At 45.5% G+C, this 144179-nt stretch overlaps 1 protein-coding gene across 1 annotated transcript; it reads right to left on the bottom strand.

Annotated features, from left to right (window-relative positions):
* On the bottom strand, window positions 44412–143807 carry NID1 (nidogen 1). Its single transcript, XM_018042466.1, has 20 exons — window positions 143389–143807; window positions 112153–112452; window positions 109702–109928; window positions 106764–107137; window positions 102610–102759; window positions 97608–97859; window positions 95845–96045; window positions 93165–93410; window positions 91269–91412; window positions 83630–83755; window positions 77383–77532; window positions 75293–75415; window positions 65041–65259; window positions 62430–62602; window positions 56646–56772; window positions 51469–51640; window positions 50121–50278; window positions 48852–48975; window positions 47476–47588; window positions 44412–46501 (listed from the first exon to the last, which is right to left on the bottom strand). The coding sequence occupies exons 1-20, from the start codon at window positions 143611–143613 to the stop codon at window positions 46380–46382; spliced, it is 3726 nt and encodes a 1241-aa protein (XP_017897955.1). The 5' UTR covers window positions 143614–143807; the 3' UTR covers window positions 44412–46379.

Raw genomic sequence — 144179 nt, 5'->3', positions numbered from 1 at the left:
AGGTGAGTGATCACACTATCATGATTATCTGGATCATGAAGATCTTTTTTGTATAGCTCTTCTGTGTATTCTTGCCACCTCTTCTTAATGTCTTCTGCTTCTGTTAGGTCCCTACCATTTCTGTCCTTTATTGAGCCCATCTTTGCATGAAATGCTCCCTGTTATCTCTAATTTTCTTGAAGAGATCTCTAGTCTTTCCTATTCTATTATTTTCCTCTATTTCTTTGCATTGATCACTGAGGAAGGCTTTCTTGTCTCTCCTTGCTATTCTTTGGAACTCTGCATTCAAATGGGTATATCTTTCCTTTTCTCCTTTGCTTTTCACTTTCCTTCGTTTCACAGCTATTTGTGAGCCCTCCTCAGAGAGCCATTTTGCTGTTTTGCATTTCTTTTCCATGGGGATGGGCTTGATCCCTGTCTCCTGTACAATGTCATGAACCTCTGTCCATAGTTCATCAGGCACTCTATCAGATCTAGGCCCTTAAATCTATTTCTCACTTCCACTGTATAATCATAAGGGATTTTATTTAGGTCATACATGAATGGTCTAGTGGTTTTGTCCACTTCCTTCAATTTCAGTCTGAACTTGGCAATAAGGAGTTCATGATCTGAGCCCCAGTCTGCTCCTGGTCTTGTTTTGTTGACTGTGTAGAGCTTCTCCATCTTTGGCTGCAAAGAATATAATCAATCTGATTTTGGTATGGACCATCTGGTGATGTCCATGTGTAGAGTCTTCTCTTGTGTTGTTGGAAGAAGGTGTTTGCTATGACCAGTGCATTCTCTTGGCAGAACTCTATTAGCCTTTGCCCTGCTTCATTTTGTTCTCCAAGGCCAAATTTGCCTGTTACTCCAGGTGTTTCTTGACTTCCTACTTTTGCATTCCCGTCCCCTATAATGAAAAGGACATCTTTATTGAGTGTTAGTTCTAGAAGGTCTTGTAGGTCTTCATAGAACTGATCAACTTCAGCTTCTTCAGCATTACTAGTCAGGGCATAGATTTGGATTACTGTGATATTGAATGGTTTGCCTTGGAAACGAACAGAGATCATTGTCATTTTTGAGACTGTAAGATGGACTGGAATGGGTGAATTTAACTCGGATGACCATTATATCTACTACTGTGGGCAGGAATTCCTAAGAAGAAATGGAGTAGCCATCATAGTCAACAAAACAGTACCAAGTGACTTAGCATGTGCTATTAATACAAAAGGATGTGAGAGCTACTTTTTGTTTTAAACTTCCATCATATTCCCTCCCTCCTTGTTTTGATTTTGCCAACACTTACTGAACAGCTAATCTGAACCAAGTCCTGTGCCAGCTTCTAGGAGAACAGGATGAAATGAGCACAGTCCTTGACCTGAAGGAGTTCATATCTAGCATCTCCTACAGACCTCTGAGGGGTAGACCCTGAGTGTCATACCCAGAGTGTCATACTTGCTGACTTATGCTTTTGATGGGCGAACACAGTGGGCTGGGACTCACAGCTGCCACCCCATGATCCCAGGGCCAACCCCCCAACCCTGGCCCCTCTGTTCCCCATCACCCACCCAAAGTGGGCGGAGTGGCTTGGATGGATCTGTAATCTCAGACACAAAGAGCAGCCCCACCCTTTGTCCTAGTGAAACTCCGGGTTGTCCTATAATGATGGCCACACTGCAACCTGGTGCCATCTGATAAGGACAGATTTCAAAACGATGCTCATGATTGATGTCAGCATCAGGCATGAACGTTGACTGACCTACTTGACCTGGGCTGAGTGAGTGCAGGTGCCGTAAAGTGGAGGTGAGAACTCAGCCACCACCTAGAACAAGATACACTGTCACTCACTTGCACCCACACGCCCTCTCCCCGTTCTTTTGACTCAAGCATTTATGTGACTCCAACCCCCTTTCTAGAAGAGAAAGAGGAAGTGGTCTCAAGCACAGTGCTTTGAAAAATAAACATGAGCAATTCAACAGCTTTGCAGAGAGATCAGTGGGGCAGTGCTGGCTTCCCTCTGGTTCTTGTACAGGAACACGCCCAAGGGGAGTTTGAACCTGCCCCTGCCCAGGGGGCCCTGCCCCTGCCCAGTGGGCCCTAGCCCCACCCAGGGGGCCCTGCCCAGAGCCTCACCCAGGGGGCCCTGCCAAGATGGCCCTAGCCCCACCCAGGGGGCCCTAGCCCCACCCAGGGGGCCCTATCCCTGCCCAGTGGGCCTCTAGCCCCACCCAAGGGGCCCTGCCCCTGCCCAGAGGGCCCTAGCCCCACCCAGGGGGCCCTATCCCTGCCCAGTGGGCCTCTAGCCCCACCCAAGGGGCCCTGCCCCTGCCCAGTGCACCCTAGCCCCACCCATAGGGCCCTGTCCCTGCCCAGTGCACCCTAGCCCCACCCATGGGGCCCTGCCCCTGCCCAGAGGGCCCTAGCCCCACCCAGGGGGCCCTAGCCCTGCCCAGAGGGCCCTAGCCCCACTCAGGGGGCCCCTATCCCTGCCCAGAGGGCCCTAGCCCCACCCAGGGGGTCTTGGCCTGGAATGCAAGGATGAGGGCAAAATGCATTCATTTCTTTGTACTTGACAACAAAATCTCCCTTCCCAGTTCTTCTTGGACCTTAGATACATTTGGTTGAGATAGCCCTACACCTCAATTCCTGACACCCTGTCATCCATCTAGGCAAAGATTATCTCTTGTTTTATTTTATATTTTCCCCTTTTATTCCCCTTCCAAACATCAATTCTTATCCCATTAGGTTTGCACACTAACATGTTTATGCACATGTCTGGGATACAGGAGTACACCTGAGTGTGGGGCGTCCCAGGTGGCACAATGGTAAAGAATCACCTGCCAACGCAGGAGATTCAAGAGACGTGGATTCAGTCCCTGGGTTGGGAAGATCCCTAGGAGGAAGAAATGGTAACCCACTCCAGTATTCTTGCCTGGAAAATTCCATAGACAGAGGAGCCATGGCAGGCTACAGTCCATGAGGTCTGTAAAGAGTCAGAGACGACTGAGTGAGCACACACATACATGCCTAAATGTCCACTCATATATGCACGTATACACCGACATATATATGACACTGTTCTGTATAAAGGTGTTTTTAAATCCTGTAAGTGGTACTGTGCCATCAATTTTATTCTATGCCTTCTTTCAATGGGCTGTGTTTTTAAGTTCTGGTCACACTGCTGTTTGTAAATCTAGCTTATTATTTCTGACATTGCAAAGTTTTCCATCCCGGCCCCTCTCACAGTACCTCTGGTGTGAGCTCCTGTGTGTGCACTGTGGGCATGTGGGCAATGCTTGTTTATCGTGTGTTAGCACACGCTGAAGTGTATATTCCACGAGAGCAGGAAATGTGTTTTCACCACAGCAGTATCCCCAGCAATTAGAACAGTGCCAGGCTAATAGTGCCAACATTTTGCGAACTCACTTCAGTCGTGTCCAACTCTTCAACGCTATGGACTGTAGCACACCAGGCTCCTCTGCTCATGGGATTCTCCAGGCAAGAATACTGGAAACGGGATGGCATTTCTTTCTCCAGGGGATCTTCGCAACCCAGGGATAGAACCCATGTCTCTAAGTCTCCTAGCATTGGTAGGTAGGTTCTTTACCACTGGTGCCGTCTGAACAAAACATTCTTTAATAAATGTTTGTTGAATGAATACATGAGTACAAATACATCATGGTTTACTTATTTCTTCCTCTGATGAGGAACCCTGAGCTGGTCTTTTATTCCTTGCTACCAGAAACACCATCCGGAGTAGAGTTGCTGGGCTGGAAGGTGTATTCATATTAAACTCCCCCCACCCCATGCCCTCTCATCCTTTCCCCCTTCCTCCTTCCCTCCCTTCTCTCTCTCCCTCCCTCTCTCTCTGTCTCTTTTTCCATACGTTTTACATATATACCATTCAGGGTATATGTAATATACCCCACAGGCAGAGGAAAAGAAGGATATTTATGTTCTTGGAGGCCCCACATCAATTAACCATGAATGAAATCTTTCTGAAAGGCATCTCTGCTGAGGCTCTTATTCCTGAGCAGATATCCAGAACCTCTGATCATCTATTTTTAATGTATTTCTATTTGACAGGTATTCATGGAGTCTCTGGTCTATGCCAACCTCAGTGATAGGCAAGGAAGCAGGGAAGGGGTTTCAGGAGCACACCTAGTCCTCAAAGGGGAGCGGGCACACAGGGAGGAGCATACAACTTGGGGGGGCACCCAGGTGCAGGCGAGGAGGTGTGGCCTTCCGGTCTCTTCTGGAAACCACTGTGTGCAAGTTTGAGAGGAACAGGATATTTAGTTTCTTAGCGCCTCCTCACAGATTACAGCTAACATCACGTGCCTCTTGGTGTCACACAGTAAGAAGATACTGTTATGCAGCACCTCTGCCAAGAGGGCCTCATCTCAACCTAATGGTGGAGAATGAATGAGACAGACCTGAACGAGGGGTTCTCTACAAATTCTTTAGAAAATGACAGGAGAGAGCGAGCCAGGCCAAGGGGTTGTCCCCCATAAAAGGAGATTAAGGTGACTCGGTCACAGTATGGACTGTTCAATTCTGGAACAGGAAGAGCAATGTTTCAAAAGGACATTCGTTACTGGATCAGTTGGTGAAATTTGAATATGGCATGTATATTAGATCCTGTATTGTGTTAATGATAAATTTCCTAACCATGACAATTGTATTCTGGTTATATAAGAGAACGTCCTTGTTTTCAGAGGCAAAAGGCAAAATAATGCAATTTAACTCTCAGATAGTTTAGAAGAAATAACAATAACAATAGCATGTATGTATACAGAGAAACAAAATGATAAAACAGTATCATGAACCTAGAGGGTATTATGATTAAGTCAGACAGAAAAAGACAAATACCTATGTTATCACTTATATGAGGAACATAAAAAATAAAATGAATGGATATAACAAAAACAGACTTATAGAAAACAAACTAGTGGTTACCAGTGGGGAAAGGGAGAGTGAGGGGCAAGATACAGGTAGGGGAGATTAAGAGATATAAATTACTATGTATAAAATAGATAAGCAACAAGGGTATATTGCATAGTACAGGGAAATACAGCCATTATTTTGTAATCACTGAAAAAAAAAAAAAAGGAAAAATACACCAAAATATTAAGGGCAAAATTAGCTTACGTTTTTGTCTTTTGTTCTTTCTGTCAGTGCTAAAAAATAATACTAAAAAAAAAGAATAAAAAAGTTTATAATAGAAAAAGAAGCATATCATCATGTAGAACATTCTGGAACCTGGGGCCCAAAACGTGGTTGCCCTTAAACTCCGCTTACCAGTATCAGCGGCTGAGAGTAATGAAACAGAAATGAATGGCTACAGAAGTGAGAGCACGTTTGGGACAGAGAAGTCATTAGGTGCAAAACCCGCATAGGGCAGGAAGTGCAGTCTTCCACAGGAAGACTAGAAACCACAACAGAACGTTCTGGAGTTCTAACCTCCTTCTATTTCTAGGCCCTTTGCTGTATTTCATGGCACATATCACATCGAGAACCATCACCGACATGGAATCCCGAAAGCAAGATGGATGACTCGTTCACGTTTGGGTCCTGTTTATACTGACACAGTCCTCTGGGTGAGAGGCAGGAGGGCCTGACTGTCTGCCTGCTCTTTCCTGCCTCTACACACACACACACACAATCACAGCATCACACCATCCAGGGTTCTCTTGGTCTGAACCCCCACCAGTGTGTATGTAACAGCACAACGGTCTGTCTGACATGCTAACCACCCACCGCTCTGAGAAGCTCTTCTGTTGGGGATGGCACAGTTCCCTCGAGTCCCTGGGACGACCTCCCCAGGGCAAGCACAGGAACTCTGCTGTTTCAAGGCAGATAGGCTCAAAGGGCTATCTTTGACTACAGTTGTTCCTTGTGGGATAGAACAAGCTGAAGTTGAAGGTTATTTATAGAGAAAGAATATTAGCAACCTAAAAGTGAACTAGCAATCTGGAGGTCAAAGTTTGGTGAAAATGATGATGAATAGGTTGTGGTTGGGAAAACTAGATGGAGGTGTCCACAGAAAGAGGAAAGAGTTGGAAAATCTGAAGACAGTATCTTACAGCCCATCAGCAAAAACTAGTTTGAAAATGTCAAGGAACAGGTCAAGAGAAAATGAACTCAGGAATCTGGGCATTTTGGAGGCAACCGACTTAGCTAACTGGAACAGGCTCCTATTTCCCTTTGGAGCCTGGCTAGGCTGAAGGCAGTGAATTTCCCACCAAGCCTGCTGGGGGGTGTGGTGGGCAAGCTGGAGGGAGCCAAGGGGCTCAGATATCCTGCAGATACAGCAAAACTTTGGAAGGTAGGCTTCAGGTAATGAAATCTTTGAATCATGTGAATGTAGGTTTAAATTTCTCTCTCTTTCTCTTTAACTGAAATATAGTTCCTGGTGGCTCAGATGATAAAGAATCTGCCTGCAAGGCAGGAGACCTGCATTCAATCCCTGGGTCAGGCAGATCCCCTGGAGAATGGCATGGCAACCTACTCCAGTATTCTTGCCTGGAGAATTCCAAGGACAGAGGAGCCTGGTAAGCCACAGTCCATGAGGTCACAAAGAGTCAGACATGACTGAGTGACTAACACACACACAGTCGATTCACAATGTTGTGGTAATTGCTATACAGCAAAGTGACTCAGTTACACACATATATACATTTTTAAATATTCTTTTCCATTATAGTTTATCCCAAGAAACTGAATATAGTTCCCTGTGCTACATAGTAGGACCTTATTGTTTATTCACTCTATATGTAATTATTTGCACCTATTAACCCCAAACTCCCAATCCACGGTTTAAATGCAGGTTTAAATTACTTTTAGGGACTTTCTTGGTGGTCCAGTGGTTAAGACTTCACCTTCCGAAGCAGGGGTTACAGATTTGATCCCTGATCGGAGAGCTAAGATCCCATATGCTTCACAGCCCAAAACCCAAAATATGAAACAAAAGTGATATCGTAACAAATTCAGTAAAGACTTTAAAAATGGTTCACATCAAAAAACAAAAAAAAAAGTCTTAAAAAAAAAACCAAATTATTTTTAGGTGGCTGCTGGTAAAATGTGAAATGTCCTCTGGGAATTGATGTCACACTCTTCAGTTTCAATATCACTATATCCTTGGCTGCCCCCTGTCTCCACATTGCCCATGAACCTCAACCCAGCACAAGTTCTTAAGGTCATTAAGGTGGACAGTCAAAATCCATGTAAACATCCCCACCGGAGTGAGTAACCATGGGCCCAGCTTCCTCCCAAAGGTGCGTTTATATATTTATGTCAAACGAACAATCACAACCCTTGTGTGTTATCGGCCTGCCTGTGATGAAAGAATATTTTGTTGAGGGGGTTGAGTGCCCTGGAAGGAAGTTGCTTAATCTAAGTGGAAACCAAACCCTCACTTTGGTTTCCTTGGGAAATTTTGCAGTAACTGCTTCTCTATAATTAGTGAGCATGGGCCCCGGCCAAAGTCGTCACCTAGACCCCACCTAGCACGTGTGGGCATGAGCGGTGCCCCGGCCTGGGCCTTCACAGCGGTCCTCTTTGCCAGCCTGGGTGGTCTGCGTCTTGGAAGGAACCACCCAGTCTGGGGGGCTTTCAACTTTTTGTTCCAAGTCGGGGTTTCAGGGGATGGATTGGGAGTCATGGATTAGCAGATACAAACTGTTATGTATAAAGAACGGATAGACAACAAGCTTACTACTGTACAGCACATGGAACTATATTCAATATCCGGTGATAAATCGTAATGGAGAAGAATGTGACAAAATAAATGTATAACTGAATCTGTACAGCAGAAATTAACACAACATTATAAATCAACTAAACTTCAATTTAAAAAAGGAACCGAAAAAAAAGAAAATCAAAATTTTTTTGTAAGTCTACTGTGGATGGAAGGGAAGAAAGGAGAAGAAGAAGGGGAGGAGGAGAAAGATGAGACTGGCTCACAGTAGGATCACTTCCCTCTGTCGCTCGTAAGCAGGTCCAGATTTTAAAGGGGGTCCTTTAAGAGGTAGTCAACCATAGAGCACTTTTTGCCATTTCGCTGATGAGGAAATGAAAGTCTAAAGAGGTTAAGCGACTGGCCCCAAGTTGTGAGTTACAGGAAGTGGCCAAGGCTGTGACTTCACGTCCAGGGCCCCTTCACCAGCCAGCAACACTGAGGACAGGGGCTGTGGAAAAGCCTCCTCATGGGCAGATTGACGGGGGATCAATCGATCAATTACCTGTAGATCCCTACTATGCAGGCAGCAGGTGGCGCTAGCGGTAAAGAACCGGCCTGCCCGTGCAGAAGGCCTAAAGAGGCGCGGGTTCGATCCCTGGGTTGGGAAGATCCTGGAGGAGGGCACGGCAACCCACTCCAGTATTCCTGCCTGGAGAATCCCACGGACAGAGGAGCCTGGCGGGCTGCAGTCCGCAGGGTCACAGAGAGTCAGACACGGGACTGAAGCGACTGAGGACACACAGTGCAGGCAGCATTGTGCCAGCTTCCGAGAGGTACAGAAGAGGGTTTAAGTCATATCATCTTTCCCGCAAAGAGCTTACCCTATACTTGCAGAGACCTGGCAAACGTTCAAAATGTGTGAATAACAGTGCAAATCCAGGATGGTAGGGCGCAGAAATCCACGCGGGGGGAGTGTGAAGAGGGAGAGGGCTCTCCGAGGGAGCTCAGTGGGGAGGCTTCCTGGAGGAGGTGAGCCTGACACAGCCCCCAGGGAGGACAGTGTCAGCTGCAGAAGCAGAGGGGTCCTGAGGACATAAAGGAGTCTCCTGGCATGCGGTTTGTTCACACCAGGAAATAATGAGAGAAGGCAAACAGGCAGGAGCCACGGGGTTGATGAGCACCCAAAACTCAGTGTGGACAGACAGAGGGAAGATGAAAGGAGATGCTGCTCGGAGTCGCCTGCACCCACCAGCTTCTGCATCCTCCCCCTCCCACCCACTGATCTGAGAGTCACGGGGAGGCAGCATCCCATCGACACCCACTGCTGGTCCTTAGATCAGACTTTTATCACCCTACCTCCTCCTGGTCCTCTCTCTGCTCCTCTCGCCCCTGGTCTGCCTTCCCTACCCTTCTAAAGGGCACCAGAATTCTCTTGCTCAAAAGCCAGTACCACCATGTCTTCACACTGCTTTAAGACCCAAGGACCCTGTTGTCTGTAAGCAAGCCCACACTCCTATGCAGGGCAGACCAGGCCCTCCAAAACCTGCCCACACCTACTTTATGGCCCCTTCCCTCTTCCCTCTTCCTATAAACCACAAGGACTCCCTCCACGGCCCTCTGAATCCTCCATGCCTTTCTGGCGGAGCACATTCTTTTGCAGCCAGTCTTTCACTATCTTCTAACTTCTGTTTGAAAGTCACCTCAAATGCATCACCTTCTCCAGGAAGCCTTCCTTCCTTGACGCTCAGTTTCCTGACCCTGAACCTATTCTGTCTCCATTTGTCTTGCTGGTCTTCTCTTTTGGGTGGCAGGCCAATGCTGCAGGATCTTGGTTCCCTGACCAGGGAACCAACTGTGCCCTCTGCAGTGGCAGTCTCGAGTCTTAACCACTGGATCACCAAGGAAGTCTCTGTCCCCATTTATTCAAATATCTCCCTCTGGGAGTCAGAGCTGGGAACCCACAGATGATTCTCATTCTGTTCTGCACAGGGCCTGATGTGGATCACGATTCATAGCAAGTGGCTTAATAAGTGATGAATGAACAAGTGGTAGCGTATGAGAAAGGAATAAAAACAGAAGCCAGGTTTTCAGGCTATTTGGAGGAAACGAATAGAAGACAATTTGGACAGAGGTGGCCCCACGGATTGCTCAGGTTGCCTTGCTGGGGTCACCCCCTGTGTCACTGACACCCCTATTCTTTCATGCTGGGATTAGTCTTCCAGGAGGGGCACCCCTAGACCAAAGCTTACTTCAAGGATTATTTTGATGTTAGAAGTCCAAACATAACACAGTAGTTCAGAAAGAAAAAAAAAAATGAATTTAGCCATAATCCCTCAATACAATCAATTACTATTACGTCTTAATTTCCCTTCCAGTCCTTTCCCTTCTGTCTTGTGATAGTTTTATGTGTCATCATGACAGGGCCAAGGGATGAACTGGCAAAATATTATGCTGTATGTGTCTTTGAGGGTGATTCAAAGGAGATTAGCATTTAAGGCAATAGATTGGAGTAAAGACCTGGTCTGCCCTGGTGGTCCTGTGGTTAAGAATGTGCCTTCCAAGGCAGGGAGCTCAGTTTCCATCGCTGGTTAGTTAACTAAGATCCCAGGCTGAGCCTGCAAGCCGCAACTGAGGCCTGACACAGCCAAATGAATAATTATTTAAAAAAAAATCTTTCTCAGCCTCATCGGAGGGTATCGTCTAATCCACTGAGGGCCTTGACAGAACAAGAAGGCAAAGGAAGAGTGAATTCTTTCTTTCTCCTTGAGCTGGGACACCACCTTCTACCCTTGGACATCAGGCTTTCAGACTTGGACTCAGACGTACACCTGGTTCCCAGGCCTTCAGATTTGGACTGAACCACACCACCAGCCTCCAGCTTGCAGATGGCAGACTGTGGGACTTCTCAACATCTATCAACACAGGAGCCCATCCCTCATAATAAATCTCTTCCTCAAATCAACACAATGTACACCTTACACTTACTGACATGTCATGTATCAGCTATATCTCAATAAAGCTGGGGGTGGAAATCTCTTTCCACATATCTATACATGTCCTATTGGTTCTGTTTCTCAGGAGACCTCTACTAATACATATCTACTGTTGCAATTCTGGCTTTTTAAATATACTATGTAAGTGGGAAATCAAAATTCTTGGTAAGACATCTTTTATCAGCTTCCCAGTGTTCTACACACAATGGGTGCTTAAGAAGTCATTTGAGGCAGACTGGCATGTAACCTGCCTAGCTTTCCTCAAAGGCACTGTCACCCTGGCCGTGATTCCTGCAGAAGGAAGCCTGTGATCATAGCTCTCCGTCATTTCTGGTCCTCGTTTTTCTACCCCAAACCCGCTTTTTTCCTTTAAATCTTTCCCCTCCCCAACTTGTGGGATCTCAGCTCCCCAACCAAGGATCCAGCCCAGGCCTTGGCAGTGAAAGCACAGAGGTTCCAACCAGGAGACAGCTAGGGAATTCCTTCCCTTTGAATCTTGTTTTTATTCCTTTATATTCATTCGATCAACAAACATTTTAGTCAACAAAGAAAGAAAGTGAAGTCGCTCAGTCATGTCGGACTCTTTGCGACGCCTTGGACTATAGCCTACCAGGCTCCTCTGCCCATTTTCCAGGCAAGAGTACTAGAGTGGGTTGCCATTTCCTTCTCCAGGGGATCTTCCCAATCCAGAGATCGAACCCGGGTCTCCCGCATTGCAGGCAGACGCCTTACCATCTGAGCCACCAGGGAAGCAAGCACTAGCCAACAAATCTAAGTGCCAACCACACAGCAGGCCCCAGACTGGGCCTTGTGCTCACGTCCCTGGGGCGTGGGCTGCCTGCAGCCTGCACGTTGCCCCCACCAGCACCCCTGCAGCCCCACTGCTCCCAGGACCCTGCATTGTTCAAGACTCTTCCAGTTCCAACCAGGAGTCCATGTGCCCCCCAGGACCCTTCTTTTGCGTGAGCTGCACTCGGAAGCAGAATGACTGTCCAGCTGCACTAAGAAAGCCCACGGTTGAGATTGCGTCAGAGAGCCCTTGTTCCGTTGCTATGAAGGCTGGGCTGTTAGGTAATAATCCATTCCAAATGGAAAACCGGCCTTTTGTAAAGCCTGAAATAAACTCTTGCCACATCACCCTGAGGCCACAAACAGTCCCTTCCACTCTGAAACGAGGAGGCTTTACTAACTACAGAGAGCCCAAAATGTCGTTTCTAGCTTTAAAGGGAACGGGGACTCTGACCTCAGGGAGATGAGGGGTGCTTGAGGGGAGCTCCAGGCAGTGGGGTTGAGGCAGTGAGGCCCCCCCTGGGCAGGAAGCTGCCTTTTCAAGCTTCTTCAGGAAATGTCCAGGAGGGTGGGCTCAGAAAGGTCACGTTGCTGAAGGATGGGGCTCGGAGGAAGGGATTGCTTGGATGGAGGCAAAATTCTATACCAGCTTTGAAGAATTCACCTCCAATCCTGAGACCTACAGAACCATAGGCCCCCCGGGACTGGGGCAGGGAAGGGGTGGTGCCTCAGCCTCCCCATAAACTCAGGAACTCAGGATGAGGCAGGAAAGAAAGTCGAATTTCTCACATACTGCACTCTGATGGGGCAGGCGGCTGAGCAGTGTATCCTTCAGAACTGTGGACTTTCCATATGCACTCGCACACACACGCACACCCACCCACCCACACACACACACACACACACACACACACACACACACACGGTCACAGGCTGAGTTGAGTCTCCCTAATACCCACATGTTTAAGTCTTTGCCCCCAGAACCTCAGAACGTGACTCTATTTGGAGACAGGGCCTTTAAAGAGATGATAAACATAAAATAAGATCATGAGGCTGGGCCCTAATCCAATATGACTGGTGTCACTGTGAGAGGTGATCAGGGCACAGACAGACACAGAGGAAAACCCTGTGGACTTGGGGAGAAGACGGCCATCTACAAGCCAAGGGGAGACGCCTCAGGAGAAGCCCAGCCTGCACACACCTTGATCTCAGACTTCCAGCCTCCAAATCTGTGAGGCAATAAATACCGTCTGTTTAAGGTGCTCAAACTGTGGTACTTTGTTATGCCAGCCTGAGCAGACAAATAGTCTTCCCACAAACTCACACGTGCACACACCCAGACACACTCATACAAAAATCACTCACCCACATGAGGCTCACACAGACTCTCACTCTCAAACACTTACCTCTGCCACACACACACACACACACACACTTAATCTCCCATCCCCACGCCATCTACACAAGACTTGCTCCCTTCACACACTTTCTCACATGCTCTCACACACTTCCTGAGGCCAGAGACTCCAGCTGCGGTTTTGACTGTGGCTCAGGCCCACCCCGAGGCCAGTTCCCTTCCTTGAATGGAGGGCTTTGCTCTCTGTCAAGCTCACTCCTCTCACTAGCGCCTCAGACGCATCCTGGGCCCTTTGCCTGCACTCTTGACTTCCTGCATCCTGACCCTAGCAACATGCTCTCTGTGCTGACCTTGGCCTGGACCAGGAGCTGGGAGGCCTAGACTCTGCTGACCATGGCAAGGAGCAAACACTCAGAACCTCAAGATCCTCATCTCCAAAATCAGGGTTTACGCTAGCACAGCAGTTCTCAAAGTATGGCCCCCAGACAGCGGCGTCAGGATCACCTGGAACTTGTTACAGGAACAGATACAAGGCCCCACCCAGACCTGCTCATCAGAACCTAAGAGGGGCAGGGGAGAGGAGCCCAGAAGTCAGTTTTTAACATGTTCTTTGGGTAGTCCTGGTGCAGGCTAAGGTTTGAGAACCACTGAACTGGAAGATTTCTAAAATTCCTGCTAGAGAGGATAAACCTACCAGAACTGTGGTCATTACGGTGGGTATTATTTATGAAATAACTTCAATGTGCCTGGCTCTTTGCAAACATTGTCTCTATAACAACCCTCTAAAGTAGGTGTCATTAAATGTATTTTCCATGTGCATGAAATGAGGCCCAGAGAGGTTAAGTAACTCACACACACAGCTGGAGATAAGCAGGAGAAAGCTTTGCACCTTGGCCCCCTCATCGCGTGGTTCCCCACCACTCCACCTGGGCTACCACACTGATGAGGGCCTGGCCCCCTGTCAGCATTCCATGGAGGTCGCTCACTTTCTTGTGGTCCTGCTCTTCCCACCTTAACAACATGCCAGCCTCCCTCCCTGCCCTCCCTGTTACAGTACCTTCCAGCTCGGCCCCTCCTCCCACCCTCAGTCCAGCGCCAAGTCCTGCCTTCCTCCGACTTCCACGGTAATGAACAGAGTCATCACAACTGGTGCACAGGTCGACACCACTGTTGGAGCCAACTTGGCTCCTAGAGGAAAGAGACCAGGCCTAATTTCAAGCCTGTGATGGCCTGAAAACATGCAGCCTCACCCCTCACAACTCCCTCTAAAAGAAAATCCTCCTGCAGGTGATGTTGAGACTTGATCCTCACGTGATGCAAAATCCTGTGGGAGAACAAGGCTTCCCCCTTGTTCGTGGGGCTTGTGGGCACCAAGCAGAAGGAGGGCCCACCCTGGGACTGGTGTGAGCAGAGAAGCCAGGTCCCCCTGAGGCTGCCCCTCCTGGCCCCCTAGCGCCTCACCCTAGTCTCCTTAGCAGTGCACCGCCGGGCCTCACCAGGAAAACAGGAGTTCTGTCTGTCTGCTCTAGCCTAAGTTTTTACATACAGGAAGTGCCAAATTATTGATTGAATGAATGAACTCTTGTTCCAGCTACTAGATGTTTCATCAGGGGCAGCTCTGCATTCATGTATGTACACACACACACACACACACACATACACACACACGTGCTCATGCTCTGGGGCTGGTGGAGGAGCCAACGGGAGAAGAGAAGAAAGAGACAGGACAGGACCTTCCCTGGCGTCCAGTGGCCACGACTCCACACTCCCAGCACAGGGGTCCCCTGGTCGGGGAACTAGATCCTGCAGGCTGCAACTAAAGATCCTGTGTGCCACACTAAGGGGGAGTTTCCAGGTGGTGCAGTGGTAAAGAATCTGCCTACCAACGCAGGAAACACAAGAGACGCAGTTTCAATCCCTGGGTGGGGAAGATCCCCTGGAGAAGGAAGTGGCAACCCACTCCAGTATCCTTGCCTGGAAAACTCCATGGACAGAGGAGCCTTGCGGGCTTCAGTCCATGGGGTCTCAAAGGGTCAGACACGACTGAGCATAGCCCCATCACAACTAAAACCTGGTGCAGCCAAATAAATACTTTTTTTTTTTTTAATGGCAGGACATGGCAGCTGGGCAGAAGGAGGCTGGTGGCGGGGCAGGAGAAAACCACAGCGGGACAGAGTATGAGAATGATCATCACACAGTGCAGGCCTATGGAGACAAATCCGAGCTGAGGCTAAAGGAAAAGAAACGCAAATTGGAAATCAGGCCTGAGACCTGATCGTGCGTGAGGTCTGCTTAATGATCACTTGTGCTGAGAACAGAAAGGTCACTGACACGACCGCAGTGGGTTCCACACCTGTAAACTTGGCTGAGTCTGGACTCAGACCCAACCGGCCAGCTTCCTTGTGGGCAGGGCTAATTGGGCAGGCTCTGGAGGCTCACCAAGGGGGGTTTTGCGGGCTGAACTTTCACTGTAAGTGACGCAAGGTTTGGTTTCACTTACTATTTGTGGAAGAGTCCTTCCTTCGCTGCTTTTTCATTCAGGGAAAGGTTTTGCATAAGGTTACATCCGGGTTTCTTAGGAGGTCCTTGTCACGTGACCAGACTGGGACCACCCCCCAACCCCCCATGCCTTGTGTGTCCACGTTAAGACCTGATACCCCCAATTCCTTCTCTTCCCCTGGGCTTGGCCCCTCTGACTCAATGGATCCTCTGGGAATCCTGGATAATTCCATGAGCCGAGGCCCAGCCATCAGCTGCATGGACTTGGCTCATCTGTTTCCCTGTATTCCTCTGGGATGGTCCAGAATTTGGGATAGGTGGGCCCCTGCTGCCCTCTAGGATCTGGAAACAGAGAGCACCTCCCAGACAGATGAGCACTCCAGTCAGGAAGCTCCTTGCAGGGATAACCTCGTGTGTGAGATCAACGGGTGGACGCAGGCCAGCACACCACCAGGGGCACACAGGCTCACCAGGGCCCGTCAGGAGGCTGCCGGGGCTCGGCAAGGCGGAGCGGTACAGCCCGCCAAGGGGGAAATCAGAGCTCCGGGCTGCCGCTCCTGCCTCCAGATCCATGTTCCTCTTACCGTTATGTAAAACCCCGGCAATAACTGATGGGCATGGTTCCTGAACAAGCTGCCTCAATGGGATACAGTCCCAGAGAAGAGACATGGTCCCAGCGATGGGTTTACTCGGCTCTGGAGGGAGCTCTGTGGCCTTCGTAACCCAGCCCTGTGAGCAGTCTCCTCCCCCGTGTTGTGCTTGGGGCTTAGGGGTGATTAGGGTCTCACGGAGGCTCCAGGCAAACACGTCGTGAGTAACATCACAGGCGTTGAGTTCCTCCTGCTCAGCACAGCCAGGCAGATGTAAAACAAGCAATCCATCTTACTGCGACAATGCGCTTACAGTGAAAGGGGTCAAGCGGTACAGACGGCAGCGACAAGATAAGTAAGTCCTGGAAATTTAACAAACAGTGCAGCGACTCTAGTTAATAATACTGCATTGTGTATTTGGGTATCCCCCTCTCCCATTTTTCGCTAAGTTGCATAGCATGCAGGATCCTAGCTTCTCAACCAGGGATCAAACCCAAGCCTCAGCTTTGGAAGTGCAGAGTCTTAACCACTGGACCAACAGAGAAGTCCCTGTATTGTGTATTTGAGAGCTGCTGAATAGATCTTAAAGATCTTATCACAAAAGAAGACAGAGTTTGTACCGACTGTGGTGACAGATGTTATCTAGACTTACGGTGGTGATCATTTCACAATATATACAAATGTTGAATCATGTTGTATACCTGAAACCAATAGAATGTTATGTGTCAATTATATCTAAAAAAATTTTTAAATAGCTGTGAAGTTTTGTCAGTCATCTATAAACACTGGGTGGATATTTGAGTAGTAATGAAGAAAACAATACGGCAAAGGGAGTCTAATCATTAACAAAACCCATGCTGAAATGGCTAGTTTCCTTACATTTTTGAAGGACTTGTTAACGTTGAGCTGAGGATACATTGCCCCAGGGCAAGAGTCCAGTTTCATCTTGGCTGAAACTCTAGTTGAGAAAGTAAACTCTATAAAAATTAAAGGAGTGACCAACAACCTCTAGCTTGTCAAAAGAGGAATTATTTCTCAATTGTAACACCAGAGTTTATCCAAAGCAGGGAGAGCTTAGGAAATCAAAACATTAAAGGACTAAGCTCAGAGCTGGGATGATCATAAAGCACTGGACCCTCCTGCTTCATTCCTGGCCCCAGCATTCTGACAAGAGCGAGGGTGGGCGACCGCTGGCCCGAGGGAGTAAGACAGGGGGATGGGGGCTGCAATCAGTTAGCAGCCATAGCCGCAAATGCAGGAGAGGAGAAGGGAGAGCCATGTGGTCCAAGACAGAGCCAGCTGGGTGGACAGCCAGGGGCTTTTTGAGCCCGTCTGCCCCGGAGCCTGCTGACCTGTCATTCCTTGAGCTCCTGCACTAGTAGCCTTTTTCCTGGGGTGACTGAAGCATCTCTGTGTCCTTCGCATCCCCCAGGACCCTGGGGACCTGGGATTTGACTACTGTAAGAACCTCTTTCATTACTGTAAAAACCTCCTGTCTGGCTGTTAGATGCTCTGATGTTGTTACAGGCTGAGCTGTATCCCCCTAAATCCACCTGCTGAAGTCCCAACCCTCACTATTTCAGAATGGGACCATATTTGGAGGTATGATCTTTATAGAGGCCATCAAGTTACAACGAGGTCATTAGGGTGGATGCTAACCCTGTTTGACAGGTGTCCCTGTCAGTTCAGTTCAGTTGCTTAGTCGTGTCTGACTCTTTGTGACCCCATGAATTGCAGCACGCCAGGCCTCCCTGTCCATCACCAACTCTCGGAGTTCACTCAGACTCACGTCCATTGAGTCAGTGATGCCATCCAGCCATCTCATCCTCTGTCATCCCCTTCTCCTCCTGCCTCCAATCCCTCCCAGCATCAGAGTCTTTTCCAATGAGTCAACTCTTCGCATGAGGTGGCCAAAGTATTGCAGTTTCAGCTTTAGCATCATTCCCTCCAAAGAACACCCAGGGCTGATCTCCTTCAGAATGGACTGGTTGGATCTCTTTGCAGTCCAAGGGACCCTCAAGAGTCTTCTCCAACACCACAGTTCAAAAGCATCAATTCTTCAGCGCTCAGCCTTCTTCACAGTCCAACTCTCATATCCGTACATGATCACTGGAAAAACCATCGCCTTGACTAGACTATAGAAAGGGGCAGTTTGGACACACACACTGAAAGAGTGCCACGTAGCACGAAGATGGCCATCTACAAGCCAGGAAAGGAAGCCTGGAACCGATCATTCCCTGACAGCCGTCAGAAGGAACCAGCCCTGCCCAAACTTCCACCTCAGACGTCCAGACTCCAGAACTCTGAGACAAAAAACATCTGTTGTCTCAATCAACCGTTCTATGAGCTCTGCGGTGGCAGCCCCAGGACGCTGACACAGCCAGTGGGGTCCTCCACCCAGCCCAGGAACTCTCCGACCAACACAGTCCCACATCTTCAACCACTTCAGTTCCAGCCCTTTAATCTCTGGTCCCGAAATGAAACTTCTGATTTTGTCTTTTATTTTGTTTTGAATATTTCAGGATGACTATATATGCAGTTTTAAAACTCAGTGTATATAAACAGGCTTCTATTAAAAGGCAGAAGCTCCCAGGCTCTTGTCCTTCCAGCCCAGTTCCACTGCCCAGAAGTGAAGGGCTCTAATCGTTCCCATGTTTAGCTGTCAGGGACAGCTCTCCTGAGCAGAGCGCTGACTTGTGCCCTGTTCCAGGAGCACCCTCCCTAACAGCATCCCTGGAAAACGCCAGAGAAGGTGGAAGATATCTTCCTGAGGAAGCAGTGAAAATGAAATTGAAAGTGTTAAGTCACTCAGTTGGGTCTGACTCTTTGAGACCCCATGGACTATAGTCCACCAGGTTCCTCTGTCTGTAGGATTCTCCAGGCAAGAATACTGGAGTGGGTTGTCATTCCCATATCCAGGAGATCTTCCCAACCCAGGGATGGAACCTGGGTCTCCTGCATTGCAGGCAGACTCTGTACCTGAGAATCTGAGCCACAAGGGAGTTTCATGGGGAAACAAGGGTGCTATAAATAGCCAGCCAGCTGGCTTGCTGAAGGGACTCAGGTCCTTGAGAATGGGAAGCTCGGTCCCGTGTTCCGTGGCTGCTGTCACAGAGCAAGGACAGGGCCCAGAGCAGATGAGATGGCCAGCCTGGAAAGCACGGGGCAGAAGCGATCATACCACCAGACTGTCCTGCCATACCTCTGTGCTTCCTTCCCAGTGCAGTCCCTGGCACAGAGAAGACCCTTGATTTGTAAATATCTGACGCTAATAATGGTTGCAGGGAGAGATTTTTATGGCTACCCTGACACTTCCATATTTCTATGTATCAAATAATTAGTTGGCAGAGGCTGCTTTTTGTTTTTTTTGTTTTTGGTTTTGTTTGTTTTTTTATGGACTTTGTTTTGTGAGCTGTTATATATTTACAGAAAAAAATTGAGCAGAAGAAAGTGCATAATGAAGACTTCCCTGGTGGTCCAGTGGCTAAGACTCTCTGCTCCCAGTATAGGGGGCCTGGGTTTGCTATCTGGTCAGGGAACTAGATCCCACATGCTGGACTAAGGGTTCACATACTACAAGGAAGATCGAAGATCCTGTCTGCTGCAACTGAGACACGGTGCAGCCAAAATAAATAGAACATAACAGATCCTATTTTTTAAAAGTACATAGTTCCCATATACCCTTCTTGCATACACACACACATACACACACATTTACCCAATTGTTAACATCTTGCCTTATTGAACGTGGTACACTTGTTATAGTAGATGAACCAATATTGACACACTGTTATTGAAGTCCGATTTACATTAAAGTTCTCTCGTGGTGCTGTACATTCTATGAGTTTTGCCCAGTATAATGACATGTAGTCACTAAAACAATATCAACACAATAGTTTCATAGCTCTAAAACCCCTCTGCACTCTTACCTGTTTATTCATCCCCCCGCCTCCCTGGAAACCATAGATTTTTATACTGTCACTAAGTTTTTCCTTTCCAGAATGTTATATAATTGCACTATATATATATTTATAGTTATATAGTATGTAGACTTTCAGATTGGCTTCTTTCAGTTAGTAACACACAATTAAGGCTCATCCATGTCTTTTCCTGGCTTGATAGCTCATACATTTTTAGCACTAATATTCTATTGTCTGGATATACCAAAGTTTATTGATCCATTCACCTTCTGAAAGACATTTTCATTGTTTCCAAGTTTTGTCAATTATGAATAAGGATTTGTGTACAGGCTTTTGTACTATGGACATAAGTTTTCAACTTTCGATAAACACCAAGGAGTATGATTGCTGGATCATATGGTAGGAGTATATTTATTTGGCATGAAATGATCAAGCTGTCTTCCAAAGTGTCTGTTCCATTGTGAATTCCCACAGAAATTAACAAGAGTCCCTGTTGCTTGACATCTTTGTCACCATCTGGCATTTTCAATGTTCTGGATTTTGTTCATTCTAATGAGATGGCTGGATGGCATCACTGACTCGATGGATGTGAATCTGAGTGAACTCTGGGAGTTGGTGATGGACAGGGAGGCCTGGCGTGCTGCAATTCATGGGGTCGTAAAGAGTCGGACACGACTGAGCGACTGAACTGAACTGAACTGAACTGAACTGAATAGCTATATAGTGGTATCGCATCACTGCTTAAATTAAAAATCCCCTAATTATGTATGATGCTGAGCATCTTTTCCTATGATATTTGTCACCTGTATGTCTTCTTTGGTGAGATATATAGGTCTTTTGCCCATTTTTAAGGTGGGCCATTTGCTTCCTTACTATTGAGTTTTGAGAATTCTCTGTGTATTTTGGATGCCGATCCTTTATCAGATACATGTTTTGCAAATATCTTCTCCCAGTCTATGACTTGTCTTCTCATTCTTGTGAGTCTGTTCTTCCAGGTGCTCAGAGGGCCAATGAGGACAGATTCCCAGGGTCTCCAGCGTATGTCGTGTGTGCCCGCACTCACAGGGCAGCAGGCTGACGTTTGGGGCCACGTCTAGGCGGTGGGAGATGGATTGCATTGGAGGAATGGATGGAAGTATGTCAGCTTTCATTGTACTAGCTCCATCCATCCATCTGTCCATCCACCCGATACATAAGGTGTGCCCATTACGCACCCTGCCTGATTCCAGGCATTAGGAAAACAAAGATGAGTCAAAACAGAGTCCTCAGCTTGCCTTCTAAAACCACACAGGCCGGTCTGGGAAGTGGAAAAAGAAACAGGTCATTTCAGTGCAGGATGAGAAAGTGCCTGGTAGGTACAGTGGGGGTGGGGAAGACCACTGCAGGGGAGGAGAATCAGGGTGAAGGTCTCACCTCTCTGTGGTCTTCAGGGATCCCCAGGGCAGCACAAGGGAGCATCCCCCTACTGGCTGAGCCTTTTGCAGACGTGCCAGGGGCATTTCATCCCCAGAGGGCAAGGATCAGACCTCTCCCTACTTCACTCTCACTGTCACAGCCACATCTTCCTCTTCGTCACTTTCACATGGCCCCCAAACAGGAACTGCTGCAAAGCCCTGAGCACCTGTGGGGGAAGCAGCTCTGGAGATGTGTAAGGGGGGGGGCCTTCGCACCCCAGGGGGGCAACCAACAGCTCCAGCTTCAGTGCAGCAGCAATGGCTACACTCATGGTCAGCCTAGCTGAGGACCCTGGGGCGGGCAGTGCCAGATGCGTTCCTTCTGGTGTACCCACCCCCGCCCCACAAGAGACCCTCAGGAAGGTGGTTATCACACACTTGTGAAGGGGAACCAAGCAACTTCCCATTTTCAGGTTTCTGCAACAGGCAACATCGGGGGACTCTTTCCCCATCTCTCTCTACTGGAAGTTCTTTCAGTTGTCAAGGCAATGCATGCTTCTGGTAAAATCTTCAACAACAGAATGACAGTAGAGGGTAGTCTAGGCTGAGAAGTTAAAACCCTTCTCATTAACCCACCGCCACGTTACTCTCCCCAGAGAGGACCACGGTCACCAATTCTTGTGTCTGCTTCCCCAAGTGAAAAACATACATATCTCTGGCTGGAGGGAGATAGGCAGGGGGATAGAGTGTTCTGCGAGCTCCTTATTCACTTATCTCTACATTTTGGATATTTTTCCGTGTTACTATAGACAACCCAACTTAACCTTTTCTTTTTTTCAATCCCTTGTCTGTTTTTCGAGGCAATGGCTTATGCTCGTGAAAGACCATAAACTAGAACTGGCTGGGGGCTATTGCCCACCTTAGTAGCAGAAGAGGCCACGGAATGAAGTGGAAAAAGCATTCAACAGATGGAGCCCAGAATTCCAGAGTGCTTGTGGTGCTGCCTTTGTAGATTTCTACACTTCTATGGGCTCAGATGCCACATCCATAAAATGCAGATTACTGTTGCTTTAGGTTAAGGGTTGGAGTGTAACAGTCGCTCAAGCATTGTACTGATGAACCTATGTGCAGGGCAGCAATGGAGACGCGGGCATACCGAAGACTTGTGGACGCAGTGGGGGAAGCGGGTGGGAGGAATTGAGAGACTAGCATTGAAACATGTAAATTACCATGTGTGAAATAGATAGCCAGTGGGAATTCGCTGTATGACGCAGGAAACCTGGCGCTCTGCGACAACCTAGAGGGATAGGATGGGGTGGGAGGTGGGAGGGAGGTGTAAGCAGGAGGGCACATATGTATGCCTATGGCTGATTCATGTTAATATATGGCAGAAACCAGCACAATATTGTAAAGCAATTATCCTCCAATTACAAATAAACAAATTTTAAAATTAAAAAATTCCAAAGCTTATATAGGAAAAAAAAAAAAAAAGAAGTGTAGCTCTTCTTAAATACATGGAGAGACATTCCATGTTGATGGATTAGAAGCCTCAGTGTTACTAAGAATTGAGGGCGTGCTTGCTAAGTCACTTCAGATGTGTCTGACTCTTTGCAACCCTATGGACTGTAGCCCGCCAGGCTCCTCTGGCCATGGGGATTCTCCAGGCAAGAATACTGGTGCGGGTTGCCATGCCCTCCTTCAGGGGATCTTCCTGACTCAGGGATCAAACCTGAGTCCCTTACATCTCCTGCACTGGTGGGCAGGTTCTTTACCACTAGTGCCACTAAGAATTAAGTAATTCTCCCCGAATTGGTCTGTAGATGCAACTTCATCCCCGTCAACATCCCATTAGGGCTTTTTTTTTCTTTTTAAACCCCTGAATACTTGCAGTGGCTCTCACCTGCTGCGCATGGGACTCATTGCGTTTTGAGTGAGCTGGGCCTTGCGGAGGCTCCCAGCTTGGGGTTGTGCACTTCGCAGCTACTGTTAATTAAAAATTATTTTATTGCTAAAGTATGCTAACCATTATCTGAGCCTTCAGTGAGTTAAAGCAACATCAAAAATCACTAATCACAGGTCATAACAAGTATAATAATAATGAAAAGATTTGAAATACTGCAAGAATTACTGAAATGTAACAGAGATGTCTCAGAGCCATGCCCTCTGAGGGCTGGAGAGGCCAAGATGAGAGCCACGAATGGGTGCCAGTCATTCTGGGGGGAACCATGGACCAGTCCTGCCCTTCCTCCTTTCTGCAGGGTAGGCAGAGGTACTATTTATAAGTAATGCTCATTAGAGGCCTCAGGGGTCGAGTTCTAGGAGTCCTGCCCTTTCTTGTTCCTCTTAAAGAGACCCATTGGACTTTCCTGGTGGTCCAGTGGATAAGAATCCAGCTGCCAATGCAGGGGACAGGGGTTTGATCTCTGGTCCAGGAGGATTCCACATGCTGCAGGGCAACTAAGCCCGCGTGCTACATCTACTGAGTCCACGCACCCTGGGGCCTGCGCTCTGCAACAAGAGAAGCCACCCCAGCGAGAAACCTGAGCACTGCAGCTAGACAGCAGCACCTGCTCGCTACCACCAGAGAAAGCCCAGCACAGTGCTGGAGACCCAGGACAGTCATAGACAAATAAAATGACTTTTAAAAAGACGAGTGGCCCATTGTGGCTCTGCATGACATTTCCGAGTCCCAGACCTCTGTTCATTCTCTTCCTGTTTTTTCAGTTTTCACAAAGGCTCTGGCATCATTGATGGTAATGGGGGAGATGACATATTTCAGAACCTGTCTGTTACTTCAGTTTCACCGTTGTTGGGCTTTTTCCTGGACCTTGGAGGCAGGAGCCAAACTACACACGAGCACCTAGGACCAGGAAAGGAAAATAGGAACTCAAGAAAGCCTTTGTGAAAACCTAAAGTAGGGACTTCCTGGATTGCCCACTCTTCCTTTATCTGCTTGGTAAACTCCTCTCTCCCTTCAAGATTCAGCTCAGACATGGCCCTCCCCATCCTGCTGTTTATCTCTGCACCCTGCCTCTACCCCCAGCATCTGGCACAACACAGGTGCTCAACGATTGCATATGTTGAATGCATAAGATGAATGAACTTTCAAGCAAGATGAGTGGATTATGGAGACAGCCTGGGCTCCTGGCTCTGGAGAGAGGTCCATTTGCATCTGAGACCTGAAATGTACCAACGGGGAGACCTTGAACAAGAGACTTAACCTACTTCTGCCTCGGTGTAATCACACAGGGAACAGGACAGAAATATTTTACGCTGAATTATCCACAGCTTGGCTAAGGTGAAAGCATTATGTGAATTTTCGAGTGCTTCTCCCAATGCCAGAAATAACAATGTTCACAACCAGCACTTCTGTGTTCTTGCTTCCTGCAGGCTCTCTCACCTGCTATCCCAGGGAGCCCCACAGTGACTGGGAGAGGGATGTTAAAACCTTAAGTTTACAAAGAAGAACATGAAGATTCAGGCAGGTGCAGGGACTTGCCTCAACACATGGCAGACCCAGGCTTTACACATATCCCTCCCACTCCCTGGTGGTTCAGATGGTAAAGAATCTGCCTGCAATGATGGAGACCTGGGTTCAATCTCTGGGTTGGGAAGATCTCCTGGAGAAGGGAATGGCAACCCACTCCAGTGTTTTCGTCTGGAGAATTCCAAGGGCATGGGCTTGCAAAGAGTCCAACACAACTGAGTGACTAATGCTGCCACTCCCAGAAGGCATGTCTGCTTGCCGAGTGGCAGGAAGGGGCACATATCCCAGAACAAGGACCCCAAAGAGCTCAACTCTGATTGGCAATGGCTGAAGGGCTGGCAAACAGCCACTTACTTATGAGTTATTCAAACCAAAACCCCAATGAGTCTCTAAACATACCAAAAGTCACTGTTTATATCAGATTCACATTTTCTTGCTTCCCCTCTCCCAAAGGATTCTACTCTTGCCTCAATGCTAGAAGGATGTTTCTGCATCAGATCAGGTTATTTCCTGATTTGGTAGGACTGAGTGAACCGGGACACAAAGCAATTTCAAATCTGACCACTTGCCAAGATGTATTTCAGGATAGGCAGAGGCCAGGGGACAACTCTTCCTCTTCTTCTTGTTTTCCCTGTTGAGTAGAAGGAGCCAGGTGCTTCTCAAGGGAGGACAGCCCACCCCCTTGCTTACAGATTGTGCAGAGCATCCTCTGTGTGTCAGCCACGTGTGGCAGGGCCAAGGATTCAAGTTCTGTGATAGACTGCCCAGAGAGCAGGATCCTGCTTGCTCTGTGTCTGTCTACTTTTTCCAAATAAGAAAACTGAGTAAGGGCCAGGGCACTGCTTGTTTCAGGGCTTTCAGTAGCCGTCAGCCCCAGTGAATGCCAGCTATTCATTGCCGTCTGATGAGCTCTCCCTAACGCTGAGCTGAACACAGTAATCACTTTATTACTGTCTCCTGCGCTCATGGGTGTGAACTGGGGTCACTTGAGCTACGCTCTTGGGGTTGCTGTCAGACAGTAGCTCCGGTGAGGGGTGGTCTCCTTACCTGTACATCTGATAGTTGATGCCTGTCATTGACTAGGACCTCAGGGAGGGCTGCCCTCCCAGACACCTACCCGTGGCCTCCTTATGTGGCCTGAACTTCCTCACATTATGGAGGCTGGGTTCCTAGAGAGAGAATCCAGGAGGACCAGAGGGAAGCTGTTTCACCCTGCATAGCCTGGCCTTGGAAATCACACTGCAGCTCCTCTGTAGTCAGTTTTTCCCCTCTCCCAATTCAGAGAGGGAACATGATCCTGCTTCCCAATAGGAGGAATGTCAACATTACATCAACACAACAACACAGCATCACGTCAACACAACTCTTTAAGGACATATGTGATGGGAGATGGTGCTGAAGCCATCTTGGAAAATATTATCTGCAGTGTGGAGCTGGACGAGCTTGACTTCGTGACCTCTAGCTCAGGGCTTTTACTTCAGGTCACTGCTTTGGGAGGCATATGGGGAGTAAAGTTGACCACCTATAGATCAAACCCTTCTATATGATACAGAAACCCTCAAAACGAAACAAAAAAATCCCTGGGGTATATTATTTGCAATATCGGTGACAGAAGGCCTGTTGCTGTTGTTCAGTCACTAAGTCATGTCCAACTCTTCGAAACCCCATGAACTGTGGCACACCAGGCTTTCCTTACCTTCACCATCTCCCAGAGCTTGCTCAAACGCCTGTCCATTGAGTTGGTGATGCCATCCAACCATCTCATCCTCTGTCATCCCCTTCTCCTCCTGCCTTCAATTTTTCCCAGCATCAGGGTCTTTTCCAAAGAGAAAAACTCTTCACATCAGGTGTCCAAAGTATTGAAGCTTCAGCTTCAGCATCAGTCTTTTCAATGAGTATTCAGGATTGACTTCCTTTAGGATTGACTGTTTTGATCTCCTTGCTTTCCAAGGGACTCTTAAAAGTCTTCTCCAGCACCACTAGTTTGAAAGTATCAATCCTACAGCACTAAGCCTTCTTTATGGTCCAGCTCTCATATCCATACATGACTACTAAAAAAAAACCCCATAGATTTGCCTATATGGACCTTTGTCAGCAAAGTGATGTCTCTGTTTTTTTAATATGCTGTCTAGGTTTGTCATAGCTTTTCTTCCAAGGAGTGAGCATCTTTTAATTTCATGGCTGCAGTCACTGTCTGCAGTGATTTTGGAGCCCAAGAAAATAAAATCTGTCACTGTTTCCATTGTTTCCCCATCTATTTGCCATGAAATGATGGAACCATATGCCGTGATCTTCGTTTTTTGAGTGTTGAGTATTAAGCCAGCTTTTCACTCTCCTCTTTTGCTTTCATCGAGAGGCTCTTTAGTTCCTCTTCACTTTCTTCCACTTTCTTCTAGGGTGATGTCATTTGTATATCTGAGGTTGTTGATATTTCTCCCAGCAATCTCAATTCCAGCTTGTGCTTCATCCAGCCAGGCATTTCCCATGATGTACTCTGCATATAAGTTAAATAAACAGGGTGACAATATACAGCCTTGACGTACTCCTTTTCCAATTTGGAACCAGTCCATTGTTCCCTATCTGATTCTAACTGTTGGTTCTTGACCTGCATACAGATTTCTCAGGAGGCAGGTGACGCGGTCTGGTATTCCCATCTCTTTAAGAATTTTCCAGTTTGTTGTGATTCACACAGTCAAAGGCTTTAATGTATTCAATGAGGTGGAAGTAGAAGGTTTTTTTTGGAATTCCCTTGCTTTTTCTATGGTCCAGCAGATGATTTCACTTTGATCTCTGGTTCCTCTGCCTTTTCTAAATCGAGCTTGTACATCTGGAAGTTCTCGGTTGACATACTGCTGAAACCTAGCTTGAAGGATTTTGAGCATGCTCTTGCTAGCATGTGAAATGACTGCAGTTGTACAGTAGCTTGAACTTCTTTGACATAGTGTTTCTTTGGGATTGGAATGAAAACTGACCTTTTCCAGTCCTGTGGCCTCTGCTGAGTTTTTTCAGATTTGCTGGCATATTGAATGCAGCACTTAAACAGAATCAACTTTTAGGATCTGAAATAGCTCAGCTGGAATTTCCTCACCTCCACTAGCTTTGTTCATAGTAATGCTTCTTAAGGCCCACTTGATTCCACATTCCAGAGTGTCTGGCTCTAGGTGAGTTCACTTTAAAATATACAGGGCTCTGGCACTTCCCTGGTTATCCAGTGGCTAAGACTCTATGCTCCCAATGCATACGGCCAGGTTCGATTCCTGGCCAGGAAACTAGACTCAGCTATGCCACAACTGAGCGTTCACATCGTTGCAACTACAGGTTCTACTTGTTTCAACTAAGAGCTGGTACAGCCAAATAAAGAAATGTTTCAAAAATATGTTAAGCACTTATAAATCACTGACTGTCCCAATATTTTAAAAAATAAACACTTAAAGAGATAATTGAAAGAAAAATGAGAAGTACATGTTTAAAACCATAAACAACACCCCTCCCATGTGTATCTAATCTGATTGTCAAAGGAGAAAAAAGAACTTTCCAAAGGCACAAATATTGCGAATGGGCACTCTCAAGCACTCCTGCTGGCAGGAGGGTAAGTTGGTACGACTTTCTGGGAGCAGTTGGGCAATAGTTATTAAAAGCTTAAACATTTCAATCGTGAGTTGGAATTTACTCTGGGCTTCCCTGGTGACTCGAGTGGTAAAGAATATGCCTGCAACGCTGGAGAACTGCGTTCGATCCCTGGCTTGGGAAGATCCCCTGGAGAAGGAAATGGCAACCCACTCCAGTATTTAGAGAAATTAATAAGGACTTGTCATACCAGAGCAAGGTGTCTCCCTTCTCCCCTCTTCCTCTTTGGTAACTATAAGTCTGATGAATATCATTTTTAACGACTGTTCGTCTGTTATATGAATGGATAATAAACTCGCCAGCTCTCCTATCTGAATCACTTTGCTGTGTGCCTGAAACTAACATCCATTAGAAAGCAACCATGTGCCCTCAGCTTCTCAGTCGTTTCAACCTCGTGGACCATATCCCGCCAGTCTCCTCTGTCCATGGAATTTTCCAGGCAAGGATACAACCAGGCAGATTGTCATTTCCTTCTCCAGGGGATCTTCCCAACCCAGGGGTCGAACCATGTCTCCTGCAGTGGCGGGTGTATTCTTTACTGTTGAGCCACCAGGGAAGCCCAGAAGTTCAGTTTTAAAAAATGACTCTGAGCGGAAACACTGGGCTGTTTAGGGGAAACTGCATTAAAATGTAGAGGCTTGAACACATTTGGGACAGTAAAATTTAGACTTCCTCTGGTAGCCGGTTAGGCAACTGGTCTTAAGAAAGTTCTGTAAGAATTCCCTAAGGCATGGTTCCCTGGTGGCTCAGTGGTAAAGAATTCGCCTGACAATGCAGGAGACACCAGGTTGATCCCTGATCTGCGCCGTTCCCACGTCCCATGGAGCAACTAAGCCGGGGCCATAACTATTGAACCTGTGCTCTGGAGCCTGGAAGCCGCAACTACTGAATCCATGCGCTTCAACTACTGAAGCCGATGCACCCTAGAGGCTGGGCTCTGCAGCAAGAGAAGCCACCGCGACAAGAAACTCCTGCAGCTACAGAGGGGAGCCCCTGTTTGCTGCAACTAGAGACAGCCCATGCAGCAGCAGAGACCCAGCACAGCCAAAAATAAAAAAAATAGATTAGATGATAGATAGATAGATGATAGGGTAAGGCTCAGAGAACCGCACTCTGAAAAGGACACTCGGGGACAGCCTCTAGTGGACTGACAAAGTTTATTATCTAACTGCGCAGTTTTATAATTTTCAGGGAATGGAGCATAAGGCAGACTTGCACGCAGCCATTCTAGATAAACGTTCAAGCACTCAAGCATAAAATACAGTTCCCATCACCCAAGACATAACACAGCTTTGGCGAAACTCTAAAGGGAGTCTTATCATGAAACAACAGTCTTTGCTCTCAGAAACAGGTGGTCAGAAGGAAGCCTTCGAACGCCTCAAGGCCAGGTGTATAACCCTTCGTTATCCGTTCCCAGCCTCAGGCACTTGGTGAACGCTCATTACCCTTTGTTATGCTCGTTCCAGCTTCCAACCTTTGTCATGAGTGGAGCAAATACCTTTTCAGTATTTGCTTACAGGCTTCCAGCTCCTCCACAGATAGCTAGATAGACAGGTAAAAAGAATTCCCTAAGTGTCCAGTACGACACCACCCTTACGGTAGAAAGCAAAGAGGAACTAAAGAGCCTCTTGATGGAAGTGAAAGAGGAGAGTGAAAAGTTGGTTTAAAATTCAACATTGAAAAAACTAAAAAGATCATGGCATCCGGTCCCATCACTTCATGGCAAATAGATGGGGAAACAAGAGAAACAGTGATGGATTATTTTCTTGGGCTCCAAAATCACTGCAGATGGTGACTGCAGCCATGAAATTAAAAGACACTTGTTCCTTGGAAGAAAAGCTATGACAAACATAAACAGCATATTAAAAAACAGAGATATTACTTTGCCAACAAAGCTCGGTCTAGTCAAAACTATGGTTTTTCCAGCAGTTATGTACAGGTGTGAGAGCTGGCCCATAAAGAAAGCTGAGCACCAAAGAACTGATGCTTTTGAACTGTGGTGTTGGAGAAGACTCTTGAGAGTCCCTTGGACTGCAAGGAGATCCAACCAGTCAATCCTAAAGGAAATCAATCCTGCATACTCATTGGAAAGACTGATGCTGAAGCTGAAGCTCCAATACTTTGGACACCTGATGTGAAGAGCTGACTCATTGGAAAAGACCCTGATGCTGGGAAAGATTGAAGGCAGAAGGAGAAGGGGACGACAGAGGATGAGATGGTTGGGTGGCATCGCCAACTTTTGAGCAAGCTCTGTGAGATGGTGCAAGTCAGGGACACCTGGAGTGCTGCAGCCCATGGAGTCTCCAAGAATTGGCCACAGCTGATCAACCAAACAACAAGGGTCCAGTAGTTAAGACTCTGTGCTTCCATTTCAGCAGGCATGGTTGACCCCTAGTCTGGGAACTAAGATTCCACAGGCAGTAGGGCCAAAAAGGTTCTTTAGCAGAATGGTGGGGAAAGCCTGAAACCCAGCTTCTTTTGGGGAGGTTGTCTGATCACTGACCCAAGCAGACATTGAGAGGTGTTTCCTGCCCTCTAGTGGTCGCTTCTGGAATTGTCTCCTAGGAGAAACCTTGACTCACAGGGGCTGGAGAGCTCTCACACTCTCATTCCGGTCTATCTATCCTCAGGTGGCTCAGTGGGTAAAGAATCCACCTGTCAATGCAGGAGACGCAAGAGACGTAGGTTTGATCCCTGGGTCGGGAAGATCTCCCAAAGGAGGGCATGATAACCCACTCCAGTATTCTGCCTGGAGAATCCCATGGACAGAGGAACCTGGCAGATTACAGCGCATGCTGCTAGGTCACTTCAGTCGTGTCCGACTCTTAGCGACCCCATGGACTGCAGCCTACCAGGCTCCTCCATCCATGGGATTTTCCAGGCAAGAGTACTGGAGAGGGGTGCCATTGCCTTCTCCAATTACAGTGCATAGCATCACAGAATTGGACATGACGGAAGCAACTGAGCACACGCGTGTCCTTCACCTGCACTTCACTTCAAACCACCAGCAGCCAATCTCAGAGCCTGTTTTTCATGGCTTTTTGGCCCTTCCACCGCATAATGGTGTGTTGTTTTGACAAGGGCCCCTTGTAAGCGTTCTTCTCCAAAATTAGGGACTCTCCTTTAGGCATGCTGGGTCAAGAGTTTGGTGAGCAGCCAGGGCTGGACCTCTGAGCTGCAGGTGGGCAGTGACCATCCCGCCAGAGGGGCTGGGTCTTTCCAGTCCTCCTCAACCTGCTTGCTCCAGGATCTGCTAAAAGAATTTTGCAAAACCAGATTTCCTCTTGCATTTGTATTCAACACATTTTTCAACAGAGGTTTGCTCAGTTACAGAAAGATGTAACTTGCGGTGTACTGTCCATATTGATACTTAAAAATTAAACTGTCACTTCACTCTACTAACTTATTCAGCGAACCCGAATACAAGAGCATTTTAGATCTGCTGTCAGCGGTTGAGAAGAACTATGAATAAATCCCTCACGTCCTTTCTCTCTTTGTACTTGCATTCCCGTTCCCTAAAATGTTATTGTAAGGGGATATGCTTTTGCCCTGGAAAGTCTTTTATTCACTACGATGAACTGAATAATCCAGATCAGAGGGAAAGGAAAGAACACCGGAGTGAGGCACGCCATGGGGAAGGGCAGGGAAGCCTGTCAGGTGGTTGTCGCTGTTGTCAGTTGTTCAGTCCTGCCTGAATCTTTGCGATGCCATGGACTGCAGCACACCAGGCTTTCCTGTTCTTCACTATCTCCCTGAGTTTGCTCAAACTCATATCCATTGATGCCAGCCAATCGTCTCCTCCTCTGCCGTGTCCTTCTCCTCCTGCCCTCAATCTTTCCCAGCATCCGCATCTTTTCTAATGAGTCGGTTCTTCACATCTAGTGGCCAAAGTATTGGAGCTTCAGCTTCAGCATCAGCATCAGTCCTTCCAATGAATATTCAGAATCGATTTCCTTTAGGATGGACTGGTTACATCTTCTTGCTGTCCAAGGGACTCTCAAGAGTCTTCTCCAGCACCACAGTTTGAAGGCATCAGTTCTTTGGCGCTCAGCTTTCTTTGTGGCCCAACTCTCACATCCATACAAGACTACTGGAAAAACCATAGCTTTGATTAGACGGAGCTTTGTCGGCAAAGTAATGTCTCTGCTTTTTAATACGCTGTCTAGGTTTGTCATAGCTTTTCTTCAAGGAGCAAGTGTCTTATAACTTTGTGCAGACACACAGAGAAGGGAGGAGACGGGGTTCCAGGTCTGAGGAGCGAGGCTGAGGGATGTGTAGGGCTGCCTCGTGGACCACCCACTAGTATTCTCCGTCCCCGAGCTTGCTTCTGGAGGCTCTGACACCTCACGGCAGTACCCGGAGCACTGCTGTGGAAGGAGGTGGGGGGGGAGGCAGGGTCTGCCCCCTGCTCTGCTTCTCCTTGGAGACCTTCGAGGAGGAAGACGGCAGTCTGGACTTGGGGGAGGGGGGCTGCAGGGGGCATGTGGGCATCAACACCAAAGACCCCAGAGGCCTCTGTGGAGCAGAGAGGAACACAGACCCACAGGCTGAGCAGCCGGAGGGCAACTCGGCACAGATGGATGCCAGCCGGAAATGCCAGAGATCCTGGCACCTGCCCCCTTCCCACGCCATGCCTGCTCCCAGAGAGCTCGGTTCCTGCGGGAACGTGCCTGAACTCCCCTCACCTCTTTTTTTTAATCGTTTGGCCCTGCCTCCTGGCGTGTGAGATTTTAATAGCCCGACCAGAGATGGAACCCGAGTCTTCTCCCTTGGCAGTATGGTGGCTTAACCACTGGGCCCCCCGGGAAGTCTCCCCTCACCTACTTCTGTTATGAGACTTTTCATTTTGTTAGGGGAACCACAGTCCAAAACTGCCTGCCTTGGCCAGGCCCAGTAGTAACCACTTACCAGGTAAGGTCATGGTAAGGAACTCTAAACGAATGAGCTACCACCGACCAGAACTCAGGAAAGGTCAAAAGGAGAGAGGTGATGCCAGTTCATACATCCCATCAACCTCCCAGAATCCTTCAAACTGGAATCCATCTTGAATGAGGGACGCGTGTGCCACCAGGAAAGACCCTGAGTCAGAGTGATTGGCCAGAGACAGCCTGGAAACTCACACCCTTGCCGTGAAGCCTGGGGCTGGGAGCCAAGCGGTGGAGCAGTTCTCCTGGGTTCCTGTACCTGCCTGCTCTCCCATCGGGTGCCCCTTCCCAGTAAGGTCTCTTGCTTTGCAGCACATGTGTCTCTTTGGACGTTTCATTTCTGAGTATTAGACAACAGCCTGCTGTCGGGCCCCGGAAGGGATCCCCGTTCTTGCATGCCTCCTGTACTGTCAGAAATTCTAAGTGTTAATATTTATGTCATCTAAGCCCAGCACCATGTGTGCGCCTAACAGATACTCAGTGCATGGTGGTCGTTTTTAAACTAAATCTGTAAATGGATAAACAAAACCATGGAAGCCCTCTTGGGCTTAGTAATCAGATCCCTGAACCTTTATTGCTCAGGTAAGAAAAGTTAGTTGCTGTAAGTATTAAAATGAAATGGCTTAAGTAATAGAGGGGATTCATTTGGCTTTGAGGAAGGCTGGTCAAAGCAACTGTATTTGCACAGCATGTCTGTCTTTTAAGACCTAACAGTTTATTTCTTCTGAGAAGCCCTTTTGCATTGCTTATACCTGTCAGCTACAAATTGGCACTTGCCATGGGCACTAGCCATCTACCTCCACAAGGATTAAGTCATACGCTGCTACAGCTGCTGACCTTCAATACCCGCTGAAGGGAGTTCAGGGTGGAGAGCGGAAATGAAGCACTCTGTCCTACGAAAAACAGGCAGAACAGGTCTTCAGATAGTTAGATATTTTCAGGAGCTGATATTATGAGCCCAGTTCTTGTATCTCCTCATATCTAGGAAAGCACTAAATTCCTTCACAGTGACATCTACTAACTAAACCTTCTGCAAAAATATGTGCTTGATTCTATGAACTCCCCTTTCACCAAAATCGCATCTGTACTGACCTAGGTCCCTGCCTCTTTGGAGCAGTTTCCCAGCGCTATCTGAGGTGCTCTCTCTGGGGCGGCAGTCCTCATTTTGCCCTAAATAAAACTTAACTTGCAACTCTCAAATTTTTTTTAGGTCGACATATCCTTCTTTTTTTCTTCTTCCTTTTTTTTTTTTGGCTACATCATGCAACATAAAAGATCTGTTTCCCAATCAGGGATTGAACCCATGCCCCCCTGCAGTGGAAGCATGGAATCTTAGCCACTGGACACCCAGGAAACTCCCCATCTTTACTGGCTTCTTAAACTCTGTGTGTGCATGCGTAGGTAAATTGATCATTTGAGGCATCAACCTATGGAATACCCTTTCTCTCTACCCTCTGACCCACTGGGTCTGCAACCCTGGGACTACACTGGCCCCAGGAAGGCTGTAGTTGGAATGATGGTGAACAAGGTGGCACCATGCCTGTGGGCAGAGAAGTCCCCATCCTCATCACTCCTGGAAGAGCTGCGCGGGGAGACAGAGGCAAGCGCTCCTGTGGGGGAGGCAGGTGGGGGGAGAGGAGCACAGCCTGCGGGGAGTTGGGGGTGTGGAGGCCCCTCTCAGATCCCACAGGGACCTCCGCAGGAAAGGCCCTAAGAAAGAGCATCGAGGGAGGAAGGCAGCCCACCCACCGCCCTGTCTCCCTGGGAGAGCGGAGGACAGCTTACCTCACCCCATCCGTAGAACGACTGGGGAGCCGCCGTCCGGGCAGGGCAAGTGGTCAGGAGGAGGAGGCTACAGAGTGACCCGTGCGGATCAGGCGACCAAAGATCCTGAGACCCACTGAGGGAGACGCTGGGGCAAGAGAGCTTCAGCGCACAGGCAGCACCCCCAGAGAGCCACTTGGAGGGAAACTGGACGCAACCTAAGGAGCAGGTCCGCAAGGCCCAGGCGCTGCCGAACAGGTTCAAGGGCCGGACACGCAGCGAGGCGGAGGCAGCGAAACAGGAGGGAGGGGGCAGGGCACAGCCTTTAAGAGGATGACGGGGTCTTTGAGGACGTGACAAAAACTGGTTAGAAGTGTTAGACTCAACATGGTGGAAATTCGACTTCCAGCGGACCTTGAGACTCGCTGGGCACTCATTGTAATATATTAGCGTATGCTAATAACACACCCACAGGTAGCTCGCTGGAAATTCCCGCCTCTTCTTGGAAATAGTAGGAATAATCCTCCCACTAATTAGCTGGGAGATTGCCCCGCCCATAGAAAATAGTGCGTGCTCGCCTTTGAGATGGCTCGTATTCTGTCAATGGAATGTGTAGCTCTTTAAATAAATCCACTTTTTACCTATCACTTTGCCTCTTGCTGAATCCCTTCTGCCCTGAGGGATAAAGAACTTGAGCTTCATGGATGGGAGGGAGGTAGGAGGGAGATTTGGGATGGGGAACACATGTACACCCATGCCTGATTTATGTCAATGTATGGCAAAAACCACCACAATATTGTAAAATAATTAGCCTCCAGTTAAAATAGATAAATAATTTTTTAGAAAAGATAGTGGGGTTGAGTCCCAGCCCATGGGCTCAAGTCCCAAATCTGAGTTTTGGCTGGGTTCAAATCCCATCTGAGTTGTGTAGTTTCAGGAGTTTGGAGCAGAGAAAGGTTTATTGCAGGGCCAAGCAAGGAGAATGAATGGTTCATGCCCAACAACCCCAAACTGGTTTGGGGAGAGAAGTTGTTATAGGCAAAACGTGGGGTGAGGGGGCAGAGTGTGTGTCTTTCTCCTGATTACTTTGTGGTGAGGTGCCTTCTGCTCAGCCTGAAGTTACCGTCCTCCACCTGGATGAGGACTTGGTTCCTGAAGAAGAACTCAAAGGTATTGTTATGTATGAGAAATCAAATGTGTCCTACCATATCAGTAAACAATATGTCACAGTCATGGGGAACTGCAGCCCTCCAATGTGAGATGGTGAGCCCTCGGGGAACTCGGGAAGGGGTAGAAGACCTGCCATCCAGCAGCCATCACATGACAGCCGCTCCCTGAGGTGAGCCCTGAGGAAAGGAAGCTCAGGATGTGAAAACACAGGACACCGGTCCCAGATAGCTGGGGTGCTCTGAAAGGTTCCAGTGAGCCCAGACTCTGGCATCTTCCCACACATAGAAAAGCGCTACATTCCTTAACTTGAGATACCTGGTTTACCTTGAAAGTGAAAGGAGTCACTCAGTTGTGTCCCTACCCTTTGCCACCCCATGGACTATAGTCTGCCAGTCCGTGGAATCCTCCAGGCAAGAATATTGGAGTGGGTAGCCATTCCCTTCTCCAGGAGATCTTCCCAACCCAGGGATTGAACCTGGGTCTCCCGCATTACAGGCAAATAGTTTATCATCTGAGCCACCAGGGAAGCCCACTTTCTTTAATTAGCAATAATTTTTTGGTGTTCAGACTACCTGTAAAACTTATAACCTGGATCCTCCTCTCGCCTCCTCAGGGCAGTTTTCTTGGGGTACTTGAGATGCTGCTTCCCAGGCTTGAAGTCCTAAAAATTCCCACCAAATAAAACATAACTCGCAACTTTTCGGTTGTGAATATTTTTTAAGTCGACATGTATTTCGCTTGAAGAGGAACCAGGATCCTGCTTTACTGGCTGCACCAGTTTCTTGATTGATCCCCTTTTGTTTCTGCATTTTCTGCCTTCCCTGATTAGTACTTGTTTGAATCTGCTCTTTGGTACTCAGGAAGCTCTAGGAGGTTGAAGCCTTTACCCTGCAAACAAGAAACTGGGGACACAAAGGTTTTTGTGCCCAGGAGAATCTCACAGGTTCCTGCTCAGTTTCACATGAAGTTTAGATTTGGGTCTGGGGGAGAACCTGAGGAAGATTGGGGCAATGATGCTCCTTAATATAACTGAGTTATGACCCCAGAGTGACTGAGCAATCACTGTGCTGAACTGGAATCCCCCAGCGTGAGCAGATTCTTTCTGCAGTTGCAGGCTCTGCATCTGAAAATCAAAATGAGCTACAAAATAAATAGGACCTTTTGGTACATTTTTTTGGTACATCTGTATAGTTCATACCTTTTAGTTACACTGTAGCTGACATATATCCTAAAGTGGGGTTATAAAAAAAGATTTTAATACTTTTAGACTTAACTACAAACATTTAAAAACAAACTCAAAAAAAAAAAAAACCCCAAGCTCAAAAGCAGATCATAGAGGTAGGAACTTACCTATCAGTTAGGGCTTGTGGATTATCAGTAAACAAAGGATGTCGATGCCATTATTCACCTTGGGCTGCACACCCTGAGGGGATTCAGGACGGAGGGAAACAGAATACTGGCCCTAGATACCCAGATAAGATGCACAGCAAAGAGCAGCTTTAATAAACCCAGATGTTTGCATCTCCCCATATATAGACATCTTCCCATACATCTTTCCTTGCCCTCAGGGCTCAGACAGTAAAAAGACCTGGGTTTGATTCCTGGGTTGCGAAGATCCCCTGGAGAAGGACACTTTCACCCACTCCAGTATTCTTGCCTGGAGAATCCCATGGACAGAGGAGCCTGGCAGGCTATAGTCCATAGGGTCACACAGAGGCCGACATGACTGAAGCGACTTAGCATGCATTTGTGTTCGTCACTCAGTCGTGCCCGACTCCCTGTGACCTCCCATGAGCACACCTTTCTCGTGTGTCTGACTGTAACCTTCCAGGCTCCTCTCTCCGTTGAATTCTCCAGGCAAGAATGCTGGAGTGGGTGGCCATTTCCTAGCATGCATGGAGGCGTAGAATAATGCTAAATTCATTGAGATGTCTGGTTTTCTTTAATTAACAGAAACTTTTTGATGTTCTGACTCTTTTTTTTTGCTTTTTGCTTTTGCAAAACTCTTGTATCCCGGCTCCTCTCTTATCTCTTCGGAGCAGACCCTCAGAGTAATCTGAGACTGTAAAGTCCTCATAAGTCTGCAGAATAGAATATAATTCTCAACTTTCAGGTTGTACAATATTTTTCAGTTGGCAGTCTCAACAGATTGAAGGCAGGAGGAGAAGGGAACGACAGAGTACGAGATGGTTGGATGGCATCACTGACTCAATAGACGTGAGTTTGAGCAAACTCCAGGAGATGTTGAAGGACAGGGAAGCCTGGCGTGCTGCAGTCCATGGGATTGCAAAGGGTCAGACATGACTTAGCGACTGAACAAGAGCAAGTCTCAAAAAAAGCCAAATGTACTCATATTTGGATAATTTGAGGGAAGCTTAAAGTTATGTCTTGGCTGTGGGAAACCTCAGAATAGAGCAGTCCTAGTAGATGGTGCCAGGGGCCTGCCAACTCCCTGAGACCCAGAGACCAGGGAAGGGAGTGGTTCTGGGGCCCTAGCAGACAGAGGGGACACCTGGAGAGGGGCGGTGACCTTCAGTGGTCAAGGGGTACAGACAGCCTTCAGCAACTCAGCAGGGAGGGAGAGGGGAATAAACACCTGGATTCATGCTCCTCTCTCCCTCCCTCTCTGCTAGGAAGCCAGGTGGCAAAGGAGACACAGATGTCATCCTTGAATGGATTGGCCTCTTGTGGTCCAGCTAACCAATAATCTTAATTCCATCTGCAAAGCACCTAGATTAGAATCTTGGAAATGTTAGAACTCAGCCAACTACAACAGTGATCAGCATTTTGCCAAGCTTATGTTACTCGCTTTTTAAAAAATTACAGCGATCTTACAGAGAGCAGATTTACTGAGATATAATTTACATGCCATGCAATTCACCCATATAGTGTACATTCAGTGTTTTTTGGTGTGTTAGTAATTTTTTTAAATTGTGGTAGATTATATATTGCATAAAATTTGCCATTTTTAAGTGTACAATTCAGTGGCATTAAGTATATTCATAGTGTTCTGTAACCATCACCACTATTTACATTCAAAACTTAATTACCCTAAGCAAAAACTCTGAAACCATAAAACAATAATCCCCATTCCTTCTGCCCCTAGCATCAGGTAGCCTCTAATCTACTTTGTGTCTCGATGAACGTGTCTATTCACATGAGTGGAATAATAATATTCATTCCTTTGTGACTGGCTTATTTCATTTAGCATAATGACTTCAAGGTTTATCCATGTTATAGCATATGTAAGAACTGTGTATCTTTTTATGGCTTGATATTACTCCACTGTATGTGTACATTAGATTTTGTTTCTCCTTTCATCTGTGGATGGACTCAGGTTATTTCCATTTTCCGGCTTTTGTGAATAATGCTGCTGTAAACAGTGGTGTACTTAAAGCATCCGAGTCCCTGCTTTCAATTTTTTGGGACTATTCCTCCAAGTGGGTCATGTGGTAATTCTATATCCAACACTTTTAGGAACTACAAAACTGACTTCCATGGTCATTTTACAAAACTGACTTCCAGCACCATTGTACATTCCCAGTGGAAACATGCAAGGGTTCCAATTCTCCACGTCCTCAACACTTGTTCCTTCCTGTTTCTGTTTTTGATAGCCATCCTCCATCTTAATGGGTATGCAGTGGTATCTAATTGTGATTTTGATTGGCGTTTCCTTAAAGAATGATAATGTTGACCATCTTTTCATGTGCTTATTGGCCATTTGTATATCTTCTTTGAAAAAATGTTTATTCAAATCCTTTGTTCATTTTTTAATTGGATTGTTTTTGCTATTATTGATGAGTTGTAGTTCTTTATATATTCTGGACATTAACCATCATCAGATATAGGATTCACATATACTTTCTACCCTTTCACGGGTTGGTTGTCATTTCACTCTCTTGATAGTATCCTTTGATGCACAAAAGTTTTGAATTTTGATGAAGACCAATCTTTCTTAAAAAATTTTTTTATTGGAGTGTAGTTGATTTCCAATGTTGTGCCACTTTCTGCTGTACAGCAAAGTGAATCAGTTATTCGTATACATACATCCAGACTTCTTTTAGGTGCTTTTCCCGTGTAGGTCATTACAGGGTGTTGAGTGGAGTTCCTTGTGCTATCCAGTAGGTATTAATTAGTTGTCCAATTTGTATGGAGTAGTGTGTGTATGTTTATCCTAATCTTCCAATTTATCCCTCCACCTCCCCCCTGATAACCACAAATTTGTTTTGTTTTGTTATATCTGTAACTACTTCTGTTCTGGAAATAAGTTCATTTGTACCATTTTTTGAGTGCACATGTAAGTGATATTGCTGGGGTCCAGCCCCGGTGGATCCAGGGTAATTCAAAGCGGGGACGGAGTCAGCGTCCTAGGAATTAATTGCTTAATTAAAGATATAGAGGGAGATTAGAAAGAAATAGTGTCGTAGGAAAATTAGTGGAGAGAAAGAAGCTGAATAACTTGGTTTACGTGGGATACCAATAAAGCTTCAAGACAAGAAGCTTGCACCACCTACGTAGGTCACCGGCGCCCACTTGAATATCAGAGGGTGCCCCGCCTTGGGCTCCCTCTCTCTTGGAACTTAAATGCCAGGGCAAAATTAGCAGGCTTGGTGAGCACCCACGCTCCAGATGGGAATTCAGCCTAAAAAACGGAGAACAAGAAAGAACGACACGGAGGAATCAGTCTTTCCAGAAATTGATCCGATTTCTTTATTTCTAGGTTTGCTTATATACCTTTTGTTGCACATAGAGACAAATGGAAATTTTAAAGTCACGCAGGGGTCAGCAGTCCTGACCTTTATCAAAATCAGGTGCTTCATATAAATTTATACGTAAAGGTCTTAGGGGTTTTACGTCATCTTCTGGCCATTAGGCCTGCTGACATTTTATGATCCTTTCTTTCTGATAACCAAAAAACTTATTTTCCAGGGGTGATTTTTCTTAAACCAGGCATCACCCTCCGAAGGTACCAGATAAAGTTGCATTCCTATAGGGTGAGGGTATAGTGGGTTATAACTAAGAAAGGAATTTACTTAGCCTAAGGTTAACATGATTAATCTAAAGGTTAATACTTATTTCTCCTATATGTTAGTTATATATTCATTAACATGTATAAGGGCAGGGGATTTAGCAGCAAATATTGGCCCAATAAATGAAAAACCCTTCACCAATATAATTTCTAATCAACCCACTGTACTAATAATTTCTAACTTCCTAAAAGAATCTCCCTTTAGTAAGTCTAAAACATCTTGTGCCTCTCACAGTTGGGAGACTGTAAACAATCACATGTGGCCGGACGAACCTGTACAGGCAGGCTAGATAACCTTCAGAGGAGTTCGTAAGTTGAAACACTCTTGTCATGCCCAGGAATTTTTATTAACTGGAGCTGTAGGTTAACTCCTTCTCTGAGAGAGGTGATGGGGGAGAGGCCCCCATAAAGTCAGAGGTGTAGGTGAGAGCATAAACCAGTAAAGAAGGCAGACTCTGGTTTTGGGGGTAGATGCTTGGGAACAGGGGGTCTCCTGAGGCTCGATCCCGCCTTTGTGTATGCCAAAGCCTCCTTCCTCATGACCTTTGCCATGGGCAGAGCTCCTCACGCTGGCTCCCGGCATGATATCATATGATATTTGTCTCTGTCTGATTTACTTCACGCAGTATGACAATTTCTAGGTTCATCCATGGACCTAGATAATAAATAATGCTGTAAATGGCATTATTTCATTTTTTATGGCCGAGTAATATTCCAGTATACCACATCGTCTTTATCCATTCCTCAGTGAATGGATATTTTGGTGGTTTCCACGTCTTGGCTATTGTTAATAATGCTGCAGTGAACATTGAGGTGCATGTATCTTTTTGAATTATGGTGTTCTCTGGACATATGCCCAGGAGTGGGTTTGTTGGATATATGGCAACTCTTTTTTTTTTTTTTAAGGAACCTCTACAGTGTTCTCCATCATGGTACCAATCTACACTCCCACCAGCAGTATAGGAGGGCTCCCTTTTCTCCACACCCTCCCCAGCAATTAGTATTTGTATTCGTCTTTTTCTTTCGTTGCTTGTGCTTTCGGTGTCATATACAAGAAATTATTGCCAAATCCTATGTCAGGAAGATTTTTCCTCTATGCTGGCTCCTAATTAGAAGCAGTAGTCAGAACCCACAAATCTGATTTTTGGAGAGCAATGCTGGTTCTTATTGCTTAACCTGGTCTTAGTAAACTGCACTAGGAACACGGGCTGCTGTCCCCATAGCTGACTGTCTTGGGGCTGGGGAAAGGGGATGGCTGCCACTATTAAGGGGAAGCTGAAACTTACCAGTCTCTTCATCAAACTCTCTTCTGGAAGCTGCAAGCATTCCGCTAGACACAAAGTTCTAAAGTAGTTTATTCAGATGGCTCCTGCCAGTTCAACTATTGTTTTATAGAGGGGTGGATTCCTAAAGCTTCCTACTGCACCATCTTCCCTGACATCACTTTAATGTATCTAGATTTTATGACCAGAATAAAACACTGGTCTTAGCATTTAGACCTAATATCAGCTGTCTGTCAGTAAGTCCACATCAGCAGGATGTATTAATAACTGATTCCATTGGTGGTGCCATTTTATAGATAGGCCCTGATGCACCAGGTCTCTTCTGTACAATGATCTCAACCTCATTCCTGCCATTTTTGAGCCCCCTTCACTCTGTCCAAGTCAAAGGCCCATTCGCATCCCCCTCAGGGGCCAACATAGGTAGCACTATGCATTGGTGGCAGTTGAGAACAGACCAAGGGGTCTCACTCCATGGCCAATGCCAGAAAGATATCTTTGTTTCTTCTGGATATGAAAAGGGGGAAAAAACACAGCTCATCTTCAGAACTGAACCAGAAAATGCTACCGCCTATAGCTAAAATTTTTATAAAAATGAAAACAATGTTTAAAAGGGTGAAGTCCATGATAGAATTATTTTAAAGTCAATTATCAGCCCCTAAGTTTGTGGAAAAGCAAGAGAGTTCCAGAAAAACATCTATTTCTGCTTTATTGACTATGCCAAAGCCTTTGACTGTGTGGATCACAATAAATTGTGGAAAATTCTGAAAGAGGTGGGAATACCAGACCACCTGACCTGCCTCTTGAGAAACGTACAGGCAGGTCAGGAAGCAACAGTTAGAACTGGACATGGAACAACAGACTGGTTCCAAATAAAGGAGTACATCAAGGCTGTATATTGTCACCCTGCTTATTTAACTAATATGCAGAGTACATCATGAGAAACTCTGGGCTGGAAGAAGCACAAGCTGGAATCAAGATTGCCGGGAGAAATATCAATAACCTCAGATATGCAGATGACACCACCCTTATGGCAGAAAGTGAAGAGGAACTAAAAAGCCTCTTGATGAAAGTGAGAGTGAAAAAGTTGGCTTAAAGCTCAACATTCAGAAAACAAAGATCATGGCATCCAGTCCCATCCCTTCATGGGAAATAGATGGGGAAACAGTGGGAACAGTGTCAGACTTTATTTTAGGGGGGGCTCCAAAATGACTGCAGATGGTGATTGCAGCCATGAAATTAAAAGACGCTTACTCCTTGGAAGGAAAGTTATGACCAACCTAGACAGCATATTAGAAAGCAGAGACATTACTTTGCCAAAAAAGGTCCGTCTAGTCAAGGTTATGGTTTTTCCAGTGGTCATGTATGGATGTGAGAGTTGGACTGTGAAGAAAGCTGAGCGCCAAAGAATTGATGCTTTTGAACTGTGGTGTTGGAGAAGCCTCTTGAGAGTCCCTTGGACTGCAAGGAGATCCAACCAGTCCATCCTAAAGGAGACTGGTCCTGGGTGTTCATTGGAAGGACTGATGCTGAGGCTGAAACTCCAATACTTTGGCCACCTCATGTGAAGAGTTGACTCACTGGAGAAGACCCTGATTCTGGGAGGGATTGGGGCCAGGAGGAGAAGGGGACGACAGAGGATGAGATGGCTGGATGGCATCACCAACTCGATGCACATGAGTTTGGGTGAACTCCAGGAGTTGGTGATGGACAGGGAGGCCTGGAGTGCTGCGGTTCATGGGGTTGCAAAGAGTTGGACACGACTGAGTGACTGTACTGAACTTAAGTTTGCAGACTCACTTGGGGAAAAAACCATCCCTTGTAACACTAGGGGCTAAATAGGTTTTGCAGATTATTAAATGACTGTCTTTCCATTGTGAATCTGCCTCCTGAGATTAAGTATCTTCATTCAAACAAGATAAAAGACTTTTTTAACAAAAAAAGTTTATTTTCTGCACTAAAATTTATACAGCTGTAAACTCAAGGAGTTATCCAATACTTGTACAAATCTGGGGAACAGTTAATAAGCACCTTCAATGGTTTCCACAGTTTAAGAATTTGCTGTTTAAACAAATTTTAGAATGAATCTAGCAAAATGAATAAAAGTTATAAACATTATATAAAAATCATGACAAAACATTTGATATAGAGGGTTGGATATGGAATGATAAATAGAAAAGGAAAGTTAAACTAATTTATGTGGTTGGGCTACATAAAAGACTCATGTGTTCCCCAAACCTTGTGATTCTTGGGGATATAGCTGCTTCTCAAAACAAACTCCAATTATTCAAGGAAAGGCTCTTTCCACTCAGGCTCCTATGTGCTGTAGAAAAGCAGTGTGTTAAGGGGGAGTTGAGGGTACTGAGGTTTGCAGATTAGAAGAGGGATATCTTCCTTAAGGAGAAAAACAGGGAAATTCTTCCATGTCTTTAAGCATAGAAGTGTCCTCTGACAAAGAACATATCATATTTTCTTTGGCATTATTTAAAAGCTTTTCTTATTGCTATTGTTAAATCTTCTCCTTTATCCTTCCTCTTGGGTCTTCCATTTCTGCTCTTCATCAATCTCTTCGTGATACTTTTCACTGAGTCTTCTCACTTCCTTAACCCGATCTTCACTGACGCAAATTCCTTATCCTTAGCTTTCAATTCAAAATTTCCATTCTTTTAGGACTTTGGGAAATAGTCACTGCCTCCCCACCACCACCCCCCAACCACCACCAAATACCACTAGCTATATATGGTCAGGAGATGTTTTCTAAACAAGCTCTAGAAAGATAAATGTGAAATGTGGTAATGGTCCTTTTAATTACACCAATGAGGAACAAAGTGTCTGGAAGACTCATATAAATATTCAGTTTGGCCTTCTTGGACTGTGTCTTTGGATGAGAATACAGTGAGCAAGGGCCATGGATGGAGGATGAACAAGAGAGCACAGAGCTCACGACTGATTGTAGATTGGCTCTCTGGGGTGGAGGACAGAGATGAGGGACTTCAGGGGGTCCCCAGTCCCAGCCTGTATCTCAGATGGGTCTCCATGTGGAGGCTGGACACAGGTGCCAGCAATGGGGCTGTGCTGCCCCAAGAACCAGATGCTAGGATCCAAGTGCTCTGGATAAAGAGGAATACTTTGGTACTCTTTGGTATAATTTAAGGCACATCAATAAAATCCCCATCCTCAAACATCTGACTCTGCACCTTGAATTTCTCTGGACACTCTTGATTTAAGCTTTTGACTACCAACAAATACTTCAGAAATGCCAATAACTTATCTGGGAGAGGCTGCTCAGTATCATCCACCAAATACCCATATATCTTTTGGACACGATGAGTTTTGACCAAAAGGCAGGGCTTGCTCACATCCTGCTTTGGGCAGGATGCAGGCGATATAGAACTCAGGGGTTAAATGCTAGGAGTATAAAGAGGGAAATCAGAGCACCAAGAAAAACTGTGGGAGAGCAAACTCCCTCCTTTGCTCACAGCCTCGATGTGTCCAGCAGCTGAGGGAACAATGGGTGTCTCAAAGTGAGGCTGAGCTCGTAAGGCCACAAAGAAGGGGGGCAGCTCAGGCCCTGGGAAGCTCTGCTCACCATGGGGGTATGAAGGCTGGGGCCAGTTTCCAGCACCAGGATGGGGCATATAATCCTCACTCAGGGCTGTATAAGCTAGTCTGAGGGTTAGGGTCAGGGAGACTTTGTGTAGGAGTAGAGGCTTTCCCATTCCAGAAGCTGAGGGCATGTGTTTTGGGGAACAGTGAGGGCAACGCTGTTGGGGCTCAGGCTGGGTTGGACCTGGGCCTGGTGGCCATTCAGCCACCAGGTCAGACAGTTTTCAGTCTGGACCCTTTCAAGAAGGGTGCTGCTGTGAAATACTTTGGAGAGCACACAAGGAACTCTTCATTTCTGCTCGATACAGTCAACTCCCAGGGTGTTGTCAGGGCAACGGCAGGTCCTGCTTCCTGGGGTGGCCAAGCAGAGGTGGGTGCAGCCACCATTGTTCACTGAGCAGTAGTTGTGACCTGGAAAAGGCAGAGGTAAGCTCAGTGGTTCAATCAGTTAAGAGAGTGACCTCCATACTAGCCCCCTGTTCGGACTCTGGAAGGCCAAGCTTATGGGGGGGTCCTGGAGAACAAGGAAGCTGTATAGAAATTTTAACTCAGCTTATCTCCTGGCTGTTTCCTCATCATTAAGGATTTGCCAAATGTGCAAAAACCTTGATTCCTGATCTGGGGGATATGCAGATTTACCAACAAAGCTATTAGCAGAGCTCAGGGAGGGTTTTCCAGCTCTGGTCATAACATGGAGCTGGAATTTTAAAGCAGAATGTGCTTTCTATGCAGCTTGGCCACTTCACTAGCGGGCAAGAGGGAAACCAAGAAGGAGGAAGCCATAGCATAGACTCTGCAGCCAGGCTGCCTAACTTACCCCCAAGTCTGCTGCCATGAATACTGGAAGTGATCGTGTGACTCTGGGCAAGTGGTTTCAGTATCCTCATTTATAAAGTGGGCAAAATAATAACACCTACCTCACAGGGCTGCTATGAGGATTAAGTGAACCAGTGGATACAAAGCATGCAGTGACTTTTAATACATGGGATGTACCCAGCTCACAGGAAGTATCACATCCATGTTTGCAGTTATTATGACTATCAATTATTATTGTTGCTGTCTGGCCAAATGGATGAACTTTTAAAGCAGGAGAGACCCTAACACTGCTTTTCCTCCTTGGAGCCTGAAGACAGCATACTTTTAGACTCACTCCAAGAGTCAAAACTTTTCCTCACCCTTATCCACTATCTATTTCATTCCCTACCATTTTCTATTGATTCATCTGGTTTACCTACTAATTAATGAAGACCCTTGATGGAATGGACTAGGTCTCACCTGCCCTGTGATCAGGGCTACCAGAGGCCATATAGGGGGTGGCCAGAGTGTGGGCTCTGAGCCCCAGGGGTCAACCCAGCCCCTGACTACATAGAGCACAGGTGAGTTACCTTCAGGACACTGCGACAGGGCGGAAGTGATGCCATAGAGCCGGGTCTGCTTGTGGGGGTGGAAGGAATCCATCTCTTTGGAAACAGCGAGATCTACAGCGACCACAGAATTCCTAGAGTGTCAAAGGATGGAAAGTTAAGACATATCTAATGGCAGGATTTCCCTGATGGTCCAGTGGAAAAGACTTTTCACTTTCAATGCAGGGGGCGTGGTTTGATCCCTGGTGGGTGAACTAAGATTCCCTCATGCTATGCGGCATGGCCAAACAAACAAAACCCCAAAATATACTAACAACAAAAAACACATCTAATGGCTTAAACTTTTCTCTACAGGGCAACCCCTTTTGTCGCTTGGAGGGTAAAGTGAACGTGTTAGTCTTTCAGTCCTGTCTGACTCTTTGTGACCCCATGGGCTGTAACCTGCCAGGCTCCTCTGTCCATGGGATTCTCCAGGCAAGAACACTGGAGTGGGTAGCTATTCTCTTCTCCGGGGGATCTTTCCGACCCTGGGATCGAACCTGGGTCTCCTGCATTGCAGGTGGATTCTTTACCATCTGAGCCCCAGGGAAGCTCTTGGGGGACAAACTGGAGGCCATAAACGGCTTCCCAGGTGGCTCAGACAGTCAAGAATCTGCCTGCCCATGCAGGAGACACAGGAGACGTGGGTTTCATCTCTGGGTTGGGAATATCCCCTGGAGGAGGAAATGGCAACCCACTCAAGTATTCTTGCCAGGGAAATCCCATGGACAGAGAAGCCTGGTGGGCTACAGTCTGTGGGGTGGCAAAGAATCAGACAAGATAGCACAGACAGACGTGAAAAAAAAAACCAAACAGATACATTGGCCTTACTTCCTAGCCATCCCTCCCTCTTCCTGAAGCCTGCAATTCTCTGGCTTCTTAAAGAAAGGACAAAGGTCAGCTAGCTCTGCCCTATGGCTCTAAATCCCAAGCTGGGAAATCCACTTTCTATACTGAAGCGCCTGCCACAGCCGCTGGCTTGGTTTAAGCCTACTTTTCTGCAGGAAAGGTCAAGAAGGAGCTTTGGGAATACTGCAGTTTAAGAATTATAATAAAATAGTGGCATGGAGTAGGCATGGTCTCTCCCAGGGAGAGAAGGGACACGCGCAGTGAGTCCCCATTTGTGGACTTGAAGCTGCCCATCCAAGAGCATCCAGATGATGCACGGCACGCCCTGCTTCCCTAGGGTTACTGCCCTCTCCTTTCTTGCCCTCCTCTCTGACAATCAGAGGGCGAGGCAGAGGGGGCATCTCTGGAGGCGGGAAGGTCAAGCCAAGAGGCTGCTTGGAAAGGGTGTGGCCTCCAGAGAGGGCAGCAAGGCAGGTCCCCCAGCCCCCGCGCTGCAGCAGCTGACGTACGTCTTCCAGTCTGTGTAGTACAGATTCTTCCCGAAGCTCGTGACGGCGAAAGGATACTGCAGCCCTTCAAGAACCTTGCGTATGTTGGGCTGACCGGGGTTCAGGCACTCAGCCCGATGGGTGCCTGTGTGGGGTGAGAACAAGTCGTCCATTGTTCACACAAGAAATGGCCCCTTTGTGTCCAAAACGAAAAGCAAGGAGAGCAAGCGTTACACGCTCAGATCCGAGAGAACACAAGATGTGCTCTTCTAACCCGGGAAGTTGCCTGTTCATCCTCCCACGCCCCTCTCATTGCTCAGTGCCACCTCCATCCGGTACCCACACCTGGTTCTGATGGGGAGAAGGGAGCGAGAGCAGAGGAAGAGCACCCCATTTCACCCATTTCTGGAGCAGCCAGGGGCTTAGTAAGAAGGAAGCCATGTTCCAGCTTCTGTCCAAATCCGTCCTGCCTGAAGCCTCTCTAGACCTTCCCTCCCTGTTTTCAGAGCCCTTAGAATTGCTAAGCTGCTCCCACTGGGTGAGCAGCTGCGCACAGCCGCGCATCAATGCCTGCATTATGACCAACTTAAGGCTTGGGTTTCCACTTAACTGTGCCTGCTTTACTTCCTGCATCTCCCGTGGTACCTGACAGTGTCTAGAACGAAGGAGGAACTCAACAGAGACTTGATGGATGATTGACATTCTTTCCCAACTGAGCATCCTGCCCACATCAGGGGCACCCCACATCTGCCCAGGCAGGAGCACACATCGGGACTGCCTTCCTTTATCTTCCTTGGCTTCCAGTCCTGCCTTAGCCCTGCTTGGGGACAAGCAGGAGCTACAAAGATGTAAGTCATGAATTGCTTAATAGGTACCAGGATGAGGACAGGCTCTGGGGGTCAGCAAACTTTTTCTTAAAGGGCCAGATAGTAACTATTTTAGGTTGTGTGAGCCAAGAGGTGAAATCAAGGACATTATACAAGAATTTGTATAAGCTTTTAAAATGTAACATTTGAAAATGTAAAAACCTTTTACAGCTCCCAGGTTATACCAAACAGGTGGCCATACCATTTGGCCCCAGGCTATAGTTTGCTGACCCCTGACCTGGAAGATTGAGAATACTCCCTGGGCTACATCAAGCTGTGGGAAACAGTTTCCAAGCAAAGATATGCAGCTGATGTTTGTGCAGAAAAATAGCAGTTCAATAGCTACTCTCGATAGTACAGTGGATAACAATGATTATTTGGTAAAAAACGAAGCCCTGTTCCGACCCAGGAGCCAGGCCATTACCTGCATCCACCCAGCAAAGCTGAGACGAGTAGGCATCGAAGGTCAGCCCATTGGGCAAGCCCAGGTCATCCTGCACCAGGATCCTCCGGTTTGTGCCATCCATGTAGGAAGTTTCAATTTTGGGGTTATCTCTGTTCCAATCTGTCCAATAAAGATTCCTGGAGGAAAAGGAAGTGAAAGGGGAAGAGAAATAATGAAGATGTATGAGAAAAAGTTCACTTAAAGACACTTAAAAAGAACCTATGATAGGGAATTCCCTGGCGGTCCAGGGGTTAGAACTTTGCATTTCCACTGCAGGGGGCATGAGTTCAAAACCTGGCCAGGGAATTAAGATCCTGCAGGTCATATAGTGCAACCAAGAAATTTAAAAATAAAATAAAAATTAATGGCTATAAAGGATCTGGAGGTGCCAAGACACATTGCCTTTTTAAAGATCCCTCTATTTGGTTTTTCCCTTGAATCATTCTGTTACTAACAACTTCACTTCCCTTAAATATAACTGACATATCTCAATGAAACTGTTTTTAAAAAATAGAGCGCCATAACTGACATAAACACATGGGGATTCTCATATGCTGTCAGCACTCAGGAAGGTGAAGCAGACCCAGAGAATGAAGCCCAGAAGCAACGCTGGCAGGATAAGTGGTCAAGGCACCTGAAATCAGAGAGGCGGCCAAATGGCCACAGAACAGGAGATGTGGTCTCACGTCAAAGCATCAAGGAGACATGAGCCTAGGGTGTAAGACTCAGAGCCTGCAGTGAGGGAAAGAATGTGCTCACAAAACCCCGAGGGAGGGCCCCCAAGCTGTTCATGCTGGGTTGGGCCCCCGGAAGGAGCCCCAGGGGGACAGTGATGCTACCTTGATATTCTTCTGGGGTTGATACAACTTAAATATTTGATTAACATTCAATCCAAGTTGAAATATCCAATTTCTCAGCCATCAACTTACAAAGCTCTTGGTAAAAGATTTGAAAGTGGAACATGGTACTGAGTTCATGATTCCGGTGGATTATAATAAATGTTCTGGCTTCACCTCAGATATCTATACGCCACCAACTGTGGACTCATTCATCCTAAACTCATTCATTTCAGGACAGCAATGCTGGAGTTACAGTCAAACTTTGAGAATATGCACAAGGGCAGATGTAAATTGAATAGACACACACACAGATTTACACAAAGATACCCTTTCACGGGGGCTTCCCTGGTGGCAAGATCCTCTGGAGGAGGGCAACCCATCCCAGTATCCTTGCCTGGAGAATCCCAAGGACAGAGCAGCCTGGCGGGCTATAGTCCACAGGGTCACACAGAGTTGGACACGACTGAAGGGACTTAGCACGCACGCACCCTCTCATGGAATCTGTTACGATGCCTCTGGGATTCACCAAGTCAGTCTCAAACAGCACCCGGCGCTGGGTCCCATCTAGCTTCGCAACTTCTATCCGATCCAGTTGAGAATCCGTCCAGAAGATGTTGCGCCCAAGGTGGTCAAGAGCAATGCCTTCGGGGCTTCCAAGATCTAGAAGTAAACACCAAACATTATTGATTTTTTTTTTAATGAGTAAGATGAGGTTTTTTTGATTACTCCATGCTACTTCATCTGGCATCAAACCCTTGCACTTTGAGAAAACCCATGGGAGTGTTAAATGCTTATTAAGATAAATAACACTCAGGGACGAATGTTACACTGCTACTCATTCCCTTGATGGTCATCCATTTTGGGAATGGATGGATGGGTACCATACTGGGAAGCCAACCCATACAGATGCTGAAGCTGTGGCCCTGCCTTCCAGGAGCCCGCAGCCAATCACAGCTCAGGCTGAGTTCCAGGCTCTGTGGAGCATGGAGCAGGAACGCTGTACTTAGCCTGGGGAGACCGAGGAACACTTCCTGGGGGAGGCAATGCCTCATAAGGCTGGCTGCTGCAGGAACAACAGGGCTTTCTCAGGCAGGGATCCCGGTCAAAGCTTTCCAAGCAGGGAGACCAGCACAGTGATATAAAGGAAGAACGGGTATGGCTTGAAGTATACGCTGTCATTCTGTGTGGCTGGAGACCCCGAGGGTGGAGAGTGGCCAGAGATAAAGTTAGGATGCATGCGTTAACAAGCTTAGAGCTCATCTCTTATGTAAAGGGGAGGCACAGGAAGATCTAAAGAGGGGGAATGGGACAGACTTATCTTATTCATTAGTGGGGCAAAATAGGTCATTGCCGAGAAATAATATATGCAAGAAATCACAGCTGTTATTACTTTCATACAAGTGTTAAGAGTACAAAGAAGGGGTATCAGTGATTGCAAATAACACCCCAGAAGTCTTTACTAGGCTCTAAGTAACTGATTTTCAAGCCAGGGGTTGCCACAGTATAAGCTGACTGCAATGCGAGCCTTTAGCACCCACCAAACCTAATCAGGAGTTCAAGATTGCAATGATTTCCTGACTATAAATACAACCAAATTAAAAGCTAAAACCCTACCAGGGTTTTACTGGGGTCACCTTGGACTCTTTCCCCTCAGCTGATTATGGAGTTGAAGGTCATTTAGTGCGGCTGGAAGTGGAAACAGGAAGGGGACGAGCCAAGGATGGGGCTACCCTGCCCCAGGGACTTGGTATAAACCATCCCTGCAGCACTGTGTCCCTTCATCAATAGCGAAGCAGTCCCAACCCTCAGTCCCCTCCGTATCAGCTTTCACTAAACTCCTACGATGATCATGACTATGAGTGACGGAAACATCTAAGCCCCCCTGAAGGACTCCCACCAGAGAAAGCTTATTAAGACTTAGAAACAATCGTTTCTAATTCTAAACAAGGTCTTTATTATTCCAACTCAAAGCAAAGATTTATAAAGTACAACAAACTGGTTCCAAATTGGGAAAGGAGAACATCAAGGATGTATATTGTCACCCTGTTTATTTAAATTACATGCAGAGTACATCATGCAAAATGCCAGGCTGGATGGAGCACAAGCTGGAATCAAGACTGCCAGGAGAAATAGCAATAACCTCAGATATGCAGATGACACCACCCTTATGGCAGAAAGCGAAGAAGAACTAAAGAGCCTCTTAATGAAAGAAGAGAGTGAAAATGCTGGTTTAAAACTCAATATTCAGAAAATGAAGATCATGGCATCTGGTCCCATCACTTCATGGCAAATAGATGGGGAAACAATGGAAACAGTGACAGACTTTATTTTGCGGGGCTCCAAAATCCCTGCAGATGGTGATTGCAGCCATGAAATTAAAAGATGCTTGCTCCTTGAAAGAAAAGCTATGACCAACCTAGACAGCATACTAAAAAGCAGAGACATTACTTTGCCAACAAAGTTCTGACTAGTCAAAGCTATGGTTTTTCCAGTAGTCATGCATGGATGTGAGAGCTGGACTATTAAGAAAGCTGAGTGCCAAAGAACTGATGCTTTTGAACTGTGGTGTTGGAGAAGACTTTTGAGAGTCCTTTGGACAGCAAGCAGATCCAACTGGTCCATCCTAAAGGAAATCAGTCCTGAATATTCATTGGAAGGACTATGCTGAAGCTGAAGCTCCAATACTTTGGCCACCTGATGCAAAGAACTGACTCATCTGAAAGACCTTGAAGTTGGGAAAGATTGAAGGCGGGAGGAGAAGGGGATGACAGAGGATGGGATGGTTGGATGGCATCACTGGCTCAATGGACGTGAGTTTGGGTAAGCTCCGGGAGTTGGTGATGGACAGGGAAGCCTGGCGTGCTGCAGTCCATGGGGTCACAAAGAGTCGGACACGACTGAGCGACTGAACCGACTGAAAATATTTCCCACATCCTTGGAGGCAAAGAGACAGTGAGACTGACCACCAAAGACCCCTTCAGACCTCCAGACAAAATCAGAAGAAATCATTCTAGGGTATATTTAGAACGAGAACATCCTGTCTAAGAGGCATGGGCTATTCAGAAATGGTGGGACCAGGGAAGGCTGTTTAATGAGAGTATCTTTACAAGTTCCCGGAAGGAACTCCTTGCCAATTGTCTTTTTTGAAACAGTCTGGTCTTGACGTCAAACCCAAGAGCAACTAGAACTCCTCCCCCAACCAGAAAAATACTTCTTTATAGGCTAAGGAGCCAAAGGAAAGGCCTGGAAAACCTCATCCTTTCCTGTGAGTCAGGGCAAGATTGGAAAACTGCAGGGCAATATATTCCACACTGATTGTATCAAAAGGAAACAGATGATGATACTTTTTAAAGATATCTGGCTAGGACTTTAACTCAAGGAAAAACAGAGAAGCCCGGGATTCAGACATTATGAAATTAGGAAGAAAAAGAAAAGATACCCACTGCCATTTTCACTCACTAGGAAAATACCATGATGAAAACGTAAGTGGAAGCTTCTTTCTCTTTTTGGAAATTAAAAAGACAATGTATTCCTAGTGATCTTTCTTCTACAAAGATCACATTCTGATTTAATTCTGTGTTTTCACAGTGGGCTTTTGTCTGGAATGTTTCTTCTGGTCTTAAAGCTTTCTTGGATCATTATCAGTTCCAAAAACAACAGGAAATAGCAAACGATGACCTACTCCCCACTTCCTGTGGGTTTTGAAGTCAAATTACTGATAATAGAAACAACATTTTCAACAACATTAAGATGCAAAAAGGCATCTTCAAACTTGTATTCATTAGAAACTTCATTCCATTCATTAAAGCAAGCCATGAAAACTAGCAGACATTATTTAAATAGCACGTTGGCTTCCAGAAAAGTATTTGAGGTCTGTGTCCACAGTCGACCTGTTTAACTCAACCTCAGCTTAATTCCTGCTGTATTATCTCTTATGAAGGAGCCAAGGAAGGAAAAATATATCCCAGGGGCTGTTCCACAGGCACAAGGGCCCTTCTGACACTATCAAAAGTTGTAGGGAGACATTAAATTAGAAAAGCTACACTTAGCCCCTGGAAGAAAAGCTATGACAAACCTAGATAGAGTATTAAAACACAGAGACATCACTTTGCTGACAAAGGTTTGTCTAGTCAAGGCTTTGCTTTTTCCAGGAGTCATGTTCAGATGTGACAGTTGGACCATAAAGAGGGCTGAGTGCCAAAGAACTGATACTTTTGAATTGTGGTGCTGGAGAGGACTCTTGAGAGTCCTTTGGACTGCAAGGAGATCAAACCAGCCAATCCTAAAGGAAATCAACCTGAATATTCATTGGAAGGACTGATGCTGAAGCTGAAGCTCCAAAACTTTAGCCTCTTGATGCTAAAAGCGGACTCATTGGAAAAGACCCTGATGCTGGGAAAGACTGAAGGCAGAAGGAGAAGGGGACGACAGAGGATGAGATGGTTGGATGGAATCACCGACTCAATGGACATGAGTTTGAGCAAACTCCAGGAGATGGTAAGGGACAGGGAGGCCTGGCGTGCTGCAGTCCATGGGGTTGCAAAGAGTCAGACACAACTTGGCAACTGAACAATAACACTCAGCCCCAAGCATCAGTAAAAAGAAATACCAAAGAGGCTCAAATATTTTAAAGACGTATCTTTGCTTTTTCCCCCAAGCCAGGAAGTCCTTAAAGATGTACCTTTGAGTGTTTTGCAGAGAAAACAAGATGATTTTACATAGCACATATCATTGGCATGGCAATGTCTTTTGATTGAAATTTTCTGCAAGGCAGCTGGTTAAGTCACAGACTGAGCAATGTGCAATATTTGACCTTTTCAGTAGAGGAGAATTTTTACAGTTCCTTGGACTTTTTGTCATAATGGACTTGAATCTTGATAAAACATATCCATTTAAAATAGTCTTGACTTGTTGAATGTAGGCATTAAAATAATAGAGTCCTTGGCTTAAATTGGCACCTGTAAATTAAGGAATTGAGGTTAAATGTTGAGGGGTAGGCTGTGCCAAAGTGTCATGTGGTTTACCATTACTGATGCAACAAAAACAGAAATGTCTGTAAAAGTTCAGCCTAATTTGCTGTACTCCTCTGGCAATCTGAGCAAGGTCCAGTGAGGGTGAGATGGAATAGAGGAGACCCACCCCACCATGAGGTTACAGGTTGAAGTGATAACCCTTCAAATTGAAAACTGTCTTGGGAATAGACTCACCTCTCAGGGACAGTATTTGCCAATATGCTTGTGACCCTCCCGTCTTTATGATTTTTCTGTTTATTGCCTAATGGACCACCCCAAGGGGCAGACAGTCTGAAAATCAACTCGAGGCTCAGCAGCCAGAGGGAGATGCATTTATCCAAACTGGATGGTTGAGTTTAGCCTTTATTATTCCTCAAAACTGGCTACATAAGCTTTCAGAGATAGGCATGGACATATACCCTGTTTTAATTTTATTTCAGCAACACATCCCAGCTAAGATGTTCATGATTTAGTGATGGGTCCTTGGAGAACTATTCAGAGAAGGCTAGAAAGGGTGATGTTTGGGCCCAAGAACCCAACCCATCTCCAATCACCATATCCTGCAAGCAACCATACACTGCATGACTCTGCTCTCTCCCAAGAGCCACGTGGGCTACTAAAAGCAAAACCAAGAATGATGCTTGCTTGCCCACCTTGTCGAATGATGGTGGTTGGCTCTCCGCCATGCAGACTGGCTCTCCCGATGGAAGGTTGACTGATGTCAGTCCAGTATATCATCTTGTCCACACAGTCGAAGGCCAGTCCAATGATGACTTTATCCTGGAAGTGCAGACCAGTGGTGAGAGTGGTCCATCTACTCGTGCCTCATGATAGTAGGAATCTTTCACGTGCTTACAGGCGTTTGGACACCTTTCAAAATGAACTGTCTTCAAGTCTTTTGTCCATTTTTAAAATTAAATTATTGAGTGGCAGGAGTTCTTTATAAACTTCAGATAAAAATCTGTTATGTACAAAAATCATATGTGTATAAGTATGTATATGTATGGGGCTTCCCAGGTGGCGCTAGTGGTAAAGACCCATCTGCCCATGTAGGAGACGTAAGAGACATGGGTTTGATCCCTGGGTCAGGAAGATGCCCTGGAGGAGGGCATGGCAACCTGCTTCAGTTTCTCTCAGCAAATAGCACTTTTTCATTTTCTTAAATGATGTTTTTTGGGAGCAAAAGTTTTAAATTTTTGTAAAGTCCAATTTATTATTCTTTTATGGATGATGCTTTTTGTATATTATCTAAGAAACCTTTGACAAACTGAAGATCATAAAAAAGAAATAAAACACATAAATATTGGAAAGGAAGAAGTAAAATTATTCTATTTGAAGACAATATGATTATTTATGTAGAAACTCCTGGGGAATCGATACTAATATTTTAATTAATAATTGAATCTAGCAAGGTTGCAGAATCCAAGACCAACATAAAACTGTATTTCCACATACCAGCAAGAAGTAGAATTTTAAGATAATAATGTTTATAATAGCAAGAAAACCAAAATATTTTAGGCTGAATACTATAAAACATTGCATAGCAAAATTAAAGAAGATGCAAATAAATGAAGAGATATTAGTTTAATGGATCATGAGATTTAACACTGCTAAGATATCAATTCTCCCTAATTAAGAATTAAAGATCCAATGCTATCCATATCAAAATCCCAGAAGGCTTTTCTTTCTTTCCTTTTTTTAAAGTAGAAACTTACAAGTTCACTCTAAAATATATATGGAAACATAAGTAAAGTCCCTGGACACCAGAAAAGTGGAAGACCAGGAAGATGTTTTAGGGGAGAACCAGTTATCAGCAAACACTTCCCCTTTAGAGGTCAGGTCATAAAGGACACAGAGACCCTTACCTTACACCATATACAAAAATAAGCTCAAAATGAATCAGAAACCTAAATGTGACAATTAAAACTATAAATTTCTTAGAAGAAAACATGGTTGAAAGCCTCATAGTGTTTGATTTGGCAATAATTTCTTGGCTATGACATCAAAAGCAAAAAATAGGTAAATTAGATCTTATCAAAATGGAAAACTTCTGTTCAGTAAAAGATACAGTCAACAAACTGAAAAGGTAACCAGCTCATGGAAGGTGAGGAAATATTTGCAAATCATGTATCTGATGAGGGGTTGATAAAATATATGAAGAACTACAGCTCAGCAACAACAACAAAATAACCCAACCAAAAAATGGGCAAAGGACATGAATAGATATTTTTCCAAAGAAGATATGTAAGTGGCCCTTAAGCACATGGAAAGATGCTAACAAAGGTCCATCTAGTCAAAGTTATGGTTTTTTTCAGTAGTCATGTATGGATGTGAGAGCTGGACTATAAAGAAAGCTGAGCACCAAAGAATTGATGCTTTTGAACTGTGGTGTTGGAGGAGACTCTTGAGAGTCTCTTGGACTGCAAGGAGCTCCAACCAGTCCATCCTAATGGAAATAGGTCCTGAATACTCATTGGAAGGACTGATGATGAAGCTGAAACTCCAATACTTTGGCCATCTGATACAAAGAAGTGACTCATTGGAAAAGACCCTGATGCTGGGAAAGATTGAAGGTGGGAGGGGAAAGGGATGACAGAGGATGAGATGGTTAGATGGCATCACCGACTCAATGGACATGAGTTTGAGTAAGCTCTGGTAGTTGGTGATGGACAGGGAGGCCTGGCGTCTGCAGTCCATGGGGTTGCAAAGAGTTGGACAGGACTGAGCAACTGAACTGAAATGAACTGAACATCTCATTCACATTCCTTGTGAATGTGAAGTGAAAGTCACTCAGTTGTGTTCAGCTCTTTGTGACCCCATGGATTATATAGTCCATGGAATTCTCCAGGCCAGAATCCTGGAGTGGGTAGCCTTTCCCTTCTCCAGGGGATCTTCCCAACCGAGGGATCGAACCCAGGTCTCCCACATTGCAGGAGGATTCTTTACCAGCTGAGCTATAAGGGAAGCTCCGTAATACTGGAGTGGGTAGCCTATCCTTTCTCCAGGGGATCTTCCCGACCCAGGAATTGAACTGGAGTCTCCTGCATTACAGATGGATTCCTTACTAACTAGAGAAATGCAAATCAAAATCACAAAATACCACTTCACACATATTAGTATGGCTACAATTAAAGAAAAAAACAAAATAATAAGTGTTAGGAAAGTAGCAGGGAAATCTGGAATTTTTGTGCTCTGGTGGTGGGAATGCAAAATGGTGCAGTTGCTCAGGAAAACAGTATGGCAGCTCCTCAAAAAACCAATAATAGAATTACCATGTAATTCCGTGTCTGGTTTATTTCCAAAAGAAGTGAAAGTAAGGACTTGAACAGATGTTTGTAAACCCATGTTTATAGAAACATTACTCACAGTAGTCAAAAAGCAGAAGCAGCCCAAGTTCTCCACTGATGAACAGATAAACAAAATACGAAATATCCATATGATGGAATATTACTCGGTCATAACAAGGAAGGAAATTCTGACACATGTCACAATATGGATGAAATCTGAAGATACTATGTTAAGTGAAGTAAGCCAGTTACAAGAGAGCAAGCAAGCACCGCGAGGCATTTCCCTAGAACAGGCTAATTCATAGAGATAGAAAGAATGAAGTTCCAGAAGACTGGAGGAGGAGGAGGGAGTCATTAGTGAAGGGATCCAGAGTTTCAGTTTGGGACGATGGATGGTGATGACGGTGGTATTTAATGCCACTGAACGGAGGCATTAGGTACAGTTAAACTAAAATACCTAGATGGTAAAAACAGATAGCTAGATAGAAGTATCCATAAATGGATAAATGATTGATAAATAGATAATAGATAGGAAAGACACAGTGAATATTGTTTCAGCACCTTCCCCTCCACGGATCACATCTCAGCTTCTGCTTCTCACAGCCTCATTTGACATTTAAGCCTCCCCCCGGGTGTTGGGGGAATGGCTTTCCCGACTCCTACTACCTGGGAGTGTGTGCTGGTGGATACAAGAGAAAAACAATGATTGCCCCTTGAGGGATTTGTGCTTCAATGAGGCAACAGGACATCATAAAGATCACTTAGGCATTCCTTCAGTAAATACTTCTCAAGTGGCAAACACTGTTTGGGGTCTGGAAACACCACTGTGAAACAAATACCTCCATGAAACAGACGGACAATTTCTGGTCTTGGTGTGCTCGTATTCTTTTAATTGGGGTATAGTTGCTTTACAATGCTGTGTTAGTTTCTGCTGCACAACAAAATGAATCAGCCGTGCGTATACAGCTATCTCCTCTCTCTTGGACCCCCCCCCACCCACCCACCCATCCCCTCTAGGTCATCGCAGCACTGAGCCGAGCTTCCTGTGCAAGACAGCAGGTTCCCGTTAGCTACCTGTTTTACACATGGGAGCGCACATGTCAACCCCAATCTCCCAGTTCATCGTACCTGCCATCCCCCCACCCCCACCCCATCCACTCATCCGTTCCCTATGTCTCTGTCTATTCCTGTGTTGCAAATAGGTTCATCTGTACCGTTTTTCTAGATTCCACACACATGCTTTAGTGTATGAGACTTGTTTTTCTCTGATTTATTTCACTCTATATGACAGACATTAGGTCCATCCAGGTCTCTATTCTTGGTGGGAAGAGATACATGAGATAAAGAACATGTACCCTGATATACAATGTACTGAGTAGTGCTGAGTGTTTGCTAAAAGACAGAGAAGGGTGACTGGAGGCTGCAGGCTGAACAGGGCAGCCAGGACAGGCTTCTCCCAGAGGTGATGTGCAGCAGAAATTTGTGGAAGGTACATGTGGCCGTGTCTATGTACATGTCAACCGTGCAATGTGCCCGTGAGCCGTGCAAGGGTCTAGAGTGAGAAAACTGCAGGCAGGGGACAGCAAATGCAAACGCCCTGAGGTGCAAGCGTGTGTGGTGAGCTGAGGATCAGTTAGAAGGCCAGAGGGCTGCAGCCAGTGAGTGAGGGGGCAGGGGTAGGAAATGGGGTTGGGACAGGTAGCCAAAGGCCGTGAAAATAACTGATTTTTTTTTCCTCTCGGTGAAAGGGGAATCCATCAGAGGGCTTTGTGCTGGGGAAGAACAATCAAGGCTGCTTTGCAAGAGGCTTTTGAAAAGCATTTTTTTTTTTTTTTTTACCATGGATGGACCTAAAGATCTCCAGTAAGTTAGTAAGCCAGAAAGAGAAAGACAAATACCATCCAACATCACTCACATGTGGAATCTAAAATATGACACAAGTGAGCTTATCTATGAAACAGAAACACATCCAGACAGAGAGCAGACTTGTGGTCGCCTGGGCAGTGGGGTGTGAAGGGGCAGGAACGGGAGTTTGGGATTAGCAGATGCAAACTATTGTGTAGAGAATGGATAAACAACAAGGTCCTACTGTATAGCATAGGGAACTACATTCAATATCCTGTGAAAAACCATAATGGAAAAGAGTGTGAAAAAGCATGTATATATGTGTGTGTGTGTATATAACTGAGTCACTTTGCTGTACAGCAGAAATTAACACTACATTGTAAATCAACTATACTTCAATAAAATAAAATTTTAAAAAAGAGGCATTTTTACTTTGCAGACTTTTTTTGACCTTGGTCAAAAAGAAGAGTGGGTGTGGCCGTGTGTGGCATCTGTGATGTGGAGATTGATGCAGGAAGAGAAAATAGGGCAGGCAGCAGAGACAGGGGAGTGGGGAAGGAAGATGAGAAGAAAGCAACATTTCTATCCAGAATTTTCAAGAAGGCTCTGCAACCAGCACTGAGGGGTGATGAGGATTTCTGCTGGACTTTCATCTCCAAGGCCCAATGGACCACTCGCTGCTACTTCTCCCCTCCTTAGAGGACCCTGATGGCCCACCAGTGTCCTGGCACCCCTTAAGTCCACAGTCGGAAGCCTCCACCAGTTCTTAAGTTTGGTTTCCTGGCAGAGGGTCAGGATCCCAGCTAGAACAACAGCTTCTCAGAAGTGTCCGACCTCTATCTAACAGACAAAAATTCCCTAGCTCACAAAACACATCCTTGAAGCTTTGAAAAGCTCTGGTTACTGCCTCCTCTGCCTCCTGCCAGACATGAGGATCTTGAGTTGAGTGGCTGCCAAAAGATGAGTCATTTTGTGAATTTAGCAGGGATGGTGAGATCAAACCTGACAGATGCTCGCAGATAAGATATAGTAAGCGCAGGTGATGCCCCCCACTAGGGGTCAGATTCCAAAGTGGTCTCTAGCAGGCATTCCGTTTCTGTTCCCACCCTTGAATCTCCTGGGGGGAGGGGAGGGGACTTAGGAATAAAGTGGTCTTATTTAGAGATGGACACCCAAGGTCACACAGAATGAAGAGGCCCTGGGTCCAGGGATCTAGTCCCAGTCCCTGGTCTGACCACACCCTGCTTGTTGCTCTGGGTCATGGAAGCAGAGACTGTCACTGAAGTGCCATCAGCCAACACTCACTGGGGCGTGAAGCAGTGTCTTGGCTTCCGACTTGGTCATGGTGCTTCCCTCCAGGGGAAGGCGCTCTATCTTCCCTGTCTGGGCGAAGAGAAGATGGGTCCCGGGAGGCGGGGGGATCACAGCGGTAAGGACCGGGGGTCCAAAGTGAACTGGAGGAGCCACTGTACTCAGACCTGGGTGGGAGGAGATGGCATTGAGCAAGTCCCGTATGCAGCAGGAACGCACAAATACACACGTGTGGGCACATGCACAGGCTCACACACATGCACCCACACACCCTGGTCACGTCACCTTCTCGGCACCACAAACTGCACAATCCCACGTGCCTATTAATGTCTGAGAGCACAAGGAGCAGGAAGACCGCAGCCAATCAAAGGGCATTTGTGATGAGGATGACACAGGGCTTGAGTGTAACATTAAACGTCGAGTGGGGAAAATGGCTCAGCCTCCCCCTTAATGGAACTAACCTGGCTATGGGTGCCCTGCTCTTGATGCTGGGCATCCAGGCTGTAGCAGCAATCCAAAACAAAGAAACAGCAAAATCCCTGAAATCCTGGCCACAGGGAACTTGCACCCCCATGGGAAGCTGCTGAGTATTATCATGCCCAGTGGACTTGAAAGTCTAGGCAAGTCCATCAGAGTGGACTTGCCCCGCTCACCCGATCCCACGGGGGCAGGAGGGTCTCAGGCCCCACAAGCAGGAACACAGTCCTTCGGGACTTTCTAGGACAAAACGAGGGGGGAGGCTCATCCTCCCTTAAAGGCAGCCTTGCCTCCTACCTGCTGACCTGCATGTCCAGCAAAGCTCTGGCTCACCTGACGGGAGAACCTCCCAGGAGGGGACATGCACCCTGGCTGAGGGTAAGGAACACACAGTGCGTGTCGGGGAACCTGGGTCCCTGACCTGGTTCAGCCACTCACCACGTGGACACATTATGGACCTCTGCAGTGAGAGGGCGGAACCAGCTCATGGCCAAGCTCATTTTCAGTTCTTTTCTCTGGTCCATCTTGCCTGTTATACCCACTCAGTGACATAAACCAATCTGGTGGATCTCTTTAAATCTCTAGAATCTATCCCTCCAAACACACTGCCTGCACCTCAGGTCAACCCTCGCCATTTCTCACCTGGATTAACTGTAAATACTGCAGCAGCCCCCGCCTCCCCATGGCCATGGTCTCATTCCTTCCTCTCAGCTCTTCTAAAACTGGAACCTGGTCACATCAGCACCTGCTCAAAACCCTTCCTGGGCTCCCCCCTGCTCTCAGGATCAAGGCAGATCCCTGCACAGAGCCTCTGATGTCTTCACTTCCACTCTGCTCCCCTGGCATGGGACACAAACTCCTGATGGCTTCCTTCCTGCCCCTCAACCTGCTCCTTCTACCTGGAGCACAGATCTCCTCAACTCCACTTCCCCCGTGCAGGTGACTCTGGTCCTGTCAAAACCTTGGGCCAGGCAGTATTGCCTGCAAAGCCTTCCCTGGCCAACCCACGACCCCACCAAGTCAGGGACACTGTGGTCCCTGCACAATCACATGTGCCTATTAATGAGAGAGGAACCCTCTCTCTCAGGGTTCCTTTCCCTACCCTGCCTCTGTTTCCCTGCCCCCTGAGGTTCTAGGGCCCACACTGGGGCCTTTCCCTCTGCAGGTGCCCCCAAGACCATGGCATCTGACACACCAGCTTAATGCTGGCTGGGTGGGATAATGAAGTTAGTGAGTGATCCCTTCTTAGCAGCCTCTTAGCAGCTCTGGGAAACTATCTGGTAGGGGATCAATTTATGATTATTGGCTATCTGGTGAATGGAGATGTCAAGAATGATTATATTCGATTTTGGTAATTTGTGACAATTAGCATTTTCTACATCTGGGACTGAATTTTCGAGCCAAGAAGCATCCTAGAGATTATTTTGCTCAAGTGAGATGTTGAAGGCAAGGACGCAAGTGTCTGTCCAGTGCCACACAGCCTGGCCCCAGTCCCAACTTGGTGCCTTCCTACCAGCACGACTGTCTCAGAGCCAGCTGGCACAAACCTTTGTGGCTGTTGGTTCCTGGCATCATTACAAATGGATCAAGTACCTAAAGGTCCAGGCACAACCTTGCAGGAGGCCGGTGTGACATAAGAGTTCCATGCCTGAGTAACAGGGTGCTGAGGAGGGGCTCTGGTTGGTCTCTCCCATTCCTGCTATGCCCCAGCACAGAGCCACTGAAAGGCCAGGCTGCCCAGCGCAGGGTTTACCCAGAGGAGCCCCAAGCACACACACACACACCTTCTGCTATCAATTGCAATCTTATCCAGCAAGCCTTGCCCATCATTTGCACAAGACCAGGTTTGCACCAAAAAGGAAAAGAAAAGGGTGAGAGGAGGGAGAGGGTAAGTGGGGAGAAAGAGGGTGAAGAGGGGTGTGAGAGGGTGAAGAGGGGTGTGAGTTATGGGGAGATGGAAAAGGGGGCTGCAGAGGGGAAAGAGGAAGGGAGGGGACAGGCTTTGAGTCAGTGGAGCAGGTCAGGATTCAGGGCAGGTAGAAAGTGCCAACTGTGCCCCAGGCAAGGGTCCCCAGCAATGCTCGCGGATGCCCAGACGTCCCATCTCCAGCGCGGCTCTCCGACTTACATGGTGGCCTCATCCCAGACCCAGTCCTGGTCCCCTCCACCTCCTGGCCGTCACGGTCCACACACCAGCAGTAGCCAGTGCTGCTGTGGCACTGGGTGGGCACGTAGTGTCCCTGCTCATCACATTCGGGGACGAACAGCCCAGGGGGCTGGGGCCGCGGGGAGTCCGCCGTCCCGACGACACGCTCCCGCTCCTGCTGGCATCGGGTTTTCTCCACTCCTGTTAAGAGAGAGGGGCAAAAAGAGTGTCATCAGCTCAAGCCCCCACACCCAGCTCGGAACCTGGGGAGCTGCCTGGTCATTGCCCTGTTTTGTATTATTAATTAAAAAAATTTTTTTGTTCACCTTTATTGAAGGATGTTGACTTACAGTATTCTATTAGTTTCAGGTACATGACAATGATTCAAAATTTTTATAGATTATACTCCTTTTAAACTTATAAAATACTGATTTTATTCTCTATGTTGTTGCTATCGTCGTTCAGTCGGTCAGTCATGTCTGACTCTTTGCGACACCATGGACTGTAGCCGGACAGGGTCCTCTGTCCATGGGGTTTCCCAGGCAAGAATACTGGAGTGGGTTGCCATTTCCTCCTCCAGGGGATCTTCCTGACCCAGGGATCGAACTTGAGTATCCTTCTTGGCAGGCAGATTCAAGCCAACTCGAAAGTCCTATATTCACTATGTTGTGCAATATATCCTTAGAGGTTATTTAAAAATTTTTTTTAATTTAATTTTTACTTTATATTGGAGTATGGTTGATTTACAATGTTGTGTTAGTTTCAGGCATACAGCTAAGTGATTCCGTTATACATATACATATATGCATTCTTTTTCAGATTCTTTTCCCATATAGGTTATTACAGTGTATTGAGTGGAGTTCCTTGTGCTCTGGGATGTTTTATTAATTAAAAATTTTAAACATCATTATTAATTAGTGGACTTAACGGTCAAGAAGAGTATGTCTACATTTTCTTTTCCTTTCTAAGCCATTTTTTTCAGTTTTGAAAAACGGAGGCAAAATGGACATAATATATAATCAACCATTTTACACTGAACAATTCAGGGGTAGTTAGTGCAGTCACAATGCTGAGTGACCACCACCTCCCTCCAGTAGTAGCAACACATTTTCCTCACCTCAAAAGGAAATCCCAGATCTATTAAATAGTTGTCTCCACTTCCTCCTTCCTCCCAGCCCCTGGCAACCACAAGTCTGCTTCTGTCTCTATGGATTCACCTATTTTGGTTTGTTCTCATAAATGGAATCTTACAATATGTGGCCTTTTGTGTCTAGCTGCTTTCACTCAGCAGGCTGTTTTCAAGGTTCATCCACATTGTGGCCATGTAACAGTACTTAGTTCTTTATTCATAGCTGAATAACATTCTCTTACATGTCTACGCCACATTTTGTTTACTATTCATCGCTTTATGGACAGCACTGACATTTGTTTTAAGAAACTTTAAATTTTTCTTAAATGTGTTCTTTTTGTCATCACCAGCTTCTTGATTACCCACACTGAGTCCAAATCAAAGATATGGGTGACCCTAGGGCACATTTACCAGCATATGTGTGTTTCCTTTTAATTATGGGCTAGTGTGAAATATGGCCTTTCAACTATGCAACTCTTATCCCGAGGCTGGGAAATACCATTCCATATGTGTGGAATTGCTGATGAGATGCTATATTCTATAGTAAACAGTTCTCAAGTATGCACCACCCCCATCACTTCACGGCATAGAAGGGGAAAAAGTGGAAGCAGTGATAGATTTTATTTTGGGGAGCTCCAAAATCACTACGGATGGTGACTGCAGCCATGAAATTAAAAGATGCTTGCTCCTTGGAAGGAAAGCTATGACAAACCCAGAGAGCATATTAAAAAGCAGAGACATCACTTTGCCAATAAAGATCCATATAGTCAAAGCTATAGTTTTTCCAGTAGTCATGTATGAATATGAGAGTTGGACCATAAAGAAGGCTGAGTGCCAAAGAATTGATGATTTTGAATTGTGGTGTTGGAGAAGACTCTTGAGAATACCCTGGACAGTAAGGAGTTCAAACCAGCCAATCCTAAAGGAAATCAACCTGAATATTCATTGGAAGGACTGATGCTGAGGCTGAAGCTCCAAAACTTTAGCCCCTTGATGCTAAAAGCAGACTCACTGGAAAAGACCCTGATGCTGGGAAAGACTGAAGGCAAAAGGAGAAGAGGGCACCAGAGAATGAGACGGCTGGATGGCATCACTGACTCAATGGACATGAATTTTAGCAAACTCCAGGAGACAGTGAAGGACAGAGGAGCCTGGTGTGCTGCAGGTCATGGGGTCACAAAGAGTCAGACCTGACTAAGCAACTGAACAACTACAACAAAAGCAGCTTCCGCGCTGACTAGAGCTCAGCCACGACAGCATCAGACAGAGGCAGACAGGCCAGCATCACCATGGCCTGTGCACATCCTCCATACAGAGATGCCCAGCTGAGGGCCACACTTCAGCCAAACTGAACCATGTCAGCTGCCCTTCTTTTGCAGGCCTTTCCACTCCCTCACTCATCCATTCATTCATTTATCATGTGACTCCCCCGCCTCCTCCTCGGTGAATCCTTTCAGAATCAGCTCAGGCATGTGCTCCCTGCAGGAAGGCTTCTCAGGCCCTCCAAGAGTTCCCAGGATGCTCTGGATTCTCGTCACTCTGATGCTGAGACTCAGAGGCTGTTCCCTGTCTGTCTCCCTGAGTAGATTTTAGGCTCTAAGACAGTGAGTGACTGCATTCCCTTAGCCTTGACTTGGGAAGCACTTCTGGGCTGGAGTCAGGATGCACATGGGACTAACTCCCAGGTCCTGCGCTCAAGGAGCTCATAGTCTGGAGGGAAGGGAACAAGCAAACACAGAGCGACAATGCAGTGAGTCATTGCTTGACAGGAGAGCCTATGACACAAAAGATACACACAAGACATCCTTTCCTTTTTCTTCTTGGCTGCACCACATGGCTTGCAGAATCTTAGTTCCCCAACCAGGGATCAAACCTGAGTCCTCGGCAGTGAGACTATGGAGTCCTAGACATTGGACCATCAGGGAATTCCCGAAATATCCTCTCTGTAGGGCTTGGAGAGCAAAGGTGTGGTGGTGTCCTTTTTATTTTAATCTTTATTGGAAGATTGTGGTTCTACAATCCAGGGCAGGGCTCTACTGACTTTTTCTGCTAAGAAGCAGAGAGTAAATATTTGGGTTTTGTAGGGCATATGATCTCTGTCACAATTCAATTCTATGGATGTGGCATGAAAGCATCCAAGTTTAATACATAAATGAATGTGTTTCAATAAAACTTTATTAACAGACACAAATGGTGGGCCATATTTGGCCTGTGGGGGATGTAGCTTTCAACCCTGGCTCTAGGACATTGCTAGTTACATTAGGGAGAAACCTCATATAAATACTCATGTATTAATATATTACCGTGTTAATATTATATATATAGTAATAATAGAACAGATAATAATATATTACATATTTCATAGAATTTTACATCTGAAAAATGTTTTTGTTCCTCAGTTCCACCACTTCTGCTCTTGTCAGCAGTGCTGGTCAACCAGTGCTGTCAGGACTAATCCCCTGGTATTATACGAGACAAGAGTGGAATGTGTTGAGACAATGTGCGCGGCTGGAATTTTGAGTCCTGCACTCCAGTGTTCATCTGTGACAGTATCTCCACGAGGCCTTCACAGTGGCATTCGGTGTGTGCTGCCAGTGAATGTTTCAACTGCCTTTGTCTGCACTGCCAGTTCTCACGTCAGCCTGCTGGATGTGGCTGCCCCCTTGATTAGAAGCAGTAAGCCCGCCAGAAAACTGTGTGTTGAGCCTGGTGAGGGGCAACTGGGTCTGCTCTTTTGTCCCAGAGGCTAATAGAAAAACCAAAAACAGCATAGTGAGCTATATTCAATATTCTGTGATAAACCAGAATGGTAAAGAATATTACAAAAACAATGTCCATATGTGTGTAACAGCCACCGGTACAGCAGAGATTAGCACAACACTGTAAATCAACGATTTTTGTTCGGTCACTCAGTCGTGTCCAACTCTTTGTGACCCCATGGATTGCAGCACACCAGGCTTCCCTGTCCGTCAGTATACCTCAGTTAAAAAAAGAAAAACAAACAAAAAGTATTTGATGTAGGAAGAGCCAAACAAAGATACAAAATAAGCCATCCGGTTGATAATAAAAATGTTGGTCTTGCTTACTCTTAGGTGTAGGGCTTGCTTATGTCCTCAGTATCTTACATTTGTACAGGGTTTTAGTTTCTGTACCAGCTGCCTCTGTTCACACAGGGTTCACTTAATTCTCACTATAATCCTGTGCAACAGGCAGCTATGGCTTTTATGTCAAATGAGAGAATTGAAGTTTGGACTGGCTCCCCCACGCCACAGCACTAGCAAATGCTTTAGCTCAAGCTAGAATCCAGGTCTCTGGATCCCCAGCCCAGCCCCGGGCCCTCTGCACACACATGCTCAGTGCCCAGGACGGCCTGCCCGTGGTCTCTCTCTCTCTCTCTCTCTCTCTCTCTCACACACACACACATACACACACACACACTAGCTTAACACACTCACCGGAATTATCTGTGGCCCACAGACTTGTTTCCTTCCGTCAACATCTATATTCGGTGTTGCCTTTCCAATCAGAAAACACGCCTGGTGTTCTGTATACTGTCAACAAAACTGAACTTTTAAGGGAATGGGGTACCTCTCTTTTCTGTGGCTGACTGGACTGTGTGAGCTAATATAAGAAATCTCCAGTGATATAGAATTTCCAGTGGAGCTGTGAAGTGCTATAACTTGAACTTATGTAACAGTTGGGGGAGACCTCAATGGTGCCTCAGGAAACAGAACTTCAAGTGTGTTTATGGAGGCTGTGCTTATGATATCACTGTGTTCCTGGGAATGGCTTCTCAGCCTGGCCCACAGCGGCCCCTCCAGGCCCGCGTGGGGAGGGTCCCACTATGGGTGGGGTAGGGGGGGGATGGTAAAGACACATATCCCGTCCTGGCTGCTGGTTGATAAAATGACAACTGAGGCAAGATTCTCCTTAGTCTTTACTCATCTACTCTCTTTACTTATCTTTATTCTTTCCTCTCTTTACTCATCTCTTTATTTGCTTGAGGATATACTAATCCAGGGAACAGCAGGGAGTCTGGGTTACTTTTCTCAAACTGAGGACAAACAGAGCGACAGGACGTCCCTCAATAGATGAAGGATAAGAAAGGGATGGCAGAGGGAACTACAGACATAAGAACAAGCTGTGCTCCTAAATCCCTGACCCATAGAAACTGTAAGGTAATACACATTTACTATTTTAAGCTGCTAACTCTAGGAGAAAATTTGTTTCAGAGAAATAGATAACTAATATGGCAGTCTTTAAACTTCCTGACCATGATCCGTAGAAATGCATTCCACTCTGCAATTCAGGACATATACACACACACACACTTACACATATACACATGTGCACACACTTACACATATACACATGTGCACACAACTCAGTCATGCACCAGACAAGGATATACAACTACCATTTCACGAGACAAGACTTATTCCTACTGTACATACTCTGCACACTCTATTTTCTTGATTATTGGTTTCTATTTCATTCCATTCCATTTAAATGAAAATAACAACCCACTAAGCTGATTTCACAATCCACACACGCATTCTGGGCAAAGAGTGCAGAAGGACAGCAGAAAACAAGTCATCATTTTTTTCTGTTTTGCTTATCGTTGGTTGATACTGCAATAGCCATGACCTTAACTGACTAACCTCTAAAGCTAGTTTTTTATTTAAAAATCTATCCCCTCTGTATAGAGTAGGTATCAAAAAATGCTGAATGTCTAATCCCTACACTTCATTATGTTTGGCAATAGGAGTTTGAATGATACTATACTTAATTTTTTTGTCAATATTTCATTAGGTATTCATTTGTCAATATTTCATTAGGTAGTCATATAAAATTTAAAAAAAACATGATGAAAACCTCAGTGTTCCTATTCCAACTGGAAATACATTAAAATGCAAATGCAGCAAGGCTCCCTAACCCCAATTTCCTCTCCTATCACTTTATCCTGAAGTTTTGGTTTCTCATTCTCATGCGTGCAGTTTATCATTTTATTGTATATGTATATACATATGTGGGTTTCTTTTCATATAGACTTATATTTTATATAAATGTGACACACTGCCTATATTCTTTTGTGACTATTTTTTTAATAGCTAAGAAGTAAATTTATCGAGAGAAAGAGACACAGAGTGTGGGCCATCTCGAAAAGCGAGAGCTTTGTATGACTCGATTTTTTGCCCAATAGACTGTTGAGATTTATTCATTCATTTAATTAATTAATTTTTGGGGCCACACTGTATGGCTTGTGGGATCCTAGTTCCCTGACCAGGGACTGAACCCAGGTCCATGGCAGTCAAAGTGCACAGTCCTAACCCCTGGACCACTAGGGAATTCCCTTTAGTTCACTCATTTCAACTACTGCTATATATCATTTCATGGTATGGATTGCACCCAAACTCATTTGTCCATTTCTCCTGTTAGTAGTCTCTTAGATATTTTTTCTCTTATAAACAATACCTGATGGAGACATGTGTATTTCTAAAGTACATTCTCTCTCGAGCATATAAATAGATGATGAATTTCTCAAGAAAACAGGATTAAATACCAAAATAATCCTAGCAAAGAACTCTGGTTTTATCCTTGTCCCGCTTTTGTAACCCAGGCTACAGGTCTGGATTTGTTTCTGCGTAGTCAACAGAGCCAAGGGGGGCAAGGAGTTGGGTTAAAAAAACAAAAATAAAAAAATGAAACATCTGCTTCCTTTTGAACTGGAGAGATGTGAAGGAAGCCTAAGGAAATAATGACTTGGTCATTTTTAATAGTTGCTGGAATGTCTTAATTAATTTCAGGCACAAAAGGTTGATGCTGCCTGGGTTCATCTAGGCTGGGGGTTGGTAAATTTTTTCTGTCAAGAGCCAGGTAGTGAATATTTCAGGCTTTGCAGGCCTTGAAGGCTCTGCCACAACTGCTGACCTCTGGCTTTGTGGAATGAAAGCAGTTGTAGACTACTGATAAATTAAAGAGCCTGAGTGTTCCAATAAAACTTTATTTGCAAAAACACAGGCAGTGGGCCAGATTTGACCTGCGAGTCATAGTTTACTGACCTGCCAGGAGCCAGCACGGGAGATCCCACCCATGACAACGTCATGTGGAGAGACCTGACGGGCAAGGCGAGTCAGGTCTCAAAGGGTCCTCTGCCTGAGCATCTATCCCCCCCAAACCAGAGTCTGCCTGCCTCATTGTACTGTGCTGTCCACTCTTCTGACATAACAGGGGGCCATCCCCATCAGCTGCCTCTAAAAGGAATTAACTTAGGGCTCCAGTTAACAGTCTCCTGCATATGAAAAGAATGTCTCGGCTTAAACCCCTCTGATAGCTTTCTAACTTACCTGACCAGTCTGCCCGGACTTTTACAACTTGTGAATTGTTTACAGGTCCCCAACCGTGAGAGGCATGAAGCTTAAAGCATCTTAAAGATACAGAGCCTTTTTCAAAGAGCTAAAAATTATATTGGTGATGGGTTTCACTGTTGAGTCAATGACTGCTGCCAGGCCTCCATATTCTTTATCTTTTAGGCACCTGGGAGGATATCAATCAATGTAATTGGGATATAGAAAAAGGAATATAGTAGTTTTGATGTTAGCAACACTAGACTTTTGAGTTAGTTACTTTTCTCTTTGTTATAAATCACTGTACTTCTTTCATTGTTATAAATTGTTGTGTCCTTGCCATGTAAGAATGTAACTTTATTTAGTGCTTTCTGAGAGTGGCACCAGACTTTGGGAAGAACAACACAAGTAAGTTCTCTGGTTGACAGACCCTTATCAGAAAAGGGCCGTAAAATGTTAATTGGCCTTCTGGCCAGATGATGTAAATCACCTACGACTTGTGTATACAACTAGGTATGCAGAGAGAAAGCCTGGTCTCGATAAGAGTCAGGGCTGCTGATGCTGCATAATTTTGTATTATCCATTGATCTCTATGTACAATCAAAAGTATAAAAGGCCTTTCCGGACAACAGAGGAGGGGCCAGTCACTGGAAAGGCTGGTTTCCCCTGTGTCAAATCTCTCTCTCTCTTTCTTCCTCTCCCTCCCTCTCCTTTTCAGGCTGAATTCCCATCTGGGGCATGGAGGCTCGCCATGTCTACTTACTTGCCCTGGCTTCTAAGATCCACGCAAGAGGGAGTCCAAGGCGGGGCACCCTCTGCTATTCAAACGGGCGCCAGTGGCCTAATGTAGATGGTGCAAACCTCTTGACCTGAGGTTTTATTAGCTTTCCACGTAAACCAAGTTATTCAGCCTCTTTTCTCCACTAATTTTCCTATTATACTATTTTTTCTTAATCTTATATTTCTAAATAAATAAGTTTTTCCTCGCCAACTCCATCCCCGCTTCGAATCACCCTGGATCCACCGGGGCTGGACCCCACCACTGACCTCTGTCCTAAGCAGAAGAAAACAATTTAGACCAGCAATATGTAGTATTATGCATCAAAATTTAAACTTAATTTAATATTTTTCTCATTTTAGATCCTCAACTGTTCTAAAAACCAGTCACACCAGTCCTGCTGAGCGTATGAATGAATAAATACTTGTATATACCACAGTAGGAATGGAAACTAATGCGGTCATTTATTTCCTTGATAACTAGAAAGAACTATGAGCCCCTCCATGGACCACGTAATTCTGCTGGACACTGGAAACATGAAAATAAAATGCATAGGCACCTATGCTCAAGGCCTTCAAGGCTAGTGGAGGAGACAGACATTGAAATAGTTCTTAATCACTCAAAAAAGTGGTTATATGGAAAGTTCCATGTATTTCTTATTGAAACACTGATAAATATGCTTGACCAACAACAGTAGCAACAACTAAAGTAAATACCAACACAACTGGTTAACTCCAGTCAGAGGCAGCAAATGCATCCTTAATCTCATGACAGGTTACCATGTGGTTTGGGGAACTGAATTCAAGTTAGAATCCATTGGGCAGGGTTTGGTCTTAGTTTGAGTCTTAGTTCTAGCACTCACGACCTCTGGGATCTCGATTGTGCTTTTATTTTGTTATGTTTTAGCGTCCTTTATATAAATAGAAATAGTAATACTACTTGCTTTAAAGAGATGAACATTACATGAAATGGTAGATAAAGTACCCAGCACATAGTAGGCACCATACAAAAGACAGCCAATGATATGTATTCATTCAAAAGTGTTTGCTGAGATCCAGGATCATTCCAGATACAGAACTAGGGCCATCATCGTCCTTATGGTCTAACCAGATTTTCACAGAAGTCTCAGGTCAGTAGGCAACTTTAGAAGCTGCACAGTCCAGGTATAATAGGTAATACAGACAATTCTGAAGAGTCCTCAGTCTGCCTCTTCCCATAACTGGTGGGCCTTCACCGTCCTCACCCCCACCCCAGCTCTGTTCCCCATGATTCTTCAGAACCTGCAATGGTTAATTCTAGGTGTCAACTCAATTGGGCCACAGAGTGCCCAGATATTTGGTCAAACATTATTCTGGGTGGTTTCTGTGAGGGTGTTTTTGCCTGAGACTAACCTTTCCCGCCATAAACTAGGTAAAGCAGATAGCCCTCCCTTATGTGGGTGGGCCTCATCCAATCAGTTGAAGGCAAGAATTGAACACAAATGTGGACCCTTCCTAAGTAAAAAGAATTCTCCCTTCTTGATGACCTTGAATGGAGCACAAGCTCTTTGTTGCCTTTGGACTTCAACAGAAACTCTGGCTATTCCTGGGTCTTCAGGCTGCTGACTACAGTCCTGGCAACTAACAGACCTCTATAACTGTGTGTGGGTCAATTCCTTCTAATAAATCTCTTTATATGTAAATAAATACATTTCTCTCTCTCTCTATAGACACACACATACACATTCATTAGATCTACTTCTCTGGAGAACCCTGACTAATACAGATCAGTTCTTACTCTTCTGATCTAGGTGTGGCACCCTTGGAATTGTGCACTACACAACCGTACTGCTCAATACCACAGCTGCGCTCTGATCACCCACCTCAGCTCTCCACGAGCCTCCCACATACCCACCTTGTCTTGTCTGCCAGAGCTATGGACTCAGTACTCATGGATATAGACAGCAATGATCTATCTACTCCAAACACCCCAACACCTCACCTCCAGGCACGCAATGGAAGCCATCTCCTTGGTAACCATATTTGCAGCGACACACGAAGGACCCTGGCGTGTTGTAGCAGAAAGCATCGGGGTGGCATCGGCTTGGCTGGCATTCATTCACATCTGCAAGACAGCCATCAAGCCCAGAAGAGTGAGATTTCTTCCAGAATTCCTAGTTTACACAATAATACAAGCCACTCGCTCTCCACTTTTAGGGACCCAATTTCTGATCTGGGAACCATGATTTAAGAACTCACTAAACATTAATTATAAAAACACTGATTCCTCGATTTCTATCTAACTTTGATGTTTGTTTACATCAAAGTTAGATAGAAATCGAGGAATCAGTGATGTTTTCATGAAAAATCAAGCATACAAAATGAAAAAAAAGAAAGGATTTTTTTTTTCTGTTATTTCCTTCTTATAAATGAGAGCTTCAAAAATGTCTAAGAGTTGGGAGACAGGTGATTAACTGATTGACAGAAAAATCTCAGAGACCAGAGAAAATTCATATTCTCAGTAACAAAGAGAAAGTATTTCAGAAATCATGATCTCTTAGAAAGGCTTGGACTTCCCAGAAATACTCTAGGGTATAACGTTAAGTAATTTTGCAAACCAAAGGACCAGGAAACTTTGTTCAGAGTTATCTTATTTCAAATTATCTTGAACAACATGCTGACCACCAGTGATCGGCTGATCTGAGATCTGAGAGAATTTTGTGGAGTCATTTATTCTCTGCCTCTGCAGTCAAAAAGGGGGCTTAATTTTGGGGGAAGCACAAAATTAGAGCAGCCCAGATGAACAACTGCATGCTGCTGCTGCTGCTGCTGTTGTTGCTGCTAAGTCACTTCAGTCGTGTCTGACTCTGTGCAACTCCATAGACAGCAGCCCACTAGGCTCCCCCATCCCTGGGATTCTCCAGGCAAGAACACTGGAGTGGGCTGCCATTTCCTTCTCCAATACAGGAAGGTGAAAAGTGAAAGTGAAGTCGCTCAGTCGTATCCGACCCTCAGCGACCCCACGGACTGCTGCCTTCCAGGCTCCTCCGTCCATGGGATTTTCCAGGCAAGAGTACTGGAGTGGGCTGCCATTGCCTTCTCTGGAACAACTGTATATATCTTAGTAAATAAAAGGCTGGACTTTAAGTTACATGTGTGTAAGCATTGTTAGTCTTTTCATTAAAGACAAACAATCTCAATCTCCTTAGTCCCTAGCAGACAGCAGGCATTTAATTATGCCTGAACAAGTAAGTGACATACATGTCAAGGCTATGGTTTTTCCTGTGGTCATGTATGGATGTGAGAGTTGAACTGTGAAGAAGGCTGAGTGCTGAAGAATTGATGCTTTTGAACTGTGGTGTTGGAGAAGACTCTTGAGAGTCCCTTGGACTGCAAGGAGATCCAACCAGTCCATTCTGAAGGAGATCAGCCCTGGGATTTCTTTGGAAGGAATGATGCTAAAGCTGAAGCTCCAGTAACTTTGGCCACCTCATGCATGCAAAGAGTTGACTCATTGGAAAAGACTCTGATGCTGGGAGGGACTGGGGGCAGAAGAAGAAGGGGACGACCGAGGATGAGATGGCTGGATGGCATCACCGACTCAATGGACGTGAGTCTGAGTGAACTCCGGGAGTTGGTGATGGACAGGGAGGCCTGGCGTGCTGCGGTTCCTGGGGTCGCAAAGAGTCGGACACGACTGAGCGACTGAACTGAACTGAACTGAACAAGCAAGTGACACACATGGAACAAAATAGTACAGGCAGAACAGGTGTCTTCTCCAACAAGACACAGCTCCCCAAACAAAATGCACAATTCAAACTACCAGAGACACAAAATGCAGCCTGTTTACTCAGTAGAACTGAGAGAATTTGTTGTTTAGTTCTAAGTTGTGTTTGTGAACTCATGGACCGTAGCCTGCCACGGTCCTCTGGCCATGGGATTTCCCAGGCAAGAATACTGGAGTGGGTTGCTGTTTCCTATAGGGAATAATTCTCTTGAATTCAGAGGTGGGTGAGTAACTAGCATATGATAAGAATCACCTGGGGAACTGTTTCAGGTCTCACAGAGAGGAAAGTCAGAGCAACCACTCACCTTGGCAGGCTCGGCCATCCCCAGAGAAGCCTGGGAGGCAGATGCAGGTGTAGGAGCCATGGCCCATGAATTTGCACTGGGCCCGCTGGGGGATGTCACAGTCATGAAGGCCCGTCTCGCAGTGGTTGATGGGGCGCAGGTCCATGTCAGCTTCAGACAGAAAGTTAACACACAATGTTTAGGTGAGTCCCCTAAGCAGTCCCCATGCCTTCCAAGCAGTGTAGTCCAATGAGCTGGAGACTGTGCCTGGGGCCCAGACTCCCAGACGTCTCTTCAGGTTCATCCCCGCTCACAGTGGGGTGCTAGCCCTGCGCTCCTTTGTTTCCTCCCCTGGATCCCACCTCTGCTAAGTGTGTACAGACTGACCCCACAGTGGGTCATACAGCCTGGCTTTCGACCTGAACTTCAACCCAGGGCTCTGTCTCAGGTCACTCTCCACACCCAGTGCCCGGAACCCAATTCCCCCTTCATCTGGACGTGGAAGTGGACCGCTGCAGGCAGACACGCTTCCTGTGTAACTCTGTTGGTGGAGCATTTGGGCCTGAGGATCTGAGCCTTCCACACGGCATTTTTGACTTTGGCTCACTGAGCGAGCGTGAAGTCACTTTGTGACTTCAAAGCCTGACTCTTTGTGACCCTATGGACTGTAGCCCACCAGGCTGCTCTATCCATGGGATTCTCCAGGCAAGAATATTGGAGTGGGTAGCCATGCCCTCCTCCAGGGGGTCTTCCTGACCCAGGGATCAAACCTGCGTCTCTTACGTCTCCTGCATTGGCAGGTGGGTTCTTCACCACTGAGCCACTTGGGAAGCCCGTGGCTCACTAGGTGGGAGGAATATTTATTATGAATGCCAAAGTCAAAGTCATCCATTTCCCACCAAGGAAGGAGAAATAAACTCCCAGGAAGTGAGACAGGGAGAGTGGAATGACTGCGGGGCTCTGGGGAGGGGAGCCCTGGGTTTCAACCAGGTGCATATGAGTACCCTATGTGACTTTGGATAAATCCTATTAACTTTCCAGAGTTGTACTTTCTTCCTCTGTAGAACAGGAATGACTTCCAGCTTTCCAAGCACAGAGGTCCAGGAGACGGGTTTATTATTTTCTAAAGGGTCCTGATAACAAGACTCCTAGGATGCGGACTCAGGAAGTAGGCATACGGCACAGAGGCTAGACAATCAGACTCCATCTTGTACTCTTGCCTCAAGATGACAGTCAAGGGTTGAGATGAACTAACTAAAAAATGCTTGAAATAATCAAGGAAACTTGAATATGGACTGGGTATTCAATCATGTTAAGAAATTGTTCATTTTGTTAGGTATGGTAACAGCATTGTATTCGTATTTTTAAAATTTGCCCTTATATGTCAGATATATATTATGCATATAATGTGCATAAAAAACTAGTAACTCTAGTTAGATGACACGATATTTGGGGGTTTTCTTTAAAGACTGAAATATACCAGCAAAATACTACCACCCTCCCCAGCAGTAGCAGTAGTAGTAATAGGGATGGAAAAGATCTTCACGACCAAGATAATCGCGATGGTATGATCACTCACCTAGAGCCAGACATCTTGGAATGTGACGTCAAGTGGCCCTTAGACAGCATCACTAGAACAAAGCTAGTGGAGGGGATGGAATTCCAGTTGAGCTATTTCAAATCCTGAAAGATGATGCTGTGAAAGTGCTGCACTCAATATGCCAGCAAATTTTGAAGACTCAGCAGTGGCCACAGGACTGGAAAAGGTCAGTTTTCATTCCAATCCCAAAGAAAGGCAATGCCAAAGGATGCTCAAACTACCGCACAATTGCACTCATCTCACACAACTAGTAAAGTAATGCTCAAAATTCTCCAAGTCAGGCTTCAGCAGTACGTGAACCATGAACTTCCAGATATTCAAGCTGGTTTTAGAAAAGGCAGAGGAACCAGAGATCAAATTGCCAACATCCGCTGGATCATCGAAAAAGCAAGAGAGTTTCAGAAAAACATCTATTTCTGCTTTATTGACTATGCCAAAGCCTTTGACTGTGTGGATCACAAGAAACTGTGGAAAATTCTGAAAGAGATGGGAATACCAGACCACCTGACCTGCCTCTTGAGAAACCTATATGCAGGTCAGGAAGCAACAGTTAGAACTGGACATGGAACAACAGACTGGTTCCAAATAGGAAAAGGAGTACATCAAGGCTGTATACTGTCACCCTGCTTATTTAACTAATATGCAGAGTACATCATGAGAAACGCTGGGCTGGAAGAAGCACAAGCTGGAATCAAGATTGCTGGGAGAAATATCAATCACCTCAGATATGCAGATGACACCACCCTTATGGTAGAAAGTGAAGAGGAACTCAAAAGCCAAGTGAAAGAGGAGAGTGAAAAAGTTGGCTTAAAGTTCAACATTCAGAAAACTAAGATCATGGCATCTGGTCCCATCACTTCATGGGAAATAGATGGGGAAACAGTGGAAACAGTGTCAGACTGTATTTTTGGGGACTCCAAAATCACAGCAGATGGTGACTGTAGCCATGAAATTAAAAGACCCTTACTCCTTGAAAGGAAAGTTATGACCAACCTAGACAGCATATTCAAAAGCAGAGACATTACTTTGCCAACAAAGGTCCATCTAGTCAAGGCTATGGTTTTTCCAGTGGTCAAGTATGGATGTGAGAGTTGGACTGTGAAGAAAGCTGAGCGCCAAAGAATGGATGCTTTTGAAGTCTGGTGTTGGAGAAGACTCTTGAGAGTCCCTTGGACTGCAAGGAGATCCAACCAGTCCATTCTAAAGGAGATCAGCCCTGGGTGTTCTTTGGAAGGAATGATGCTGAAGCTGAAACTCTAGTACTTTGGCCACCTCATGCAAAGAGTTGACTCATTGGAAAAGACTCTGATGCTGGGAGGGATTGGGGGCAGGAGGAAAAGGGGACGACAGAGGATGAGATGGCTGGATGGCATCACCAACTCGATGGACATGAGTTTGAGTGAACTCCGAAAGATGGTGATGGATAGGGAGGCCTGGCGTGCAGCGGTTCATGGAGTTGCAAAGAGTTGGACACGACTGAGCGACTGAACTGAACTGAACTGAACTGAACAAAATGCTTTATAATATGGAAATTGAATAATAGGCACACCAGGGTTCATATGTTTTTCTCGCTACTTCTGTATATGTTTGAAATTATCCATAATAACAATAATTTAAGCCTAAAAAAAAGTCAAGGGCTGAGGTCTAGGAGGTGATTTCTGATGGTTAGTTCAGATACTCTGGGGTTCATAAGGTACTTTAACTTCTGGTTTTATAGTTCTAAGGCCCAGGTCAGAGTACTGGCCCTCACAATGTCATAACAGAACCTTTCCTTCTCTCCAAGGAGGCCCTCAGTGTTTAGATTATCCTGAATACAAGAGAACTCATCTTTTTCCTCAATGAGTCTTCCCAAGATTAATTCCAGTTTATCCTGCCTCAAGGGCTTCAGGAGAGAGAGTTCTTAACACTGCCAGAGAACAGGTAAGGAGAAGGATGCTCTTCAAAGGTCTAGGTCCATGAGAGGTTAGCAAAGTACCATATTGGTGGATGAAGGCCCAGCCTGTGGACTTAGCAGCTTAAACTCCTGAAGCTGAAATGTTAACTAACTCCCATGGAATGGAACAGGGATCACTGAAGCAACTCCTATGGGCCAGAGGGTTACTAGATTTTAAATTGCTAAAGCGGTCCAAATTTCTGCCTGGAAAACAGAAAACCAGATTACACAGAACCAACCCAGGGACACACTGTTTCCCTGAACGCCTCTCATCGTCTCACTTCCCATCGTTTCTAACATTCTTCTTTCCTCCAGGGTCCTCTCTTGACCAATTCCTTCAGCTCACAAAATGTGAAAAGGACACTCTTGGAGAATTGGGGTCAAAAAAAGGTAGAAAAAATGTATTCAGACAGAACAACCAGCAAAGGAGTCTCAGTCCTCCTCCATTAAATAGTTGTCATTTAAAGTATGCGAGTGATCACTTCACATGTTGTTTGCTCCTGCCCCATTTCACCCCACCCATCATAACAGGGAAGGACCTTGCTACAGCCTAGATGGATGGGTCCTGCTCAGCCGTCACCTTCATCTATGCCTCTATTTATTTTATTATTATCTGGGGGGCAGCCAAGCTGTAAGGCTTGTGGTACCTTACTCCTCCAACCAGGGGTTGAAACTGTGCCCCCTGCAGTACAAGCATGGAGTCTTTTAACCCCTGGACCACCAGTTCCCAGGACCCAGCTTTACCAAGGAATTCTGGGACAGTGAAACTGACCACTAAATTATCCAGTGATGAGCCAGAGTATTTTTTTTGCTTTCAGGCAGACTTGGTTTTATCCAGTGAGCCATCACTCTGTGTGGCTAAGTCTCAAAGGAGGCAGTTAAAAGAGACAAAAGGCCAAGTAAAATGGAATTGCACAGGGGCTACTGACAGGGAGAAGCACTTGAACTCGATGACTTTCAAGTGGTTTTCATACTTGTTTCTGAGCAATGGGATCCTTTACTCAAACAAAATGTTACTCGGAATTTCATATATAGCAAAATGAAATAGTCTGTCCATGGCTTACTTGTGTCCCTATTGGCAGATCCTGGGGCATCTCTAAGGGCTCCTTGGGACACAGGAAGCCCGTGGTCCAGTCTAATCACCTCATTGTACAGGTGACAGAGAAGTTAAGTGTCCTCCTCAAAATCAAAAGCCTAGGAGTAGACATTTGCTTACCACCTGTGTCACACCCTGCTCTAGCCCTTCCATGAGGATGGACGCCAGGAACAGCTGGAAACAGAAACCCAGGACGTCATGCCTCACACACGTCTGTCCCAGTACTGTTCATGTCACCACCCAAGGGTTAAAGGATCTGCCACCCAAGTTTGAGCCGAAATGTAATGTAAATGGTGCTGCCACAAAAATAGACCTTTGAATCTCCTTCATTGAAATAAGCAGAGAAAGAAGTCAGGTCAAATTCACAGAAATTGTTGTTCTCAACGGGGAAAAAAAGATAGAGGTAACTTTAGCAGAGCTGAAATCTCAGCTCTGTGCTAAAGGGCCTGGCTGTGTCTCAGTACACAGATGTTTGGGTCATACTCAAAATATGAGAACGGCCTGTTCCCTCCACCCTCAAGACACCACCTCACCCTGGGACCTTGGCAGCCTCTTATGAGTTTCAAGACAGAGCAAACACAAAGCCTGCTAGGGTTTAGTAAACAGCAAGGAAGGGGCAAAGAGATGGTTCCTTGATGCAGTGAAAGAGAAATATGTTTTAAATTGGGAATAAACGTTGAGCTCAGATGCCCCCTTCAGCATGCTGCCCTCCAGACCTGGAAATATCCAAGAATCTTTGAACCTGAAAGTCTTGGAAACTACAGGTCAAAGTGCAGCAGTGGGGAAAGGGGGGGAATTGAAACAATCTGGCTCTTCGTAGTCGGCCCATCATCACCACCATGTGGGATCTTAGTTCCCCGGTCAGGGATTGAACCCAGGGCCTCTGCCTTGGCAGATGCAGTCTTAACCACTGGACCGCCAAGGAAGTCCCCTTAACTTCTAACTTTGATAGGCTATGAAGTTATGCTAGTACTTGTGGTTTGTAAAATGGAAATCCACAAATAGAAAGGCCCCAAATGAGTTTTAGATGCAAACCAAGAAGAATTTAATCAAAGGCAGATAATGACACAAATACCTATAAGGTGTTCCCTCCACATGAATCCCAAGGCCACTGATTATAAGGAGGAACATGTCTAATTGTTTGAATAGCTATTTAAAGAATAATGGAAAGAATTAAAAGGAGTTTTATTAAGAAGAGAATGGTATTACTAGCGCAGACAAATAATACTGCTTATGCCTTGTACCTGTGACTCTCCAGGTAGTCAGAAGAAAGGAACAGAGACTGATTCACCTTTGTAAATGGCTCTCCCCAACAACAAAACCAGGAATCTTCCATCTCAGCCAGGATAATTACTGAGGCAATGCCACTCACACAGACACTGACATACATCCTATGAACACTCGTTCTGAAAAGCCACCTACTCACAGACGTAAAGAACAGACTCGTGGTTGCCTGGGGAAGGGAGGTGGGAAAGGGAAGGATTGGGACTTTGGGATTAGCAGATCCAAACTCATGTATAGAATAAACAGCAAGGTCCTGCTGGGTAATGCAGGGAGCTATACTCAATATCCTGGGATAAACTATAATAGAAAAGAATATGGTAAAAGAACGTAATAAAAAGTCACGCACAGAACTTACCCACACATGTTCCCGCCTCTGAAAACCGGTAGCCCTCCACACACTCACAGCGGAAGGTTCCTGGGTGGTTATTGCAGACTGCGTGATTGCCACACACCGAGGGCTGCTCTGAACATTCGTCGATATCTAAAGCAAAATTTTGTTTTAAATGCAGACTTAAAAAAAAAAACACCTCTCCCAACATCACTATACATAATAAAATATAAAGTATTTTGGCCTGCAAATGGATCCATTTTAAAACACATTTTTAGTATTCAAAAAGTATCGCTAAATATTTTCTTCTGTGAATAACTGGAGATAGTGATCCCAAGGCCCTCCTCATAAATAAAACTGTGCTTCTTCCACCTCCCCCCGACCCTTCCCACCTTCCATCTCCTGGAGTTAGCTGTTGACCCAGGGACCACTAACATCAGATGGGCACATCTGTGTTAGAAAGATATGCAGACAAGTCCCCCGACTCTGAACAAGGTTCCTAAGCTACTAACTGTAATTAAATACGCTCTGGTGGTGCTGGCGGCAAAGAACCAGCCTTCAATGCAGGAGACATAAGAGATGCAAGTTCAGTCCTTGGGTGGGGAAGGTCCCCTGGAAGAAGGCATGTGGTTTTGCATGGAGAATCCCACGGACAGAGGAGTCTGGTGGGCTACAGTTCATGAGGCTGCAGAGAGTCAGACCTGTCTGATCACGCATGTGCCACCATCCTGAGTTTAATGCACTAAAAGGCAAACCATTAACTCATAAGATTAAAAGTGATGTTCTCTCATAGGACAGTTCTGCGGTCATCGAGCGGTGTGACGGGAACAAAGAAACACACATTTCAAAGCTGAACACACACGTACATGTACACGTGTGAGTCGCTCAGTCGTGTCCGACTCTTTGCGACCCCGTGGACTGTAGCCCGCCAGGCTCCTCTGTCCATGGAATTCTCCAGGCAAGAATACTGGAGCTGAACACGGCTAGGTTCAAATCCTGCCTCCTTTGGTGACTAGCTTGTGTGGTCCTGGAGAAGCTGCCAAACTACTCTGCCTCAGTTTCCCTGTTAGTAAGTACATACAATACTATTCATCTTGAGAAGTCCTTCTGAAGTTTACAGAAAATAGATGCAAGCCTAACCTGCTCAAGAAATGTACCTACTGGGACTTGCCTAGTGGTCCACTGGTTAAGATTTCACGCTTCCAGTGCAGAGGCATGGGTTCGATCCCTGGTTGGAAAACTAAGATTTCTCATGTCATGTGGTACGACCAAAAAAAGAAAAAAATTAAAAATAAAAGAAATGTGCCTATTATTAAGTATAATACCTATACCACCAGCATGGGGCTGTTCCATTTCTAGAAACACAGCCCCTGGATGGCCATGGCATTGGGAGGCCAGTCTGTAGTCACCACTACAGTGAGGCTGGTTGGCCCAGAATGAAGCTGAGCTGTCATCACCTCGGTTACCTGCCCACTGATGATCTGAAATAAACACAGTCACACAAGATCCCTCTGTGCCAACCTCATTCTCAGGGTGTAGTTACTTCTGGCATTTTTCAAATTCTTGGAGATGCGTGTGAGGAAGATTTCATAATGGCTGAGGCCACACAACTCCCCTCGCCTCTCAACCTCCCCTCCTCAATTCCATAACATGAATCTTGCTCGTGCATCCACCTCCAATGGCCTGTCTAGCCAGTCTCTTTCCTGATGAGGCCAAAGTCCTGCTGGCTTATTAGACAATGTCACACAACACAAGCATTTTTGCCGCTTCAGCCCCATAGTTGGACCCACACTCAGACAAAAACACAAACCAAATGGCATTCAGCTTTTTGAAACTATACTGCAACGCACATTTCTGTGACATGCTTAAGATATAAAATCTCATATCACTTATATGTGGAATCTAAACTATGGCACAAATGAACCTATCCACAAAACAGATCAAACCAGTCCATCCTAAAGGAAATCAATCCTGAATATTCATTGAAACGACTGATGCTGAAGCTGACGCTCCAATACTCTGGCCACCTGATGTGAAGAGCTGATTCACTGAAAAAGACTCTGATGCTGGGAAAGATTGAGGGCAGGAGGAAAAGGGAGCGCAGAGGATGAGATGGTTGGATGGCATCACTGACTCAATGGACATGAGTTTGAGCAAACTCTGGGAGATGGTGAAGGACAGGGAAACCTGGTGTGCAGCAGACCATTGGGTTACAAAGAGTTGGACACGACTTAACAACTGAACAACAAGAACAACAACAAACCTGAAACTGACTCATAGACAAAGAGCTGACTTGTGGTTGCCAGGAGGCAGGGTGGGAGGAATGGACTGGGAGTCTGGGTTTGGTACATGCAAACTATTACATTTAGAATGGATAAAAACCAAGGTCCTACTGTATAGCACAGAAAACTACATTCAATATCCTGAGATAAACCATACGGAAAAAAATATTAAAGAAAGCAAAGTATATGTGTGTATAACTGAGTTCTTTACCGAATAGCAGAGATTGGCACAACACTGTGAGTCAACTATACTTCAATTAAAAAAAAGAAAAGCTACAAGATGTCAGAACAGGGGACAAGTCCAAGCACTGCTGGAAGGTTACAGAACAAAGCCCCACCGAAGCCCCCTTTTAAGAAGCTGGAGCTGGGCTGGGGTAGAGGGATATTCAGCAAGTGTGGCTTCCCAGCTCTATCCACCAGCTGCTGCCTCAGCAACATGGGAGGAAAAGCTCATTCTGGCTTCACTGTCTGCACTGCAGCTCTCAGAGGACCCCCCCCCCCCCCCCGTGCAGACTGCAGGGCTCCACAGCCGAGACTGAGCTGCCAGAGCGCAGAGCAGCAGTTTTCAATCACAGGGACAGAACAGAATCACCAGGGGAAATTTTCCAAGCTTCACTTCCCCCCGGAAGGTTTCTTAAAATCACTTATTTATTTGGCTGTGCTGGGTCTTAGTTGTGGCATGTGCGATCTTTAGTTGCAGTATGTGAGAGCCTTAGTTCCTTGACCAGGGATGAAACTCAGCCTCCCTGCACTGGGGGTGCAGAGTCTTATCCACTGGATCACCAGGGAAGCCTGCCACTGGAAGGTTTATGGAAAGGGAGACTGCATGTTTCAAGAAAGCTTCTTAGGTGCTTGGAAGGATGTTCTCTGGCAGGCCCTACTGGGGGAACCACTGGCAAATAGGATCTGGGGGCTCCTGGGATGAGGGAGGGAATGGTCCCCCAGCATTCCCACCTCCATGCAGGTCTACACATAAAAGCCAAGCTGGGTGATGCCTTTTATTTATTTATTTATTTTTAACAAAAAAATCCTAGCAATCTCCCTGCTGATATCTCATGGTCATTATAGTTTGGAAATTCTTTGAATGCCTGATTGAAACCCTCTCTTCTGTAAATGGAGGCTAGGACTCTAATCCCTTCTTCAGTAGAAACAACGATCTAGTGATAACTGTTCCTTGTAGAATATCACAATACCTCCTTGAAGATTATTGTTCTTGTGTGTGTGTGTGTGTGTGTGTGTGTGTGCATATGCTCTCAGTAGTGTCCAGCTCTTTGCAACCCTGTGGACTATAGCCCTCCAGGCTCCTCTGTCCATGGAATTTTCCAGGCAAGAAAACTGGAGTGGGTTGCCATTTCCTACTCCAGGGATCTTCCTGACTCAGGAATGGAACCTGCGTCTCTTCTGCCTCCTGGATTGACAGGCAGGTTCCTTACCACTGAGCCACCTGGGAAGCCCATTACTGTTCTTACTGGTCAATATCTGGACAACATTTTCTCTAGGAAGAGATTTCCTCTCAAATAAATCATTCCCTAACTCAACAGGAAGATCCTGAATTATTCTTGTAATCACTGCTTCCATTTTGACTTTTTATCTGAGTGGCTACTTTTCACATATTGGCAAAAACTCCAACAAATAAGTTTCCCCAGTGTGTCCTCCTCATAAACGCCAGGCTCTGGGAGGAGAATCATCTCAGGACAGATTTGTTAAATGCCTTGAGTGCACTCAAAATTACTCAATGGGAGGTTGTCCGAAACTTTCTCCTATAGCCTCCCAACTGAGAAATACAGGGAAGTCATCCTACCAGGCACCAGCGCTCTGATTCAACTGGAAATCTTCTCCAAATTATCCTGAACGGTCACCCTACAGTGTCCAACCAACCCCATCCTTGTTCTGGATGTCATCTATCATTATATCAAGGCGACACACGCTGAATGACAAAGGCTCATCCTCATTCTTCCCTTCTGAGGCACTTTCCAGGTCAAAATAATATGTGAAGTGATCTGCTTAATGCAATTTCCTACCAACAGCCTGGTGTCTCAATGCATTAATACTACGAGGCTTATTCTCGTGACCCAGAACAAACAGTAGCAGGACTAGGAACAGACCCACATTCCATGGTGCAAATCTGCCACGTTGAGGGCTAATCACAGGGCAAAACCAAGTACACATGCCTTCATGGGCAAGGACATAAGAAGGGTTTCCAGGACAGCAACACATCAATCCATAAAGCATGGCTGGTGGTGCTTTGGGAGATGAAGCAGCCAGCCAAAGCAGGATTAGCCAAAGGTTACGGCTTCAGCGAGGCGGGCCCAGCGACCCACTCCAGTATTCCTGCCTGGAGACTCCCTTGGACAGAGGAGCCTGGTGGGCTACAGTCCCTAGGGTCGCAAAGAGCTGGACATGACTGGAGCCACTAAGCACTCATGCACGTATGGCTTCAGCAGTTGGAGAAGATGGCTCCACGTTTCATTAACGTTCAGTTTGCTTAGGAAGCTGAAGCTGGGCTGCATAAAGACTACAGAGCTGCAGGCTTCTGCTGGAGAAATGGGGTCGCCCCATCTCTGTGTGTTGTCTGGCAGGGCTCTGCTCATACACTCGGGATCATGCTGCTCTAAACCGGCCTGAGCCAATTCAGCCATTCAAGACTGGTGGGCTCTCTGGGGAAATACTGGGAAACTCTGAAGATCAGAGGTGAGTAGGAACTATGCCCCTTACGCAGTGGTACGTTACAAGGGAAACAAGTCTCAGACTGAATTTTATCACACGGACAAAGTTATCAGCAAGCTGGCTGAACAACCGTACAAGCTGTTCCCGTAAGCCTAGTTTCTGTTCTTCATCCTTTCAGACGTTCCAGTGAGCACCATTCGTAAATTTCACTCTGAAGCAAATGCAGCATGATCAGCTAACTTTCACATTAAATTAGCACACTATAGCTGCCATTAATTGAAGGCATTCAGTGGATTCCACTCAGTGGATTCCAGACCAGAGGCATCATTCCCATACTCTAAATTCTGCTGGGCTCCCCAGATTATTTTGGCTACAGTCATTCAAGGGGGCTGCTCATCATTCTAACCAAACAGATACATGCACACTACCCATTTCACTAGGGAAGCTTACCTCTAGCATTCCTTACATTTGTTGGTGAGCCTACCGTGGCAGGTTAAGGAAGCATTCGACATTGTGGGTTTTTGGCCATAAAGCTCAGCTTGTGGGATCTTAGTCCCCCAGTCAGGGATCAAACCTGTGCCCCTTGCAGTAGGAGCTCAGAGTCCTAACCACTGGACCACCAGGGCATTCCTAGCGTTTGGTATTCTTACGCTAGTTGCATCTGTGTGGATTTTTCATCGAGATAGGAGTCAACTAACTGTCTTTTGGTGGCGAATTAAACTTTAGTAACAAACATAAATATCAAGCTATTTATATGAAAGTATTCAAAGTGCAATTATAAGTAATAAGTATTATACAATGAAGACAGTGGAATAGAGACACTTGAGTCAGTTACTCAAGGTCCAACATTCTAATATCCTTGGTTCAAGTTTCTCATCTGTAAAAACAGGAGTAAACTTCCCACCCATTAGGGTGGCTGCTATCAAAAATACAAAACAAGTGTTGGCAAGGATGTGCAGAAATTGCAGCCCTTGTGTACTGGTGGTGGGATATAAAATGATGCAGCTGCTGTGGAAAACAACGTGACGGTTCTTCAAAAAAGTCAAACACAGAATTGATGTGATCCAGCAATTCTACATCTGGGTATATCCCCAGAAGAGTTGAAAGCAGAGTCTTAAACAGATATTTGTACCCCCATGTTCACAGCAGAAATATTCACAAGAGCCCAAGAAGTGAAGCAACCCAACTGTCCACAGACAAATGAATGGTTTTTGTAAAAAAGGAATATATGCATCCCATGGACTATTTCTCAGTTTTAAAAAGGAGGGAAGGGGGGAAGAGGGAAGGGACAAACTGGAAGATCGGGATAACACAAGCACACTACTATATATAAAATAGATAACTAATAAGGGCCTACTGTTTTGCACAGGGAACCCTACTCAATACTCTGTAATGGCCTATAAGGACAAATAATCTAAAAAAGAGTAGATGTATGTATATATATAACATATTCACTTTGCTATACAGCTGAAAGTAATACCACATTGTAAATCGACTACAGTCCAATAAAATTTTTTTTTTAAAGTAAGGAAATTGTGACACAGGCTACAATATGTATGAACCTTGAGGGTATGATGCTATGTGAAACAAGCCAGTCACAGAAGGACAAATAGTGCATGATTCCACTTACATGAGTTGCCTAGAGTCCTGGAATTGGTAGAAAGTAGAATGGTGGTTGCCAGGGGCTGGGGCCAGGGGCTATGGAAAGTCATTATTTAATGGCAATACGGTTTCGATTTTGCAAATGAAGAGATCTGGACATGGACGGTGGTGATGGTCACACAACAACGTGAAAGTACTTAATGTCACTGAACTGTACACTTAAAAATGGTTAGAATGATCAATTTTATATTACGTGCATTTTACCACAATTAAAAATGATTTTTAAAAGACAGAAATGAAAACATCTATCTCATCAGAGTTGCTGAATTAGATGAGATGGTGTTTGTAAAGCGCCTAACACAACAATGTTACTAGCAGTTATGGTCACACGCTAAGTCACTTCAGTCATGTCAGACTCTTTGTGACCTCATGGACTGTAGCCCACCAGGCTCCTCTGCCATGGAATTTTCCAGACAAGCATATGGGAGTGGGTTGCCATTTCCTACTCCATATGGTCATATTACGGAGAAGGCAATGGCACCCCACTCCAGCACTCTTGCCTGGAAACTCCCATGGACAGAGGCACCTGGTAGGCTGCAGTCCATGGGGTCGCTGAGAGTTGGACACGACTCAGTGACTTCACTTTCACTTTTCACTTTCATGCATTGGAGAAGGAAATGGCAACCCACTCCAGTGTTCTTGCCTGGAGAATCCCAGGGACAGGGGAGCCTGGTGGGCTGCCGTCTATGGGGTCGCACAGAGTCGGACACAACTGAAGCAACTTAGCGGCAGCAGCAGCAGCATGGTCATATTATGTGTAGTTATTAGCAACCCTGACTTTCTCTTTCCTTTAAACCTGAGTATTCTCAAGATGAAGCGGTGTATGGCCTTATAAATTCTGCTCTGCTGCTTAGAGTCAGGGCATCTGATCAGATGATGAAGGGGCCAGGACCCTTAACATCGCGGGGAAACACTGAGTGTGGGGCTTAAACAACTCGGCATGCCCATCAGTATTTATCTCCCCTGTGTTTCCTTGCCTCTCCCAGCTCTCTGCTTTACAGTATCTGTTTGCCCCCTGCAAACCTCCCCACACACGTCAGAGTGAATGGCTGTACCGTAGCAGGTCCGTCCGTCTCCTCGGAAGCCGATGGAGCACTCGCAGGTGAACTGGGTCCCTGGGCCGGGGCGACAGGCCGCGTTGGCATCACACCCATGACTGCCAATGTAGCAAGGATTCTGAAGGGCGTCAGGGGAGCCATCTGCAAAGGCAGAGACATTGAAACCATATGAGGACTCAGAAACGCTTACAGGTTACCTCTTCCCCCAGAAAGCAGGACAGGACTGATGACCGGGAAACCTGCCAACTCCTGCTCACTTGAAGTGGGATCAGCAAACTACATCCCTTTGGACTCATGTCTATTTTCATAAAGTTTTATTGGAAACCGGCCACATGCATTTACTGGCAAGTGGTCTGTGGCTGTTTTTGTGCTAGAGTTGTAGAACTGCACTCATGACCGAAACTGCCCGATGAGCAAAGCCTCCAATATTTGCTGTTTGGCCTTTTAAGAAAAAACATGCCAACCCCTGATGCCTGGCGCTACAGCAGTCAAAGAAGGGCGAGAAACACCTGTCCTCTTCTGCTGTATGGAGAGCCAAGGGCCAATCTGACCAGCTGGAGAAGTGACCTGGGTATGGAGGGAGAACCAAACATAACTGAGATAGAGAAACACCACACCCAGACACCAAATATACAGAACCTCCACGGCTTAAAGATTTGGACTATGTGAGACCTTGAGGCTGGGCAGTCACACTAGCTCCAGCTTCTTCCACAACCAGAAGCACCCTAGACCAGACCCCAGCTCCACGTTGTGCTGTCCCAGGGCAGAGAGCTCACCGTCGGCTCTGGGCCTGACTTTTAGCGGATTTGATTTGGATTTCCCCAAGCCCTGCGCACACATTCCTTTCACAGTTGAGTGTCAGAGTTTTTAAAAATAAGCACATGAAAAGATGCTCAATATCACTAATTATTAGGTAAATGCAAATAAAAACTACAAGGGGTACTACCTTTCACCAGTCAGAATGGCCATCATTAAAAAGTCTACACATAACAATGCTGGAGAGAGTGTGGAGAAAATGGAACCCTCCTGCACTGTGGCGGGAATGTAAATTTGTGTAGCTACTATGGAAAACGGTATGGAGGTTCCTCAAAAAGCTAAAAACCAGAGTTGCAATATGATCCAGCAATCCCACTCCGGAGCATATATCCAGACAAAACTACAAGAAGATAGATGTCCCTATGTTCATAGCAGCACTATTCACAACAGCTGAAGAACCCAAACGCCCATTGACAGATGAATGGGTAAAGATGTGATACACAGATACAACAGAATATTACTCAGCCATAAGAGGGAAAAAGGAATGAAATAATGTCATTTTGCAGCTACATGGATGAACCTAGAGACTACCATACTAAGTGAAGAAGTCAGAAATGTTATCATTTCTATGTGCGACCTAAAATATGACACAAATGAACTTATTTACAAAACAGAAACAGACTCACAGATATAGACAACAGACCTGTGTTGTCAAGTGGTGGGGGCAGGGGTCGGGGAGAAGGGGAGGGCAGGACTGGGGAGTTTGGGATTAGCAGATACAGACTATTACATACAGAATGGTATAGAACAGATAGAGAAAAGGCCCTACTGTATAGCACAGGGAACTATATTCAATATCCTGTAATAAAGCATAATGCAAAAGAGTAAAAAATAAATACATAAATAGAAATAAACGCACGGCTGCAGGCAGGTGCAGCCCTTGAATGACCTACTCGTTACCTTAGGTCTTCTAAGAATCATAGGTGAGAAGATGTTTATTTTTGTCAGGAGCTATTTTAGCATGACTTTCTTCTTACCGAGAACAAGAGATGAAGAACAACACGTCAAAAGCACAGAGAGGGCCATGCAGGTGGACACACACACACACAATGCCCAGTCTGAGCCGCCACCTCTTACCCCTCACAGGACCAATGGAGTTGCTGAGAGCATAGCGCAGGATCCTCTCCTCCTGGTTGTACAGGACAAACACGCTGTCCACAGAGAGCTGCTGGGTGCTGGGCAGGACCAGCCGGGAGTCGTCGTGGACGCACTCCTGGAAGGTGATGGTCTGGCGCCACTGGTAAGTGTGGACGTGTGAAGGGGCAGTGCCATGTTGCTCGGGCTCCGTCACCGTGTACTCCCGGGTGGAGGATGATGTGATCACTGGATGTGGGCGGCAAGCAGGGAGACAGGGGAGAGAGCTTGAGGATGCAAGAGGCTTAGGACATGAAAATCATCAGCAGGGCTTCCCTGGCAGCTCAGCGGTAAAGAATCTGCCTGCCAATGCAGGGGACACGGGTTCGATCCCTGGTCTGGGAAGATACCACATGCTGTGGAGCAACTAAACCCCTGCGCTGAAACTATTAAGCTGGTGCTCTAGAGCCCAGGAGCTGCAACTACTGAAACCCTGGGACCATAGAGCTGGTGTTCCATAACAAGTGAAGCCACCGCGATGAGAAGCCTGCCCACCACAACTAGAGAGCAGCCCCCACTGGCAGAAACTAGAGGAAAGGCCTGACCAGAAATGAAGACCCAGCAAAACCCAAAATAAATAAATAAAATAATCAGCAGTATTCTCTGTTCATAATGTGGCCAGATGAGAGGTCAGATGGAACAGGATAAATAAGACCATTTATTTCCGTGTTGAGATTCATTCTGCTACCTAGATTTCCTATTATTGCTGTTATTTGCATTAGGAATATTTATTGCTTTTTCTCATCAAGTGTTTCTCTGTAAGTTCCTTAGTCAACCCGGGGATTAAGGCCTGATGGAAAGAGCACCAGCTTGGAGATACGTGAGAATTCACAACTTGTACCTTCATTCACAAGGAGCATGATCACAGACCAGTTACTAACTTCTTTACCCTGTTTCCTTTACAACATGGACTGGGGTAAGGATGAGATAATGTATATAGAATTTCTGGAATCAAGCAGGCTAATACTCTATAAAACAAACTACCATTTATGGAGCATTGACCACGTGACAAGCAGAGTGCTAACTGCTTTCTATGGGTTATCTCACTTAAGATTCAATAAATAGTGGCTGCTATAAATAACCCTAGATTAAACGGTTCTCTGATGTATAAAAATGAGACATTAATAGGTTTCAGTAGCCAATTTCTATAAATTACTAAAGAGCTGTGAGCAATCTCAACAGAGAAGAGAGACAGTCTTCCCTACTCAGAAGAGAGCTAGTTTACTTTTGGCCCATGCAGTGAAAAATCTTGACTTCCTATTTAAAAAAAAGAAGTACAAAAGGCTCTTTATATTTGTGTGCTCTGCTGTAGTTGGTAATAAAAGCCAGAGGATAAATAAAAGATTGATGTAAGCTGCCTCTTTTCCAGCTCCCATGTGCTGGACTGCCAGAAACACCATCTGGTCACAGCCTGACTTGCAGGTGGGGTCCTCCTGATACTCCTCCCACCTCCTACCCACCCTCTCATTTTCCCCAGGAGAGCCGGAGCAGGCCACGAAGTCATGGTAATTGGTACAACCCTTCTAGATGGCAATTTAATAAGAGACTTAAAGAGTTTCCTTTGACTCATCGCTTCAATTTCTAGGAATTCGGTCAGAAAAGAATCAGAAATTTGGTCAAGGTGTATGATGAAGATGGACACTGCAACTCATGGAGACAAGGAAAAATTGCAAATAATGTAAGCTTTGGGAAAGAGAATGGTTTAAATTGATAGCCATACAATAAAATGGTATAGAGTCATCATAAAGTGTTTGCAAAGCCTATTTAATGGAACTATCAAGCCGTCATGATTTGACCTAACCGGAAAAGTGAACATACAATAATGTGGTATGATTGCAATTTAAATTGAAACTATATACTTGACTGTAGAGTGTATAATAGTATTGCATCAATGTTAAACTTCCTGATTTTGATGACTGTACTGGGACCATGAGAGAATATTCTTGTCATTAGAAAAAAACACGTGAAATATTGTAAAATATTTAGGAGACGCAGGATCACAGCGTCTACAACTTATTCTCTCTTATATATAAGGAAGGGAGGGAACAATTAAGAGAATGTAGCAAAATGTTAACAATTGGTGAAGCTGGGGAAATGATATGTGGCTACTGTGCTATTTCCAACTTTCTGTAAATTTGAAATAAATAGTTTAAAAACTACATTTAGATATATAATACAATTATTTTATTCTGAAATTATATAATATGATGAGCTATTTATGTTGGGCTAGTATCCATGTTGATATACATGTGAATATATGTGTAACATACATATGTTGGGATATTTTTTATAAAGAAAAGTATATGATTTTTCATATATATGGATAGAATATGTGTTGATACGTAAATATATATGTGAGGTATATATACGTTGGGATATATTTTGTATATAAGGAAAAGGCTGAAAGAAATACACTTAATTTAATAAGTGTGTCCTGGTTTTAGGTGTGTGGTTATGCTTATTTTCTTTTCTGCACTAAAGTCTCTCCAATGAGCATGCTCAATGTCTGCAATTAAGGGAAGGCGATCTGAATAAGGTGACCCCTGCGTTTCCCTTTCTGGAGGCCAGGAGACAGCCTGTGCGCAGCACTGCCCTGGGACGCTGGATGCGGGGCGTGGCTCACCCTGCCGCGAGTAGTGGTAGAGCTCCGTGTAGGGTTCGATGTGCACCGAGGAGCCAAAGGCGATCTGGGGCACGCGGCCCTCCAGCTCTGTGTCGATGGTCAGGTGTCCGTGCTCATCAATGCCGCTGAACTGCTGCTTAATGGTCAGCTTGTCCGGGTGCCCCACGAAGGTCACCTCAGCCTGGCGGGTGAACTCCCCCCCTGCAAAGCAAGCTCAGTCTGTCACTTTGCTGTCAACGAAGTCACATTCATGCCTGCCCAGACTCATGGTGGGGACAGGTTCACACCTCCTCTACAGACGCTTTAGTCTGGTGAGTAGAAATACGGCCGGTGATGTCAAGGAAAGGGCCATCCTCCCAGCCCAACTCAGTCACGCACAAGAAACAAAAGCCATTTCCCATCCGAAAACCAGCATCTGAGACGGGTGGGCTCAGGATTTGTGCTGGAAAAAGCAGGGAATTGGGGTTTGTGCTCAGTACTAGTTGGGTGAACTTGAATGAGTTACTTAAACCCACTGAGCCTCCATTTCCTGATGATGAAAATGGTGAACAATATCTATCTTGCGGAAATTAGATAAGTATGTTAAAAAGTGCTCTGCCAAATGTCAGGTGCTCTAAGACATCAGCTAGGGGATGACTATTGTTCACAGCTAAGCCCCAGCCAGGGCAAACCATCACCAAGTCCAGATACCATCCTAGGAGCACATATCATGGGCACTGGCTCGGGACCCCTCCTTGGTCTATGCAGGGCAGCAGCCCCAGACAAGCAGGAAAAAAATGCTCCACCTTCTTCCAGCTTCCTCCCTTTTCCACGTTTGCAGTCTCCCCTGATAGCATGGCTGGCAGCTATGTCATGATATATGAAAATTATATGAAATTTACCTTTCAGTGCCCATGAATAATTTCACTGGAACACAGTCATACTCATTCATTTGTGTATTATCTATGCCTGGTTTCAACTGATAACAACAGAGCTGAATAGCTGCAACAGAGAACGAAGAGCCCAAAATATTTAGGCAAAGCTTAAAATATTTATTCTCTGGCCCTTTGCAGAAAAAGTCTGACAACTCCTGCTTTACAGTCCCCAGGTCCAGGCAGATATCCCGCTGATAACACATGTTCTGAGGCAGTTAAGAAGGACTACTGTAGAAACAAATATTTGCTGTTGTAGGGAATTTGTAAAGATTACCTTTGCCTCCCTGAAGTTGATGTAAGTTACAACGTAACTTCAATTTAAATCAACCCATATACAAAGCATCACCAATATGAAATTGCTCCCTGATCACAGTGCAATTCTAGATAGTCTTGGGTGATGTATTGTTGTTGTTGTTCAGTCGCTCAGTCGTGTCCAACTCTTTGTGACCCCATGAACTGCAGCACGCCTGGCTTCTCTGTCCTTCACTATCTCCCGGAGTTTGCTGCAACTTATGTCCATTGATGTCATCTAGCCATCTCATCATCTCCCGCCCCCTTCTCCTCTTGCCCTCAATCTTTCCCAGCATCAGATTCTTTTCCAATGAGTTGGTTCTTCGCTTTAAGTGGCCAAAGTAATGGAACTTCAGCATCAGTCCTCCCAATGAATATTCAGGGGTGATTTCCTTTAGGATTGACTGGTCTGATCTCCTTGTATACTAATGAAAAACTTGATGATTTTACCCCAACACCTTATTTCCAGAGCCACAAAATACTTATTTGTAACTTATTTTCAGACACATAGAGTTCCCTTTCCATTCAACCCAGCCCATTAATTTTAAGGTCAATTACCTGTGATGCTGAAGCCATTCTTGAATCCATCTTGCTCCACTGCAAACATCCATCCAATGATGCCTCCAATAGGGGCCAGAGGAAGCAGAGAGTACCCGACAGTCTCAGGAATGGTGCTGATGGCTGTGTAGGACCGCCCATGGTTCATCACCACGTAAGAATGGAGGTCAGTATTCTCAAAGACAATGGGAACCTGGCTGTCCCCCACAAAGATCCTCCCTTTCACCTTGCCGTTAACTCGCTGCGGGGAACCTGAACGAGAAACAAAGAAAGAAGCCAGCCCTTCAGAATAGAATAGTGTGTCTGGTGGGCTCTGTACCCGTAAAGCAAAGAGCCCAACAGTGCTGGGGTAAAGCGCTTTTGGGGTAAGTGAAAGAAGTCATTCTTCCCAAGACGAAGGCAGTCCCTGCAGCTGTGTCTATGAGCTGTAGAAGTTCAACTTTCTTCCTCTCTTCCGTACTGATGGATAATGGACAGCAGAGAAGTGGGACCCATTGTATGATAAAGGAACATCAGAGGCAAATAAAACAATTTCAGGAGAATAGCATCATGGGTGATCCAGAACTAGGTGATGTATAGCTGATTACTTTTGAGAATATTAGGGAGAGAATTAGTCATTTCCCTGGGACAATGGGGCTAAACGGGATGGGACATTAGGTTGTCTGATTTATAATATATCTTTTTTAAAAAAGTAACTATTTTTGGCTGACCTAGGTCTCTGCTACTGTGCACAGGCTTTTCTCAGATGCAGTATGCAGGGGCCAGGGGAGCTACTCTTCACTGCGATGTGCGGGACCCTCCTTGCAGTGGCTTCTCTTGTTTCGGAGCGTGGGCTCTAGGTGCCCGGGCTTCAGGAGGTGTGGTGCACGGGTTTAGCTGCTCCACAGCGTGTGGAACCTTCTTGGATCGGGGATCAAACCCATGTCACCCACACTGGCAGGTGGATTCCCACCTCCTGGGCCATCAGGGAAGTCCCTAAGACTCAGGGGCTTCTCTTAAAGAGCATCTCTGGCTCAAATATAAGTTGGCCAGTCTGAGTCCTAGACCCTCACTAACCCAAGCCAGACAGAAGTAGCCACAGTGGGTATTGGAGGTCACACAAATATGCCCTCTGACCCATAACCAGCTTGTGGGCTAGGGTGTGTTCGTTGTTGGTCATTTCCTTTACTGGGAAAGATGCGAAACTTACTATGGCATATTTATAAGCTTTTTTCATATATTACCAAATAGTATATGTAGGACACCATTTTAAAAAATTGCATTAATGATAAATGCTAAGGTAAGGTAAGGTAAGGTAAGGTAAAGTTGCTCAGTCGTGTCCGACTCTTTGCGACCCCATGGGCTGTAGCCTACCAGGCTCCTCTGTCCATGGGATTTTCCAGGCAATAGTACTGGAGTGGATTGCCATTTCCTTCTCCAGGGGATCTTCCCAACCCAGGGATCGAACCCGGGTCTCCCACATTGTAGACAGACGCTAGCATACTCATAGAGGAAAAATGTTTGAAAAGAGCTACACAAAATTGCTAACAGAGGTTAATTCAGGGTGATATGGTGAACTTTCATTTTCTATATTATATATCTCTATAATGTTGAGATATTAATAACTTGCATGTATTGATTATTGCTTAATCAGGAAAAGAAAAAAACTCAAGAAATTAAGTTGTTCTTATATTTGAATAAGAAAATGGAAGGTTGCCATATGACCCAGCAATTCCAACTCCTGAGTATATACCCAATAAAACAGAAAACATATGTTCACTTGAAAACTTGTACATGAATGTTCTTAGCAGCATTATTCATTAACAGCCAAAATGGGAAAGCACTCAAATGTCCATCAACTGACGCATAGATAAATAAAATGTGGAAAACCCATACAATAGAATATCATTTGCCTAGGAAAAAGAAATAAGGTACCGATACGTCCTAAACATGGATACACCCTGAAAACACTATGCTAAGTAAAAGAAGCCAAACACAAAGGTCCCATGACATATGATTCCATTTATATGGAATGTCCAGAACAGGAAAACCCACATGGACAGATAGCAGATTCGGTGCTGACAGAGCCTGGGAATGAGGATGAATTGAGGGTGGCAGCTAAAAGATCCAGGTTTCCTTCTGGCATGATGAAAATGCTCTAAAATTAGAGGTAACAGTTGAATAACTTAGTGAATATACTAAAAACCACCAAATGGTATACTTTGATTGTGTTACTGCCATCTTCAAAAAAAAAAAAAGCTGAAGGAAGAGGTAAGTACATCAGGTTTGACGTAGACTTAATTTCTACCACTTACTGATTGTACAGATCATGTTTCTCTTCCTAGACTGTAAATGACTAGAGACAGGACCTTCACACCCAACTGCCTGGTTCCATCGTAGCAGAGTTTTCTGTACATAAGTTCTCAGTAAAGCTTGTAGACTAACCTCAGACAAATGAGCTCTCATCCGAGCACCATTGTCTGTGTTCTGAAGACTTTCTGCTGTGTTTAACATACCCTCTTCACTTTCATGCATTGGAGAAGGAAATGGCAACCCACTCCAGTGTTCTTGCCTGGAGAATCCCAGGGACAGGGGAGCCTGGTGGTCTGCTGTCCATGGGGTCACACAGAGTCGGACACGACTGAGCGACTTCACTTTCACTTTTCACTTTCATGCATTGGAGAAGGAAATGGCAACCCACTCCAGTGTTCCTGCCTGGAGAAGCCCAGGGACGGGGGAGCCTGGTGGGCTGCTGTCTATGGGGTCGGGAAGAGATGGACACGACTGAGCAACTTCATTTTCACTTTTCACTTTCATGCATTGGAGAAGGAAATGGCAACCTACTCCAGTGTTCCTGCCTGGAGAAGCCCAGGGACGGGGGAGCCTGGTGGGCTGCCGTCCGTGGGGTTGCACAGAGTCGGACATGACTGAAGTGACTCAGCAGCAGCAGCAGGGCTTCCCCGGTGGCTCAGAAGGTAAAGAATCGGCCTGAGTTCAATCCCTGGGTTGGGGAGATCCCCTGGAGGAGGATATGGCAACCCACTCCAGCATTCTCACCTGGTGAACCCCCATGGACAACGGAGCCTGGTAAGTTACAGTCCATGGTGTCACAAAGAGTCAGACACAATTGAGCAACTAAGCACAGCACAGCTGCTAAACAGGATCACGGAGGGACTTCCTTGGCAGTCCAGCAGTTAAGATTCCACACTTGCACTGGAGGGGGCATGGGTTCAATCCCTGGTTGGGCCCTCATGCCACACGGTGTGGCCCCCAAAGCAACAAAACCCCCCACAACAAGGTCACTGACAAGCCAAGGCAGATTCGACACACAGAGTATTTCTGCACATAAACTGTGTCATTACACTGGGGGAATGCTATGAAGTTAGAAGACTAATATCGAAAAAATGCCTCCCCCAAAACAATTACAGAAACAAGCAGGAAAGCCAAGGGAAGAAAACCAAATTTTTTCCATCAAACTTGGAGTTAGAAAAATATTTCAAAAGTAGTAAGATTCCAACAAATATTTAAACCACAAAACTATGACAGGGCGTATTCAGAACATCAAAAAATGTAGCTGAGCAATCTTTCATATGCAAGCTTGCTGCCAAATGCAACCTGTCAGCATTTCCAGCTCTGACATTTGGCATGGAAAGAGCTCCTGAGATCGATCTTTGAGAAGAAGGGTTCATTGTAAACTGTGGAAGTTCTTCTCAGGGCAAGCAAAATATAAAAGCCAAGCCTGAAACAAAGCAGCAGAAGCATGTCATTCCTGGGGCAACGGGGCAAGAAAAGAGATAACACATTTATAGATGTTATAAACATCCCCCCAAATTAATATGCAAAGCATGCAGAATTTTCTGTCCTTGCTAAAGACAGTATTTTACAAAACTAATTGTGACCTAGAAGGAACTTCTTTTTTTTTCCTGAACCTTTCTTTTTTTTAAACAAATTAAAATACTTGATTTAACTTTAGCTATGGCAGGAAATCTGAAAAACAGAAAAGCATTCCTCCAACTGAGTTTTATTTAGTCATATTTTGCCAAGCAACTGAGGTTCCTGCTTAAACATATGAGGAAAATGACGGGTGACAAGTGGAGTGATTTGGCATCTGCAGAGACAGGTGTTCAGTATGGTTTGCTTTGTTTTTGCTTTCATTCTAATTTACGGTCTTGGGTTCCCTCTCTAAGTAAACTGTTATCTGGACCCTCTAGACTTTTGCAGAGATTTTTCAGAACATCTGAAAACATCAAGACTGGTTGATCCTCTTTTGGGGGTGCCGAGCTCAGGACTGATGCCAGCCCCCAGCCAAATATGTTTTGGAGTTGACAGCACAATGGGTCTGGTCTCCAAAGTTAGCTGCGATGCGCCCCTTCTGCTCCTCCATCACCATGCTGGGGTTCCCGGGACACAAGGACAGGAACACCAGGGAGTAGGGGACGGAATAGTCCTTACCCCCTACATACTGCGTTGGCCAGAAAGTTCGATTGGCTTTAAGTGCAAATAAAAGACACATTTTTCATTTTCACCAAGACCTTTACTGAGCAAAGTACTTATTGAACAAACTTTTGGGCCAACCCAACATTTTGGTCAGCAGCGCACCATGGCCCTGCTGGAGCTGAACCACTATCAGCATAGTCTGAGTGACGCCAAAAGAAGAGGTTTGAAAGAAACGGAGGAAAGCGAGGGGGGCTGACGATTCCTGGTCCAGGCTGCCTCATTTCAACATTTCAGCCTGAAGGTGGGTTCTCAACGGCCATCACTTCAGAGATGGAGAAACACCACAGGAAAGAAAGAGACCTCCCCTTTTTAGTAAAAAGGGCATTCCCCAGGACCTCCCCCGCCCCCACCCCCATAGAGAAATACAGGCAAGAACGAGGAATGAGAGATGAAATATCACTGCCCAGCCGAAAACACCACCTACCTTTAGAGATCTGGGTAAAGGCAAGATTTCAAAACAAGCACCAAAACAAAATCACTCCTCCCTTTTCTCCCCCTTAAAAAGGATCAGACAAAGACACAGTACCTTCGGCAACACACTGCCGGCCGTTCCCCGTGTAGCCAGCAACACAGCTGCAACAGAAGCCGGTGGCAAAGTCCCTGCACTGTGCGTGCACAGAGCACTGGTGTCTGTTGCTGGTGCACGTCTGCCGGGAATCCGTGTTGTAGCTGAAAACTGCTCGGAGAGAACACAGCACACCAGTGAGCACTTCACCGGGCTCCAGGCGAGGAGGCTTTAGAACACGGCGCCTCAGCTGTGCAAGACTGGACGTCTGCTCAGGCCGTTCAGACGCAGGGCTCTCTATCTGTGGCCACTTAACTAGTACAGTGGCTCCATCACTCAAATCACTGAGGCACGTAGGTCTAAAAGGAGTTTGAGAAATCACGTGGGTGAATTATTACTATTTTAATTTTCACTTTTTGGCTGTGCCATGAGGGCTGTGGGATCTTAGTTTCCTGACCAGGGATTGAACCTGCTCCCCTTGCGATGGAAGCATGGCGCCTTAACCACTGGACTGCCAGGGAAGTCTCAAGGGTGAATTTTTTTGAAATGCTATAAACCAATGTCCTTAGTATCAATGAATCAATATTGGGTGATAGCTGTCCAATGTCGATCTTAATATGGCATCCATTAAACATCATCAGATATGCATCAGACTGACCTTTCTAATAAAATCAGCATCAAATTTGGGTGCAGACGTTAAAATATTTAAAAATTCTATTTTATCGTGGTAAAATACATACAACATAAAATGTGCCATTTTAATGAGCTTAAAGTATTTTAAACTTTTTGGCCTCATTCTTCTCACCAGGGTATAAATCAGAAGCTCTTAGAGTTAAAAGCTGGTTAGAAATAATTCCTCAGTTATACCCGCTCTAACAGCCTTTGGCCCAAGAAACATGTATTTCTCCCTAGTGCAAATGGCTCTCCCTCCCAGGTTGATTTTATTAGAATGATGAGCCAGTTCATTAAACTTAAAAATGCAGAGCACACTAATTTGGAATGAATTCAAAAGAACAAGGAGGGATGAACTTTTGGAGGGGATAATGACCCAATTTATAATTGTTATGAGTGAAAATAAAAGTAAAGTTTGACCCCAGGTAGATTCCAGGAGTTCTACACACCCAGAAGGGAATTTCCGGGATGTATACATGGCATTTGGAGCCAAGAACACTTGGGCCCTGAGCTGAACACATGTGATGCTACTGATTGCTTAAGCTCAGCTCCCAGCGGGTCTGTTATGGCTGATGTATCCGCGGATGACTATTCAAATAACACGAGGAATGCACTACTGGCTACAGAAGACCGACCTTTCTAACAAAAACAGTGAAATAACTGGGATCAAGGGCAGAGAAAGATCTCTTTTAAACACAGTTGGGGTTCAGATCTAGGCTTTTTTGTTGTTGTTGTTGTTATCAGTACCAAGTAATATATTACCATGAGTTGTTGGGACTAGCTATGCTCTCAAAGTGATGGCTTCACAAATGAGAATTTCAGAGACACCTATGTGGGATGAAAATAGGATGAGACTCAAAACTCAACATGTATGCACGCATGCTGAGTCACTTCAGTTGTGTCTTATTTTTTGCTGACTCTGACTATAGCTCACCAGGCTCTGCCCACGGGATTCTCCAGACAAGAATACTGGAGTGGGTTGCCATGCCCTCTTCCAGGGGATCTTCTCAACCCAGGGATCCAACCCGCCTCTCTTACATCTTCTGCATCGGCAGGTGAGTTCTTTACCACTAAGGGGTTTCCTGGTGGATCTGACAGTAAAGAGTCTGTCTGCAATGCAGGAAACCTCCGTTCAATCCCTGGGTTGGGAAGATACCCTAGAGGAGGGCAAGGCAACTGACTCCAGTATTCTCACCTGGAGAATTTCATGGACAGAGGAGCCTGGCGGCCTGTAGTCCATGGGGTCACAAAGAGTCAGACACGACTGAGCGACTAACACTTTCTTTGCCGCTAGCACCACGTGGGAAGCCCTCAAAACTCAACATATGCAAACAAACATGCCCATGACCTATCTTGGGGAGATCACTCTGAGAGCCAGCTGTAAGAGCGGAGTGCCACATGCTAGATGACAGCATCACCCCAGGAAATCCAGGGTGCCATGTGTGCAAGGCGAGCCCTGAGACATGAGCCCGTGTCTTCATCATGTCAGTAAATGTCACCTCTCCATCTCTGTGCCTCAGAAGTAAGCAAGCACACTTCCCTGGCCACCAGATCCTGTCCATGCGTTGGGATACTTGATAAGAACAAACATTTATGATTATTGCTATGAGACAAACCACAACAAGTAAGGAGAAATAAAAATGGGTGAATAACGTGGAATGGGATAGATTTGTCTTTTTTTGAGTGTGATTATGTGTTTATTATTAGCTTCTACTATATTCCTTCAAGGTTTTCAAGTGTGGGAAATGTGACTTTGTTTATCTTAAACTCCTTTTTTAGGGGGGAGTAGATTTTTTGAGGGCCTTTTCATAGTAGAAATAATTATCATTTAAAGGCTTGGGCCATCCCCTTGACAGGAATATTATTGGTCAACCTGAAGGGCAAAAAAAAAAAAGAACACAGTCTAGTTCCCATGTCTTTTATAAGACAATTCAAAGCATGCTGGGATTCAAATGGTACACTTGAAAATACTACATTTTCCTCTGAAACTAGCAAAAATGTGATATATTCTGTTCAGTTCAGTTCAGTATCTCAGTCCCGTCCCACTCTTTGCAACCCCATGGACTGCAACATGCCAGGCTTCCCTGTCCATCACCAACTCCTGGAGCTTGCTCAAACTCATGTCCATTGAGTCACTGATGCCATCCAACCATCCCATCCTCTGTCATCCCCTTCTCCTCCTGCCTTCAATCTTTCCCAGCATCAGGGTCTTTTCAAATGAGTCAGTTGTTCGCATCAGGTGGCCAAAGTATTGGAGCTTCAGCTTTACCATCAGTCCTTCCAATGAATATTCAGGACTGATTTCCTTTAGGATAGACTGGTTGGATCTGCTTGCAGTCCAAAAGACTCTCAAGAGTCTTCTCCAACACCACAGTTCAAAAGCATCAATTCTTTAGTGCTCAGCTTTCTTTATAGTCCAACTCTCATATCCACACAGGACTACTGGAAAAACCATAGCTTTGACTAGACGGACCTTTGTTGGCAAAGTAACGTCTCTGCTTTTTAGTATGCTGTCTAGGTTGGTCGTAGCTTTTCTTCCAAGGAGCAAGCGTCTTTTAATTTCATGGCTACAATCACCATCTGAAGTGATTTTGGAGCCAAAGAAAATAAAGTCTGTCACTGTTTCCGTTGTTTCCCCATCTATTTGCCATGAAGTGATGGTCTGATATATTGATTTGGCCAAAAAGTTAAGTTCATTTGGGTTTTTCCATAACATCTTATGGAAAAAACATGTTATATTTTAAAACCATCCTTGAAAAGTGGATCCAGTTATTTTGTATTTTTAATGTTCACAAACTAACTCTGAAACTGACTGGAGCCTGGAGGAAAAATAATCAACCATCCTCCTTCCATAAAGCAAGAGGAAATAAATGTCAAAGATAAACCGTGTCAACAGGGGAACGTCTAAAATGTTTTTTCAGGTGGGTGAATATACTGCTGATCTCAAAAATCACAAATCAGGAAATCTGACTTTCAAAATAATTCTAAAGTACTTCTCTCTTTAAAACACACAAAAAAAGAAGAATAGGAAACTTGAAAGAGGACACATTCTACAGTCTCCATAACCCCAGCCCTAATCCTGGATCCCTTGGCGTCTTTGCAGCCTTTGGGTCCCTCCACCCACGCTCTGGTGGCTCCGATGGTAAAGAATATGCCTTCAACGTGGGTAACCTGGGTTTAGTCCCTGGGTCAGGAGGATCCCCTAGAGATGGTTATGGCTACCCAATTCAACATTCTTGCCTGGAGAATTCCATGGACAGAAGAACCTGGCAGGCTATAGTCCATGGGGTCACAAAGAGTTGGACACGACTGAGCAGCTAACACTTTCACTTTTCACTTCACCCATGCTCTGTAAGTTCCACCCCTCCTTCTCCAGGCTCTCATCCTTACAAACCTTACAAACCTCCAAATAATGCACACAGCTGACACCCCCCCAGCAATGCTCCCCTGTGCGGAAATCCAAGTATCCAACAACATACCACCTGCCACACAAACGGCCTTACCAATTCCTGTTTCCTCGACTTCATCCACATCTATGACTTGTGGCTGCTGCTGGGGAAACCTCTCCCCGGGCAGCTGGAAAGATCTGGTCTTCTCCGTGGGAGGTGTGAGGGGTCTCTCGGTAGCCATGCGGCGGGGGGAGAGGTCACTGGGCGTGTTGTACGTGCCACTGTCTCCCCTTCTTGGGGCCTCATAGGGGAAGGATGTAGTAACCGCATCCTCCAGGCCTAGATGTGTCACTGAGTCATAATCCTCATCGTCGTACTCTGCTTCGTCGTCCAGTTCCAGGTTCACATCCGCAGGGATCACACCGCTGGCCGTGGCCGGACTCCCAATCTCAAACACCCAGATGCCCTGTAGCCCAGAGTTGCTGCTCCTAGAGGGAGGGACAGGCTTCTTGGAAACAGGCCAGCAACTTACAAACAGCCCCCACCAACCAAGCAGAAGGAGCCCTGAGATCTATGTCAATTAAGAACCCCATGGCCTGCTACTGCCCACAGCCTTGGTGCAGGATAGGAGGGCAGACGTGGTCCTGTCTGGTCCTCATAGAGCTGAGACCATCCAGCAGGATATGGTGAAGCTGTATCCAGTGGGCACAACCCTAGCAAAGGCTTCTTCTCAGCCATTCCAGAGGCATGCTCAGGGATATTTTCAGACCTTAAAATGTGTTTATATGAATCACTGGTCAGTATGAGTAACCTGCTGACTGGATTTGTGTGCATTTTTTTCCATCATGCTCTTTCTGGGGACATGCTGTGATATGATAGTATTTGGCCTTTGTCTCTGGTTCTGGCGTATAACCCCTAAGATCCTTGTAATCTCTGGAGTGATAAGAATGCCTTTTTGTATGCTAATGAGATGGCTAGTGGCTGGGGACCCTGGGTAGCTTCAGAAAGGCGGCTGGTCACTAGGAAGACCAAGGCATGATGATAGGGTTGGAATTTTCAGCCCCACACCCTGACTTCCAGGAAGAGGGTGGGGAAGTGGGGTTGGAGATAGTTAATCACCAATGGCCAATGATTTAATCAATCATGCCTATGTAACAAAAATTCCTAAGTTATCAGGTTGACAGAGCTTTTGGACTGGTGGACACAGTTGAGGTGTGCTAGGAGGGTGGTGTGCCCAGAGAGGGCTTGGAAGCCCCTCACCTCCTCCTGCCCTCATACAATGCCCCTTGCCCTATGTATCTCTTCTATTTGGCTATTCCTGAGTCGTGTCCTTTATAATAAACTAGTGATAGTCAGTGAAGTACTTTCCTGAATTCTGTGAGCCATTCTAGCAAATTATCAAACCGGAGCAGGGAGCCATGGAGCCCCCAGTTTATAGCTGGTTGACAGGAAGTGTAGGCAGCAACTTGGGACTTTCAAGGGATGTCTGAAGTGGGGGCAACCTTGTAGGACTGAGCTCTTAAGCTATGAGGTCTGTGTTGATTCTAAGCAGTTAGTGTCAGACCTGAATTATAGGATACCCAGTTGATATCTGAAGAGTTGAAGAATTAGTTGGTAAGAGGGGAAAAAAAAAAAACACCACGTCTTTAGTGTCAAAAGTTGTGAGTGAAAACAGGCCAGACTTGGTTTACTAGAAATCCTGACACTGTTAGCTGTGGAACCTTGGATAGGTCTCAGTTTACCTTTTTATGCTCGGAGGGTACAGTAAAATGCAAATGATATTCAGAATCTAAAGGCATTTTATAGTTATAAAACACAACAGAATAACCCTAATCTCGACTTCTTGCACTACTATTTTTACTGTTCTGATACCGTTTTACTATCAGAAATTGTATAAAGTGACCAGATTATATGATAGAAAGAAGGGACATACATTATTAAGTGGAGAACACTGAGCAAAAGACTGGGCTGGGATAGGGAATGAGAAATCGAGAAAGTCCTGCAGAAATCGGACGTCTAATCAGTCTGTCCACCCGGGACTTGAGAAAAGGCAGTGATGTACAGGAGCTTGCCTGAACCAGCTTATAAAAAATCAAATTATATAAACTTACAATTAAACAAACTATATTAAAAGCAAAGGCAATAAATACTCACAACGCATCCCATATGAATTGTGTTCCTATTAGCTATGTTCTTGAAGTTATCTGAATCTACTGCACCTCTAGGGTGAGAATGCTATATAATGGTTCACCTTTTCTCAACCTCCGGGTGAGTGACATGATGTAACAGCTGAAAACTGGCCATGGTAGAAGAATTTATACCATGGAAATGGGGAAATGCTATAAATGAGTGAGGGCTTCCTCAACCTGCATAAAGTCAGTTGTTAAATATTTACCAGTACACTGTCAAAGGGTTGAGGAGTTTTAGACTCCATTGACAAAGTGAAATTGGGAGGAGGAGGTGCTTAACTTTTAAAAGAATAATTAAGTTTAATTATTAGAAAAAAAAAGTCTAAGCTTTTCCCCCTTTGCCAAATTCTACAAAATAGCCCAAGAGAGCACTGTTTCTATTATAACAACATTCCCCACCCCCAGTAAGTGTAGGGAAAAACCCTCTCAGCCATGGGTTCATAGCAAGAGATGGTTTTGAATACTTTGTATTTCTGACTTTATAGAAGAGATGATAAAACTGTTTCAAATGAAAATGATATCTAAAAACTTGGATGCCTTTCATTCTAAGAGTATATTCCCTGAGTTCATCAGGAAAAAAGTACTACATAATAAAAAACTATATACAAAATTTAAATTTCTTATTTGTTTTTGGTCACACTGCACAGCTTAAATGATTTTAATTCCCCAACCAGGGACTGAACCTAGGCTGTCGGCAGTGAGAGCGCAGAGTCCTAACCATTGAACTGCCAGGAAAGTTCCCTACAGAATTTAAATCCACATTTTTAGGTAATATTCTATAAAGCCCATTACATTATTCTTATAAAACAGTCAGATGAGAATCTTATTAAAGGGAGAATCTACTGAAGAAGAAAACAGCATACTTGGCCAGATTTCCAACTGATTCTCTATCATTAGCAAATATATTATAAGCTCCATCACTCTTCCATATTAATCCTGTTAAACCTTGGCTGAAAGCAACCACCGCAGGAACTTGGTTCTCCTCCTTCTTTGAGAATGCCGTGTAGAACTGCAGACCATCCTCAGGATAAAGGAAAATGGCATAGGTGCTGGAGTCAGAGGAGGCCAGAATGCACTGGAATGTGTTTCTCTGTGAAGATGAGTTAAGATTCAGTTACTCGGGATCTTAAACTGTGCTATTTACCAGACTACATCTAAAAAATACAGAGATGGCACTATTTGCACCTTATTCTAAAGAAATATTTTTGTAGCAAGGACAGTATTCCAGGATAATTCCACTTAAATATCTCTAACGCTATGTCAACATGAAATTTTCTAATTAGTCAATGAATACCTTCTGCATAACTGTGACCCTAAGGTTAACCAAAAATTATAGAGATGCTACCTCTCTCTCTCAAGCAAATTGGCAAATTCTTATCCCCAGAATTTATTTCCACAGCCATTAAACATATTCAGCCACATTTATTATTTAGTTTATTGAGCCCTAGCACTGTTCAGTAAGAAAGAATATGAGCTTTGGGAGAAAACAGATCTGGATCCAACTCCTTGCCCTCATCATTGGCTGAGTGACCTTGGGCATGTTACCTAACCTCTCTGAACCTTGATTTTTGCATCTGTAAAATGGAGAGAAAATCACCTACTGCACAGAAATGTTACGAGGACTATGTGAGCCAGCATATGAGAATCGTGCAGAGAACGTATTCCTTCATGTTAGTACCTTTCCTGTGCACAGACATTGCCCCAAACACTGTGAAGACGAAGGATAAAAATACATGATCCTGGCACTTGAGAATTTACAGTTTAGGTGGGAAGACTGACATCTGAACAAAACATTCCCAAACTAAAGAAAGGATTCTGTAACCAAGCTGCGTGCAGGCAAAGTGCCCAGTGCTGGAAGGGGCGGGGGCAGAGGAGGCTGAGTGAACAAGCAGGCGCTTAACGCAGTGAGGGTCAGGGAGAGGCCATCACAGGCAGAGCACAGCTAGTGATGAGATTGCGGCTAAAGCAAACAAGCAAAAAGCCTCATCAGGGGATTGCCAATAATCTGGTCTAGCTGCTACAGGGGGGAGCGGAGAAGTCAGGATGAGAGGAGCCTGGGCCCACGAGGCAGGCAAGAGCTCTGTACAATGGGCCGGGCAGTTATCACTCAAGTAAAGAGCATGCACACTTGAGAAATTTCAGGTTCTACTTTATCGATTTATTTTTTTGCCATGCCATGCGGCATGTGGCATCTTAGATCCCCGACCAGGGAAGGAATCCAGGCCCCTGTCATGGACGCATGTCTTAACCACTGGACCACCAGGGAAGTCCCAAGAAACTGAAGGTTTTAAACAGTTTTCAAGCATGCCACTCAGGCGGGTACAGCTGGCAAAGCAAAACATGTCAGATTTCTCCAAAGTGTGCTCTATGGGATGCAATGTGTCCTATTTGGGAGGGAAAACAGTACAGCCAGGTTTAGGGATGACTAAATTAAACTAAGTTAAGCAGGTGTCTGTACCATAGGGCTTTCCAGAGTGAGACACCAAGAGGAACCTATAGTTTCAGCATTTCCCAAACTTATTTGGCCCAAGGAGTCTTTTTCCTCAAGGACTGTCTATAGGACCAGTATTCTGGGGTACACACTTTGGGAACCACCAGCCTGGACCATTTCCTCCATTTAAAGATGCTTTTGGACCTTTCAAGTTTTACTCTACCCTGTCATGGTACAAAACTTAATTAATGGTGGAGTGAAATTATTTTTCCAAGGAGAAACTGAAAGCGTGTCCTAAAGTCTCACTTTAGAACTAGTGAGGGCTTCTTGACCTGCTCAGATATTCCCCTTCTAAGTGCAGGTCCAAGCTCTACATACCCTAACATCTTTCCCAACCACTGAATCTAAAGAAACAGCAGCCCTGCTTATGAAGAAACCTGTGTCCTGAACCATTCACATGGTACAAATAGATGGTGGGGGGGTTGTCCCCCCAACTAGAACATGGGTCTTATCTTTAGTTCTTCACATCCCTTGGGACCGCTTTATTATTTTAATTTATCACTGCATATTCATAAACTTGTAATAAATTCTCTATCTAGGGCTGTAATTTATCAACTCTGTTCTTGCCATGTGGCTAGTTATCTCAGGGATCTTGGCTTTCTTTACATCCGATCATCATTACAACACAGATTTAGGTAGCCTGCAGATAGGGTTTTGGACATTTTAGACCGGCAATAAATAGCTTATTAGATTTTGCTGTGGATGTCCTATCTTTACCAATCACATGGATGCGGTGTACACGACAGTAGCACAAACCAGAAGACCAAAGCATGCAAAGCCAACGCATTAGACTATTTGCCCCTGTGCCTGGACGGGTGCTTACCTTGCCTTCCAGGGTGGGGTCCTTGCTAGGCCCTTGGTAGGGAGCCACGGATTCCCAAGTGACAACCACCGCGCTGCTGGGCTTGAAAGAGATTTCTGGGAACCCTCTCTGGACACACTCCGCTGCCAGCTGAGTGACGGAGGGAGACAAGTCTTCCCGATAGTAGACTTTCCCCAGGCCATCTGTTGTGTCCAAGTCCGCCAGGAAAGGGGCGACTGCTCCAAAGGTTGGTGGGAAGGGCCCAGGGTGGGTTTCTTTGGCTGGGGGTTCACTCATGGCAATGATGCCATTTGTGGTGACCTGTAAAAAACCAAGCATTGTTAAAAGGAGTGCAGAGACTCAGAACCAAATTTTGTGCATGCTCAGTCATGTCCAGCTCTTTATGACCCTATGGGACTATAGCCCACCAGGCTCCTCTGTCCATGGGGTTCTCCAGGCAAGAATACTGGAGCAGGTTGCTATTTCCTGACCCAGGGATTGAACCCACATCTCCTGCATTGGCAGAGGGATTTTTTTACCATTGAGCCACCTGGGAAGCCCAACCAAATATTGGGAACCACCCAGATACCCATCAACAAGAGAACAGGTAAATAAATTCTGGTCTTAGCATACAGTGGAATATTATACAGTGATTTTTAAAAATACATAAAACAACATGAGTGAATCTCACACGTATTAAGCTGAGCAAAAGAATCCAGACACAACCGTAATACATGCTATATAATTTCACCTACGTGAGATTCAAATACAACAGAATCAGCAAAAGCCATGATCTGGAATTATAAAACTCAGCACTCTCTTCCTAGAGAGGACAGCCTACTGGAAGGAGCAAGGGCAAGAATCGTAGACCTTGGGTTCATAATCCAGTGGTTAAGAATCTGCCTTGAAGTGCAGGTGACACAGGCTTGATTCAGTTGGGGAACTAAGATCCCACATGCCTTGGAGCAGCTCAGCCCTAACACAGCAACTGGAGAGCCCAGGAGCTGCAACTAACACCTGACCCAGCTAAACAAATACATAAAGAAAAGACTCAAAGGACCTGACTCTGGCATATGACTTGGGCAAGGGTCCTAAACTTCGAGTCTTAGGCTTCCTATGTGCGTGCTTTGTGGCACAAAAAGCACCATTCAAACGTAAGTCATCATCAAAGCCTGCCTTAATTTACTCAACGGATGAACTAATCGTGACAAACCAGGGCTGAGCTAGAGCTGTGGGTCCACAAATGGGCACAACCCAGACTCTGCTTTCAAGGCACCCACAATCCAGGAGGATGTGGAGGACTAACACAAACAGATGATGGGACAATAAGCAAATGAGAGTCAAGAAGTAAATGTGAATGGGCCACGAGGCTGTCATTCCTTTGAACAGATTAATGACCTGCATCAACAGCTAACTTTATTGGATGTTTACCATGTTCCAGACCTCTTATTAATATTGAATCCTCAAAAGAACCCCATAAGAATAGCTATTACTATTTTTTAAAGTTCTGAGGGTCATTTTTAGTCTAATAAATTCGCTTTTTCCCCAAATTTTTCAAGATATATGTATTATGTGCATGATCAGAAAACAAAGTTTATATGTAAATAAAAGAACATCGAGATTCCAATGGGAAGCAGGCCAAAGGGTATTTCAAACAGTTTTCAAGAAGAAAGACCAATAAGAGGAACATGTTCCATTTCAACCTCACCAGTTATCAAAAGGTGCCAAGAAAAGCAATAAGGTGCTACTCTCAGCTGAGAGTGTTTTTAACAGCCCCGCCAGGTAGATAGCAGGCACAGTGTCTGGGGTCCCAAAGATGTTTGCATTTGAATTTCTTCTAAAATAAGAAAAATGAGTATGATAATGAATCAAACCTCGATTAAACCTGTCTTTTGCCAATGAAGTTGTCAAATAGAACTTTCGCTATTTGTCATGGAGGAAGGACCCAAGAATAGCTGTTGCTATTATCCACATTTTTCTGAAGTGGAAAATAAGGTATTAATAAGTGAATCAATTTGTCCAAAGTTACCAATAAGTGGCAGCACCAGGATTTGAACCCAGGGAGACCAACTCCAAATCGACCCTTCTTAATCACTATGTTCACTTAATTCACTTAGTTCACTGTGTTCACTTAATCACTTAATTCAGCCTTCTTGAAACCAGTCATCAGTTACCACTTCTTGAAATCAGTTATCATGTTTTTTCTTTTTTATCTGCACCGGATCTTCGTTGCTGCATGAGGGCTTTCTCTAGTTGTGGCAAGCAAGGCTACTTTCTGGTTGCAATGCTGGGTTCCTCACTGTGGCGGCCTTTCTTGTTGCAGAGCATGGGGCTCTAGAGTTGAGGCTCAGTAGCTGTGGCACACAGGCTCAGTTGCCCCGTGGCATGTGGGCTCCTCCAGGACCAGGGATTAAACCCACGTCTCCTGCATTGGCAGGCAGATTCTTAACCACTGGACCACCAGGGAAGTCCAGTTAACATTTCCTGAAACCAGTCTAAAGCCTATGAAAATATTGCTGCGTTCTTACCCAAGTAAAATCCACATTCCCTGGGAAAATGCGGAAGGGACCACAGACCCCTGGGGGTGGGCATGCTTGGGCCTCCTTGCAAAACCGGGCTTAGGATGAGGCTTTGAGTCTCTCCTATATCCTTCCAGGGCTTCCCTGGTGACTCAGTGGTAAAGAATCTGCCCGCAGTGTAGGAGATCCAGGGTTGGGAAGATCCCCTGGAGAAGAAAATGGCAACCCACTCCAGTATTCTTGCCTGGAGAATTCCAAGGACAGAGGAACCTGGTAGGCTACAGTTTAAGGGATCACAAAGAGTGGGACATGACTGAGTGATTAACACACACATATCCTTCTTAATACACAGTCCACTGGGGGCAAAGAACACCACACAAGTGGTCTTTTTACTTCTGGAGTCCATGAATTTTTTTAAAAATCCTGACTGCAATGGGAGTGACTTTGCATAGGGCACCCTAGTTTGCACTTCAAGAAGCTACAGATTGGAAGAACGGGAATGCGTGGAAGGGAGTTGCAGCTGTTCAGTTGATTAGAAGTCCTGTGAGTTTTCCAGGTGACTTCCTTCCCTCCCTCCTCTTCCCATGGCCTCATCATTCAGTCACTTCAGACCTCATTCCTACAGGAGGGGGCAGGGGCAGACAAGAAACCCTACAACATGCCAAGAACCAGGTAAAAAGGTTCAGCGTTGATGGAGCCAATTTGGGCCCCGAGAAGGGAGAAGAGCAACAGGTTTGGGAGTTACTGGAGACTTAGAAAAACCCTCCCATTTTACCAAAGTTCACGGGCTGTTAAGTGTTCAGGTGACATAATTTCCACCACCACCTGGCACCAGCAATGGTTTTCTGGAAAGCATGGACAGGCTGTAGAGAAGGCAGTTGGGGAAGGAGCCTCGTCCAGCTGGTCTCTCGCCCTTTTCGCCCCAACCCCATCCAAACATCTCCCAGCACAAACATCCTGATTGGGTTGCCGTGTGGGAGCGTGGGAAACAGCTCACTTTCTCAAGCCACCAGAAGTTGGCAGTTACCAGCTGCCAGTGAGAAGTGATCACACGGAGGCCACATACAGACAACTTGGTTTTAAAAAGCTGTTTTCCAGTGAAATTTAAATCAGGCCAACAGTTTTGAAAATGCTCCCAGTGTCTTTTATTATTGAGAATCTGGGCATAGGAATGTTCCTATTTTCATAAGAGATGCTTTAGGAACTGAGGTTTTAGACAAGTATGAATCCCTGCCTGCAAATACTTTGGACAAAGACCAGATAACCCTCATTAATATTAGCACTATTAGGAAAATTACTTTTCAGCCAGTTTTATGGCACATTCAACTCACTTCTCTGTGATAATGAAAAAAAGATGTCATATACAGAACATCCTGAAGTTTTGATTCTTCAACGTCTCAGTAAACACTTTTGATTTTGCTTTTGTTTTCTCCAGATGTAACAGTTAATGGCAGAGCTGATGAACAACGTTCTCTTACATTTGGGTGCCAGTCTCATCTCACAAGCCCATCCAGCTTGTAATGCTCCTACTGGACTGGTTCCTTTTCTCAATCTTTTTGAAGTTGAGCAATTCAGTAGCAGGGCAGACACACAGAAAGAAGAGCCTAAAAGGCCCCTAGTGGGCCAGGGGGAGAAACTGAGTACAACTGAGACAGGCTGGGACCTGGGACCCTCTATCTGGGCGCCTGCACTTGGACCTGGACAAATGCCTCCCCAGCAACAGAGTACAAAGAAACTAAAGTACTAACAATAACCACACGCATGGGCAGTTGAGACACATTGTGAACAATAAGATACAAAAGGGCCACAAACTAAGGGCCACTCCTGAGGAGCCTGGAGCAAAAGCAGGTAACTGCACATGATCCCTGCGCACAGCACCACCAAGGGGGCGGCGAGACCACACAGGCCTCCCCTTCGGTCCCCTTCGCCTTCCCCTCCCCTCACCCCGTTTAGGGGACCAGCTCACTTCTCTCTAGGAGAGCGAGCAAGGGCACCTGTTTCTCACTTTTGCTCCCCCGTGCTACAGCGTGAGTCCCCGTAGAGCCTTGCCTGAGTTTCTTGTCTGGCTTCTTATCAATTTCTATTGATTAAAGAGTCCAAGAACCAGGTGCGTAACAGCATCTCCAAGGGGACGAGACTGCAGACCACAGAGAGTCATGCAGTCCCCCTGTCCAGCTGCCCAGGGCTGGGCCCATAACAGACACTGATGGACCCAGCTGCTTAAGCTAGGAAACCTGGCTTGATTCCTTCCTCTTTCTCATCCCATGTTCTGTGTGTCCTGTCTCTGAAGTATACAGCACTTTCTCCATCCCTGAGACCACCAGCACCCTCTTCCTCACCTCTTGCATCCACATAATGGGCTATTTCTCACATCTTCCAGGGCTCCACTGAAATAACACCTTCTGAGATTTCTTTGGGTAGTACAGTCATTTTCACAGTACTGATACTTCTAAGAACATGGTATATCTCTCCATCTGTTTGTGCCATCTTTCATTTCTTTCATCAGTGTCATAATTTTCTGCATACAGGTCTTTAATCCCTTTAGGTAGGTTTATTCCTAGGTATTTTTCAAAAGAACTAGGCCAAAAAATTTCACAATTTGTATGGAAACACAAAAAACCCTGAGTAGCCAAAGCAATCTTGAGAAAGAAAAATGGAACTAGTGGAATCAATCTCCTTGACTTCAGACTATACTACAAAGTCACAGTCATCAAGAGAGTACGGTACTGGCACACACACAAAAAAACCAGAAATCGGCCAATGGAACAAAATAGAAAGCCTAGAGATAAACCACGCACCAATCTTTGGCAAAGGAGGAAAGAATATACAATGGAGAAAAGACAGCCTCTTCAATAAGCGGTGCTGGGACAACTGGACAGCTACATGTAAAAGAAAGAATTAGAACACTTCCAAACACCATACACAAATATGAATTTAAAATGGATTAAAAACTTAAATGTAAGACCAGAAACTATAAAACTCTTAGAGGAAAACATAGGTAGAACACTCTGACATAAATCAAAGCAAGACCCTCTTTGATCCATCTCCTAGCTCAATGGAAATAAAAACAAAAGTAAACAAATGGGATATAATTAAATTTACAGGCTTTTGCACAGCAAAGGAAACTACCTTAGAACAGGAGAAAATAACTGCAAATGAAACAATCAACAAAGGATTAATTTCCAAAATATATAAGCAGCTCATGCAATTCAATATTAGAAAAACAAGCAATCCAATTTAAAAAAATGGGCAGAAGACCTAAGTAGATACTTCTCCAAAGAAGACACACAGATGGCCAATAAACATATGAAAAGATGCTCAATACCGCTCATTATTAGAGAAACGCAAATCAAAACTACAATGAGGTACCACCTCACACCAGTCTTGAATGGCTATCATCAAAAAATCTACAAGCTATAAATGCTGGAGAGGATGTGGAGAAAAGGAAACCTTCTTGCACTGTTGGTGGGAATGGAAATTGATACAGCTGCTATGGAGAACAGTATGGAGATTCTTCAAAAAACTAGGAATAAAGCTACCATATGACCCAGCAATCCACATACCCTGAGAAAACCACAATTCGAAAAGACATGGACCCCTTGTGGACATTCAGGCTTCCCAGGTGCCACTAGTGGTAAAGAACCTGCCTGCCAATACAGGAGAGATGTAGAGAATCAGGTTTGGTCCCTGGGTTGGGAAAATCCTCTGGAGAAGGAGATGGCAACCCACTACAGTGTTCTTGCCTGGAGAATCCCATGGACAGAGGAGTCTGGTGGGCTACAGTCCATGGGGTTTCAGAGTCGGACATGACTGAAGCAACTTAGCAGCAGCAGCAGCACCTCGATATTCATTGCAACACTATTTACGATAGCCAGGACATGAAAGCAACCTAAATGTCCTTCAACAGATGAATGGATAAGAAGTTATTTTACATATATACAAAGGAATATTACTCAGCCATAAAAAAGAACAAATTTGCGTAAGTTGTAGTGAAGTGTGTGAACCTACAGCCTATTAATACAGAGTGAAGTAAGACAGAAAGAGAAAAGCAAATACTGTATATTGATGCATATATATGGAATCCAGAAAAATGATACTGATGAACCTATTTGCAGGGAAGGAATGGAGACACAGACGTGGAGAATGGACTTGTGGACGCAGCAGGGGATGTAGAGGATGAGACAAACTGAGAAAGTGCTATTGACATATATACACTACCATCTGTAAAACAGATGACTAGTGGGAAGCTGCTATATGATACAGGAAGCCCAGCCTGGTGCTCTGCGACAATCTAGAGGGGCAGGACGGCAGAGCGGGGGCAGAGAGGGTTGAGGAGAAATGGACGGTAAGGAGAAGGCTAAGGTAGAAATACATGTGCTAGAAAAATGTGTTTAATTGCTTACACTTCTCCAAACTCACCATGGTGTTTCACCTACTTAACTGCATAGAAGTTTTTGCATCTATGGTTCCCCTGGCCTCAAAGATCCTTGCTCAGCTTTCATCCTTGGCAAAGTCCCATTTCTCCCTCTGAAGCCCTCCTGCCCTCCTGCTGGGTTTACCACCAGCTCCTGTACATCTGCACCTCTCTCTCTTTAGTTAAAAAACAACAGAAAAAAAAAAAAAAGGAACAAACAACAATAACAAAAAAAGGAAAAGACAAAGAAAAAGACAACATGCCCAAAATGGAGTCGCTTATGCTAAGCCCCGCATCACCAAATCGAGGCTTAATTATAGTTTCCACTATATGCAGGAACCATCTGATTAGCAGTAGTGAGGTAACCTGCTGGGTAGACCCCTGCTACCTTAGAGAAAAATAAATTTGCAATAATACAACCTACATTTTTATTTTGCCAGATAACTTTCCTCTTCTCACTCCCTTCTGCCTAATAAAGTCTTTCATTTCATACAGCTCCTCAGAGCTCCTTTCTATTTGCTGGATTGGATGCTGTCCAATTCAAAACAATTTTTGCTCAAATAAACTCTTAATTTTTAAAATATATGCCTCAGTTTATCTTTTAACAGTTTGCAAATTAGCACCATGGAATCCTGATTCAGGTTCCCTGAGTTGCAACGGCACCAGCACATTCCTTGCTGTAGATTATGTAATAGGGAAGAGCAAACCTGACTCCATATTGGATCTTTCTTTTCCTTTACCCTTTGTATCCCATTGCTTTTGCTACAGGAATGTTGCCTAGGGTCTGAAATATACAGGCATTTTCAAGGCTCTGGCCTTTAAAGGTATAACACTTTCCATTCACTACAGATAAAAAGTTGCAGAACAGAGAATAACATTCGTCTTGCTGGAAGTTTATAGGGACATTGTCACCAAACCTACATGGAGGACTGTTGTAAGAACAAAGGATCCTCACACCAAAAAGTTTGCAGCAACCAACACCCCTTCCTGTTTGGTATAAAGAACAACCTGACTCGTAACTCGGGAAAGATGGTTTTTTGGGACACAAGTCCACCATCTCCTTGGTCTGCTTACTTTCTGAAAAAGCCACTATTCCTTGCCCCAACCACTCTCTCATTTATTGGCTTGTCAAGAGGTAAGCAGTATGAGCTTGGACTTGGCGACTGTTACATGGCAAAACTCTTGTGAATTTGGGGGCAGGGGGGGCGGGGGGGGGGGTGCTGTGCCATGTGGCTTGTGTAATCTTAGTTCCCTGACCAGAGACTGAACCTGTGTCCCTTGCAGTGGAAGCTCGGAGTCCTAACCAGTGCACTGCAATAATATTATTGTCTTAGGGTAACTCTCACCAAATACTGCCTAGCTGAGGTTTTTGGTAGAGTAAATAATACCTTGCTTCTTTATTGAAAAACAGCCACATACAGCACATTGACCAATGTAAATACCTCCCTGAATCCTGCTGACAGTTTACACGGCGAAAAAAGAAGTTCCTTCAGCAAAGGTAATGTTCAGCCTAACGTTTTACTAGCACAACTTAACACCCCTGTACAGAACACACCTATTCATTCACCCCAAGGAACACACCAAGCACCAGGCTCTTCATCCAGCTGCACCATCAATTACATCACAAAATGCCTCTGGTGAAAATGCAAGCCCCACACAGCTAACAGCTGGATCCACTTACAATCCTTTCAACTCTGTTGACAGTAAGAAGATGTGGGACAGAGCACAAACTCGCAATGGAGGAGCGGTCCCTATTTTAAAAAGCACTTCCAATCTCCATGCATCTTTAAAGTGAACCTAGGGACACATGACGCCCAGGAGAAAGCCAAAGGCAGATACTCCAAACATTAAAATTATGTGTTAGATTTCTCACATTTAAGTGCACACTGAAGCAGCGAAATAACATCCATTTTCTGGCTTCAATGAGCCGCGTAGCAGAACCTCAGGGCAGAAAGCAGCCTGCAACACTGAGGGGAAAGCCTTCTTTAGAACAGACGTGGTTAAGAATACTTGAGGTAGGCACAAATAAGAAACAAATGGGACCCTTTCAGAAATGCAAATAGCTGTACTGGGAAGACAATGAAATTGGTAGGCGTTGCAAAAGCAAACTCCAAGGGTGGGAGGAAGCAGGAACCTAAGGTAAAGTAATTTGGGGCCAAGAAGGAAAAGGCAGCAAATGCTTCCTGCTAAGTTTGAGGCCTTATACTAAAGCTGTTCCCATTTTTAAAAAGTTTAATACCACCACCCGGCTTTTCAGGTATATGAAACAGATAAAGAAATGACAAGACTTAATTTAGCTTCCAGTCACACAGTCCGCAAGAGACGGGACCAAGATTTGAACCCACACCTGGTCAGGTCCATGCCCTGCGCTCAGCCGTTATATTCAGCCATGTAGTTTGGAGATATTGGGAGCAAAAGTCCTGGAAGTTGCAAAGCTTCGTGGGGTGGCTTCATGCTTAGAGGCCGGGCAGCTAGGAAAAGCTGGAAAACAAAAAGGCCTAAGAAAACAAAACCTTGAGAAAGAAGCCCCTGAAATAGCCTGAACCAGTAACAGCCAAGGTGGTGGAGACTGACTGATTCCAGCTTAGAGCCCAAAGCGGGGCCTGGGGCCGGACCCACTTTTTTTTTTTTTAATTTGGCTGCAGCATGTGGGATCGAGTTCCCTTACCAGGGATTGAACCCAGGCCCCCTGCGCTGGGAACGTGGAGTCTTAGCCGCTGGACCACCAGGAAACCCCTGACCCACTTTTGTGGTATTTGACAGTTTACGAAGCATTTTCACTCCAGCTATCACAGTGAATCTAGTAAGTGCTCGGTTGCTCAGTCGTGTCCAACTCTTTGTGGCTGCATGGACTGTAGCCTGGCAGGCTCCTCTGTCCATGGAATTTTCCCAGCAAGAATACCAGAGTGCGTTGTCATTTCCTACTCCAGGGGATCTTCCTGACCCAGGGATCAAATCTGCCTCTCTTGTGTCTCACTGCATTGGCAGGCAGATTCAGTATCATATTCATCCTTCATTTGAGAAAAAAATGAATTTCCGTTTATAAGACTTGCCTAAGATCATACGCTAAAAGTGAAGGAGGAAACAGAACAGGCTCCATCTTGAAAGCAGGACTCTCATCTTGGGCTGGACTGTGGCCTTTGAACCATATGCCCAGTATTTACTGAAATGACACACCAACGGGAAAACCAGGCCCCCTGAATGGAAGAGCCCCAGGGCTCGTACCTAGACTCTCTGTTGCCTAAAAGAATACCCTAATTATCTGTGTAACCGAATAGAATCATAAATTCTATTATGCTTATTGGGGTATGAGCACAGGCCTGTGGATAATTGTCCACTGTTAACTACCTAGGCTTAAGGCATATGAATCACAGGTTAACTTTGATTGTATCTTTCTTTTCCTTTGTTCAGACTAGTTCCGGGGAATTTGGGGAGGGGAGTTTGGGCACATGCACTTAGGGTATATAAAGGTTTTCAGAAAGACTGGTCGGGGTCCTTGGCTAAGAGGAGACTCTGCCTTGGGCCCGCCGGTGTAATAAACTGCACTCCGCTATCTGCACTGTCCTTCTGAGTGAGTTTGTTTCCCAGAACACGTGGCTACAACATTTGGTGCACGGGCCGGGAAACTCCTCACTTTGAGGAAACAAGTCCCATTTGGGACTACTCCGAGGCCCTTCGGCTCGAATCTTCTAGAGGGAGGAAGGCGCCTCACCCTTCTGGAAGGATTCTGCTTCTCAATGCCCAGACCTTTCATGTTAGCAGGTAGTGGACGGCAGGGAAACTGAGCGCTCAGGCGAGGAGGAACCCACCTGGTAGGGTGGAAGAGGGGGCCTGATCACCCCCCTGGGAGGGACTAGAAGGAGCAGGGACCCACAGGAGCCTGGATTTGGCAGGTGGCAATGATTGCTTGGTACACAGGTTGACGAGCGTGTTAAGGCTTAGGAAGGAAATTTGTACATGGAAATTTGTACATGAAATTTAGGAGACGGTGTCCATGCCGTCTTGGGGAAAATTATTACCAAGCAATTGGCAGGGGATTTTTAGGAGAAGAAACTTGGTTTTTGTGTGTTCGTATTCTGCTCTCCCCAAGGAGGTGTCCCATCTTCTATAAAATTCTTGACCCCCTCAGAATTGTCAGGCTAGAAGGAGGGGGATACATGAATGAATGAATGAATGAAGTTGTTCAGTCGTGTCCGACTCTTTGCGACCCCATGGACTGTAGCCTATCAGGCTCCTCTGTCCATGGGATTTTCCAGGCAATTGTACTGGAGCGGATTGCCATTTCCTTCTCCAGTGGATCTTCCCAACGCAGGGATCGAACCTGGGTTTCCTGCATTGTAGACAGACACTTTACCATCTGAGCCACCAGAGAAGTCAAAGTGAGTACAAATTGGCTTTTCCAGAGACGGCCTGGGACGTGGGATATTTAACCCATCTGTATTTTCTTCCACACCTGATCAAGCCCACCAAGGCAGAACGGACTTTTAAAGTTAAGGGAGACACAGTCTTGGATCACATGGTGTTCTGGTTCGGCTGTGCTGACCAGCAGGTGAAGACACACCGATCCCCCTTCTCCCTCTGGGATCTGGCAGGTAAGGCTCTTCTCACCCCAATTAGGAAGGAGGCAGAATGGCAATTTAAGTGTCACTGAGTGGAAATATCAGAAGTACAGAGGGTACTGAGAACTTCGTAGACAGAACGAAAAGGAAAAGTAGAAGGTCTGAGAAGGTTAGCAAGATGGGGGGAAGTAAATCTAAGGCAACTGTATTGGAGCGCAGGATTAAAAATTTAAAGAAGGGATTAGGAGAAGACTATGGGGTGAAGCCGGAGAAGGCAATGGCAACCCACTCCAGTACTCTTGCCTGGAAAATCCCATGGATGGAGGAGCCTGGTAGGCTGCAGTCCATGGGGTCGCTAAGAGTCGGACACAACTGAGCAACTTCACTTTCACTTTTCACTTTCATGCATTGGAGAAGGAAATGGCAACCCACTCCAGCGTTCTTGCCTGGAGAATCCCAAGGACGGAGGGGCCTGGTAGGCTGCCATCTATGGGGTCGCACAGAGTTGGACGCGACTGAAGCGACTTAGCAGCAGCAGCATGGGGTGAAGATGAAGCCTAACCACCTCCACATACTCTGTGAGGTCGAATGGCCCCCTATGGGAGTAGGATGGCCACCAGAGAACACCATGAACTTAAAAATAGTGGAAGCAGTCTATACAGTAGACTGTTGGGATATGCAGTAGTCATGGAAGAAACCATCGTTGAGGCTAGCTCTCTGCCATCATACTGGTCCGTTCAACAGGCCGAACTATATGCTCTAACCCACACCCTCCAGCTGTCAAAAGGTAAGAAGACAAACACTGACACAGACTCCAAGTATGCTTTTGCCATGCTACAGGGCTCTGTATAAGGAGAGAGGCCTTTGACAGCTAGTGAAAAAGAGATTAAAATAAGGAAGAAATTAAGACCCTATTAGATGCTGCCTGGAGAAGGCAATGGCACCCCACTCCAGTACTCTTGCCTGGAAAATCCCATGGACAGAGGAGCCTGGAAGGCTGCAGTCCATGGGGTCGCCAAGAGTCGGACACAACTGAGCGTCTTCACTTTCACTTTTCACTTCCATGCATTGGAGAAGGAAATGGCAACCCACTGCAGTGTTCTTGCCTGGAGAATCCCAGGGACGGGGGAGCCTGGTTGGCTGCCGTCTATGGGGTCGCACAGAGTCAGACACGACTGAAGCGACTTAGCAGATGCTACCTGGAAACCACAAAGGGTTGCAGTCATACACTGCTGAGGACGTCACAAAGAGGATACCCTCCAGGCTCAGGGAACAGACTGGCAGATAAGACTGCTAAACAAGCATCTGAGGGCTTGGGGGTGACAAGTGAAGCCCCTATTAAAGCTCTCATATTGGCGGAGCTACCTGAGCTAACGTTAGACTCTCCAAAATACACTGAAGCCCAAAACCAACCAGCCAAAGCAGAAGGGGCCATCAAGACTGAAAAGGGATGGTGAAAATTGCCAAGTGGCAAATTATTGGTACCGGAGGAGCTGGCACCCACTCTGGTAAGCCAAACACACCAAGCGACCCATCTAGGCCATGACAAATTGGAAGAGCTAATTTGAAAATATTTCTTGGTTCCCTGCCTCTCTTCCCTATGCAGGACAAAATCTCAGAACTGCACTGCCTGCTCACAGGTCAATACTGCCTCTCGGCACAGACAGAAACCTCCAGGGATTCAGGCGAAAGGCTCGCTGCCCTTTGAACATCTGGATGTGGACTTCACTGAAATGAAACCTCATCAACACTACCATTACCTGCTGGTCATAATATGTATGTTCTCGGGATGGGTAGAAGCTTTTCCTATGCCGACTGAAAGAACATCAAAAGTAGCCTGGTGCCTGCTTAGGGAGATAGTTTCCAGATTTGGATTTCCTACCAGCATTGGATCAAACAATGGCCCAGCTTTCGTAACTGATTTAGTATAACAAATAAGCAAAACTTTAAATATCAAGCAGAAATTACGTACAGCATATAGGCCCCAGAGTTCTGGGATGGTGGAAGGAACCAACTGAACACTTAGAGACACTCTCCAAGTGGATCTTAGAGACTGACTGTTTCCGAGAGACTGACTGGACTTGTTTCCGACGGCTCTGCTCAGACTCAGGATGACCCCACAGTCCCAAGGCTCTTCTCCATAGAAAACTGTGTATGGGAGGCCCCCTCTCATAATAAAACAGGTGTCAACAAATTTGCCTCAGGTAAGGGGAGATGAGATTTTACAGCAGATGGAACAACTAGATACGGTAATAAATCAGGTAACTAAGTTTGTACAAGAAAGGGCGCCATTCCCCCTTGGGGAACAGATTCATGAATTTGTGCCCGGGGATCAGGAGTGGTCAAGGACTGGAAACATGACTCCTTGGCCCCACATTGGAAGGGCCCATATACTGTTGTTCTAACCAACCCTACTGCAGTTAAAGTTGCAGGTGTCACTCCCTGGATCCTCCACATGAGGGTGAAGAGAGCATACCACGCAGACCCGGAGGACACCGAGCGGACTACACAAAGGGACCCCACTGACCCCTGTGAAACCAAGGTCATCTTGAAGAAGAGCAAGAGGTGAAGCTCTACAATCAACTGCTGCAACAAGGACTTGCTGGTATCACCTTGAGACTAACCATAGTTTCAGTACAAAGAGGGACCTGTGCTATAATTAATGTTGAATGTTGTGTATATATTCCTGATTTATCCGGCTATATATCAGCCACCCTAGATGATATGAGTCAGACACGACTGAAGTGACTTAGCAGCAGCAGATGACATGAAAGGTCAGGTAAAAGTTATGTCTGATGATAATCTTTCTTTTTGGATTTCGGTCCTATCTGGGTGAAGGGTGATTGGTGGAAAACTATATTCACCATTGTCATAGTTGCCTTGATAGTTCTGCTTTGTGGACCCTTTACTTTACAGTGTATTATGAACTTTGTAACCCAGAAGTTGATGTCGTTCTCCCAAACTGGAGGTCGGAGAGTCAGGGCGCAATATATCCCTATGAGTGATGCTCATATTATGAGTTAAGAGCATCAAGAGTGGGGAATGAAGGAGGAAACAGACGGAACGGCTCCATCTTGAAAGCAGGACTCTATCTTGAGCCAGACTGTGGACTTTGAGCTATATGCCCAGTATCTGTGGAAATGACACACCAACTGGAAAACCAGACCCCCTGAATGGAAGAGCCCCAGGGCTCATACCTAGACTCTCTGTTGCCTAAAAGAATACCCTGATTATCTGTGTAACCAAATAGAATCATAAATTCTATTATGCTTATTGGGGTATGAGCACAGGCCTATTGATAATTGTCCACTGTTAACTACCTAGGCTTAAGGCATATGAATCACAGGCCAACTTTGATTGTATCTTTCTTTTCCTTTGCTCAGACTAGTTTCAGGGAATTTGGGGAGGTGGGTTTGGGCACGTACACTTAGAGTATATAAGGTTTTCAGAAAGACTGGTCGGGGTCCTTGGCTAAGAGGAGACTCTGCCGTGGGCCCGCCGGTGTAATAAACTGCACTCCACTATCTGCATTGTCCTTCTGAGCGAGTTTGTTTCCCAGAACGCGTGGTTACAACAAAAGCGCCAGAACAAAACTCTTAAGTCTAAATTGCAAATGTTTTCTCTTAACCCCACTGAGCAAGGGAAATGACTCTGGCTTGAATTAGAGACAGAAACAAAAGGATTAGCAGATTAAAAACAAGGGGCAACTAGGGTAATAGTTAAAAGATGAGTCAATGTTTTAAACTTAATCCAGCTAATGCCTAATGAGAGGCTCTGGATCAGTTGGCCATTTCTTCTGCAGGGAATTACTACTGAGACATGGAAAAGTGGTTGAGAGTCTTTAAATTTTAACTTCTGATGTGTCTATCACGGAAGAGGTAGAAGTGTCCTTCAGCATTCCAGAACAGCAGGTGATCAGGGAAGGGAAGAGAAGGACCTTGTCCAAACTGGCAGTCTCTGGGGAGAAGCCTGCCTCTCTAACACCTCCGATGGAGAAATCAGATGTTCACCTGTGCTGACTAGGGTACCAGGACCCCCTGAATTTGGATTATATCAACCCCTTAATTTGAACATCAAATATCACAAGGAAAGAATTAAGCACTCATCTGCCTTTCCAGAATGAACCATGTCAGTATAACCCCAAACCCCATTTGATGAAGGACTTTCACTTCACTCACTCCACATGTGAAGCCAGCTAATACTGTATTAACTGAAAGAATGCTAGAAACCAAACAGCAAAGGCAACAAGCCAACAGCAAGACAAAATAGAACACCATTTTGCAACCCTTAATTTAGTAATTGATTTAGGCAGAGTATCAATAGTTGCCAAAGACATTAAGTGAAAGGTTGGTGGGCATGAGGACAGCTGTGTAAAGTCAAAGTATCACCCCATTGCTTGCTCCCTGCTCACAAGAGGAAAAATGTAACCCAACAGACATGATCTAAGCTGTCATCACCTTAACACGAGCAGCTAACAGGGTAAGCAGACATCACTTGCCTCCTGATGTTATACAGTGCGACATGCACAGCCTCATTCATGAAATATTCTTGTTAAATGTTTAACTTGCTCATCAATGAAAATACAAACCCAATTAAAAATGAGCAAGGGATATGAACAGATGTTTCTCCAAAGCAGATATACAAATAGCCAATAAGGACATGAAAATATGCTCAACATCATTAGCATCAGGGACATGCAAATCAAAAGCACAATGAGATACCACATTACACCCACTAGGATGGCTAAAATCATAAAGTTAGATAACAATGAGTGTTGAGGGTGATGTGGAGAAACTGGAACCCTCATACGTTGCTGATGGGAATGTTAAATGGTACAGCTTCTTTGAAAACTGGTTTGACAGTTCCTCAAAATATTAAACATAGAGTTACCATCAGTTCAGTTCAGTCGCTCAGTCATGTCCGACTCTTTGTGACCCCATGAATTGCAGCATGCCAGGCCTCCCTGTCCATCACCAACTCCTGGAGTTCACTCAGACTCACGTCCATCGAGTCGGTAATGCCATCCAGCCATCTCATCCTCGGTCGTCCCCTTCTCCTCCTGCCCCCAATCCCTCCCAGCATCAGAGTCTTTTCCAATGAGTCAACTCTTCGCATGAGGTGGCCAGAGTACTGGAGTTTCAGCTTTAGCATATTCTTTCCAAAGAACACCCAGGACTGATCTCCTTCAGAATGGACTGGTTGGATCTCCTTGCAGTCCAAGGGACTCTCAAGAGTCTTCTCCAACACCACAGTTCAAAAGCATCAATTCTTTGGCGCTCAGCCTTCTTCACAGTCCAACTCTCACATCCATACACAATTCCACTCCTAGGTATATCTAAGAGACCTGAAAGCAGATGTCCACACAAAACCTGGACACGACATTCACAGCAGCATTATTCCTAACAGCCAGAAAGGAGAAACAAGCTGAATATCCATGAGCTTATGGATGGACAAATTCAACAACAGAATATTATTCAGTCATAGTACCGGGAACTGACATGTACAACAAAGTGGACAAGCCTTGAAAATGTTATGCTGGGTGAAAGGAACCCGTCACAAAGGATCACATGTTGTATGATTCTATTTATGTGAAAAGTCCAGAGCAGACATGTCCATAGAGACGGGCAGTAGATAAGTGGTTTCCAGGGGCTGAGGGAGGTGGGGGGAGATGGGAATGATTGCTGAAGGTTACTGGGTTTGTTTGGGCGGGGGCGGAGTGGAGTCGGGTGAGGTGTGAGCAAAATATTCCAGAGTTAGACCATGCTGCTGCTGCTAAGTCACTTCAGTCGGGTCCAACTCTGTGCAACCCCATAGACGGCAGCCCACCAGACCATGATGATGGTTGCACAATTCCCTGGGATATACAAAATCACTGAGTTGTACACTGTAAAGGGGTGAATTTTATAGTACATAAATTATATCTCATAAAGCTGTTATTTAGAAAATCAAGGAAGTGTACAAGACAAGAAGGAATGTGTACACACACATGTTTGTACATTTGAGAATCTCTCTGCAAGGAGAGAAAAAAATTCATGAATAGTAATTGTCTCTGGGGAGAGACCAATGGGGCTGAAGGCCAGGCTAGTAAGAAAACTTAGCAGTATTTTTGCAAGTTTTTTTTTCACCCATTTGCACTGTCTTACTATTTCCCAAGTTAATTTTAAAGTAAAATTCTACGTTTTATAACAAAAACAACGTTTAACCTGAATATTTCCAAATTACCAGTTTTCAGAAATTATAGAGATGCAATAACAGGCTAGACTACATTACAGAAAAAGTCAAATGCAGAAAATAGGACATTATATAGGACAATAAGCAGTGACTCTTAAATAACTTGATAAATCAAAAGTAGGGAGAGGATCAGTAAAATTAAAAGAGACTAAAAAGTCAAATGCAGCACCTGTCATTCTTTGGTCCCCAATCCGAATAATTCTAGCTTATAAAGACAGCTTTGGGGATATCAGAGATTTGATATGGACAAGGCTTAAACTGAAAATAGGAAATTATTATTGATTTTGTTTTTGTTATTATTGATTTTGTTAGGGCTTCCCTGGTTTTGCAGTAAAGAATCTGCCTGCAATGCAGGAGACCTGGGTTTGATCCCTGGGTCTGGAAGATCCCCTGGAGGAGAAAATGGCAACTCACTCCAGTATTCTTGCCTGGAGAATTCCATAGACAGAGAAGCCTGGCAGGCTACACTCTATGGGATCACAAGGAGTTGGACACGACTGAGTGACTAACACACACACGATTTTGTTTAGTGAGATAAAAGTATGCTGGTTAGGGAAATGCTCTTATTGTTTTAGGAATGCATATAAAATACTTAGTGAGGAAATGTCATACTGACTTTAATTTACTTTGGATACATGAGTAAAGAAGAATTAAATAGGGAAAATGCTAACAATGGTTACATTTATGTAATGTGTCTATGGGTGTTCATGATACTCATTTCTTCCCTTTTTTGTATCTGTGTGAAAACACTTCTGAGTAAAAATTAAAGGGACTTCCCTAGCAGTCAAGTAGTTAAGATGGCACTTCCACTGCAGGGGAACAGGTCCAACCCCTGGTGGGGAAACTAAGACCCCACATGTCCCGTGCCACAGCCAGATTAAAAAAAAAAGGGAAAAATTTACCCGAGTTAATAAGCCTGCTCCTTAAGGACCAAGAACCAACTGTTTTCACAAGCAATGCAATGGTGAGTGTTGTGATGCAGTGTATGTTGTGATGCAGTGTGAGTGGTGTGACAGTAGTGAGTTCCATGACAGCAGGAACCATATGAGGTGTCACGCATCATCTGATGTAGCCACGCACACCTGGTCCCCAAATCTGTACACTACAGTGCTGATAAGAGACTGTGAAATGAATAAATCAGTGAAAGAAGCAAAGAAATCAGTGTCCAAGGTGGCACAGCACAAAGACCACCAAGCTAGGAATGGTAAGATCCGAGCTCAAGGTCCACCTCAGCACTAGCTGAGTGTATTTTGACAAGGTATTTGACAAGCTGCAGGGGTCAGTTTTCCTCTCTATAATAGGGGGCTGGTCCTATCACCTGCCCGAATGACCTCACAAGGCGGCTGCATGTCTCAGATGTGATAACACGTGAGCAAGCCTCCTTACACACACAACCCCTGTCCAGACACTGTCACACCCTCCCCTGTACGCTGGCAACAGGTCTCTAGCTGTGGACTTTACTCTTCCTTCTCCACTCTTCCCCCCAAAATCCTCTATCCAGAGGCAGCATAATTTTTTAAAAGCTTCTTATGAGAAGTTACTTACAAGGGAAAAATTTCAAACACACAAGAATCACCAAAAGTATCCACACGCTTTAGTTCTCATTTTGTCTGTTCTTTCCAATATGTGCTTTATTTTTTTTCTCTTTTGAAGTATTTTAAATGAAATCCAAGGCTGATTATTTCACCCATCAATAACTCCATATGTAGCTCTTCTAGAAAAGCAGGTTGTCTCAAAAATGTCTTTTCCGGCCACTTTGTCTCCATCAGGATTCAACAAAGTCCTCACTTTGCATTTGGCTAACTTGTTTCTAAAACCCTTTTAATCTAGGCAGTTGTCCCTCCTTTTTCTCTAACACCACTTTTTGTTGAGGAAATGGAAATCTTTTAAAAATAAATCATGTCAGGAGGGGATGGGGATAAATTAGGATCGTGGGATTGAAATTACACACTGCTATATTTAAAACAGATAACCAACAAGGATATTGTTGTTGATAACCAACAAGGATGCTATATAACACAGGGAAGTCTATTCAATATTCTATAATAACCTAAATGGGAAAATGATTTGAAAAATAAATATATGCAGTAATTATATATAATTGAATCACTTTGCTGTATACCTGGAACTAACGCAACATTGTAAATCAACTATACTCCAATACTGGAGAAGGAAATGGCAACCCACTCCAGTACTCTTGATGGAGAATTCCATGGACTGAGGAACCTGGCAGGCTACAGTCCACAGGGTCGCAAAGACTGAACACAACTAAGCAGTTAACACACACACATACTCCAACATAAAATAAAAATTTTTAAAAATCAAGTCACTCATCGACTCAGAATCTCTAATGGCATCCCACTGCTTTATAGAAAAAAGAAATACCTAGGAGTCATTCCTTCCTTCCTTCATTCAAACAAACCATAACAAAGCACCTACTGTCCCCCAGACACTGCTCCCGGTACCAGGCAGAGAGCGGTGAATAAGTCAGGTCAGACTGCCCCACCCTCAAAGGGCTCAGAGTCTAGTGAAAAAAGACGAGTAACAAACAAGTGAACAAATAACCAAACTAGTTTTAGGTGGCTACACATGCTGGGATGAAATCGACAATGCAACAAAACATCACACATGGGGGTCTGCGTGTGAGCAGAGACCTGCGTGACAGGCAGGTGCAGACACACGGAGATCAGAGAGAGAAGAGCCTGCACCAGGGTGGGACAAGCTGGCTGCACTCAAGGAAGAAAAAGTGGCTGGTGAGGCAGCAGTCTAGCATGAGAGAAGAGCAGGGCAATAGGATGAGGGCAGATAGCCAGCACGCTGCACCATGCAAGTTGCAGACACGTGGTGAGAAGCTGGATGTCAAGTGCAAAGGGAAATGCTTGGAGGGCTTTGAGCTGGCGTGTCCAAGTCTGGCTTAGCTCCTCCAGTTCTTGCCCCACCACTCTCACTCACATTGGCTCTCATCCCATCCCAAAGACATGCCAAGCTTTTCCTCTCTACCTGCTCCTGGTCTTACACTCAGTAGTGAGCCACCATCCTGACCTTTCCCTTTTTCACATGGCTAACCCCCTTTTTCCAGGCTTCAGTTTCAGGTTGAGAAGATCCTCCTGACCCTCCACCTACCTCAGTTTCACCACAATACATGAACTTCTTCATAGCACTTATCATAGTGGCAACTGGTCAATGATCTGTATCATTACTGATACTTCTTCCTCACTAGACTATGAAGAGCAAAAACAACACTGGTCTGGGCTCAATCTCTAGCTCCAAAGCTTAGCACTGGTCCTGGCATGTTAGGCAACAAATTAAATATTTGTTGAATGACTAGACAATGTATTTCAACACTGCACTACATTTTCTAAGAAACAGCCAGTGTCCTGAAATGGAGCTTCCCGGGTGGTGCAGCGGTAAAGAACCCACCTGCCAATGCAGGACACTCAAGAGACATGGGTTTGATCTTTGGGTCAAGAAGATCCCCTGGAGTAAGAAATGGTAACCCACTCCAGTATTCTTGCCTGGAAAATTTCATGGACGGAGGAGCCTGGCGGGCTACAGTCCACGGGGTCTCAAAGAGTCAGATGCAACTGAGCAAGTAAAGGTACCTATTCCACATCTGGTCACTTGATCAGAGAACATCAAAGATCCATGATAAAACAAACCTTAGAGATAATCCTGTCAAACCTCTTCATTTAATAACAAAAAGAGGTCTGGAATAGTAACTGGGTGATATATGAAATGACTGGACCTCAATTATAAATCAGTTAATCAACATGATTCATCAATTTCCTTTTCACTTCTGATGGAAATTAATACTCTCTTAAGTATTCTGTGACCCATCCAGGGCCACTGTTAGACCGTAGGAGGCCTTTAGGCAAAATAGAAGCAGGCACTTTTTTCTCTGAATGGAAAGGCCCATGCTGAGGTTCAGGACTTGGTGAGTGGCCTGTGGGCTGGATTTTAGCCAGTCTGTCCTCTCAGCCAGAGCCCTGTGCTGCAAGCCACTTGCATAACCATGGGTGGTGGTCTTGGACTTAACCATAAACTTCCTTTGTGCCAGTGAGTGCAGCAGGTCCATGAGTGATGGCAAGAGGCATACAACAACCTCAGGGAGCCAGGCTGGCCTGCAAGCCACTCACAACTAGCATAGAGCTGCATGCAACCTCCCATCAAACCCAGACTCTAGCCTCCCCAAAAAAGTCATGGGAACATGTTGAATATAGAGAAACATCTAATCAGCTTGTAGTCTGCTAAAAAAGAACTTAATCGGAGTGCCAAGACATACGAGAAATTATAAAAGGTTGGAAAGGCCAAGATTAAAAAACCAATTCAGAAGAGCAATCCAAAAGTTACAAGAACACATGCTGAAAATGCAATCCACCAGAAGAGCCAAACAATTAATTTCTTTTTTGTTGTTTTCAATTTATTTATTTTTAATCGAAGGATAATTGCTTTACAGTACTGTGTTGGTTTCTGCCATACATCAACATGAATCAGCCGTAGCTATACAAGCAAGCAATTAATTTCTTGAGCATGAACACTGGGCTTCCTGCTGTGGCAGCAGGAAGTTCAAACTACCAGCAAAGTGACAAAGTTCACAGCTGCTGGTTGGGTCTGCAGATGCTACACTAAAAATATGAACCTTGAAAAGATTTTGCGCTGATAGGTACATGGGGGAGCCTGGTGGGCTGCCATCTATGGGGTCACACAGAGTCAGACACGACTTAAGTGACTTAGCATAGGTACATAAGAACACCAACTGGAAATGCTGAAGGTTCAAACACAACAAAAGGAAGACGCAACGAGTAGTCCCACACCCTAACACCACCACAAAACCAAGTGGGTATGTTCCCTTGCCTGGAAACTCCCATGGACGGAGGAGCCTGGTAGGCTGCAGTCCATGGGATTGCACAGAGTCGGACACGACTGAGTGACTTAGCAGAGCAGCATGTTGCTTCAGGAAATGGCAGATGACACTATGTCAATGACACTATTGATAAACAGATAACTAATGAGAACCTACTGTATGGCACAGGGAACTCTACTCTGTGCTCTGTGGTGACCTAAGTGCGAGGGAATCCAAAAAAAGAGATATATGTATACATACAGCTAATTCACTTTGCTGTACAGTAGAAACTAGAACCACGTTGTAAAACAACTAGACCCGAATAAAAAAATTTTTTAATAAATAATAGGAAAAAAGGAAATGGCAGATGAGGCTGGTCTTGATCTCAAATGCAACTGCCACGGAGTCAGTAGGTTCTGTGGGCACAAGTGTTGCCTCAATGAAACACCATGAACTATATGAGACTTGCTTGCCTGCATGATCAAGAGTAATTTACAGAACTGGTGCTTCTGTTTACTTTACTTGCTTCTAAAATATTTTGTGTGTATATACAGAAAAGTTTCATTCCAATTACGCTAAGAACACTATATATGCCAGAATGTCTAAACACGATTTGTCTGTAATGCTTTATTTTGCTTTGCTATACTTCCTAGTACATTAAGAAATTGCAGGGAGTTTCCATTTTGACATATTTTATGGTTCTGTATATTACATGTACAAGGGACATCTTTTTGTTGATGTCTTTGAAAAATTGTGCGTGAAACATGTTTCTCAAAAGTTACATCAAAAAAATTGAACACCACAGACTTCCTTGGTGGTCCAGTGGCTAAGACTCCTCACTCCCAATGTAGGGGGCCCAAGTTTGACCCTTGGTCAGGGAACTAGATCCCACATGCTGCAACTAAGCATCTGCATGCCACAACTAAAGATCCTGCATGCAGAAACTAAGATGTGGCTCAGTCAAATGAATAACTAAAAATAAATATTTAAAAATCTAATACCAAGAGTGAAGTATAGAAGAAAGGTTTGGATTTTATTTTAAAAAAAGATGCGATCTCTGCTCTCAGTGGAGAAGAAAGCCCAGTTTTAGAGCACACTGCCTCAGGATAGTGCTTTAAACACAACCCAGAGACGCTGCCACGGAGCAGGCAGATGAAGCCACAGAGTTTGGTTATAATACCCAAAGAAAGGAAAACTGAACAAAGGAAATGCACCATACTCTGCAACTTTAGGGGCTTTGTCATTTGTTTGTGGACAGACAGAATAGAGGATGAGATCAGCAATGATCACAGTACAATGCTTCAAGGACTTAGCTCAAACCTACTAGGGGTCAGGGACTGAACCCAGTTGAGTGGAGCTTGTCTGGAGACTCTGAGCTCCTCAAGTGTTGAGTGTTGTTCCTTCATCACGATTCACAGTGCAGGGCACTGGGACCACCTGTTCCTCTGTGGCTCCCTCCTGACACTGGGACTTCCTTGAGGAGGGCACGGATCTGGTCATATTCAGAAGCTGCATTTCACATGGTTTAGAGCCCCAGCGCCTAGCACAGTCCCATACAACACACAAGAATCCCTTGGTAATCCCCTGGTGGGAATGAAGCAAGTTTTGAAGAAAATGAGCAGCCTACATTGGCATAGAAGGTAGGGTAAAAGTTGGAAGAATGTGAGAAGATCTTAAAAGGAGAGTTAAATTTACCCTACCTAAGGAAAGATTCCTATGTGTAAGTGGTATAATGAAAATCAATTTGTGGAAGATGCGGTGCGTGTGTGAGACAGACACAGACAGACAGTCGTACACAAGGAAGATGAGGAGATGAGTCAGGAGAGCCAGGATACAATCTTTTTTCTTCCAAGGATATCCTTTTATTGTTTTTCCATCACAGGAAGAATTTTATTTCCCACACCAGCTGAATATATTAAATAATAACTAATTCATTTCACCATGTGTATGAATCAAGACAGAAAGAATATCATATGCAATTGAATCACATTCTAGAATTTCTTCTATTGACCTACAGGCAATTAGAGCTTTCAGTCAGCATGAGATAACCAGCCTTAGTAAATCGAGGTAATAAGATTCCAAACAAAAGAAGCAAGTGTCTTGACTGTTCCGTACAACTGCATCGAGTTTTTGAAGAACTCTTGCCTGGGGGAGTTCACAACATTGGCCAAGGCAGCAGAGCTCATGGAATATGCTCGTTGGCTCAGCGAGCTGGCTAAGCAGATTTACAGACTGGCCCACTCCCCACTCATTATTCAGGATAGGGTCCAAAGAATGACTGGCTTCATCACCGGGACTGCCACTTCAAAAATATGAGGTTTTTCCACACGGAGAAATAGATGTTATCATGCAACGGCCCACAAGAGCAAGCTGGGCAACCAAGATGGCCCCTCGCCCCACCATGGCTCAGTCATGAGACTTGCTTTAGTCTGTGAGATGTTAGGAAACGTGACCCAAAAGAGAAGACTTGAAAAAGCACTATGCATTTCCGCTTACTCTCTTACATTTTTGACATCCCCATGAAAAAAGAACATGCTGGCCCTATGAAACATCACCATCTAATAGAATAAAGTGGTAATGCATACATTCAACAGCAGCAATGTCAGGTATTGTGATTCAAAAGCTGAAATTTTAATATTATTTCATTTTAATTAATTTAATTTAAAATAGCTATACATAGCTAAATGGCTACCATGTTAGGCAAAACAGCTATGATAAATGATAGACACTTCCCACCTCCCTGCCTAGAGTAGAACCAGATCATCCCAGTTGCTCCTGCTGAAGCCACCCTATATGAACCCACCATCTACTAATTCCAGCCACATGAGCAACAGATGCTTATTGTTACATGCCACTGAGGTTTTGTGGTTGTTTGTTACACAGCAAGAGCTGGCTGATACATTTATTTTCTGACTCCCACCTGCCTATCCCAGGAAGAATCCTCCTATTCCAACAAAAACATTCTGCTCCAGTGGGGTCATATTCCTCACTTTCCCAGCACCTGCCAAGCTTGTTCCACCGTCATGCACTTGCCCCAGCGGTATCTTCTATTTCTGGCCTCTCCATTTCTGCCTCCGTCTAATGAAATTGTACCTGTCTTTCAAATCTTAAATGTAAAAGCATTTCCCCTAAAGTCAGGAACAAGACAAGGGTGTCCACTTTCAGCACTACCATTCAACATAGTTTTGGAAGTTTTGGCCACAGCAATCAGAGCAGAAAGAGAAATAAAAGGAATCCAAATTGGAAAAGAAGAGGTAAAACTCTCACTGTTTGCAGATGACATGATCCTCTACATAGAAAACTCTAAAGACTCCACCAGAAAATTACGAGAGCTAATCAATGAATATAGTAAAGTGGAAGGATACAAAATCAACACACAGAAATCCCTTGCATTCCTATACACTAATAATGAGAAAATAGAAAGAGAAATTAAGGAAACAATTCCATTCACCACTGCAGCAAAAAGAATAAAATACTTAGGAATATATCTACCTAAAGAAACTAAAGACCTATATATAGAAAACTATACAACACTGGTGAAAGAAATCAAAGAGGACACTAATAGATGGAGAAATATACTGTGTTCATGGATCGGAAGAATCAATATAGTGAAAATGAGTATGCTACCCAAAGCAATCTATACATTCAATGCAAGCCCTATCAAGCTACCAATGGTATTTCACAGAGCTAGAACAAATAATTTCACAATTTGTATGGAAATACAAAAAACCTCGAATAGCCAAAGCAATCTTGAGAAAGAAGAATGGAACTGGAGGAATCAACCTGCCTGACTTCAGGCTCTACTACAAAGCCACAGTCATCAAGACAGTATGGTACTGGCACAAAGACAGAAATATAGATCAATGGAACAAAATAGAAAGCCCAGATATAAATCCACGCACCTATGGATACCTTATCTTTGACAAAGGAGGCAAGAATATACAATGGATTAAAGACAATCTCTTTAACAAGTGGTGCTGGGAAAACTGGTCAGCCACTTGTAAAAGAATGAAACTAGAACATTTTCTAACACCATACACAAAGATAAACTCAAAATGGATTAAAGATCTAAATGTAAGACCAGAAACTATAAAACTTCTAGGGGAGAACATAGGCAAAACACTCTCCGACATAAATCACAGCAGGATCCTCTATGACCCACCTCCCAGAATACTGGAAATAAAAGCAAAAATAAACAAATGGGACCTAATTAAAATTAAAAGCTTCTGCACAACAAAGCAAACTATAAGCAAGGTGAAAAGACAGCCTTCATAATGGGAGAAAATAATAGCAAATGAAGCAACTGACAAGCAACTAATCTCAAAAATATACAAGCAACTCCTGCAGCTCAATTCCAGAAAAATAAGCAACCCAATCAAAAAATGGGCCAAAGAACTAAATAGACATTTCTCCAAAGGAGACATACAGATGGCTAACAAACACATGAAAAGATGCTCAACATCACTCATTATCAGAAAATGCAAATCAAAACCACAATGAGGTACCATTTCACGCCAGTCAGAATGGCTGCGATCCAAAAGTCTACAAGCAATAAATGCTGGAGAGGGTGTGGAGAAAAGGGAACCCTCTTACACTGTTGGTGGGAATGCAAACTAGTACAGCCACTGTGGTGAACAGTGTGGGGATTCCTTAAAAAACTGGAAATAGAACTGCCTTGTGACCCAGCAATCCCACTGCTGGGCATACACACCGAGGAAACCAGAATTGAAAGAGACACATGTACCCCAATGTTCATCACAGCACTGTTTGTAATAGCCAGGACGTGGAAGCAACCTAGATGTCCATCAGCAGATGAATGGATAAGAAAGCTGTGGTACATATACACAGTGGAGTATTACTCAGCCATTAAAAAGAATACATCTGAATCAGTTCTAATGAGGTGGATCAAACTGGAGCCGATTATACAGAGTGAAGTAAGCCAGAAAGAAAAACACCAATACAGTATACTAACACATATATATATGGAATTTAGAAAGATGGTAATGATAACCCTGTATGCAAGACAGCAAAAGAGACACAGATGTATAGAGCAGTCTTTTGGACTCTGGGAGAGGGAGAGGGTGGGATGATTTGGGAGAATGGCGTTGAAACATGTATACTATCATGTAAGAAACGAATCGCCAGTCTATGTTCAATGCAGGATACAGGATGCTTGGGGCTGGTGCACAGGGATGATCCAGAGAGATGATATGGGGTGGGAGGTGGGAGGGGGGTTCATGTTTGGGAACTCATGTACACCCGTGGCAGATTCATGTCAATGTATGGAAAAACCAATACAGCATTGTAAAGTAAAATAAAGTCAAAATAAAAAGAAGAAGAAACGACTCGCCAGTCCAGGTTTGATGCAGGATACAGGATGCTTGGGGCTGGTGCACTGGGATGACCCAGAGTGATGGTACAGGGAGGGAGGAGGGAGGGGGGTTCAGGATGGGGAACATGTGTACACCCGCGGTGGATTCATGTTGATGTATGGTAAAACCAATACAATATTGTAAAGTAATTAGCCTCCAATTAAAATAAATAAATTTAAATTAAAAAAAATCTTAAGTGTAATCTCCTCTGTAAAATCTTCCCTCACTACTCTAATTCACAGCAATCCCTTTGGTCCATGGCATGTTTTACGGTTGATGTTGAACGCATTATGAGTCAGACATAGACTTGGGCTGATATCCTAGCTTGGGCATTTTTAATTGATGCTATGGCCTTGAGTATTTCTTCATCTGGAAAAAGAGGGGCAAGTTGCTGTGAGGATTAAATAATGTAAGACTAGCTAGACCCTGACACATGTAGATATACTCACCCAGCAACTGTTTTCCATTTCGATGGCCTTCCTTTCTTTTTCCTAATCTAGTGCCCAGAACAGTACAGACCATCTAGTTCATACTCGCACTCCCTGTCAATTCGCTTTTTCATTCAGAGCCCTGTAAGGGTTTCCACCAGCTAAAACAGGATCTACACAACAGATAGTGGTGGACGCTGACATGGCACCAGATCCCCCTTCAGCTCCCGGGAATGCAGCCCACAGCCCTCCTCTTTGACACTGCCTGTTGTTTCCATGGGAAAAACTGCCTCACCCAAGGGTCATAACTCCTTCCAGGGCAGCCCTAATCTAATCACTGATCACCTTCTCAGGAGACTTGAGAGAGCTTTGAAAGGCTTATCCCACCTCAAGAGCTCCCAGAGGGGTGGCAGGCACCTTGCTGACCTTCACTGCAGCTCAGCTACTTCACTGCCCTCCCTTCCACAGGGGTGGATCTGAGGAGCTCCCCCTAATGAAATGACCTGCCTGCTAATCTCTATCTCAGGGCTTCCATGGTGGCTCAGACAGTAAAGAATCTGCATGCAATTTGGGAGACCTGGGTTTGATCCCAGGGTCAGGAAGATCCCCTGGAGAAGGGACTGGCAACCCACTCCAATATTCTTCCTGGAGAGTCCCACGGACAGAGGAGCCTGGCCAGCTACAGTCCATGGGGTTGCAAAGAGTCCAACATGACTAAGTGACTAACGCTTTCACTTACAATCTCCATCTCAGGGTCCTTCCTGGGAACTGAACCTGTAGCACAGAAGTTAAGATGTGAAGAGAGCTCTGGGAGTCTTTCTCCTTGATATGTAGATTAAAACCCCAAATAGGCTCAGGGGACTTCCCTGGTGGTCCAGGGGCTAATACTCCATGCTCCCAATGCAGAGAGCTAGGGTTCGATCCCTGGTCAGAGAATAGATCCCATATGCCACAACTAAGGGTTCCAAAGCCGCAACTTAAAAAGAAAAAAAAAAAAGATACTCAGGCTGCAACTAAAGACTCTGCATGCCACAATCAAGACCCGGTGCAGCCAAATATATAAACATTTTTATAAACAAACAAAGAGGCTCAGAAGGTGTGGATTGACAGGAGTCACTTTTCAACAATAGATTTTCTAGGTCTGTAGAATGTAATGTGTTTAGTCTGATGCCACAAGTAAAGGAGAGGAGAAGAGCCCGAATTTAACATGGAGGTTCTGAACTTAGGATCCAATGACTACCTGTCCCCCATAGAATTCATGGGTCTGTTAACTTAGAAAAATAAACTTAATTTTCAGTAGCTCATAACCCAAATTTAGCATTTCCTTCCATTGTAAGTGTAGGCAACAACTCTATTAACGCTTAATGACTATGCCACTAACAGAAGTCACAGATATGCTCCTATCATTATACAGTCATTATAGTAGGTGTAGGACTCCATGGACGTGAGTCTGAGTGAACTCCGGGAGTTGGTGATGGACCGGGAGGCCTGGCGTGCTGCGATTCATGGGGTCGCAAAGAGTCCCACACGACTAAGCGACTGAACTGAGGTGTAGGTGTATAGTAGGTGTCTCTGCATACTGTTTACAGTCCCATGAGCTTGAAAGTTCAGTCATTAGCTGACCATACACTGGAGCCACTGCTTCACCTTGTTATTTAATATAATTCTTTTTTTTAAATTACATATCTTCAAACAATTTTTAAAAAATATTTTAACTCATTTCAACAGAATTTATTTCCTTGGCAATCCTGTGGATTTTATCTTGCACATTTAAAAACCTAAGAGGGAGTTTTCTAGGCTACAGCAGACTGCCTAAGGAGGTCAGGGCGGTGGGGATAGCAAGGGGACACTCTCTATGGGTGGAGAATTCAAGGACTCATTCTTTTTCTGCAAAGCCGACAAGCTCCACGTGGGTGTTGTCCTGGGCGCAGTGTGCCGAGATCAGACCAGCAGAGCCATGTCAGGGGCAGGACAGGCTCCAGCCGCTGTTGGAGTTGTTCCCCCGCCCCTCTTCTGGAATGCACACAGCTTTATATGAAATCCACATGGTGCGCGGCAGCGACAGGAGGCGGCACGAAAGTACTTTCCCAAGTTGACAGCGTCCCCGCGCCCAGCCAGTCCGGAGAAGGCTCCAGAGAGCGAAAGGTCCCTCCCTGTCCCTCTCCCCATCTGGCTCCCCACCCCCCACGGTGACAATGGTTGGCTACAGGAAATTGGATCACCGGGGCGCTCTGCTTTCCCAGCCCTGAACTCTGGACACAGAGCAGAATCATTGCCAAGACGTATCCGGAGTCCGCACACACATGCAGGGGCTGTCGACTGCATTCCCCGGGCCGAGAGCTGGGCTTGGCGGTCTTTATCTGCCCCGGCACCTACAGGAGTCCCGGGGCCCGCGAGCCAGCTGCTACCCAGCTCTGGCCTTCGTCCGGCGCCTGGTCCCAAGCGGACCAGGTCCTGTCCCCCAAAAGCAGGGGACAATGGCGCGACGCGGACAGACTTCCCGGCCCACTGCCGCGGGAGAGGAAACTCCGCCCGGGTCCCGGGGTCCCGGGGTCCCGGGTCAAGAGTCCTGGAGCCTGGCAGTGCGCTCGCGAGGCGGCGCAGACGGGGCGAGCTCCCCAGAACCCAGCGACCCTCCTCGAGCGATCGTGACCAGGCGGCGCGGAGGCGTCGGCTGGCCGGGCGGAGGCGGGAGCCCCCTTGGGCTTGGAGACGGAGCGCCGCACCCCGCGCCCCGGCGACCACCGGGTGCGCGTGCCCGCCCACGACGCCCCGGTCCGTCCGGCTCCGCGGGCGGCCCCGGCCCGCCCGGGCCTTCCTCCAGACGCCGCCTCAGCCCCTCGCGGCCTCTCGCCCAAGCGCCCCCACCTCCCGCCCGGGGTCGCACTCACGTAGACCGAGTCGATGTCGGATCTGTCGAAGAAGTGGAGCGCAGTGCTCAGCTCCAGGGCTGGAGAGACCAGGTCGTCCCCGGCCTCCAGCTCCAGGTCCCCATGTTCGGGGCCGAAAGGAAAGAGCTCCTGGCGGCTCAGGCAGCCCCCAGGCCCCGCTAACAGCAGCTGCAGCAGCAGCGCCCACGTCCACGCAGCTCCGCTCCTGCGGACCGTGGCCAACATGTTCCCGGAGCGCCGTCCCGCACACCGAGGAGCTCTGCGGCCGGAGGGTGAGGAAGGCGGAGATGTAACCGGACGCCCCTCGGCAGCCCCTCTGCGCGTCCCGCCCCGCGAGGTTCCCACACCGGGAAATAGGGGAGGGGAGCCGAGGGGAGCAGAGGGGAGATGGAGAGGGCCCCGCCCCGCCCCGCCCCGGCCGCGGAGGCTGCCCAATGGCCGTGAGGGGGAGGGCGAGGGGCGACACCGAATCCCCCAGCAGTTCGGGTCCGGTCGCCCTCGTTCCCCGCCGGGTAATGGGCGCTAGAGGCCGCGATTCCCAAAACCAACCCAGTTCCCACCGAACGGCCCCTCCGGGAGCTAGGAACAGAGTGCCGGGCTCTGCACCACTGTCCTTGGCCCAAGGTTAAGTCGTAGAGATCCGGCGACGTGGAACTGCCCCGCATTCGGACACAGTCCAGCCCAAAGCTGTTTGGTGGCGTCCGGAGGTCGGACTGACATGGTCAGACTGGTAGGAAGAGGGAGTACTGAGGATTAACAAGAAGGGATCCGGCCAGGACCACGGCCATGGA

Source organism: Capra hircus, chromosome 28 (assembly GCF_001704415.2).
Source record: "Capra hircus breed San Clemente chromosome 28, ASM170441v1, whole genome shotgun sequence".
Lineage (NCBI taxonomy): Eukaryota > Metazoa > Chordata > Mammalia > Artiodactyla > Bovidae > Capra > Capra hircus.
This window is presented reverse-complemented; position numbering and strand designations above follow the sequence as displayed.

Bases quoted from the DNA above. Each gene is read 5' to 3' on its own strand.
- NID1 (XM_018042466.1), bottom strand. From the start codon at position 143,613: ATGTTGGCCACGGTCCGCAGGAGCGGAGCTGCGTGGACGTGGGCGCTG. The intron at 91,413-93,164 runs GTAAGAGGTGGC...CTGCCTTTGCAG, and splicing joins CTCCATTGGTCCTGTGAGGG to ATGGCTCCCCTGACGCCCTT. The intron at 46,502-47,475 runs GTAACTCACCTG...TGCCTTTTCCAG, and splicing joins CCTGTCGCAGTGTCCTGAAG to GTCACAACTACTGCTCAGTG.